Below are 130,551 nucleotides of genomic sequence, written 5' to 3' on the forward strand. Positions count from 1 at the left end.
ATAAAATCATTGGCCATTAGTAATGACAATCAAAAGAAACGTTTTTATATGAGGAATATGGGCTTCCTCTAAATTATCAGGCCCAAAAAAAGGCATGAGAAAGAGACAGCAGTCACATCTCACTTCCTCCCTCTTGCTAAATAATCATCTCTTGAAGCTGCTTGCTATGTGGACGCTAGACTGACTGCCCAAGTAGCTATAAATTAACCTAACAATACTGCATGCTGCACAACATAACGCATACCCTATCATTCAACAATGTATAGCCGTCACTAATCAATGTCATTTCTGTAAACCAATGAGAATTCCTGACAAACAACTTTTTATCAGCCCCATGCCTAGTCCCCTTTTTCACCTTTAAAAACCTGCTTGTAACAAAGGCTTAATGAAGTTCATATCCCAGGTTACTTGCATGTGAGTCTTCTGGGCAGCTGTCTTCATTTTGGTTCAAATGTACACTCTCCACTTTTATTAATTTTGCCTCAGTTTCTTCTTTTAGATAAACTGTAATCAAATCAATCTCCAGCCTCTCTCCGCTCTCTGGAGGTTGAGAGATGGGGCTAAAAGTTTCAGCCCTCTAATCACATAGTTGGTTTCCCTGATAACCAGCTCCCATCTTCCAAAAGCCACTCCATTAGTGGCATAAACTCAGGTATGGTTAAAAGGGGCTTATGATGAATAACAAAAGATGTCACTATCACTCAAGAAGTTACAAGGGTTTTACAAATGCCCATCAATGATAGCCTGGATAAAGAAAATGTGGTACATATACACCATGGACTACTATGCAACCATAAAAAAGAACTAGATCACGTCCTTTGCAGGGACATGGATGGAGCTGGAAGCCATTATCCTTGGCAAACTAACACAGGAACAGAAAACCAAACACTGCATGTTCTCACTTATAGGTGGGAGCTGAACAATGAGAACACATGGACACAGGGAGGGGTACAACACACACTGGGGCCTGTCCATGGGGTGGGGGAAAGGGAGAGCACCAGGATAAGTAGCCAATGCATGCAGGGCTTAATACCTAGGTGATGAGTTGATAGGTGCAGCAAACCACCACGGCACACGTTTACCTATATAACAAACCTGCACGTCCTGCACATGTATCCTGGAACTTTAAATTAAATTAAATTTAAAAACACATACACAAATGAAAAACATCAGGATAGCAATTAGCTGAGGTGGAGGGATAAGAAAGAAGAGGAAACTCTCAGAAAATTGCAACAATATTGGTAATATTCTATTTCCTAAGTAGAGTAATGGGTTCACGGGTTTCTTTTTATAATTCTGCTTTGTAACTTGAGCATATTTAAATTTATATATACACTATATATATTATGTATATGTAGCAAACATTTTATGAAAACAAATGATGTCGTCTTTATAAAATGCCTCAATGAAAACCTAAACAAAGAGTTACAAGGGTTTTAGAAGCTCTATGCAGAGACCACATATATATTTCTAACGTCACAGGTGGCTTTTAGTATATTCAGTGTTGTGCAACCATCCCTATTATCTAATTCCAGGACACTTTTACCATCCCAAAAAGAAACCTCAAACCCATCAGAAGTCACTCCCTATTCTCCCCACCTCAACATCACATAAGTGACTCTATCAATTCACCCATTCTGGACATTGCAAATATAAATGGAACTATACAATATGTGGCCTCATGTGTCTAACTTCTTTCCCTTAGCATGTTTTCAAGGTTCTTTCCTCAACAAAACTCCATTAATTTGTCCAAAGCTTTTCTTTTAACAGATCTATAAATCTGTTGTAATATTGTCTTTTGACAGACAACTTGTGAAGGATTTGGAATAGAATTTGTGATAAATACATGGAATCTTAATTAACTGTTAACAGAAAAATCAAACTCTGTAAATTTCTTAAAGAGGTTTATTCGGAGCCAATGAGTGACCACAGCCCCAGGAAAATACAAACCCAAAAAGCCATAAGTGCTCCCGAGGCAGTCAGATTATAGTTTGGTTTTATACATTTCAGGGAGCCAGGGGTTACAGGCAAAGACATAAATCAATGTGTGGAAGGTATACACTGGTTTGGCTCCAAAAGACAGGATGTCTTGATGTGGGGGTTTACAAGTTATATGTGGACTCAAATACATAGATATATACACGATATATGATTGATTGATTGATAGATAGACCTTTTGGTAGGGATAGATAGGGTCTCCCTGTGTTGCCCAGGCTAGTCTTGAACACTTGGCCTCAAGTGATCCTCCCACCTCAGCCAGCTTGACCAAGAGATTCTTTAATTTGCAATTGGTTAAAAGAGTAAGGCTCTGTGTAAAACTTGGAGTCAGCAGAAAATAATGTTTAAGATAGTATGCCAGAATCAGCCACAAAACACTGGGTCAAAAAAGACCTCTTCAGCAAGACTGATGGTCTGCAAGCTTGACTTAACCCTTGCCTTGCATGGCCTTAGGTCTTGTTTATAATTTGGTATCTTAATACCACAAAGTCTGTTAGTCTTATGATCTCTAACATTAATGTTGGTCAGTTGTCTAAATGCCAAAAGGGAGGGACTATAACAAGGGGTGTTCAACCTCCCTTTCCAGAATGGCTGGGAACTCAGTTTTTAAGGTTTCTCTGGGGTCTCCTTGGCTAAGAGGAGGTCCGTTCAGTGATTGGGAGGCTTACAATTTTATTTTTAGTTTACAAACACAAACCAATTATTTATTTTTGTTTTGTTTTGTTTTTTGAGACAGAGTCTTGCTCTGTCAACCAGGCTGGAGTGCAGTGGCAAGATCGCTGCTCACTGCAATCTCCACCTCCTGGATTCAAGCGATTCTCATGCCTCAGCCTCCCTAGGAGCTGGGACTACAGGTGCGCGCCACCGCGCCCGGCTAATTTTTTTGTATTTTTAGTAGAGACGGGGTTTCGCCATGTTGGCCAGGCTGGTCTCGAACTCCTGAAACCAAGTGATCCGCCCACCGAGGCCTGAGATTACAGGCGTGAGCCACCGTGCGTAGCCAAAGTAATTATTAATTCCACAGAAAATAAAAGGCTGTGCAGGAAGTAAAATTAATCAAGTCCATATATAGACCTCAGATACATTTTGTTTGGGCTATCCCGCACTTTATTTTGTAATTAAACACCACTATTTAAAAATCAGGAAAATTGCACATAAAAATCCAGTTGCAAGTGGGCGCTCTGGAGTTCCCCAGTCTCCACTCACTCGTCCTCCCAGCCCCCACAGGCCTCAACGTCGCCTATCCCACTCCACCAGCCCAGTCTTTCACCGCCCTAGGAACTTCTCCTACGCCTACGCAAGCCGGGAGGGATGGGGGGACAGCACCGACCACAAAGGGTCGTCTCCCGCACTCCGTATGAGGATGGGGTACTGGTCGGGGGGCAACCGAAGCCTTTCTTCCTAGGTTCTGCATCTTTTCTAGGTTTCCCATCACCTAACGCTCCGCTTGAGCCCTCAGCAAAGATGTCACCCGCCAAAAGGTGTGGCCGGAAGCTGGAGGCGTGGCTTCCGGAAGGGTGGTGCGAGGCTCGTCTCGTTTCCGCCGGCGCACCGAGTGACGTAGGGAAGCGCGCCGCTCACCTCATGGTTCCAGGGACAGCTAGGGCGGTGGATGGAGGTCAGCGGTGGTGCTCGCGGCTTAGGTCTTGTGGCACGGGGAGAAGGGGCGGCTGATCGTGGGTTTCGAGTGCACAACACAGGCGTGGCTGGGAAGGTCCTGGGATGCGGTGAAACTGGGGAGCAGGCTGGGACGCGGTGGGATGTGGTGGGCCTGGCCGTCTGCTCCTTTCGTGCTGGCTTGCCAGTGCGTACGCTTCCCCTCTCGTCTAGCCCGCGCGGCCAGGCCTGGAGGACGCCGCCCCTGTTGACCGTCCATGACCCCAGCGAGCCAGTTTTCGTGACTTAGTGCAAGTTGTTTTCTCTCTGCATTTTAGAACTAAAGTTTTGGATTGCTGTTTGCCTAAACCCAAGTCCGGCTCCTGGGCTTCCGTTTACTCGGCTAAACTGCTCTTAGGGCTCTTAAAAAAATTGGAAAGGAGGCCGGGTGCGGTGGCTCACGGTTGTAATCCCAGCACTTTGGGAGGCCGAGGCGGGTGGATCACTTGAGGTCATGGTGAAACCCCGTCTCTACTAAAAATACAAAAATTAGCCAGGTGTGGTGGCGCGGGCCTGTAGTCCCAGCTACTTGGGAGGCTGAGGCAGGAGAATCGCTTGAATCCGGGAGGCTGAGGTTGTAGTGAGTCGAGATCGCGCCATTGCACTCCAGCCTGGGCGACAGAGCGAGACTCCGTCTCAAAAAAATAAAATAGGTCGGAAAGATTTCTCCACTGTGCTTAGGCTCAGGAAGTGGTAGATGTTGCGTTTGGGCAAATACTCCGACTCTCTGACCTCTCTCTTTTTTTTTTCTTTAAGTGGAGTTAGACTAAGCTTTTTACAGCTGCAGTAATTCCCTCATATAAAAAGAAAGTGTGCTGGCCATATACCAAGTTCCAGGAAGTGGAGAAAGATCAAACGTGCATTCTGCTTTGGCAGAAATGAGGCCCAGGTGAACGGTTTAGCTTGCCCTTGTCACGTGTCTTCCCTGGGTCATTTAATCACCGTAGGGAGCTAGACTAGCTGATAGAGTTTTTTTTCTTTTCTTTTCTTTTCCTTTTTTTTTTTTTTTTTTTTTTTTGAGACAGTGTCACTCTGCCGCCCAGGCTGGAATGCAGTGGCGCGATCTCGGCTCACTTCAAGCTCTGCCTCAGCCTCCCGAGTAGCTGGGACTGCAGGCGCCTGCCACCATGCCCAGCTAATTTTTTTGTATTTTTAGTAGAGACGGGGTTTCACTGTGTTAGCCAGGATGGTCTTGATCTCCTGACCTCGTAATCTGCCCGCCTCAGCCTCCCAAAGTACTGGGATTACAGGCGTGAGCCACGGCGCCGGGCCGATAGAATTGTTAAAAGCAACATCATGGCGATATGTAACACATTGCTGGAGATGGCAACATTGAGTTTGGCCTTGGAAGGCTGAGATGTATTTTAAAGGGTCTTATAGCGGGAGGAGGAGACCCGGATAACAAGCCCTGTAAGGTGAAGTGGAAGTGCAAGACCTGTTTAAAATGGGGCCTTGTGTTGCTGGGAGGCAGAAAAGGCAAAGACAGAAAATCATTCTGGGCCATGTTATGAAGTGCTTCTTATTAGTGGTTCAGAATTTTTGCTGTTAGAAATTTGGTGGGGGGTTTTTAGTAGGCTAGTGATGTAATCTACCTTGGTTTTGAGAGGCTCACACCTATGTCTACAGTGTTAAAATGTATCCACAGAGGCTTTGGGAATGTGAATTTTTTTTTTTTTTTTTTTTTTTTTTTTTTTTTGAGATGGATTCTCTGTCACCCAGGCTGGAGTGCAGTGGTGCAATCTCAGCTTACTGCAACCTCTGCCTCTCAGGTTCAAGCAATTCTCGTGCCTTAGCCTCCCAAATAGCTGGGATTACAGGCATGCACCATGATGCCCAGCTAATTTTTGTATTTTTAGTAGAGATGGGGTTTCACCATGTTGGCCAGGCTGGTCTCAAACTCCTGACCTCAAGTGATCCACCCGCCTAGGCCTCCCAAAGTGCTGGATTTACAGGCATGAGCCACCACGCCTGGCCAAGCCCGTAATTTTTAATCCTGGTTACCCTTGAAATAAAAAAAATAAAATTAATGCTGTCTAGGTCCTGTCTGCAGAGATGCCATCATTTAGGAGGCCTTGGGCAGGACCTGGGAATCTGAATTGTTGAACCACATCCTAGGTGATTTCAAATTACAAGCAGGATGAAAGCCCTCCCACCCAGGCTGTAATGCTCCTGAGTTTTGATATTTGATGGCATTCTGTACTGAAACAAAAATCCTGTGAGATTTTTGCTTCAGAAAATACTGTCACGTACCTATGGATTGTCAAGAAAGACTTGGTCTGATTTTACAGATAGGGTGGCTTTGAATATTTCATTTGTCAAGTTTGTGAGTCAGGAACTGCCCCTGTAGTAGCCCCTTCTCTCTTCTTTTTCTCTTCAGGGTTTGGAATCACTTGCTAGGAATCTTGTCTCTCTGCCACCCAGGACATCATGGCAGCTCACCTAGTAAAGCGATGCACGTGCCTCCTGAGAGAAGCTGCTCGTCAGGCCCCTGCCATGGCTCCAGTTGGCCGACTGAGACTTGCCAGGGTAGCCCATAAGACTCTGACTTCCTCAGCCACCTCACCCATTTCCCACTTCCCAGGTTCCTTGATGGAGCCGGTGGAGAAGGAACGAGCATTTACTTCCTACGTAGAGAACCAGGTGGAATACCTCATCAAGAAGGCCACAAGGCCAGAGGAGCTCCTGGAGCTACTTGGTGGCAGTCACCACTTGGACAGCAATCAAGCAGCAATGATACTTATCCGGCTCTCTCACTTGCTGTCTGAGAAGCCAGAAGATAAAGCCTTGCTCATACAGGATGCCCACTTTCAGCAACTTCTGTGTCTGCTCAACAGTCAGGTGGGTGCCGGAGTGTTGTCTGAGAGAGCATAGACAAGAGGAAAACAGCCAGAAATGCTGGGGTCCGCAGCAGCCAGTGCTTACCAAGCATAGACAGGGGCCCTGCATGTCTTGTGATATTTTTTATTTTTTTATAAATTTCAAAGTGCTCTATCGTGCTTTCTCTTTGTTTATCCTTACAAGAGCCCTGTTAGGTAAATACTGCTATGCTCGTCTTACAGACAGCCAAGACGCATAGTGAGAGAAGCATGGGAAATGAGCCTGGTTCTTCTCAGTTCTTTGGGTGCTTTCCCCCTCACCATATAGTCTTGACTTGTATTGCTCTCTGCCAGTGTCTGGCTGATGGCAAGGCACTGTTCTTGAAGCCAAAGGAGATGCAGCATGACTGATGGAAGGTCCTTGAAACTTGAGGCAGATGTGGGCATGATCTAGCCATGTTCAGACCCTCCAAGGATGACCATGGAGAGAAGTAGCAAGACCCATTTGTGTGGCACTGAGCAGGGCAGAACTCAGACTACAGAAGCCAGTTCCTGCTCACTGTGAGGGACTCCCTTCTTAGAAAGTCTTCCCCTGGGCTCCATGTACAAAAAAAGGAGTACAGACTCCTGCTGTGGCTGAACTGGCCCTAACTCCCTGGTCTGCTTTGGAAGGGAAGTGCTGGGGCACTGAAACCATGTTTCCAGTTGTCAGGTGTAATGAAGAGAAAGGCACTATCCAAGGAAGGAGTTGTACTGAGTGCTTTTAAAGTTGCAGGTTATAAAATCAGTGTAGTGTGATGTGGCCAGCTGATTCTTAATGAGGTAGAGTAGTATAAAAAATACCAGAATTCATCACATATAGTAAGGGGATTCACTAATGTCTCATGGAACTTTTCTTCTAGTTAAGTATGTATATGTATGCATGTGTTGTGTGGACTAGGGTTACAGTACATAATTATTTCTTGCTGGGGATATAATTCATAAAATGAACTTAGTTAGGCCCCCTTGTTATTTAGCTATAATTCTAATTGCTATTTATTGACTCTTTTTACTCACATGTGATTTAAGAAAGTCTTATAAGACTGCACATTGTAACAAAATTATAAGGCAAGTATCTGTAATGTAATAACGCTTTCTTTTCAAAGATTTTCCTGCTGTCCATGAAACCAGAAGGTAGACACCCAGATCTTCTGTAAGATTAGAATTTACTCCAGTACTTTCTCCCTCCTCCCCAGCCCTTCAGACAGCAGCTTCTCTGTTCCCAGCTCACTTCCTTGAAGGTGTGGTTTCTGCTTCTCATTCATAAGCGAAGAGACTGAACCTGAGGGTTCAGTGTTGAGACACTTGGCCCAGGAAAGGACAGAGCCATACTTGTTTTACCATCTGCTCTCTTCTGTGAGGCTGGATTCAGGGCCAAAGGGCTCTAGAGCCACCCATGTTGACACTGTGGGCCCTGTGGACACAGTACCTGAATAGCAGTTACCCTCTTCAGAAACAAAGCAGGCACCAGCAGAGAGGGCGGGCTGTGGTGCAGGTTCCGGACTCAGAACTATGTAGAAATAAGTTCACCTTTGTTTACCTGTACAGTGGGGCTGATGGTTCTCACAGGATGTTGGTGTCTCATAGGGGTATGCACACAGGATGCCTGGCATTTAGTAAGAGCCTGTTCAGAGGTGCTGTTGGTAGCAGCAGCAGCTTGGTCATCCCCAGGAGGCCTCTGCATTTGGGAGTGGGCAGGGCTTAGTAATACCGGGGGTCTTTTTACCCATATGTCAAAGGCTTTCCTGCAAACCTTTGTGCCCGGGGTGCTCCTCCCTTTGCAGGCAGTTGAGGGTCTGGCGTGCTTGGGTGCCACGTCCCTAGAGGGTAAAGGTGGTGGTTCACTGCCTAACGCTCTGCAGGGACTCCTGCTTATTGCAGCAGTTGCATTCCTAAGAAATTTTCACATTGCCAGAAACTGCAAGGTTGGTTTGATAGAGAACAGTTTAGGGGTTGGAGCTTCTCTGACTCAAAAGCAAATTATTTTCCTGGAGAAAAGCCAGTGTTTTTTGTTTTCTTTATTTTTGTTTTGTTGTTTGTGACAGAGTCTCACTCTGTCACCCAGGCTGGAGTGCAGTGGCACAATCTCAGCTCACTGCAGCCTCCACCTTCCAGGTTCAAGTGATCTTCCCACCTCAGCCTCCCGAGTAGCTGGGACTACAGGCATGTGCCACCACACCTGGCTAATTTTTGTAATTTTAGTAGGCACAGGGTTTCACCACGTTGACTAGGCTAGTCTCGAACTCCTGACCTCAGGTGATCTGCCCGGCCCAAGTTTTTAATACCTAAAACTTTTAATGTCATTGCAACTAAAAGTCATGAATGATAACAGAACTGATCTTAGCAAGCCTAAGGGCCACCTTCTCTGCCATCAGGTGACATCCATCAGGCTCAACTTTTTCTCTGACCTCTTCTATTGACTTGACAGCTTTACTTGCAGCTGAAGTCTGCATGCCCACTACCCAGAGCTGTAGCCAGGACCATGTAAAAGAGTGTGGTCTCTCTTTAATCAACTATGTTAGGTCAAAGCTTCATTGGGGAAACTTCGAGAATTTCTGTTGCCACTCACAGTTCTTGCTTGCAAGCAATTGCAAATGACCTCAGCCACCTTGAGCAGAAATGTGCTATTTATTGTAGCCTAGAGGATCAGGCTCAGAGGTGTGCCCTTGGATCTGGCCTGTGCCTGAGGGGCGCTCTGGCTCTGCAGGTGCTTGGCAGCCATGTCAAATTCAGTGCCTGCCCTGCCCATGGTAGGCACTGGCCCAGAAGGCTGCCACAGAAACCGTGACTCATGGGCCCTGTTCCTGTGTCCCAGGCTCAGGGATAAATTTGGTTACAGACACCAAACGTCTAGGCCTCGAGGCTGAGCAAGGCTGTGAGGAGCAACCAGGCACTGGGGCCCTGTTACAACAGAGTGGGGAACTGATACTGTCTTCTCTGAAGAGTTGTAGTAAATGCTCATGAAACGAGGTTCAGAGAGGTGGCCTCCAGCCCACACACAGGACTGACAGTGCCACATTATTTCTCCTGTGTCCTTTCCCTGCCTAGATAACCTCGGTCTGGCATGCTACCCTCTCGAGGCTGCTGGGAAGCTTGTATGCTCTGGGCGTCCCCAAGGCCTCCAAGGAGCTGCAGTCGGTGGAGCAGGAGGTCCGCTGGCGCATGCGGAAGCTCAAGTACAAGCACCTGGCCCTCATGGCAGAGTCCTGTGCCACCCTCTCACAGGAGCAGCACTCGCAGGAGCTGCTGGCTGAGCTGCTCATGTGCCTGGAAAGGCGCTGGACAGAAATTGAAGATTCCCACACATTAGTGACCATCATGATGAAGGTGGGACACCTCTCGGAGCCACTAATGAACCGCCTGGAAGACAAGGTACTGGGCCTGAAAGCAGGTGGCACCCAGCCTGCCTCCCCTGGGCTTTGGGCTTGTTCTTTGGGTGACAGTTGTCTGCAGAGGGGTACGTTGTGTGCACTGGGATCAGAGCCCCGGGAGCTTCTGTCTGGAGCCTCAGGCATCACATGGGGCAGGACCAGAGGGCTCGGAGCTGCAACAGGTTGTTGCCCTGTGGCTGCATTCATCAAGCACCACTTGCTCCTCCCAACACAGGCGCTTCCCTGATTGCACCTTTATCTTTCCCCCAAACCCCATCACCGTACCATCTTGAGAGGGGGGCATGGCAGGCAACTCCTGAAGTAACACAGGTACTGCCCAGGCCTGGCTTCTGGCTAGAACTCTCCTGGAGATGTACTAACCCCTATCGGCAGTAGCCCTGCAGTCAAGTCAAATTCAGTGCCCGTTCCTGTCATAGCGGGGGCTGGCCCAGATGGCTGCCACAGCAAGCTCCACAGCTCATGGGCCCTGGGTCGCCTACCCTGGGACCTGGGGATAAGTTTGGCTGTGGACAGTGCTCCAGGTCCAGGAGTTCCCTGGGGTGGACGAGGAGGCAGGCCCTGCACAGGGGTCCTGTGTTTAGTCAGCTCAGGCCCAGTTGCTGTCTCACAGGGGCTGCACTGGATGGGACCATGGGACCCCTGCCCCCAGCTCGTCCCTGTCACCCCAGGCCATTGAGCTGACCTCTGCGCGGCTGTGGTTGACAGTGCCTGGAGTTGGTGGAGCACTTTGGCCCCAATGAGCTGCGGAAGGTGCTGGTGACGCTGGCAGCTCAGAGCCGGCGGTCCGTGCCCTTGCTGCGGGCCATCTCCTACCACCTGGTGCAGAAGCCCTTCTCTCTGACGAAAAGCGTGCTCTTGGACGTGGCCTACGCCTATGGTGAGCCCTTTGGACAGAACGGTGGAGAGAGGGGAGCGCTGGCCCTGCAGATGCCTGCAGCCGTGTCAAATTCAGTACCTGTCCTATGCATGGTAGGCACTGGCCCAGAAGGCTGCCACAGAAACACTGTGACTCATGGGCCCTGTTCCTGTGTCCCAGGCTCAGGGATAAATTTGGTTACAGACATCAAGCATCTAGACCTCAAGGCTGAGGTGGGGTGGGGCTGGTGGGTGATTGCTGACCCTCTCCAGCTAAACCCTGTGATCTGCTCTGTCCCAAAGGCAAACTCAGCTTTCACCAGACCCAGGTGTCCCAGCGCCTGGCCACTGACCTGCTGTCCCTCGCGCCCAGCCTGACTTCTGGTGAGGTGGCCTGCTGTGCCAAGTCCTTCGCCTTACTCAAGTGGCTCAGCCTGCCGCTGTTTGAGGCCTTTGCCCAGGTGAGCCAGGGCCTGGCCCCAACTCAGAAAAGCTGGCTTCCTGGCCATCTGCTGGGAACCATTGCCTTAGTCGGGAAAGCAAAGCCAGTCTGAAAATGCTCACTTGTGGGGGCAAATACATATTTCTTGCATTTTGGCTTATTTTGAAAGGGCTGCTATTCAGTTCTCAAAAAAGTGTTTGAGAACTGTTTCCTCTGTTCTTTCACTGACCATTATAAGTGCTTCCATCTGTTTTGGGGTAGCTGTAGCAGGTAGCAGCATGGCTGGTGAGACTGAGAATCCACTCAGAACTGTCTACTGAATCACTGATCCTCCTCACAAAGTGGAACTGTACAGAAAGATGACACCTGCAGTTAGGTTTATGTGTGGCCGGTCTAAACTGGTTGGAGAATATTTCTAAATCCCTTATCAGAAAGAAGCAGCTTCTAGGTGTCCCCAGCCTCTGTGGGTAGTTGCTGCCAGGCGAAGGAGTGTCTGGGCCTGTGTAAGTCCTTCTCTGTGCCCGGCACAGCTCATGGGCCCTGGATGGAGGGTCCTGCCATTGCCCCTGGCCATGCAGGCTCTCCTCAGACTCAGAGCCAGGCAGGAGGACAGTGTGCTGGGCAGAGAGCTTATTCTGTCCCTCTGCTATTTCTGACCCACCCAGCACGTCCTGAACAGAGCGCAGGACATCGCCCTGCCCCACCTGTGCAGCATACTTCTGGCTTTTGCGCGTCTAAACTTCCGTCCAGACCAAGAGGATCAGTTCTTCAGCCTGGTATGGCCTCTGGGCTCCCACTGCTCAACCTTTATCCTCCCTGCAGCTAATGGCTCATGAACCGTCCTCCCAAGATCAGCTCAGGCTAGGTGGAGGGGGAGGGGCCACCATGTGTGGCATGGGAGGGCAGGGGGAGCTGGTTGGAGCCAGGCGTCCTAGGGATCACTGAGAACAAACATGAAATCCTGCTGTCTGGTTGACTGCCCTGCCAGGCAGCTCTGGGGGGGTCCTGCCTCTGGTGCTCCTTTTGATGCCCTGTTGATGCTCAGAAGCTCCAGTGGGCCTTCATGCTATGTGTGCCAGCTCAGGGTGGGAGGGGGAGCCTTCTTTATGAAGACCTTAGGACAGCCACGGAGGCCAGCAGGCCAGATGTGACCCCAGGCTCCCTGGGATTCCATCAGGGGTTTGTCTGGCACAGTCCTGAGAACAATTAGCCAGGGGCTGAGGAGTGCTGCTTCACCTCTTGGATGCTCTCATCTCTCAGAGGACCAGAGATTCCTCCTCCCTTGTCTCAGGTGCTCACTTGGAGACATTATGGGAGAAGGGATCTTGTTCCCTGCCAGTAGGTTGGTTGTAGTAAACCTAATCAAATGCCAGCATTCATCAGCACTCTTCTGCTGTTCAGAGTGGTCTTGGGGCATGAGGAAGATTCCTGGTACCTTCAAGCCCAGGATTGCTCCAGGCCTCACCGAGGGCCAGGGTTCTGCCTCTTGTTCCCCAGTAGCCTTCTCTGGCCTCATCCCAACCAGGCCAAGACCACATCATGGACTGTGTCTCACCCATGGCTATTTGCAGCCCCTAAGGAGAGCCTGCTTTCTCCACCACACCCTATCCTTGCCCAGGTACATGAGAAGCTGGGGTCAGAGCTGCCAGGCCTGGAGCCAGCCCTGCAGGTGGACCTGGTGTGGGCCCTGTGTGTGCTGCAGCAGGCACAGGAAGCAGAGCTGCAAGCCGTCCTCCACCCTGAATTTCACATCCAATTTCTAGGTGAGTCCCCTGCCCATAGTACTACTGGAACTGGGGAACTGCCTGGTTTTGTCTGCCTAGTGCCAGGTGAGAATTCGGGGCAGATGGAGGCCAGGGCTCTCCCTCCCCCTCGCTCTCCATCCCATCCCTGTGGGTGGCCAGCAGACCGTAACTCTGCTGCCTCCTGATCCAGAGAACTGGGCTGGGACTGGGTGTAGGGGTGCCACTGCCCTCTCATCCAGGGTCTCCCCATCTCTGGCCATAGGCCCACCTCCCTCTTCTTTCTCCTTGTCCCCTAGGGCGCAAGTCTCAGAAGGATCAGAACACCTTCCAGAAGCTGCTCCACATCAACGCCACTGCCCTGCTGGAGCACCCCGAGTACTCAGGTCCCCTTCTGCCTGCCTCGGCTGTGGCCCCTAGGCCCTCAGCCCTTGACAGGAAGGTGACCCCCCTGCAAAAGGAGCTGCAGGAGACACTAAAGGGGCTGCTGGGGAGCGCCGACAGGGGCAGCCTCGAGGTGGCCACGCAGTATGGCTGGGTGCTGGGTGAGGGCTCCCCCTGGTTGGCACAGGGCCTGGCATTGCCTGAGTCTAACAGGACTCTTCTAACCCACCCCGTCTGCAGCAACAACTGACCTAGGGAGCTGCAGGGTGTCAGCCTGGGCTCCCCACAATCCCATCTTTGTTCATCCTTCCTGTGGGGGGATTTCTGAGGGGTGTCCCCCAACATGTTCTCATCCCACACCCCTTCCCCAGATGCTGAGGTGCTGCTGGACAGTGACGGCGAGTTTCTGCCCGTAAGGGACTTTGTGGCACCTCACCTTGCCCAGACAACTGGGAGCCAGTCACCACCTCCAGGGTCTAAGAGGTAGGTGGCCAGGGACCTGTTGGTTATGGGGGCACCATGGCTGTTGGACTGCATATTCTTTATTTTCTGTCTTTCCCCTCCAAGGGGCTGGGAGAGTGGAAGCATGTCAGCCACCCCTTCTTTCTTCCAGGCTAGCTTTCCTGCGGTGGGAGTTCCCCAACTTCAACAGCCGAAGCAAGGACTTGCTGGGTCGCTTTGTTCTGGCCCGGCGACACATACTGGCTGCAGGGTTCCTGATAGTGGACGTGAGTACCTCTTGGGCAGGTGGTCACTGCACAGGGAGAATCCCCAACCCACGCTAGAGGAGATCAGGTGGAACTGAGCCAGCAGGTATAGACACATGCCCTGCCCGTGGCCCCGGGCCTCTCCCAGGAGCCCAGGGAGGGAGTTTACTGTGGATCCTAGCTGCTCCAGCCTCCCCTCTAACCTTCCCAGCATCTCACCCCGTGGGTGAACCCAAAAAGGCAACCAAGCCTGCTCATTCAGCTTCAGAGGTGGGCAGGGTAGGGCCCATTCACAGATGAGCAGCTCGAAGCCCAGGAGGCTGCACAGCTGTTGGGGCTCTGAGTGCAGCTGCTCTGCCCCCTTGGTCAGAGCCTGTTGTCAGGAAAAGTAGGACCAGTGGAACTGGCAGGAGCAGAAAGATGCAGGTCCTGGGCCTGACTCTGGTTTCATGCCTGGGAGACCTTGGTTAAGATCAGAGGGAGTCACCTTCCCTGGGAACGACCAGTGAATGAACATGTGGCTTCATGAGCCACACAAGGGTTCTGTTTGCTTCTTTGGGTTATCGTGAGTTTTTTAACTGTTTAAAGAAGCCCTTCTTGGGCCTCCAAGTAGTTTGCAGACCCCTCAAGCACTGACAGTGCTAGCACTTCTCCCTGCCCGCACTGCCTGCAGTTCATGGGCTCTGCCTTGAAGACTTGGAGGCCAAGGGGCAGGTGTGCAGAGCTGTTGGTCACCAGAGGTGTTGGGTGAGGGGTCTGTGAGGAGGACAGCAGGCAAGCAGGCAGAGCCACTGGCTGGAAGGGATCTCCTTGCCCATGTGACCTGTCTCCCCTGCCTCCTTCTAGGTCCCATTCTATGAGTGGCTGGAACTCAAGTCTGAATGGCAGAAAGGCGCCTACCTCAAGGACAAGATGCGCAAAGCGGTGGCTGAGGAGCTGGCCAAGTGACTTGTGCCAGCATCATGGACTGCATGCCTCTCCGCCGGAGGTCTAGCTGTGGGCGGGCAAGAAGGGTTGCCCTTGAGGACAAACCTCTGTGCAGGACCTCGGCCAGAGTGGGGAGGGTGGCCAGCCGCTCTGAGGGACAGAGCGTTCTCTTGTGTATAATAAACCTTTAATTTTGGTGTTGGACCCCTGGGGCCTTCCCAGGCTTTGTCACCCTCTGCACTGTCAGCACTTGTCTGTCTGCTTTGTTGAGCAGGGCATGGTCCTCCAGTCTGCCCTGTGCACTCCCCCGCCACACCCAGCCTAAGAGGGCTGCTTTAGGGACAGACCTGGGTTGTTACCTGCCTGTCTCTCCCAGCTTCTACCCTTCATGAGTGCTTATTCACATGTGCCGGCCTCTTGCGTAGGGATCTGTATCAGCCCCAGCAGACAGATGGAGTCCTAGAATTCTGAACCTCCAGGGTAGAGGAGCTTCCCAGGGAAGCTGATTGGAGGTTCAGTGCATGGCTGGGGGTTCTGATGGAGCTGTGGCTACTGAACCACAGCCATCCTGGGAGGCTTTCTCCCATCAGTTGTCTCACACTTAGCTAAGTGAAAGGCACCCTGACAGCATGTGGTGACAGGTGATGTGAGGGCTGGGTGAGCACTTGGGAGGCGCTGGCTCTGGGAGAGGAGAAGATCCCACTTGGCTGACACCACGGCACCAAGAGCCAAACTCCATCGTTGTCTTCACCACCCTGACCAGAGCCTTGTGCTGTCCTCTAGGAACTGGCTGTCCAAACAGGGCCCTGGCGGCCTCCCTGCTGCTGTGGGGATTACCAGGTGCTGGGAGGCAACAAGTTTTATACCTTTCAGCCTCTCCTTAGAGACACCCATTGGCAGAACCTGACTAAATAGCAGTCAGGGAACTGGGTTGCCTCCAGCCATACAGAATGGAGAGCAGGACAGTGGGGTGGAGCTGAGAGTGGAGAGGCCCACAGCCCTCGGCACTCTAGGCTCCCCACCCTAGGCTGTTTCCCCAAAAAGAACAAGTCTAGTCACTTCCCTGATGCTTGGCCACTCACCCAAGCATTGCGGTAGTTTGTGCTGGCTTCACTGGGCACCATCAGGCACAGGTGACCATGGTCCTTGTTTGCACAGGTTTCAGGGTTACCACAGGAGTGGTCCCTCACACAATGGGAGGGGAAAGAGCTGCCGGAGATGATTTCTGAAGCGGGAAGAGCAACCCAAAGTGAAGAGACAGCCAGGACAAATGCCCAGGGTGTGGCAGTAACTTATTTCTTAGAGTGGGGTGCACAGAGTCTGCAGAGGTGAGACCGAGGAGCTGAAGGAGCCAATTCAGGAGGGCCTGATGTGTATCTAACCAAGGAAATAAAAGCTCATTGTCAGGGCCCCTGACTTTTATTTTGAGATAATCACAGGTTCCTGTGCAGTTGTAAGAAATAATCCGTGATTCGCTCCATGGCAGAGTAGGGTGCAAGGTCACACCCCAATACTGACGTGAGCACAAGTCAAGCAGAGAGCATTTCCATCTCCTAAGGGCCCTCACACTGCCCTTTATACTCACCTCCTCCTCATCCTTCACCACCAACAACCACAAGTCTTTGGTCATTCTAAGAATGTCACAAAGAGAATCACAGGATGTGACTTATGGAATTGTATTTCTTGACTTGGCATAGTTCTCTGAAAATTTGAATTCTTATCAGTAGTTTCTTTTTATTGCTGTTGCATCTGTGTTTTGCTTTATTCTGTGATGTGGCTGTAACAACCATTTGCTCCCTTAACCCTGGGGAGACATCCTGGTTGCTTCCGGGTTTTGGCAGAAGATCTGTGTCTAGATTTTTCTGTAAGTTTTCATTTCTCTGGGATAAAGATTCCCAGGAGTGTAACTGCCAGGTCAGATGGAATGTATGTGTTTCTCTAAAAAACTGCCATCTTCTCATTTCTTTCTGATAAGTTGTTGATAAATAGACATTTATTTCCCATCTCTGGTGAAATGTCTTCTCATGCCTTTTGCCTGTGTTGTACTTGCGTTTGCTTTATCAGTCTTGAGAGGACTTTGTAAGACTTAACATTGAGATATTTTTGTTTGTTTTTGCCTCTAGATGTCAGTTTATCCAGAACCATTTGTTGAAAGGCCATCCTCTCCCGTTGACTCTTACTTTTGCATTTTTGTAAAGTCAGTTGGGCATATTTGTGTGGGTCTGTTTCTGCATTTTCTGTACTGTACTGTTAATCTATGTTATCTGTCTACCAATATCACATTCTTGATTACTGTAGCTGTAAAGCAGGCTGCCTTATTGGGTGGAGTGATGGGTTCTCCTACTATATTTTTAGGAATTGTTTTCACTATTCTAGTTCCTTTGCCAGTCCATGTAAATTTTTGAAAAATCTCGTCTATGTAAAAACAAAACAAAAGTCTTACCGAGGGTTTGATAGGAATTACATTAAACCTATAGATCAGTTTGGGGAGACATGACATCTTTACTGTGTGGAATCTTCCAACTGAGACAATAGCCATCTGTATCCAAGGATTTAACCAACCCCAGATTGCAAAAGCAAAAAATAATACAAGAATACAAATTTAAATAACAACACAGCTTTTATACTGTGTTAGGTATTTTAAGTAGCCCAGAGATGGTTTCAAGTTTACAGGAGGTTATATGGACATGCTATGCCATTTTCTATTAGGAACTGGAGCATGTGTGGATACCAAGGGATGACTGGATATTTATTTAGGCCTTTGCTTTTATCAATGTTTTGTAGTTTGGATTTTTTGTTTTCTGTTTGTTTGTTTTGTTTTGAGACGGAGTTTGTTCCTGTTGCCCAGGCTGGAGTGCAATGGCGCGGTCTTGGCTCACTGCAACCTCCACCTCCTGGGTTCAAGTGATTCTCATGCCTCAGCCTCCTGAGTAGCTGGGATTACAGGTGCCTGCCACCATGCCTGGCTAATTTTTGTATTTTTAGTAGAGATGGGGTTTCACCATATTGGCCAGGGTGGTCTCACCAACTCCTGACCTCAAGTGATCCACCCGCCTCAGCCTCCCCAGGTGCTGGGATTACAGGCATGAGCCACTGCACCTAGCCTGTAGTTTTTGTTTTGTATTACCTAAGTCGGCCAGGTGAGGTGGGATCACTCCTGTAATCATAGCACTTAGGGAGGCCAGGGCGGGCGAATCACCTGAGGCCAGGAGTTCAAGACCAACCTGGCCAACATTGTGAAACCTCGTGTCTACTAAAAATATAAAAATTAGCCGTGCGTGATGGCAGGCACCTGTAATCCCAGCTATCAGGAGGCTGAGGCAGGAGAATCACTTGAACCCAGGAGGTGGAGGTTGCCGTGAGCCAAGATTGTGCCACTGCACTCCAGCCTGGGTGACAGAGCAAGACTCTGTCTCAAAAAATATATATATGTGTATGTGTGTGTGTGTGTATGTATATGTGTGTATCTATGTATATATATATATATGTATATGTATATACACACACACCACTAAGTCATGATTTTGGAGCAATTGTAAGTGGTATAGTGCTTAATTTTGGCATTCACACGTTGATTGTTAGCATATAGAAATGGGATTGATTTTTAGGCTGGGCGCGGTGGCTCACGTTTGTAATCCCAGCACTTTGGGAGGCCGAGACGGGCGAATCACGAGGTCAGGAGATCGAGACCACGGTGAAACCCCGTCTCTACTAAAAATACAAAAAATTAGCCGGGCGTGGTGGCGGGCGCCTGTAGTCCCAGCTACTCAGAGAGGCTGAGGCAGGAGAATGGCGTGAACCCGGGAGACGGAGCTTGCAGTGAGCCAAGATTGCGCCACTGCACTCCAGCCTGGGCGACACAGCGAGACTCCGTCTCAAAAAAAAAAAAAAAAAAAGAAATGGGATTGATTTTTATGTGATCTTGCTAAACTTTATGCATTTTTTAAATTCCTTTGGATTTCCTATGTAGATATTTATGTCCTGAAAACAGGAATATATTTGTCTCATCCTTTCAAATCAATATGCTTTTTATTTTGTTATTTATGACCACTTTATTAAAATATAATTCACATGCCATACACTTCACCCATTTAAAATGTATAATTCGGCCAGGTGTGGTGGCTCACGCCTGTAATCCCAGCACTTTGGGAGGCCAAGGCCCCCAGATCTTGAGCCCAGGAGTTCAAGACCACCCTGGGCAACAGGCAAAACCCTGTCTCTATTTTTTAAAATACAAAAATTAGCCGCGTTGGCACGCACCTGTCGTCCCAGCAACCCAGGAGGCTGAGGTGGGAGGATCACCTAAGCCTGGGAAGTCAAGCCTGCAGTGAACCATGATAGCACCACTGCAGTCCAGCCTGGGCGACAGAGTGAGACCCCATCTCAAAAACAAAAATGTATAATTCAGTGGTTTTTAGTCTCTGCAGATATATGCAACCATCACCACAATTTGAACATTTTCTAAACCTCATATACTGATGTGGTATTTTGGTGTTTTGTGACTGGCTTCATTTACTTAGCGTATTGTTTTCATGTTTCATTCATGTCGCATGTATCAGTATTCATTCCCATATTTGGCTGAGTGATATTCCATTATATGTTTGTGCCACATTTTGTTTATCCATTCATCCACTGATGGACATGTGGATTGTTTCCACCTTCTGGCTAATATGAACTGATACAGTTTGGATATTTTGTACCCTCCAAATCTCATGAAATAGGATCACCAGTGTTGGAAAATGGGGCCTGTTAGGAAGTGTTTGGATCATGGGAACAGATCTGTCATAAATGGCTTGGTGCCATCCTTGTAATGAGTGAGTTCTTGCTCTATATTAGTTCACTTGGAAGCTGGTTGTTTGTAAGAGACTGGGAGCTCCTGCCCTCTCTCTTCTGCCCTCTCTTGTCATGTGACATGCCTGCTCCCTGTTCACCTTCTGTCATGAGTAAAAGCTTCCTGAGGCCTTCCCAGGAGCCAAGCAGATGTCAGTACCATGCTTGTACGGCCTGCAGAACTGTGAGCCAAATAAACTTCTTTATAAATTACCATCTCAGATATTCTTCTATAGCAATGCAAAATGGACTAATACATGAATAATGCTGCTATAAATATTCCTGTACAAGTTTGAGTATAAATGTATGTTTTCATTTTTCTCTTGGTTATATACCTAGGAGTGGAATTGCTGGGTCTGTAGTAACTATGTTTAGTCATTTAAGGAACTGCTAGACTGTTTTACATTCCCACCAGCAGTGTGTAAGGTTTCAGATCTCTCTACATCCTCAATGACACTTGTAATTTGAGTTTTATTTTAGCCATGTGAGTGAGTATAAAGTGATTTCTCATTGTGGTTTTTGTTATTTCCCTAATAACTAATGGTTTTCAGCATTTTTCGTTTACTTATTTGGCCATTTGCATGTCTTTTAGAAGAATGTCTTTTTTAAGATTCAGGGAGTGGCTGGGCGCGGTGGCTCATGCCTGTAATCCCAGCACTTTGGGAGGCCAAGGTGGGCGGGTCATGAAGTCAGGAGATTGAGACCATCCTGGCCAACACAGTGAAACACCATCTCTACTAAAAATACAAAAAAATTATCCAGGCGTGGTGGCGGGTGCCTGTAGTCCCAACTACTCAGGAGGCTGAGGCAGGAGAATGGCGTGAACCTGGGAGGTGGCGCTTGCAGTGAGCTGAGATCACGCCACTGCACTCCAGCCTGGGCGACAGAGCCAGACTCCGCCTCAAAAAAAAAAGATTTAGGGAGTACACTAGGTGCAGGTTTGTTACATGGGTATACTGTATAATGCTGAGGTTTGGGCTTCTAATGAACCTATTATCCACGTAATGAACATAGTACCCAATGGTAGTTTTTCAACCCTTGTCTCCCACCCTCCCCACATTTGGAATCTCCAATGTCTATTATTTCCATCTTTATGTCCATGTGTACCCATCCATTGTTTAGCTCTCGTTTATAAGTGAGAACATGTGGTATTTGATTTTCAGTTTCTCAGTTATTTCACAGATAATGGCCTCTAGCTCCATTCATCTTGCTGCAAAGGTGTGTGTGTATGTGTGTGTGCTGGGTAATTTATAAGAAAAGAGATTTAATTGGCATGGGGTTCTGCAAGCTGTACACGAAGGATAGTGGCATCTGTTTCTGGGGAGGCCTCAGGAGGCTCCCAATCGTAGAAGGCAAAGGGGGAACAGGCATGTCACATGCTGAAGCAGGAGCAAGACAGAGAGAGTGTGTAGAGTGGGGAGATGCCACACACTTTTAAATGACCAAATCTTGGCCGGGCGCAGTGGCTCATGCTTGTAATCCCAGCACTTTGGGAGGCCGAGGCAGGCGGATCACGAGGTCAGGATCAAGACCGTCCTAGCCAACATGGTGAAACCCCATCTCTACTAAAACACACACACACAAAAAAAAAAAATTAGCTGGCGTACTGGCACATGCCTGTAGTCTCAGCTACTCAGGAGCCTGAGGCATGGGAATTGCTTGAGTCTGGGAGGCAGAGGTTGCAGTGAGCCGAGGTCACACCACTGCACTCCAGCCTGGCAACAGAGCAAGACTCAGTCTCAAAAAAGACCAAATCTCAGGAGAACTCACTACCTCAAAGACAGCACCAAACCATGAGGGGTCCGTTCCCACGATCCAAACACCTCCCACCAGGCCCCACCTCCAGCATTGGGGATTACAATTCAACATGAGATTTGGGTGGAGACAAATACCAGACTATATCATGCTGCTATAACAGAATACTGCAAACTGCGTAATTTATAAAGAACAGAACTTGGCCAGGCATGGTGGCTCATGCCTGTAATCCCAGCACTTTGGGAGACCAAGGTGGGCAGATCATAAGGCCAGGAGTTCGAGACCAGCCTGACCAACATGGTGAAACCGCGTCTCTATTAAAAGTGCAAAAATTAGCCAGGCATGGTGGCGTGTGCCTGTAATCCCAGCTACTCAGGAGGGTGAGGCAGGAGAATTGCTTGAACCCAGGAAGTGGAGGTTGCAGTGAGCCAAGATCACACCACTGCACTCCAGCCTGGGCAACAGAGTGAGACTGTCTCAAAAAAAAAAAAAAAGAAAAAGAAAAGGAAAAAAAAGAAAAGAACTTTATGTGGTTCATGGTTCTGGAGGCTGGGAAGTGTAAGAGCACGGCACTAGCATCTGGTGAGGGTCATCCTATAGCAGAAGGCATCACACAGTGAGATAGTATGCACAAGAGAGAGAAAATGAGGCCAAATTTATTCTTTTATCAAGGGCCCACCCTTCAGAATCTAAACCATCGCATGTTAATAGCATTAATGATAGCCAAGACCTCATGGTCTAAATGCCTCTTAAAGGTGTCCTACCTCTTAATACTGTTGCAATGCAGTTAAATTTCAACATGAGTTTAAGAGAGCATATTCAAACCATAGCATGGTGTGAAGTAAGTGTCAACTTTATTTTGCATGTGGCTATCCATTTGTCCCAGCACCATTTGTTGAAAAGACTGTTCTTTCCCCCTACCCCTTTGAATGATCTTGACACCCTTGTCAAAAATCAGTTGACCATAGATGTGTGGGTCTGCTTCTGGGCTCTCAGTTTTATTCCGTTTATGTTTATATCTATCCTTCTGCCAGTAGCACACTATCTCTTGATTGCTGTTGCTTTGTACTAAGTACTGAAATTGGGAGGTGGTTTTTGTTTTCAAGATTGTTTGGCTACTCTAGGCCCCTTGAAATTCCATGTGATTTTTAGAATTAACTCATCCATTTCTACAATGAAGTTAGTTGGGACTCTGATAGGGATTGGGTTGGATCTTTAGATCTTGGGGATTGTTACCATGTTAAGTCTTCTGATCCATGAACATGGGATAATTTCATATTTATTTAGATATTCCTTAATTCTTTCAACATTGTTTTGGAGTTTCCATAGTATTAGTTTTGAACTACTTTTGTTAAATTTATTCCTGAGTATGTTTTTTTTTTAATGCCAGTTTGAATGGAATTGTTTGCTTATTTTTTTATTTTTAGAAACAGGGCCTTGCTGTGTTGGCCAGGGTGGCCTCAAACTCCTGGGCTCAAGCAATCCTTCTGCCTCAGCCACCCAAGTAGCTGGGACTACAGGTGTGCACCACCATGCCTGGCTCCTGGAATTTTCATAATCTCAATGTTGGATTTTCATTGCGAGTTAACAGAAAAACAATTGATTTTTATATATGGATTTTGAATCCTGCAACCTTGCTGAACTATTATAATGTGTCTGTGGGTCTATTTTCTTTTTCTTTTTTTGAGACAGAGTCTTGCTGTGTCACCCAGGCTGGAGTGCAGTTGCATGATCTCAGCTCACTGCAACCTCTGCCGCCTGGGTTCAAGCAATTCTCCCTGCCTCAGCCTCCTGAGTAGATGGGATTACAGGCACCCACCACCATGCTTGGCTAATTTTTGTATTTTTTAGTAGAGATGGGGTTTCGCCATGTTGGCCAGGCTGGTCTTGAACTCCTGACCTCAGGTGATCCACCCACCTCAGCTTCCCAAAATGCTGGGATTACAGGCATGTGGGTCTATTTTCATATATTCTTTTTTAGTTCATTGAACTTTCTGACTGTGTAGATTATTGTTCTTCAGTAAATTTGAGAAGTTTTCAGTCATTACTATTTCATATATTTTTCTTTCTCCTTTTTCTTTTCTCTCCTTTTGGTATTCCCATTATGTGTATGTGGGTGTGCTTAATAGTGTTCACATTCTCTGGAGTTTCTGTTCATTTTTCCTTTTTTTTTCTGTTACTCAGTTTGTATAATCTCCATCAATCTCTAATCTCTATCAAGTTCACTAATTCTTTCTTTGCCCACTGAAATCTACTGTTCAGCCCTCTTGTGAATTTTTTCTTTCAGATATTTTACTTTTCAACTCCATAATTTGCATTTAAAAAAAATTTATATCCAGCCTGGGCAACATGGTGAGACCTCGTCTCTACAAAAAAAATTTAAAATTAACTGGGTGTGGTGGCACATACCTCAACTATTCAGGAGGCTGAAGTGGGAAGATCACCTGAGCCCCAGAGGTGGAGGCTGCAATGAGCCATGATCACGCCACCGCACTCTGGCTGGGGCAACAGAGTGAAAGCCTGTCTCAAAAAAAAATGTTTTTTAATTAAAAAAAAATTTCTATCTCTTTGCTGATATTCTCTATTTGATGGAATATCATCATATACCTTCCATTACTTCTTTAATCATGCTTTCCCTTATTCTATGAACATATTTGTAGTGGTTATTTTGAAAATTTTTTCTGTTAAAATCTTGTTGCTTACACAGGCAGGTTCTGTTCCTGCCTTTTTTATTTTTCTGGTATACAAGTCATACTTTTATTTCTTTGCTAATTTTTTGTTGGAAAGTGGACATTTTAATAACATTAAATAAATAATTGAATAGTACCCAATAGCAACTCTGGGTACAGGTCCAAACCCCCTCCCTTCTGGAGCTTGTATTGCTGTTTGCTTGTTTATTTGCTTAGTGACTAGCTGGATTATTTTGGTGAGGTCTTTCCCGCTCCCCTACAATGTTCCGCCTCTGACGGTCCTCTTCAGGGAGGTGCAGCTATGTGTATGCCCACAGTCACCCTGGAATGACAGTGGTTCTGGTAAGGCTCTCCTACTCTCTTTTCCTAACCATGCCCAGCTGTTAAACTCCACTAATTGCCACTCCTAAACTCCACTGATTGCTGTATTGTTTTCGACGATACTCTGGGCACAAATTCCTCTGCAAACTAATCCAAATTGTGGCCTCTGAGATAGAATAGTTTCAGAAGCCAGTGTTTTACATTTTCTTTAATCCCAGTAGGGCTCCACCCAGCTGTCTTATTACCCCATTTTCTCCTGCAAACTAGCCAACCTCCAACCTAGGCTGTATCTTCATTAGATCCATGAATCTCCTTCCAGTTGCCTTTCACCATAACCTCTACTGCTGTTGAGAATACCCTTGGGTTTAAACTTCCTTGTATTGCCTTGCAAGTAAGGTCATTTCCTATGGGAAGAGATCATGGGCTATCTGTTTTACAACCTGCCTCTCCCCTCCAGGCAAAATCTCTTAGCTCAGTGGCAAACTTCTGAGTCACACTCCCACTCTAGGAGCTGAGCAGTCAGTGGAAGGGAGGCAGAAGCCTCTCCTGGCATGGAACTCTCACTTCATAAGCCATGAGAAGGGCTATCAGGACCCCAGTATTCTCAGCATGCCACACTCAAAGTAGAGCCCACTTTCCACAAGTGGGGGCTAAGTGGAAGAAGGGAGCCCCACCTCAACCAGACTCACCCAGGACTTACTTCCACAACAGGCAGCTGGGAGCAGGATGAGATACACTGAAGTACTCCCTCCTCCCAGTAAGAAAGCCCTCTGGCCGGGAGTTGGAAGAGAAGCCTGTGTTCTTGGCAACACCAGTCTGGTGTGGAGTCCACCTCCCTTTGCTGGAGTGAGTTGTCTTGATTCAAATACCACAGACTCTTAGCCTTTCTTACTAAATTCTCATAGATTTTCTTGAATAGATGCTTTTTTTTTTTTTTGAAACAGAGTCTCTCTTCATCACCCATGCTGGAGTGCAGTGGCAAGATCTCAGCTCACTGCAACGAACCTCCGCCTCCAGGGTTCAAGCAATTCTCCTGCCTCAGCCTCCCTAGTAGGTAGGATTACAGGCATGCACCACCTTAACCAACTAATTTTTGTATTTTTTTTTTTTTTAGTAGAGAAGGGTTTTCACCATGTTGGCCAGGCTGGTCTCTGAACTCCTGATCTCAAGTGATCCGCCCACCTTGGCCTCCCAAAATGCTGGGATTACAGGTGTGAGCCACCACACTTGGCCTTGAATAGATGTTTTTTTCATTTGCTGTTTGCCCTTCAGACCATTTCCAGAAGCTTTAATTTATTCTCTCTTTCATTTTTATTTTGTTGGGCCCTTTCTTTTTTTTTTTTTTTTTTTTTCCGAGATGGAGTCTTACTCTGTCACCAGGCTGGAGTGCAGTGGCACGATCTCAGCTCACTGCAACCTCTGCCTCCCAGGTTCAAGCAATTCTCCTGCCTCAGCCTCCCGAGTAGCTGGGACTACAGGCATGCACCACCACGCCCAGCTAATTTTTGTATTTTTAGCAGAGACAAGGTTTCACCATGTTGGCCAGGAAGGCCTTGATTTCTTGACCTCATGATCCGCCCCCCTCGGCCTCCCAAAGTGCTGGGATTACAGGTGTGAGCCACCGCGCCTGGCTTGTTGACCTTTCAACTCAGCTTTATTTTTTTTTAATAATTTTTACCAGGCTAGGTGTGGTGGCTCACACCTGTAATCCCAACACTTTGGGAGGCCAAGGTGGGTGGATCACGAGCTCAGGAGTTCAAGACCAGCCTGGCCAACAGGGTGAAACCCCATCTCTACTAAAAATACAAAAATTAGCCAGGCATGGTGGGACCTGTAGTCCCAGCTGCTCAGGAGGCTGAGACAGTAGGATTGCTTGAACCCGGAAGACGGAGGTTGCAGTGAGCTGAGATCATGCCACTGCACTACAGACTGGTCGAAAGAGCGAGACTCCGTCTCAAATTAAAAATTTAAATTTAATAATAATAACTTTTACCAGTTTCACTGGGGAGCTGCTCAGCAGAACTCCCCATGCTTTCATTCTGGAAGTCAATCTGTCTTTTATTTCTTCTTGCTTTATTGCAAGGGTTAGAAATTCCAATAATATGTTGAAAAGAGTGGTGAGTGCAGACACCCTTGCCTTGTTCCCAATCTTAAAAAGCATTCAGTCTTTCACCATTAAGTATGATGTTAGCTGTGTAAGTTTTTTATATAAGATCTTTATCAAGTTTATTTTTAACTTGCTGAAAGTGGTTTTTTTTAAATCATGAATGATGTTGGTTATGTCAAACACATTTTCTGTGTCAACTGATACCATAATTTTTCTTCTTTAGCCTGTTGGTGTTGTGGATTATTGTTGATTGATTTTCAACTGTCAAACCAGCCTTGCATACCTGGAATAAATTCCACTTGGTCATAGTGTATTTTTTTTATACATCGTTATATTTGATTTGCCAATATTGAGAATTTTTGTGCCTGAATTCATGAAAGATGCTGGTCTGCAGTTTTCGTTTTGGGGGTCTTGGGGTGTATTGACACTTTGTTAGCTTTCTTTTTTTTTTGAGACGGAGTCTCTGTCGCCCAGGCTGGAGTGCAGTGGTGTGATCTTGGCTCACTGTAACCTCCGTCTCCCGGGTTCACGTCATTCTCCTGCCTCAGCCTCCTGAGTAGCTGGGACTACAGGCGCCCGCTACCACACCTGGCTCATTTTCTGTATTTTTAGTAGAGACGAGGTTTCACCATGTTAGCCAGAATGGCCTCCATCTCCTGACTTCGTGATCCGCCAGCCTCGGCCTCCCAAATTGCTGGGATTACAGGTGTGAGCCTCTGCGCCTGGCGACACTTTGTTAGTTTTGACATCAGGATATTTCTTGCCTTATAAAATGAGTTAGGAAGTGTCCCCTTCTCTTTTGTTTTCTGGAAGAGATTGTTTAAAGTTGATGTTAATTCTAATGGTGTGGTGTGTCTGATTCCTGGGGTACAACGGGGAGAGATGCCCAGCAGGCAGCCAAGTGTGTAGCACTGAGCCTTGAGGCAGGTCTGGGGGAGTCAGAGGGCAGCCCCTGGCTTCATGAGCTCAAAGTTAGAACCCACAGAAGACTGAGGATGTTGAAACCTCCCTCCCTGCCTATGACAATGGCTACTCTGATTCCCCCCACCCCAGTCAGGGGTGATAACAATGTCTCATTCATCTGCCTCCCTGGTGCCTGGCACGGGGGAGGAGGGGTGCTCAGTGAATCTGGGTGGCGCAGTAGCCTGTGTGAAAGCAAGAGGCATTTCAGGAAATTCACGGGGCGGGCTTCCTCCTGGGAGGTGTGGCAGAGGGTGCTGCCAGGAATAGAGGGAAACACTTTCTTCCCTTTTCCCTCTACTGCCTAGTGTGGGAGTGGAAGCGAGATGATGGGACAGATCACCGAGTTGCCAAGAGACCTGGAGACCGACCCATCCGGGCCGCCTTCCCCGGTGCACTCTCGTCGGCTCCATCCCTGGTTGCCATGGAGACAGGAGGCTGTTGCCACGGAGACCGACGACTGCCAGGACCAGCCAATCACTCCGGAGCTGCAGCTCCAGCTCACCTTTTGGATGGAGGCATCGGGCTGGGCGGGGCCCCCTCCCTGCCCAGGCCCTGCACCCTCTGCTCGGTCAGCGGGGAAAGAAGCTGCGCCTCCAACTCCACCCAAAGCGCTCCAAGCATCCCAGGATCCCAACCACCTCCCCAGTCTCCCGCAACCAGGGTTCTGGGGCGTCCCCGCCTCTTCCCGGCCACGGGCTAATGCCACCCTGAGGCAACCCAGCTTCCAATTGGCCCTGAAACCCTCCCTCGTAAATGCTGTGGAAAGGGTGGGACCGGGCGCAGGCGCCCACCCCCGCTCCCCCTCGAAACCGCGCACAGCGAGAGGGAGGCCACAGCCGGGTGGGGTGGGGGCGGGGAGGGAGCCCCCGCCCCCCCCCACGCCCCCCCACGCCCCCCCACGCCCTCCGCAGTGCCTGGCGAGCCCGCGCACGCTCACTCGCTGGGACAGGCGGGCGGGGCGGCCTGACGTCACCCACTGCCCCCACCGCCCGGCCGAGGGGCGGTGGCCGCGCAGGCTCGGCGGGGCGGCGGCACGGACTGACTGAGGGTCGGAAGGACTGAGGGACGGGCGGGCGCACGGCCAGGCCATGCCTGGGGAGGCTGCCCGCGCCGAGCTGCTGCTGCCCGAGGCGGACCGACCCGGGCCCCGCACAGGTGAGGCCGTGGCCACTCTTTCCCTGCCTCCCGCCTCTCCCCTCTCCAGCCCGGGTTCTCTTTCCCTCGCTCACCTTTCACCCTTCTCCCCCATCCCCCTGGCCCCTCTCGAGTCCCCTCCCCTTTCTGCGCCCTGTCCTTCCCTCCATCTGAACCTTGCTACCGCCTCTCTCAGAACTGCGGGGAAGGTGGGGCGCACGAAGTGCCCTCCGCGAGCCAGAAAGGACGTGGGGACTTAAGCCCTTGGCTTCCGACCCAGGGATCCTGGGGCTCGCATCCCGCCCGCTGCATCGCGTTGTCTGCACCGAGCTGCCAGCCTGCCGGGGCTGGGCCGCTCTGGACAGAGGCAGCGGGTTCTGGGGTCGGGGTGTCCGGCCTTTACCCCCAGTACGATCAGGTGACCACCGGGAGGGTCCTCAGCTGCACCCTGTCTGTCCTAGGCTGGCGACTGGTCATGGCTCTGGAGGGAGGAGCAGGACTGTCTGCAGCCTGGGAAGCCCGGATGGAGGGCCAGGTTGTGGAAGAAAGGCTAAGTTGGGTCTAGAAGGTGGAAGGCCTTGGGAGAGGTGGCCTGATTAGCAATGGCCCTGGGTGTGCAGAACACCTGTCCTTAGGCTGGGTCAACAAATGCTGGTGGAGGCTGATGGGGTCTACCGGGGCCTAGAAAGAGCCAAGCCTGGACAGTCCTGGCGTGGAGGTCAGCCACATGTGGGTAGGGCCAAGGGCACCTTGCTGTGGGCAAGAAGTCACCCAGAGATGGGACCAGTGCTGGGGCCTGGGGCCTGGTTTGGGGTGACACAGGCTGCTGCCTCTGCTCTAGGTGGGAGGCAGGGAGTGCAGGCCCGGACTTCCCAGCCCCAGGGTCTTGTGCTGGCTCAGTTCTGGCTTGCTTGGTGACCTTGAATGAGTTATAAAAACCTTTGGCCTTTGGTTTCTGTTCCATCCCAACAGCTCAGCCGTTCCCCTGCCCTGGGGGCCACACCAGGGGCCAGAACCAAGAGCCCAGCTTCAGGGCACCTAGTGATGCCCCACCAGCCACGCCCACTCCTGATGTTGGGTGTCAGGCATCCAGGAACCCAAAGGATCCCCTTGTCTCAGGAACCCTTGGATGTCCCATCACCCCAGCAGCAAAGCCCTCGGGTGACGAGTTTTGGCTGGTGGCTCAGGGCTCAGGGCTCTGATGCTGCTGAGGGGAGCTGGAGCAGCCTGGCAACAGGGTCCCCCTTCTTTCAGCTTCAACTCTAATCCTGGCTCTGCTTTGCAGATGAGAAAGCTGAGGTGCAGGAGATGTTGTCTTGGTCACTAGTGAGTGCAGTAGAGCAGGAGCCACCAGGCAGGCATCTGCAGCCTGGAGAGCTGGCCCCTGTGTGCCGCCCCTCCCCCACCTTGGGCAAGACCTGGCCTGGGCTCTGAAGAGCCTTCATTGGATGCTTCAAAGAGAGGTGCCTTTGGCCTAGGTCCAAGTGAGGGAGTGGACATAATGGAGACATTTTAAATGAGGCTTATGAGCATTTAGAGCACACAGGAAAATGCTTATGAGATTAGGTTGGATGAAAACAGCTAGATTCAAAACTGAATGTGCAATGTGATCTCGCCTGTGATAAAATACAGGCCATTAAGAGTCCAGGAGGCAGAAAACCATAGCGGTGTGGTGTGCCGCAACCTCGGAGGGGTTTTCTTCCATCTTCCTGAGTCCCCTAAGTCCTTTCTGACCCATGAGTGCTACTTCCTATGGACTCCTTTCTCAGCTGGAGGTGTGTTAGCTCACAGACGTTTACTGAGTGCCAGAGCCTCCTCATACTGAAACCTGCCCAGGGGGTTGGGGGAGTGCATCGTGGGACCCAGAGAAGTCCCACAAGGCAGGGTGGGAACTCCCAGCACCCGGGAAGGATCTGGTGGTCACCCATGGGGTGACTGCCACCAAGGAGAGGACTCAGCCAGAGGCTGCTGTTGGCCCTCTGAAGCTGTCCTGTGCTCTTGCTGGGCTCCCCGGTCTCCGTTCCTGTCCACCACTGCCCTTGTGGCCAGATGCTCCAACAAAGCCTCCGCGGGACACTTCATCTCTGTTCTCCAGAAATTTGGCTGCGTGTGGTGGCCCCTGGCTTCCCCATCTCCCTGGCCACAGGAGGGGAGCAGGGTTGGAGGGGCCTGGTGAAACTCTGACATGTTGGCCTCAAGTGTAGGTAGCAATGACAGCAGAGAGAGGAGGCAGAGAGAGGCATGAAGCCTGGAGTGTTCGAGCTGCGCACGTCGTGCTGGTGCCGCCTGCCTCATGTGGCACATCTATTGGGAGGTCATGGGACGGGGCTGGCACTGCCCGGCAGATTCCCACCACCAGCCCCTCCCACTGAGCCCAGCTGAACCACACTGATTCTGTGGAATGGAAACTGCAATCCAGTCTCCCCAGAGAGGCTGAAATGCTAGTTCTTTGCTGAGGTGTCCTTGAGAAAAGCCGCCGGGCAGGTCTGTTCATGACTCCCAGCAACACTTCCCTCAAAACCCCTCTCTAGGAAACCACTACCAGCTGCTGTCTGCTGTCAAAACTCCTGGAAGTTCTCCCTCAAACACAGCGTGCACAGGGTCTTCTCTTTTCTCTCCTGCCTTCCTGGATCCGCCTTCCTCTGGGCCCTATGCAGCCGGAATTCATCTCCCGGGCCTGGCCCTTGCCTGGGAGATGCATCCAGGGGCACCTCATGATCTTCTCTATCTCCACAGATCTGTCCTGCGATGCGGCTGCTGCCATCACCATCCTGGGAGGTGACCGGCGGGAGCCCTGTGCTCTGACACCAGGGCCCAGCCACCTGGCCCTCACGTTCCTGCCCAGCAAGCCGGGTGCCCGGCCCCAGCCCGAGGGAGCCAGCTGGGATGCAGGGCCTGGTGGGGCACCCTCGGCCTGGGCAGACCCAGGGGAGGGGGGCCCGAGCCCCATGCTCCTCCCTGAGGGCCTGACTTCCCAGGCTCTGTCCACCGAGGCTCCTCTCCCAGCCACCCTGGAGCCCCGGATTGTGATGGGAGAGGAGACGTGCCAGGCCCTCCTGTCACCCAGGGCTGCCCGGACAGCGCTCAGGGACCGGGAAGGTGGGCACGCAAGCCCAGACCCACCCCCCGAGCTGTGTTCTCAGGGTGATCTTTCTGTGCCTTCCCCTCCTCCAGACCCTGATTCCTTCTTCACGCCTCCCTCCACCCCCACCAAGACCACCTATGCCCTGCTTCCCGGCTGTGGGCCCCACGGGGACGCCGGGGACTCAGAGGCTGAGCTGCGGGATGAGCTGCTGGACTCACCCCCCGCCTCGCCCTCGGGCTCCTACATTACGGCCGATGGGGACAGCTGGGCCTCTTCACCCTCCTGTTCCCTCAGCCTGCTGGCTCCGGCTGAAGGGCTGGACTTCCCCTCAGGCTGGGGCCTGTCCCCGCAGGGGTCCGTGGCGGATGAACGAGAGCTGCACCCTGCCGGGACCCCAGAGCCCCCATCCTCTGAGTCCAGCCTCTCTGCAGACAGCAGCTCCTCCTGGGGCCAGGAGGGCCACTTCTTCGACCTGGACTTCCTGGCCAATGACCCGATGATCCCCGCAGCCCTCCTACCCTTCCAGGGCAGCCTCATCTTCCAGGTGGAGGCAGTGGAGGTGACACCGCTATCCCCAGAGGAGGAAGAAGAAGAGGCTGTGGCGGATCCCGACCCAGGTGGGGACCTAGCTGGGGAGGGTGAGGAGGACAGCACGTCCGCCTCCTTCCTGCAGTCGCTGTCTGACCTGTCCATCACGGAGGGCATGGATGAGGCTTTTGCCTTCCGGGACGACACCTCTGCAGCCTCCTCTGATTCAGACTCAGCCTCCTACGCAGAGGCAGATGATGAGAGGCTGTACAGCAGGGAGCCCCATGCCCAGGCCACCCTGCTCCAGGACAGTGTCCAGAAGACAGAGGAGGAGAGCGGAGGTGGGGCCAAGGGGCTGCAGGCTCAAGAAGGGACTGTGTCCTGGGCCCTGGAGGATGCTCCTCAGACCTCAGACAGAGGGGCCTATCTCTCCCAGAGACAGGAATCGATCTCAGAAGTAACAGAAGAGGGCCTTGCTTTAGGCCAGGAGTCCACTGCCACTGTGACCCCTCACACTCTGCAGGTAGCCCCAGGCCTCCAGGTGGAGGCGGCTACCAGGGTGACCCCACAGGCTGGGGAGGAAGAAGCAGACTCCACCGCTGGACAAGCATCTGCTGCCACGGCAATGCCTCAGCCCTCCCAGGAGGGCATCAGCGAGATCTTAGGCCAAGAGTCTGTCACTGCAGAAAAACTTCCAACTGCACAGGAAGAAACAAGCCTCACACTGTGTCCAGACTCTCCTCAGAACTTGAAGGAAGAAGGAGGGCTGGACCTCCCCTCTGGCCAAAAGCCTGTAGCTGCAGCCACGCTTGTGCCCCAGCAGGCTGAAGAGGACCTCACCTTACCCCAGGACGCCTCTATGACACCACCTCTGCCCCTACAAGACACAGATCTCTCGTCAGCCCCAAAGTCTGTGGCTGCAGCCTCGCTTGTGCCCCAGCAGGCTGAAGAGGGCCTCACCTTACCCCAGGACCCCGCTGTGACACCACCTCTGTCCCTACAAGACACAGATCTCTCGTCCGCCCCAAAGCCTGTGGCTGCAGCCACGCTTGTGCCCCAGCAGGCTGAAGAGGGCCTCACCTTACCCCAGGACCCCGCTGTGACACCACCTCTGTCCCTACAAGACACAGATCTCTCGTCAGCCCCAACGCCTGTGGCTGCAGCCACGCTTGTGCCCCAGCAGGCTGAAGAGGGCCTCACCTTACCCCAGGACCCCGCTGTGACACCACCTCTGCCCCTACAAGACACAGATCTCTCGTCAGCCCCAAAGCCTGTGGCTGCAGCCACGCTTGTGCCCCAGCAGGCTGAAGAGGGCCTCACCTTACCCCAGGACCCCGCTGTGACACCACCTCTGCCCCTACAAGACACAGATCTCTCGTCAGCCCCAAAGCCTGTGGCTGCAGCCACGCTTGTGCCCCAGCAGGCTGAAGAGGGCCTCACCTTACCCCAGGACCCCGCTGTGACACCACCTCTGCCCCTACAAGACACAGATCTCTCGTCAGCCCCAAAGCCTGTGGCTGCAGCCACGCTTGTGCCCCAGCAGGCTGAAGAGGGCCTCACCTTACCCCAGGACCCCGCTGTGACACCACCTCTGTCCCTACAAGACACAGATCTCTCGTCAGCCCCAAAGCCTGTGGCTGCAACCACGCTTGTGCCCCAGCAGGCTGAAGAGGACCTCACCTTACCCCAGGACCCCGCTGTGACACCACCTCTGTCCCTACAAGACACAGATCTCTCGTCAGCCCCAAAGCCTGTGGCTGCAGCCACGCTTGTGCCCCAGCAGGCTGAAGAGGGCCTCACCTTACCCCAGGACCCCTCTGTGACACCACCTCTGTCCCTACAAGACACAGATCTCTCGTCAGCCCCAAAGCCTGTGGCTGCAGCCACGCTTGTGCCCCAGCAGGCTGAAGAGGGCCTCACCTTACCCCAGGACCCCTCTGTGACACCACCTCTGTCCCTACAAGACACAGATCTCTCGTCAGCCCCAAAGCCTGTGGCTGCAGCCACGCTTGTGTCCCAGCAGGCTGAAGAGGGCCTCACCTTACCCCAGGACCCCTCTGTGACACCACCTCTATCCCTACAAGACACAGATCTCTCGTCAGCCCCAAAGCCTGTGGCTGCAGCCACGCTTGTGCCCCAGCAGGCTGAAGAGGGCCTCACCTTACCCCAGGACCCCTCTGTGACACCACCTCTGCCCCTACAAGACACAGATCTCTCGTCAGCCCCAAAGCCTGTGGCTACAGCCACGCTTGTGCCCCAGCAGGCTGAAGAGGGCCTCACCTTACCCCAGGACTCCGCTGTGACATCACCTCTGCCCCTACAAGACACAGATCTCTCGTCAGCCCCAAAGCCTGTGGCTGCAGCCACGCTTGTGCCCCAGCAGGCTGAAGAGGACCTCACCTTACCCCAGGACTCCGCTGTGACACCACCTCTGCCCCTACAAGACACAGATCTCTCGTCAGCCCCAAAGCCTGTGGCTGCAGCCTCGCTTGTGCCCCAGCAGGCTGAAGAGGACCTCACCTTACCCCAGGACCCCTCTGTGACACCACCTCTGCCCCTACAAGACACAGATCTCTCGTCAGCCCCAAAGCCTGTGGCTGCAGCCACGCTTGTGCCCCAGCAGGCTGAAGAGGACCTCACCTTATCCCAGGACTCCGCTATGACAGCACCTCTGCCTCTGCAAGACACAGGCCCCACCTCAGGTCCAGAGCCTCTGGCTGTGGCCACCCGTCAGACCTTGCAGGCAGAAGCAGGCTGCGCCCCAGGGACAGAGCCTGTGGCCACCATGGCTCAGCAGGAAGTAGGTGCGGCCTTAGGCCCCAGGCCAGCGCCTGAGAAGAATGCAGCCCTCGCTAGAGTCCTGGAGCCTGCAGCCTTGAACCAGGTCCAACAGGATGACCCACAGCCAGCTGCAGAAGCTGGGACACCTTGGGCCGCACAGGAAGATGCGGATTCCACTTTGGGCATGGAGGCCCTCAGTCTCCCTGAGCCTGCCTCTGGTGCTGGGGAGGAAGTAGCAGAAGCCCTTTCTAGGCCTGGATGGGAAGCATGTCTGGAAGCACGAGCATACACAGGTGATGGGGCTAAGCCTGACTCGCCCCAAAAGGAGAGTCCAGAGGTTGAGAACCAGCATGGAGGATGCCTGAAGCCACTGGCACAGGAACACGGACCCAGGTCAGCACTTGGAGGTGCAGGGGAGGTCCCCGAGGCACCTCCTGCTACCTGTCCTGAGGTCAGCCAGGCCCGGCTCCTGAGCCCAGCCAGGGAGGAAAGAGGCCCGAGTGGCAAGTCCACCCCAGAGCCCACACTTCCCTCAGCTGTGGCCACAGATGCCAGTCTGGACTCCTGCCCAGAGTCTTCAGTAGGGGCTGTGTCCAGGCTGGACAGAGGCTGCCCTGATGCACCTGCCCCCACCTCTGCACCAACCTCCCAGCAGCCGGAGCCTGTGCTGGGTCTGGGCAGTGTTGAGCAACCCCACGAAGCACCCAGTGTCCTTGGCACCCCCTTGCTGCAGCCCCCAGAAAACCTTGCCAAGGGTCAGCCCAGTGCGCCCGCAGACAGGCCCCTGGGCCCTGACCCCTCTGCTCCTGGTACCCTTGCTGGGGCAGCCCTACCCCCACTGGAGCCCCCAGCCCCCTGCCTGTGCCAGGACCCCCAGGAAGACTCCGTGGAAGACGAGGAGCCCCCAGGCTCTCTAGGCCTCCCACCGCCCCAGGCAGGAGCCCAGCCTGCCACCGCTGCTGTCTCAGGAACCACACAGCCTCTGGGGACTGGGCCGCAAATCAGCCTCTCGCCTCACTCCCCGATCCTCAGCCCCAAGGTGGCCTCCATGGATGCCAAAGACCTGGCCTTGCAGATCTCGCCGCCTTGCCAAGTGCCTCCTCCCTCTGGGCCCCAGAGCCCAGCTGGCCCTCAAGGGCTCTCGGCCCCCGAGCAGCAAGAGGACGAGGACAGCCTGGAGGAAGGTAAGGCAGAGGGTGGGAGTGAAGTACCCTGGGGCTTGGGTCAACTGGACTCTTCCTTAGAGCTGTCCTGGGCTGGAGGGCCTCTGAGGTGGCGGGATAGGGGGCCCAGACCCCACAGCCACCATGGAGAGCTGGCACTGCTTCCTCTGGCCCTGATGTGGCAGCAGAGCCAGGGTCCTGAACCCTCTTCCCCGCCACCTAGAAGCCAGAGGCCATCCTCACACCTCTCCCCTTCCCCAGACTCACCTCGGGCCCTGGGCTCGGGCCAGCATTCGGATAGCCACGGGGAGTCGTCAGCCGAGCTGGACGAGCAGGACATCTTGGCTCCTCAGACTGCACAGTGTCCAGCCCAGGTGCCCAGTCCAGGGAAGAGGGTGGGCCTCTGGGAGGGCCCCACACCCCACCCATGGATGCTCAGCCCTCACCTTTTCCCAGGCCCCAGCAGGCGGCAGTGAGGAGACCATCGCCAAAGCCAAGCAGAGTCGCAGTGAGAAGAAGGCCCGAAAGGTGGGCTGGTGGCTCCCCCTGGGACCTCAGGCCTGGGACCATCTGTGTGGGGAACGTCCTTACCAAGACCCTCACACTCCATGGCTAATGAAATCCCATCCATCAGGGGACCTTTGGGTCCATGCCAGTAACCCACACACCTTCCCCTCAACAGCTGAGGCTGGAATGTCATGAGAAGGCCCTTATAGACTGAGGCTCATGGGGAAGGACCAACCACCAGCCCAGGGTCTTGGGGAAGTTGGCGGTGGAAACTTTGCCTTCCTGGGCACTGTGCTGCTCTCCCCGACATGGGTCAACACCAGGTCTGAGGCCCCCTCTGCCCTCTACTCCCAGGCAATGTCAAAGCTGGGCTTGCGGCAGATTCAGGGAGTCACCAGGATCACCATCCAGAAGTCCAAGAACATCCTCTTTGTCATCGCCAAGCCTGATGTCTTCAAGAGCCCAGCCTCAGACACTTATGTGGTCTTTGGCGAGGCCAAGGTCTGGGTGGAGGCTGTGGTGGAATGGGGGGTCCGAGGGACGGGGGACAAGACGGGGGACAGGCTCTGTTGACATAGCTGTCTTCCATGTTGCAGATTGAGGACCTGTCCCAGCAAGTGCACAAAGCCGCAGCTGAGAAGTTTAAGGTGCCCTCAGAGCCTTCGGCCTTGGTCCCTGAGTCAGCACCCAGGCCCCGGGTGAGGCTGGAGTGCAAGGAAGAGGAAGAGGAGGAGGAGGAAGAGGTGAGGTGCAGGGGCTCCGGGACCTCACAGGAGGTGGTGGGAGGCGCTACATGGGGGCTCTGCCCCAGGGACCTCAAGCAGCTCCAGCCACTTCCCTGCTCCCCCAACCCCAGGTGGACGAGGCAGGGCTGGAACTGCGTGACATTGAGCTGGTGATGGCGCAGGCCAATGTGTCCAGGGCCAAGGCCGTGCGGGCTCTGAGAGACAACCACAGTGACATCGTCAACGCCATCATGGTGAGTGAGCACTGGCCCCTTTCCCTGCCCCTGAGCTGTCCCCAAGGGCCTCGAGGGGTCCTGATGTTGGCTCTACTGCGGGGTGCTTCCCCCAACATGACCATCTCTTTCTGCAGGAACTGACCATGTAGCCACTGACCGGAAGCTGGAGCCATCCTACGCCTTCCCTCAGCTCTGCTACTCAATAAATCGGTGTCCCTTCATTGCCCTCTGGTGTCTCCTCCTCGCCCTCTGGAGTCCCATCATCACCATCTGGCATCCCTTCACTTCCCTCTGGTGTCCCTTCACCACCCTCTGGTGTCCCCTCACTGCCCTATAGTGTCCACTCATTACTCTGTGGTGTCCCCTCACTGCCCTCTGGTGCCCCCTCATCACCCTCTGGTGTCCCCTCATCACCCTCTGGTGTCCCCTCATCACCCTCTGGTGTCCCTTCATCACCCTCTGGTGTCCCCTCATCACCCTCTGGTGTCCCTTCATCACCCTCTTGTGTCCCCTCACCACCCTCTGATGTCCCATTACTCTCTGGTGTCACTTCAATACTAACCGGTGTCCCCTCACCGCCCTCTGGTGTCATTACTCCCTGGTGTCCCCTCATTACTCTCTGGTGTCACCTCATTGCCCTCTGGTGTCCCCTCACCGCCCTCTGGTGTCCCCTCAATACTCTCTGGTGTCCCCTCACTGCCCTCTGGTGTCCCCTCACCACCCTCTGGTGCCCCTCATTACTCTCTGGTGTCCCTTCACTGCCCTCTGGTGTCCCCTCATCACCTTCTGGTGTCCCCTCATCACCCTCTTGTGTCCTCTCACTTCCTTCTGGTGTCCCCTCACCACCCTCTGATGTCCCCTCATTACTCTCTGGTGTTGCCTCAATACTCACCGGTGTCCCCTCATTACTCTCTGGTGTCGCTTCATCGCCCTCTGGTGTCCCCTCACCGCCTTCTGGTGTTCCCTCAATACTCTCTGGTGTCCCCTCACCGCCCTCTGGTGTCCCATTACTCTCTGGTGTCCCCTCACTGCCCTCTGGTGTCCCCTCATCACCCTCATGTCCCCTTACCGCCCTCTGGTGCCCCTCATTACTCTCTGGTGTCCCTTCACTGCCCCCTGGTGTCCTCTCTTCACCTCCTGGTGTCCCCTTGTCACTCCCTGGTGTCCCCTCACTGCCCTCTGATGTCCCCTTATCACTCCCTGGTGTCCCATTACTCCCTGGTGTCCCCTCACTGCCCTCTGGTGTCCCCTCATCACCCTCTAATGTCCACTCATCGCCCTCTGGTGCCCCTCATTACTCTCTGGTGTCCCTTCGCCACCCTCTGGTGTCCCCTCATCACCTTCTGGTGTCCCCTCCTTTCCTATGGTGTCCCATTACTCTGTGGTGTCCCCTCATCACCTTCTGGTGTCCCATCACTCCCTGATGTCCCCTCATTACTTCCTGGTGTCCCCTCACTGCCCTCTGGTGTCCTGTCACCATCCTCTGATGTCCATTACTCTCTGGTGTCCCCTCATTACCCTCTGGTGTCCCTTATCTGCTCCATGTCCTCTACTCTTTCTGCTAGCAAAGACCAGTGACTGCAGCATGGGGGCCACATCTGGGATGGACCCTGGAGGGGCAGGCATGTGGTTCCTTTGACACTCCACACAGAAGGCCCATGCAAGGCCATGTTCAACCAATGGGATGGAAGGGGGACACTGACCCTTTTGGCACAGGGTGGGCTCTGGTAGGGGGCAAGAGCCCAGGAGACTGTGTGGTTCGTCCTCAGCCTCTCCTGATGCTTCCAGGGCATGTCCATTTTCATGTAAACTTAGAGACAGTGTCAACAGTAAAGAGCCTGCTGCCTGCCCTGACCTGGGGTCCCATGAGTAAGCAGCTCTACAGCAGCCCAGTACAGTGGGAAAACTCGCCCATAAAACACTGACCAGGGCCGGCCGCGGTGGCTCACGCCAGTAATCCCAACACTTTGGGAGGCAGGCGGATCACAAAGTCAGGAGTTTGAGACCAGCCTGGCCAATATGGTGAAACCCTGTCTCTACTAAAAATACAAAAATTAGCCGGGCGTGGTGGCAGGCGCCTGTAGTCCCAGCTACTCAGGAGGCTGAGACATGAGAATCGATTGAACCCAGAAGGTGCAGGCTGCAGTGAGTCAAAACCGCGCCACTGCACTCCAACCTGGGCAACAGGGTGAGACTCTGTCTTGAGAAAACAAAACAAAACCAAACACACAAACAAAAAAACACTGACCAGGCCCCTTCCTGTCCAGAAGCTGTGATACCATACAAACCCCGTCCACCTTACTCAGGAAGGTGCCTGAGATACTCCAGATCCTCTGGCTTGGCCTGGACACAATCAGGGTGTCCATGGAGCCCCAGAGGCTCCCTGCTTCCCCAAGCCTGGGCCAGAGAAGCCCTGGGGCCTGACATGCAGCCCCTCCATCCAGCAAGGCTAGGTCCCCAGCCTGGGCAGGAGGGAGATGTGACAGCCAATCTCCTTCCTAGATGTCTGTCCCCTTGGGGGTCTCAGCAGGGGTGTGGCTGCTCTCCGGTAGAGGGAGAGGCTCAGGACAACCTGACCCAGGTCACCTCTCCTCCCCTTCCCATATCCAAGGAAGGTTTGTAAAAGCCCAAAAGGTATAGGCAAGACCAAGGCCAACAGGGTTTGGGGAGAAGAGCTCACGGGACAGGGATGGAGACAGGCCCACAATGAAGGCACAGGGAGGGTCGGCAGAGTTGCACACTGGCCTCTGAAGACCCAGCCCCCAGGCTCCAAGGTGACAAGATCTCAGATAGCATTTCTGTTCCACGGGGTAGTGCAGGCTGCTTGAGGAAAACACCTGCAGCATGGGGTTGGGGGTGGGGGGGTGCAGGGCACAGCCAGTGACCTTGAAGGATTCAGTGCACAGGATGTAAAAATCAAGGTTCCCCCAACACACACCACACACACTACCCCCACACACGCTGCCCACGAAAGGCCTCAGAACACTCGCTCCTGCCCCACATCCACACTGCTCAAGTCCAAATCAAGTCCTTCCTGTGGCACAAGAGCCTGTTGCCTCCTCCACCCCAGCCCCCAGGGACCACTGCTGAGTCCCAGGTGCTGCAGGGCAGATGGGGACCCAGGGACAGAGACTAGAGCGGACACCCCTCCTGGCACCGATGGCTTTCACCCAACTGGATCAGAAACATACTTGGCAACCAGAGATTAAATTATTCACATTGCAGTAAACTTCTTTTTAAGGTCTCTGAGAGTTACAATAGGAACATCATGTGCAAAACTGACAGCTGTCCAAGGGCCCAGCCGACAGGACTGGCTCTCCCTGCCAGCTCGGCCAGGCCCTCCCCGAGTGGGGACACGCTGCAGGGCTTGGCTGAGCCCTGGTGGACAAGGCAAAGAGCCTTCCACCCCGCACTGGGGCTCGTGTCCCTCGGCAGCTCCCTGCTCCTTCACAGTAGAGGACCTGGGCCGCCCGGGGCCATCTGCGCCTGGAGCCTCCCCCTGGCCACCACCAAGGGCTGACACGCAGGTATGGGCAGCTCCTTCTGGGAAGGCCTACGACAACTGTGCGGAAGGTGTGGGTGCCCCCGCCATGCACTGTCCATCATGCTGAGTCCTGGTCCATGCTGCAGCCCAGTGCCTCAATGTCGCTGCTGATGTCCGAGATCATGCGGTCCCACTCATCCCCCTCTGAGGGCGCCGACCGGTCATCAGAGCTGCCCGTGGCCCTGTTCCCGTTGGTGGTGGAACTGGATGTGGTGCTCAGGGCCCGCCGGTGCCTGCCAAAGCTGTCAGTGATGATGCCGCGGCCATCCTTCACGCCAATGGTCTCCAGGAAGTTCTCGAAGTGCTGGCTGTCCTTCTCAGGGATGAAGGGCCTCAGACCTGCAGACACACAACACCCAGAATGGCATCTCCAGTTCGGCTCAGCCCACGCAGCTCTTCTCTCAGGGCTCAAAGCCCCTTGACAGGGCCACAGCTGCCCCTGGTGCATGGCCTTGGGGACCCTGATGCCATGCTCACCGCCTCTAGCATCCTGGTTGAAATCATGCTTCCTGGGGCCAGACAGTTTGGCTAAAATCTCAACTCTGACAGACACTGCTGCTGGCCCTGACAGCTTACTGCCTCTGCCACATGCACACTCCCTGGCCTCAAGGCACCAGCACAGGCCAAGAACCTGTGGCCTCCTCTCATTCTCTATTAATCCTCACAAAGTCCCCATTTTACAGTGGGGAAAGCTGAGGCCCAGAGCAGTCCTCAAAGCCGCCTGCTGGCACCCGGCAACAAGGGTGCAGTCCTCAGAGGCAGGCCTCATGCCAAAGTCCACTGTTTCCCTGCCATGACCTGGGTGACTGCCCCAACTCAGAGGGCTGCCCTCTTATTCAGGAAGCCTAGTGTGTCTCTCAGAATCTCTACTCCCCGCTGTGGAGGGGCAGACAGAGTCCCATGCCAGGAGGCGATGCAGGGCCCAGCACAGAAGGGGCAGGCACTGCTTAGACAGAACATGTTGTACAGACAGGCTGCCCCAGCCTCCAGCCCTTCACGCTCCTAAGAGCGGGGAGCCCTGGGCAGGCAACCCACGTTTGCCACTGCCAGGTCGGTATGACGGTAACAAACCCACCTTCCTTGGTTTGCAGGGAAAACAGGCCCAGGACCCAGAAGCCTTCAACTGGCTACTAGTAACACGTTACTGCCAACTTGCTGTGCTCTAAGTGTCGGCAGAGGGAAACCACAGCTAAGTCACTGCCCCTGAGAGGTGTGGGGCCAATATCCAACTCTGCTGCTCAGACCACACAGCCCTCTAGCCGCACTGACCTAATGTGCCGTGCATTTTGGGGGTCTTGGCAAACGCTGGTCCTTCCGCCTTGAAGTCCTACACATTCACCAAAACCCATGCCTCTCTGGCTCCTCCAGCACTCTTCTCCTAAATCTCAGGGTTGTGTTCACTCCCGGCCCTGCTCCAGGGGCATCTCTGCTGCTTCCTGGCAGGGCCCACCCAGCTCAGCTTGAGTTCCCAGGAGAATGAAGGCCTGTTGGTGGGCCCCCAACAGTACCTGGGAAAAGCCTTTCTGACTAACCACGGCAGATACCCCGATCTCTGGACTGTGCTCTCATGACCATCTCTGGTTCAAATCTCCCATCCCTGATGGAGCCCCTGCTGCACCCACTGAGGGGTCCATGTGCACATTCCCAGGAGGGATCAGCCTCCCCAAGCCAGGTTTGGACAAGCCACCCTCTTTCCAGGGCCCACTCACCAAGCAGCAGGAACTTGCGGCTGTCCCCGTAGAGCTGCCGCAGGTTGATGCAGAACTCATGGATAGAGGCCCCATTGCGGTACTCGTGCAGCAGCGCTGCAAACTGCTGGATCTCCTGCGACGACAGCTTGGTGCGCAGCTGCAAGAGAGCAGAGCCAGGTGCAGGGCTGGGCACAGTGGGCAAGAGTCGGCAGTCGGGCCCACCCTGCCACAGCCACTAACCCCAGCCGGAGCACCAGCTGTCTCTGGCTTCACCTCTGCACAGGCTGGGGCATCAGAATGCCCACGATGTGTCCCCATCCTACCAGGCCTGGCACGGGGCCACCCAGAGGAGACCAAGGCACCTGGGCAGCTCCACTCTCCTGAGCTGAAACACAGAGTACACTTGAGGGACAGGAGCCAGCAGGGCAGGGCGGAAGTTGGCAACCTGGCCCGGAGCCAATGCCTGTGCCCTTAGGCTACACGCAGGCACACAGGCAGATCAGGAAGACTTGAGTTTTTAATGACAGAACTATATAAGATGGGGAGGATAAAAATGTCTGGCCATGTGGCCTTGGAGGGGCCACCGTTCCCTCCCCTCCCCCAGGACCCAAAGCACAGCCCCACAGTCCAGCCCTGATGGCCACAGCACTCCCAACTCAGCCCCACTGACTCATGCTCTCCTAGACTATCCCCAGGAAAAGGCAGTGATGTCAGCAAAATTGACCAAGAGTGCTCTAGGTGGCCTCACTCACTGCAGCCTGCTCTGCACTGCTCCTCCTCCTCCTCCCCTTTTCCCCCATCCTCCCTGGGGCACTCTCCCTCATGCAGCCCAGCGTCCCTGCGGCGGAGGCCTACCGTCAGCATGTAGTCCTGCAGCAGCTCAGTGGCACTGGCGCTCAGCTCACTCTCACTGATGGTCTTGCCGTGGGGTGACGCACCACCCACATCCACGGATTCAGGGAAGCAGCTGCGAAAGAATGTGGTATGTGAGCAGGTGGCTTCCCCGACCCTCCATCCCACACGTTTCAGGAAACTTAGTCCATGCCGTGTGTGTGGGTCCCTGTCCTTGAACAGAGGAATGTAAGTGATGATGATGAGAGGAGAGCTGGCCAGGCGTGCAGGGTGGTCAGCTTGGTCTGGTCCTGGGGCACCCCAGGGGTGTGGCTCTGAGTTGGGCTCTGAGTGAAGGGAGGGAGTACATAGGTCAAGGCAGTGGGCAGCATTGCTGGGAGGGGGAAGGAGCCGGGGTTGGGGAGGTGGCAGGAATGGAGAGTGCGAGAGGGTGAACTACTATAGAGCCCCAGGCGGTGGCAGAGATGGGCTGGAAGGCCAGCGCCTTGGCAGGCTTGGGCAGGGGAACAGCTCCATCCAACATGCCTATTACAAGCTCACTCTTAGGAGGCCATGGGAAGGTAGGCAGGGAGAAACCAAAGGGACAGCAAGGGCTCTAGAAGTCTACGAGGAGAGGGCGGCAAGCCAGGCCTCAGCCATTCACTAAGCTGGGGACAGTGGGTCTGGGGATGGCTTAGCGAGGGTGAGCTGAGATGGGGGAGCTGACTGGCTGCAGCCTGGACAACACTGGGCAATGCATTTGGTGCATGTCCCACCGCAGGGCTTGGTGGCATGTGCACTCACAAAGTGCTGGCTTCCACCTCGTAGGTCTCCTTAATGTCCACTTTTGTAGAAGAGTCATCTGTAAGGAAGATGCAGAAAACTAAGATGACTTTCAGGGACACAGTGGGGAGGCATTTTGAGTCCAGCCCACTGCTTATCTACAGGAGACAGCGGCAGCCCTGGCCTTCAGGGACCCTGCTGTCCTTCATCAAGCTGCCCGCACTCTGGAATATGCTGTGTGCCTCAGGGCAGGGCTTCCCAGACTTGAGCCCACATACACCCCTCCTGGGGATCCTGGCAAATGCAAATCCTGCTGCAGGCTGGGCTGAAGTCCACATTCACCCATGGCCAGAGCCAACAAAAGCTGTCTTTGAGGTATCACTCATGTGCCAGGCAGGGTTGCTGGGGCTTTGTCTCCTTTAACCCAGGCACATATCACCCCTGTCTTCACTTGTAGACGAGGAAGTAAGTCAGAGAGGTTACGCAACTTGGCCCAGGTCACACAGCCGAAACCACAGTCAGAGCCGGGCAGTCTGACTCCCCACTTGAACCCAGCGAAGCCACAGGATTCCCAAGACCCTCAGACCAGCAAAGGGTCTGGCACTGAGCAGCTACATTCAACAAATGACATTAGGTCCGTGTGACACAGACTGTAATTTGCTATTTCAAACCTGAGGAAGGCACACTTCACACCAGCACAGGCAGTGAGTGAAAGCTTTGTGAGCGAGGCAGGTGAGTGTTGCGGAGAGGGTAAGATTTTAAATAGAAGCAGAGGGAGAGGCTGGGAGATAAAAGGGACATTTCTGGCACTAGGAACAAGGTAAGTATGGAGGGCAGAATAATGACCCCCCAAAGACGTCCACATCCTAATCCCTGGAATTGGTGAATATGTTACCAATTTCAAAGGGGAGTAAAGGATGCTAATCAGCTGACCTTGAAATAGGGAGATGACCCTGGAGAATTTGGGTGGGCTCAATGTGATTTCAAGAGTCCCGAAATGCAGAGGAAGCTGAGAGTCAAAGGAAGATGTGACTGTGGAAGAGGTCACGTGGCTGGCTGTGAAGACAGAGGAAGGGCCATGAGCCAAGGCATGCAGCCGCCTTTAGGAGCTGGAAAGACAAGGAAATGGCTTCTTCTCTGGAGCCTCCAGAAGGAACCAGCCCTGTGGACACCTCAACTTTAGCCCAGTGGGACCCACACTGGACTGTTAACGTATAGAATTATAAGAGAATATATTTCTGCTGTTTATGCTGCTGTGTTTTGGCATAGCTGTAGCAGAGAGAACACAGCAAGCAAAACTCCAAGGCAGAAATAAGCAGAGAATGCATGCATGTGCGTATGGGTGTGAGTAACATGTGCACATCTGTGTGTGGATCCCACGGGGAGGTCTTGGGAAAGGCTGGCAGGAGAAGAAGCCCACTTCAGAAGCCCCCAGTAGTGGTGTTACATGATGTGTTTACTTTATGAAAATTCATTCAACTGTATATGTATTGACTTGTGTACTTCTCAGTAAAAAAAATTATTAAAGAAAAAAAGGCCCTTTGGGAATTTTAAAGTACGAGGGCCAAACCAATCACACTAAAACTGAATGTTTAATTACAGCTCGATAAATCATCTGCTACTCATACGGTACATTCCTCTGGATAAGCTGCTGACTTCTAAGCCTCCACTTCCCCATCTCTAAAATGGGGATGAAGATTGCACCTATTTCACTGGGCCACCGAGGACTAAATGAGATGGAGAGGATGCCTGAGAGCTCAGCAGCTGTCCTCTCTGCAGCTGCTGGGCCAACACAGGGCGTGCGGTGCCCACAAAGGGCTCTGGCACCAGCAGCAAGAAAGGGAAGGAGGAGGCACTGAGGAGCAACCTTACACCAGCACAGGCTTCCCTAGGGTTCTCCACCATTTACTCTCTTCACTGAGATGTGCAAGTTACTGGGGAAAGGGCAGAGGGCTGGGACTTATCTCCATAAAAAGAAGAAATTGTATTCAACAAGCCACACTGTTTCCAACAGCCTTTTTTTTTTTTTTTTTTTTTTTTTTTTTTTTTTTTTTTTTGGTATTTTTAGTAGAGATGGGGTTTCTCCATGTTGGTCAGGCTGGTCTCGAACTCCCGACCTCAGGTGATCCGCCCGCCTCAGCCTCCCAAAGTGCTGGGATTACAGGCGTGAGCCACCACACCCAGCCTCCAACAGCTTTTTATGCACCTCATTTACATAACCCATTAATCCTCAATAAGTAATACATCTGAAAAACAGATGATGTTTTTGAAGACTTAACTCAAGTGAGCTTGCTGATGAAGTGTTTTCAATGGACTAACAGACTCCTGAAAATGCTGTGTGGGCCATGCAGAAGGAGGCAGCTCTGGGGTACCTTCCATTCTTCCCCATCTGCCACTGCTCCACCACTGCCAGCTGGCCTCCCAGGGCAGCCTGAGCAGCTTCCCATGGGTCTGGCCATGGTCCTGGAAGAAGTTTCACATTAAGAGCAGCCATGGTCTGGGCATACTGAAAAGGAGGCTTCCCAGACCCACTCTCAGCCTCCCCAATTCCATCACAGGCCCCAATGCTAGAAGCCTTCTCCAGGCTCTTTGTTCTGAGTTAACTGAAGTGACTTTAGCCACAAGTGGTTCCAAAAAAGTGTTCACAGACCCCAAATTTATTCCAGGAAGCCATCGTGCTGACCTGGTACAACTCGCTCAAGGACAGGTGACATTTCTGCCTTCATGAAACCCTATGGGCTAATGTGAAGAGCAAAGTCTGGAAACAAAAGGCCACCATGTCACGGCAGTAACTGCGCTATTCCAGGAGTAACTCATGGGGAGCTGGGGGCCACTGCAGTAGCCCCTCCTGTCCCTGCTCCCACCCGCTGCCCACTCTCACTCAACATACCGCTGTGCAGGGACAGGTGGTGGGTGGGGGTAGAGGCCCCATCAAATATCGCTCTGTCCAGAAAGTCGATGGTGGACTCCGTGTAAACAACCTGGAAGACCTGGCCTAGCAGACAGCAAAGCTCCTCCGCAGCAACCTGCAGTGGGGGACAGCAGCTGCTCGGTCAGTCTGGCTGGAGACTGTGCCTTCCCAGGCGGCTTCCAGGATACCTGGGGCAGCCCAGATGCTCAATAAACATGAATGAAGAGTGGATGCCAGAATGTGTCCCTCTGCCTTTCACCCAAACGGGTGTCAAAAGAGAGACCCAGCCAACTGTCCCAGGACTCTATCTAGTACTGCCACGTGGCCCAGAGGTGGTATTCCAAGTGTGAGGGGACTGTGCAGGGCACAAGTGTTAGCTGCCAGCCCAACGTCCTCTTTCCATTAGCCTGACCTATCAACACCCTCACAACCCTATCCCAGCCCAGGAAAGAGGTGAGAGGAGATACCATCAGTATCACAGCCCACCCGGAGGCATTTCTAACAGCTATAAAACAGTTTTATAACAGTGTGCTGTCTAAAGCAGAGGCTCTCAACTGGGGCAATTTTTGTACCCCTCCCAGGGGACATGTAGCAATATCTGGAGACATTTTCAGCTGTCACAAGGGGAGAAGCTGGGATGCTGCTCAACACCCTACAATGCACAGGGCAGCCTCCCACAATGGAAAATTATCTGGCTAAAAATGACAGTAGCATCAACACTGAGAAATGCTCATTAGAGGATATTTAATGTGGGTGGTCACTAGTATCCATTTTAGAGATACGGAAATTAAACAGAAACGTGTTAAGTGACTGCCAAGGCCCCACAGCTATTGGGTGGCTGAGGGGGCCCCAAACCCTAGCCGACAAGGGCCCAGCCCTTGGCTCTTCCAGGTCACGAGGAATCTGCAAGTACAGTCCTGAACACCAGGCAGGTCTAGGATGCAGCCCCCAGGCAGGTGACCGCCGCTGCCCACCCATCAGCGTGGGGGCACCTTGAAGAATGATAAGCAAAAAGCTCAGTGGCCAGGTGGTCTCAGAGAAGTTGCTGGGGGTTGGAGATAGGAGAGTCAGAAGGCATAGGGGTGGAGACTGGTGGGGAGCCTGGGCCTGGGGCAGGACCTGGGATGCAGCCATGGGTAGAGGAGCTGTGGGCAGGGCCAGGATGGGGGCAATGCCTGGGGCAGGGTTGAGCAGAGAGAGGTGGGGCTGGGTGGGGACTAGGGTGAGGCGGGGACAGGCAACGGCAGAGGAAGTAGCTGGGGCCAGGGCAGTGCCCAGCACTGTGCTGGGTGTGGCCAGGGTGGGGCCACAGGTGAGGCTGGCCATGAGCAGGGTTTGGGAGGAGCCAGTTCTGAGTAAGTGGGGCGAGAAAGTCTCACCTTGCTCTCTGCAGCCAGGATGACCAGGCAGCATGCCTCCACCGGCCCAACTGCACTCTCCGACAGGGAGCCTGCACTGAGGCCTCTGGAACTTTCCGCACACAGACTCTGGCTGGGGGAGATCCCTGGGTCCTGGGCTGAGAAGTCAACACCGTCTCAGTTTAGTGCAGTGGAAGGGCAGGCATGGGGGCACTTGAGGCAACAGCTGAGGCTGCTATGGCAACAGGCTGAGAGGATCTTTACCTGGCTCAGGCACCCACAGAACGACCCAGGCCTGCACCAGACACACCTCGCTTCTCTAAACAAGGGTGGGAACATGCGACCCCTGAGCTCCAAGGGCACCAGAGCTGCATGTCATCCTGCAGTTTCACACGCTTCAAGTTCATGTACAACAGACCACATATACAACCTTGAGAACAGTCACCTCCAGGAGGTTTCCATGTGTTCTGAGGGAGTTCCCTTCTTACAGACAGGTAAACTGAGTCATGGGGAGGTGAAAGGCCAGGCCTGAGGGTGTGTGAGCTGCACAATCTAGATGGTCAGACCCCAGTGCCCTTGTTTCTAACATCCTACCCATCGCCTCCCTAGACAAATGAGGTTCTCCTGAAATACATGGAGTAACTCAGTGGTTTTCCTGATGGCAGAAGGGAAGCCAATCCCCAGGAAGCAGGGCTCTCACCAGCAGTTCGGACCACCCTGGGAGGACTTCAGGACTGAAAACAAAATCTAGAAGTGCCACTAGTGCCAGGGTGTCGGAGGGCAGGCCAGCCTCAGGAGGGAGAGGAAGGCCGTCCCAGGCCAGATGCAAAGTGGGCACATGCACAGAGACAAGGGCTCCATAAGGAACTGTACCTCAAACCCCACAGTGAGACTCCTGGGACTGCTCTGTCCCTATGGCAGCCACTGGCCACAGGACTACTGAGTATGCAAAATGTGATGAGTCCACATTGAAACGTGTGCGTGCAAACTATACACAGGGTTTCAGAGGTAGGCAAAGAAAGAATGCTATGTAGCTCAACGATTTTTATATTGATTATATACTGAGGTGATAATGTTTTGGGTACGGAGGGGTAAATAAAATATATTATTGAAAATAATTGGCCAGGCGCAGTGGCTCATGGATGTAATCCCAGCACTTTGGGAGGCCAAGACGGGTGGGTCACCTGAGGTCAGGAGTTCAAGACCAGCCTGGCCAACATGGTGAAACCCCGTCTCTACTAAAAATACAAAAAAATTAGCTGGGCATGGTGGCTCATGCTTGTAATCCCAGCTACTCAGGAGGCGGAGGTTGCAGTGAACCAAGACCACACCATTGCACTCCAGCCTGGGCAACAAGAACCAAACTCGTCTCAAAAAAAAAAAAAAAAAGGCAGGCACGGTGGCTCATGCCTGTAATCCCAGCACTTTGGGAGGCCAAGGCGGGCGGATCACAAGGTCAGGAGATCAAGACCATCCTGGCTAACACAGTGAAATACTATCTCTACTAAAAATACAAAAACTTAGCCAGGCGTGGTGGCGGGAGACTGTAGTCCCAGCTACTCAGGAGGCTGAGCTTGCAGTGAGCTGAGATCACGCCACCACTACACTCCAGCCTGGGCGACAGAGCGAGACTCCGTCTCAAAAAAAAAAAAAAAAAAAATTTACTTTTTTTCTTTTTTGGTATGAGTTTGGTAAGAAATCTCTACCTTTTAAACATTTTTTAAATGTTGGCTCCCTGGTGTGTGCCTGTGGCAGTTCTCAAGGAAGCAGAGCGGGCAGCCTAAGGATGCAGGCAGCCAGTTGTGTGCCTCTCCTGTATCATCCAGGAAGTGCTACCATGGGTGCACGGGTGACCCTGCCTCATCTGGCACCAACTCAAGTCACCACCCTCCAAGCAGTTCCTGCTACATGGACCCTATTGCAGCTAGACCTGGCCCCCAACTTCCCCACTCCTGTGCTATACCAAATACCAGCGTACTTTTGGTCCAAAGAGGCACAGAGACTTGCTTGCACATAGCAGGCAGCAAGTAAATGTTAGCTATTCACCTGCTAGTCTCTTATGTTGAGAACTCTGGATTCCTAATCCTAAACCCAGCATGGCGGCCCAGTGCAGTGGCTCATGCCCATAGTCCCAACACTTTGGGAGGCTAAGGCAGGAGGATTGCTTGAGGCCAGGAGTTCAAGACCAGTGTGGGCAACATAGGGAGACCTCATCCTTACAAAAAATTTTAAAATATTTTAAAAATTAAAAAATAAACACAGCATGCCTCATGTAACACAGGGGACACACAATTGCTCCAGTGTATCTGCAAAAACAAGGAAGATGGTCCCCAGGACACAGGGATTCACTCTCTTTCTTTAAACCAAAAGTTCTCTCGAAGACCAGAGGTCCTGTTTTTCATCTATTTTTGGAAAGTTTCTCCTATGGCGCTCATTCTCTCTCCATTAAAAAAAATCTGTTATCCATTTCCTTTAGCAATGTTTTCTAGTAAGTAAAGCTGAGAAACTGTCATGCAGCAGAAGAAATAAAGGGGGGAGCCTATCTCCCCTCCCTACCAGCTTGAAACACCTCCAAGAAGCCAGTCAGAAACCAGTCTCCTCACTCCTTGTCCCTAAGGATGTCCCAGGCCTAAGGCCTCCCACAGGGTCCAAAGGTAGAAAAACAAGAGGGTCACCATGGTGTCGGACAGTATGGCTGGAAGTAGCCACCAAGCCAGCCTTCTAAGCCAGATAGGGTAAGTAATGTACATGTGTGTAGGTGTGGCGTGTGCCTGTGTTGGGGAGGGTGTACACAAGTCTAAGCTATTGCTACACAGAGAACAAAATAGAGCAACAGCCACCTTCATAAACCCCACCAGTGTTCCCTGTGTAGTTTGTGACCACAGCAACCCCAAGCATCTAGACTCACAGGCTTTCTGTGGACTGCTCTCAAGAACACACTCAAGCTGGCAGCTTCATGGCCCAAGGGGTCAGTAATAAACACACTCGCCAGATTCTCAATGAACTACTGACCTTAAGTGGAACAACAGCTTCCCCTCTCTGCTACCTAAAACACAGTGTGTGGTCTAGGCAGACCCACTGTGACCCCTTCATGCCCTGCCACTGGCCCTCTGGAAATGAAAGGCTTTGGGATCAACCCAGTCACCAGCAGAGATCCAAGGGGCCCAGGATACTGTCCCCACTGCAACGCCAGCCTCAAAACTCAGGGGCAAAATATAGGGAGGGTGAACCATGGTCTCTCCCCTCATCCTCAGTGGCCTGAATGCCTGGGCTGGAAGCTGCTGGAAATTAATGGGCAGCTTGGGCTAGGGTCCAGTGAGGCAGCCCTGTACTCACCACAGCCAAAAATAACATTCTGCCCAATTCTATCCCATTGTGAAAGCAGCAGACAGCAAGGACACACAAAGAGTAACCTCTATGACCAAGAGCTCCTGGGAGGTCTGGGTCTCATCTTTGCTGTCCCAGGTTTGAGGACACTGTGCAGAGCTCAAAATGTCAGTCAAGCTGAGGTGAGGTTCCTACCCACTGCACTCTCTCTAGGCTCCACCACACATGGGCAGAGGGGCAACTCCACTGTACCCAGAGGGAGTCAACAGGAGCCCCGCCGGGCAGAGGAACAGGATATCAGTCCTAAATACTGTATCCCAGTATTACTGAGTCCCCAAAGGCTCTTAGTGTGACAGTGACCCCCAGTGTCTGGTAACTGATCTCAGGCCCTCTTCTGGCTGATCTCAGAGACAGGAAAGACAATTATTGGTCATGACAAACAGCAGCACCCAACACGAAGCTGCAAAAACTGTCTCCAGAACTTCATAAAATTCACACATGTACTCCTTAGGACAAGGACCCTCCTGACCCCTGACCTCCTGTACCTGTCTTCAGGACCACCAGGTGCGCAGCGTCATCCCGAACATAGGAGACAGCGGCGATGTCATGGATGGGCACCCTGAGGATGATATCCTCCCCGTCCCTCCAGGCCAGCTTGACGTTGTACGCAGACAGGCTGAGCACAGCATCGTGCTCCTGAGTCAAGTGTCCCGGAAGCTGGTGGGCTCTCTGGAAGGAACCACAGGGCGTCAGAAATGCAAACTCAGCTGTCAACCGGCATGGGGTGCTTCTCCTGAGAATATTGTGCTGGCCGATGTCACACATGTGACAAATGCTGAGTGAATAAGGTCAGTGTTATTCCCCTCAGAACAGTGCTTATTCCAGGGACACCAATGTGTTCAAACCATTTGGGAGATTCTTCTGGAACTGCCTTCAGATTCAAACTTACAGCACGTGGTTTGAAATATCTTGAAAATGTAAATTTTGGAAACAGCCCAAAATCACATGGAGCAAGTCTTGAGAATCAAGTTAATGTCCATACTAAGGAACAGTCTTTATGGCCAAGAGCCAAGTGTACCCATAATGTGATGGGACTGGCTTATTCCTCACAGCCACGAGGCCAAGAGTACAGGGACCAAGGGCTGGTGGGGGCTGAGGGCTGGTGCACAGGGTTAAGAGGATAGGGTTACCTTTGCATTGTCTATGAAATGCAGGATTTCAGTCCTACTGGAGGGATTCAGGTATCCTGGTATGGACGTTAACTGACCTAAATACTGAAAGAAAGTGAAGAAAAAAATGCCATGAGAAATGGGAGCTGAGCCAACACCACCATCACTACCGCCGAGAGCACAAACCAAGTGCTTCATACTCAGGCCACCAGGCCCATGGGTCTCCATTCTGGCTCACATGGAGGCCCAACTCTAGGAAGACAGTCCTGGGTTCTTACAGAAATCTCTACTGGCTGAGGACAGTGCTGCCCCATCTCCTACTATTCTACAGTGAAGGTCATCATCAAAAGTCCTGCAATGGGCATCCCAAACCACTAGTACCAAAACTACTAGTTTTGGTAGAATCTGTATTCTAAAACAGGGATGGTCAGTGTTTTCTAGTCACTGCTGGGAAAACTGAAAACAATGGCACCATGCACAACTTCACTAAAAAATAAACTTCCTCAATTGCAAAGGTCAACACAGCTGAGAAATGAGCATAAATAGAGAAATGAAGTGCTATGGTTTCAATGTGTCCCCCAAAAAGCATGTGCTGGAAACTTAGTCCCCACATGCAACAGTGTTAAGGGTGGGGACATTAAGAGGTGATTAGGCCAGGTGCGGTGGCTTACGCCTGTAATCCCAGCACTTTGGGAGGCCAAGGCGGGCAGATCACCTGAGGTTGGGAGTTCGAGACCAGCCTGACCAACATGGAGAAACCCCGTCTCTACTAAAAATACAAAATTAGCTGGACGTGGTGGCACATGCCTGTAATCCCAGCTACTCGGGAGGCTGAGGCAGGAGAATTGCTTGAACCAGGGAGGCGGAGGTTGTGGTGAGCCAAGATTGCGCCATTATACTCCAGCCTGGGCAACAAGAGCAAAACTCCATCTCAAAAAAAAAAAAAAAAGAAAGAAAGAAAGAAAAGAGCTGATTAGGCCATGAGAGCTCTGCCCTTGTGAGCAGATTAATGCTGTTATCCTGGGAGAGGGTTTGTTATCTCAGGAGTAGGTTCCTGATGAAAGGATGAATTTGACCTCCTTCCCTCTCCTGCCTTCCACCTTTCACCCTGGGATAACATAAGATGCAGATGCAGTCCCTCACCAGCTGTGCCCTTCAACCTTAAACCTCCTAGCCTCCAGAATGATACGATTTTTTTTTTTTTGAGACAGGGTCTCATTCTATCACACAGGCTGGGGTGCAGAGGCGTGATCTTGGCTCACTGCAACCTCTGCCTCCCAGGCTCAAAGCAATTGTCCCATCTTAGCCTCCTGAGTAGCTGGGACTACAGGTGTGTGCCACCACGCCTGGCTAATTTTTGTAGAGACAGGGTTTTGCCATGTAGCCCAAGCTGGTCTCGAACTCTTGGACTTAAGCAATCTGCTCACCGCAGCTTTCCAAAGTGCTGGGATGACAGGTGGGAGGCACCATGCCCAGCCTAGAAATTTCTATTCATTATAAATTTCCCAGTCTGTGGTATTTGTTATAGCAGCACAAAATATTTAGTAAACAAGTTTTTTTGGTCACACATGGCCGTGAGGCACTTGGCTTAGCAAACTTCCATAACGCAGGGCCTCAGGTGTAGAAGGCTGTGGGCAGCAGCACTGTACCTGCTGTGCTCCTGCCTGCATCTTACCAACCACCATAACATTTTTAATGTTTCTGTTTTTGAAAACGGGTTGCTGATTCTTCCCAAGAACAGGCTTCTTGCACTCAACATTTCTCAGTTGTTCATTATCTCACACAGTTAAGTTCTCTACTAAAAAAGAATGAAATGGGACTTTCCAATTTCCTGTCCAGCTTGTAAAGGGCTCAGAAGTCATCACTCCCATCCTCACAACAAGAAAGCTGGCAAACTTAAAATCAATGACTGTTCTTAGATCCATCAGATAATTGAGGTCACATGAAAAAACAATAACCCCAAAGATGGAGAGACAGATATGCAATGCTAAGAATCACAGCTCATTGTGGGGCAGAAACCCTAGAGCCAGCATCAGCAGAGAGGAAAGGGGAACTGACAAATGGCAGAGACTGAGCATGGACCAGTATGAGACAAAAACTCCAGGGGAACAGTCACTGGGGAGGTCCCCATACCAGTCTGAGTTTTACCTCCAGGAGCCCCACCAGGCTCTCAGGGTGAGACTGGAGAAACATCTCATACTCTGGTAGGAGGAGGGAAAAATACATCATTTAAAAGTATAACCAGGCCAGGTGTGGTGGCTCATGCCCATAATCCCAGGACTTTGGATGGCCAAGGCAGGAGGTTTCCTTGAGGCCAGGAGTTTGAGACCAGCCTGGGAAACATGGTAAAACCCTATCTCTACAACAAGAACAACAACAGCAACAACAAAATAGTTGGGTATGGCAGTGTGCCTGTGGTGCCAGCTACTCAGGAGGCTGAGGTGGGAGGATCATTTGAGCCCAGGAGGTTGAGGCTGCAGTGAGTCATGATGGTGCCACTGCACTCCAGTTTCCCAACCAACATATAAAGGGCTCAGAGGTTAAAAAAAAAAAAAAAAAAAAAAAAAAAGAAAGAAAGAAAAAGGCATGACGAGAGCATTCTGCTATCCTTAACAAAGGCCTTTCCTCAAGGAAAACTATTTTACCAGAGCCTAACCACCTAGGGGTAAGCAAACACCCAATTCCTGCCTCCTCTATTGTTTATGTCTCTCCTAAGGGGAAGGAAAAAAACAAAACTGAGAAGCACATGTGAAGGCCACGGCCCAGGGACACAGGCTCACTAAAACACTGAGACCTAATCCCAGGACTAGTGAACACTTCCTCTCCCCTGAAAGCTACATCAACAGGACCCCTGTGTAATAACAGGGATGCACACCTATAAGAACTGCAGGCCTCAGACGCTATTTAAGAAGGAATCTTGAAGAAAATCCAAAAACAGTGGAAGACAAAAACAAGGACACACAGGAGATTTTTATCCCCCAGCATCTACAAGGGCAGCAAACAGTAAACATAGCCCAACTCCCAGCCAGACAAACATACCTCACACTAAGGCCTATTAACCTGACGCCTAAGTTCCTCATATCAGAACCAGACTCAGACCTGGTGGAGATTTTGGAACTACCAGATTGGGAATTTAAAACAACTACAATTAATATGGTAATGGCTCTAATGGAAAAAGTAGACATCATGTAAGAACAGATAGGCAGCATAAGCAGAGATGGAAACCCTAAGCAACAATCAGTAGGAAATGCCAGAAAGCAAAAGTCCTGTAATAGCAATGGGGACTGCCTTCGACAGGCTCAAGAGGCTGGACACAGCCAAGGAGAGACTCTCTGAGCTTAAGAATACGTCAACAGAAACTTCCAAACGTGAAAAGCAAAGGGAAAAAAGAATGAAAGAAAGAAAACAGAATATGCAAGAACTGTGAGACAGTTACAAAAGGTGTAACATATGTGCAATGAGGATATCAAGAGAAAGAAAAGAACACAATAACTATCTGGAGTAATGAGAAGTTCCCCAAACTAATGTCAGACACCCACCCACAGATCCAATAAGGTCAGAGAACACGAAATGGTAAAAAGCAGGGAATCTACACTGAGGCAAATCACATCAAACTGCAGAAATCAAAGACAAAAAGAAAATCAGAAAGGAAGATTATCTCTTTGCAGAAATCTAGGAATTTTTTCCACAGGAAAACAACATCCTACCTATAAAATGGCAAGAACAAGAGTGACACTGGATTTCTCTTCAGGAACCATCCAAGCAAGAAGAGAGAGGAGGGAACTATTTGATTCTGTATCCAGTGAAATTATCCTTCAAAAGTGAAAGAGAAATGAAGATTTTTCTCAGAAAAATAAAAACTCAGGGATTTAACATTTCAAGAAAAGTTAAAAGAACTTTTTCAGAGAGAATGAAAATGATTTGGTCAGAAACTGATCTATGTAAAGAAGGGGAAAAGCATCAGAGAATAAATAAATGTAGGTAAAATTAATCTTTTATTTTTCTTATTTTAATTGCTCTAACACATTAACAGTTTGTTCAAAATAAAATTTGTGTATTGGGTGACTGTAGCCTAAGGATAAATGAAATAAATGACAGCAATGTTATAAGCGGTGGGAGGACTGCATTGGGAATACTTGGTTACAAGGTATTTGCACTACCTGTGAAGCAGCACAGCATTATTTGAAAGTGGATTTTGATTAGTTGTGAATGTATATTGCAAACCCTAAGGCAAACACTAAAATAAATATATATATATACACACACACACACATTTTTGAGACAAGGTCTTGCTCTGTCGCCCAGGCTGGAGTGCAGTGGCACGATCACAGCTCACTGCAGCCTCAACCTCCCAGGCTGAAGCGATCCTCCCACCAGTAGGTGAGACTACAGGCACATGCCACCAGGCCCAGCCAATTTTTGTATTTTTTGTAGAGACAGATGGGGTTTTGCCATGTTGCCCAGGCTGCTCTCGAACTCCTGAGCTCAATCCATCCGCCCACCTCGGCCTTCAAAAGTGCTGGGAATACAGGCATGAGCCACCGCACCCAGCCTGTATTTTTTGTTTTTTCTTTCTTGCTTTTTTTTTTTTTTTTTTTAACAGACAGGGTTTCGCCACATTGCCTAGGCTAGTCTCAAACTCCTGGGCTCAAGTGATCCTCCTGCCTTGGCCTCCCAAAGTGCTGGGACTACAGGCATGAGCCACCATGCCTGGCCAAAAGTTTTAAACAAAAAATTAGCAAATTGAATCCAATAATGTATTAATAATTATACACCACGACCACGCAGGATTTATCCCAGGTGTGCAAGGCTGATTCAATGTTCAAATATCAATTGTTATAGCAGGGGCGGTGGCTCATGCCTACAATCCCAGCATTTTGGGAGGCCAAGATGGGTGGATCACCTGAGGTCAGGAGTTCAAGACTAGTGTGGCCAACATGGTGAAACCCCGTCTCTACTAAAAAAGAGAAAATTAGGCTGGTCATGGTAGCTCACACCTATAATCCCAGCACTTTGAGAGGCCAAGGCAGGTGGATCACCTGAGGTCAGGAGTTTGAGACCAGCCTGGCCAACATGGCAAAACCCCGTTTACACTAAAAATACAAAAAAAAAAAAATTAGCTGGGCGTGGTGGCAGGCGCCTGTAATCCCAGCTACTCGGGAGGCTGAGGCAGGAGAATCACTTGAAGCTGGGAGGCAGAGGTTGCAGTGAGCTGAGACTATGCCACTGTACTCCAGCCTGGGCAACAAAAGTAAAACTGTGTCTCGGGAAGAAAAAAAAAAAGAAAGAAAGAAAATTAGCTGGGCATGGTGGCACATGCCTGTAATCCCAGCTACTCAGGAGGCTGAGGCAAGAGAATCACTTGAACTCAGGAGACGAAGGTTGCAGTGAGCCACGATCGCGCCACTGCATTCCAGCCTGGGTGACAGAACAAAACTCTGTCTCAAAAAAAAAAAAAAAAAAAAATTGTAATCCATCACATCAACTGGCTAAAGAAAAATCATATGATCGTATCAATAGATGTAGAAAAAGCATTTGACAAATCTGACACCCATACATGACAAAAACTCTCAGCAAACCAGGAATAGAGACTTCCTGAACTAATTAAAAACATCTATTTATGAAGCTGGAAACCATCATTCTCAGCAAACTATCGCAAGGACAAAAAACCAAACACCGCATGTTCTCACTCATAGGTGGGAATTGAACAATGAGAACACATGGACACAGGAAGGGGAACATCACACACCAGGGCCTGTTGTGGCATGGGGGAGGGGGGGATAGCATTAGGAGATATACCTAATGCTAAATGACGAGTTAATGGGTGCAGCACACCAATATGGCACATGTATACAGATGTAACAAACCTGCACGGTGTGCACATGTACCCTAAAACTTAAAGTATAATAATAATTAAAAAAAAACACCCTAAAGCAAACATCATACTTAATGGCAAAAAAGTTAGATACCTTCCCCCTAAGATCAGGAACATCATTTAACATCATATAGAAGTCTCAGCTAATGCAATGATGCAAGAGAAGGAAGCAAAAAGTATAAAGGTTGGGAAACTGTCTTTGCTGACAGATGACCTCTCTGACTGGGAACCAAGCAAGGAGGTCACTCTGGAGATTTCCGAATCCAAGCAACGTAAACACGGTGACATGAGTCAGTCTACCTGCTGCAGCAGCCTTCTCACTGGATGAAGCAGGAAATAGGCAGAAGAGTAACTGGCTGAAGCACACTCAGGGCACGCTGGCAAATACAAGTTCATCTTGGGCTTAGTCAGATGGGCAACCTAAACTTCAGAACTGCGTGTGCTGGGCAGCTCCATAAGGAAATGTATAGTTATTCCAAGAAGTTTTATATTTCATAAGGTGAGGATGGAAGTGGGGAGGGAAGAATGCAAAAGTATGTATTGGCTTCCCCAATCTCTATAGTGCTGGTAAGACCCTTCTGATAATTAGAGCAGTTTCAGAACAAATAAGCAGCACATCCAAGTACTGGCTCATCATTAGCTTGTCATCAGTGAACATTTTGGAATGTTTCCACAGACCTGCCCTTAGCTGAGGCCTTTCCATCCTCTTCCTATCTACTCATATAAACCAAATGTAGACACTTGCTTACATTTATCAGTAATAAATTTCAACTATTTTCATACTTCCTGATTTCAAAACTTACTACACCACCACAGTCATGGAAAGAGTGTGATATAAAGACAGACACAGACCAATGGACTGGAAGAGAGAGCCCAAGGCCAGGCACGGTGGCTCACACCTGTAATCCTAGCACTTTGGGAGGCCGAGGCAGGTGGATCACGAGGTCAGTATATCAAGACCATCCTGGCCAACATGGTGAAACCCTGTCTCTACTAACAATACAAAACTTAGCCGGGTGTGGCGGCGCACACCTGTAGTCCCAGCTACTGGGGAGGCTGAGGCAGGGGAGCTGCTTGAACCCAAAAGGCAGAGGCTGCAGTGAGTCAAGATCATGCCACTGCACTCCAGCCTGGGTGACAGAGTGAGACTCCATCTAAAAAGAAAGAAAGAAAGAAAGGAAGGAAGGAAGGAAGGAAGGAAGGAAGGAAGGAAGGAAGGAAGGAAGGAAGGAAGGAAGGAAGGAAAAAGAGAGCCCAAGAAAGAAAGAAAGAAAGAAAGAAAGAAAGAAAGAAAGAAAGAAAGGAAGGAAGGAAGGAAGGAAGGAAGGAAGGAAGGAAGGAGGAAAGAAAGAAAAAGAAAAGAGAGCCCAAGAAAGACCCTTGCATATATGGTCAGATTATTTTCAACAAGGGTGCCATGATGGGCATTCAATGGGGAAAGGACAGTCTTTTCAACAAATGGTGCTGGGAAAACTGGATATCCACAGGCAAAAGAATGAAGTTTAGATCCTTACCTAACAATATTTACAAAGATTAACTCAAAATGGGTCAAATATATAAATGTAAGACCTAAAACTATAAAATTCTTAGAAGAAAACACAGGAAAAGCTTCATGACACTGGATTTGTCAGTGATTTCTTGGATATCACACCAAAAGCACAGGCAACAAAAGAAAAACAAATCTGGACTTCACCAAAATTAAAAACTTTTGTGTGCCAAAGAATACAATCAACAAGGTGAAAAAACCCACAATATGGGAGAAAATGTTTCCAATCATATCTGAGTACGGGAGAAAATGTTTCCAATCATATCTGATAAGGGATTAATATCTAAAATATATAAAGAAGTCCTAGAACTCAACAACCAAAAACCAAATAACCCAGTTAAAAACTGGGCAAATGACTTGACATTTCTCTAAAGATACACGGATGGCCAATAAGCCAAGCACGAGAAAAGATTTTCAACATCAACAGTTATTAGGGAAATGCAAATCAAAACCGTAATGAAATACCACTTCACACCCACTAGGATGGCTACTTTTTTCTTTTACTAGTGACAGGGGTGGTGTCTCACTATGTTGCCTAGGCTGGTCTTGAACTCCTGAGCTCAACTGTTCCTCCTGCCTCGGCCTCCCAAAGTGCTAGGATTACAGGCGTGAGCCACCACACCTGGCCTAGATGGCTATTTAAAAAAGGGAAAATTACAATTGTTGGCAAAGATATGGAGATATTGAAACCCTGTGCATTACTGGTAGGAATGTAAAATGACACTCCTGTGAAAAGCAATATGGTGGTTCCTCAAAAAATTAAACACGGAATTAGCATATGATTCAGTAATTCCACTTCTGGGTATATATACAAAAGAAATAAAAGCAGGGGCTTGAAAAGACATTTGTACACCCATGTTCATAGCAGCATGATTCATAATCAACTAAAGCAAAAAACAACTCAAATGTTCATTGACAGATAAATGAACAAAATGTGATCTATACATACAACGAAATAATATTCAGCCTTAAAAGCAACGGAAATGTTGACATATGCTACAACATGGAAGAACCTTGAGGGCACTGTGCTAAGTGAAATAAGCCAGTCACAAAAGGGCAAATATTGTATGATTCCACTTACATAAGATACCTAGAGTAGTCAAATCATAGAGACAAAAAGTAAAGCAGTGGTTGCCAGGGGCTGTGGGAGGGGGATGGAGAGGCATTGTCTAACAGGAACATGGTTTCAGTAAGGGCTGGTGGGAAGTTCTGGAGATGGATAGTGCTGATGGTTGCACAACAATGTGAATTGATTTTATGCCATTGAACTCTACACTTCAAAATTATTAAGATAGTAAATCTTTTTTTTTTTTTTTGAGATGGAGTCTCACTCTGTCACCTAGGCTGGAGTGCAGTGGTGCGATCTCAGCTCACTGCAACCTCCGCCTCCTGGGTTCAAGCAGTTATCTGCCTCAGACTCCCAAATAGCTGGGATTACGGGTACCCGTCGCCACACCCGGCTAATTTTTTTGTATTTTTAGTAGAGATGGGGTTTCACCATCTTGGCCAGGCTGGTCTTGAACTCCTGACCCCGTGATCCACCCGCCTTAGCCTCCCAAAGTGCTGGGATTACAGGCGTGAGCCACCGGGCCTGGCAGATAATAAATCTTATGTATATTTTACCACAATAAAAAATTTCATCTTATTAGCTTTATTCAATTTCATTTGCTATCCCTCCTAGTTTTGTATCATCCACAAATATTATTCTCTGTTCTCAAAAGGGTAATAAAAAATATTGACTAAGATGGGGTCGTATGTCAAGTGCTTTGCTGAAGCAAAAGTACCCCGGAATTATGTTTACAGAATTGTACAGAAATTCTCCCTGGCCTCCCTGTGGCTGGGGTGACACGACATCACCATCACTATCTTGCTTTTCTTTGGTGTTATCCAAAATCTGGCCATGACGCTTCAAAAACTCAGGCTCACAGATCTCTAGAGAGGATTCACGATTCTACTTTCTTCCTATAGGGATGACCCTTACTCATTTGAGATTTTTTTCACTGTGAAATATTTATAGTAATAAAACAACTTTTATCAATAAAGAAAAAGTACAGCTCTAATCCTTGTTCTAATATCTGAATAGGACACAGTATGTATGCCACCTGGACAGTTCTCACAATAGGCTCCCCATCTGCTCTGGGGAACCATGTCTCCTGGGTGTCCCCTGGCCAACACCCAGTGCCCCTATGGCAATGACATGCCCAGCCCACACCCACTGTCCCAGCAAGCCAAGAGCACAGCTACAAGAGAGAGGACCACAGTGAAGCAGTGCGAGAGCAAGGGGACATCTGACCAGCCAGCCATCAGCTCCATCAGTTCTGGGATTAGTGAAAGAAGACGGTATGGCCAGGTGGCCTCTCACACACCCTTGCCTGACTGCCAACCACAGGGCCCCACGCTGGCAGGCTCACCACCTCCTCAAGCACCTTGTCTAGGGAGTGGGGTAGGGGAATTGGCTCTAAACAGAAAGTTCTTCTAAAAATAACTTCTGACAAGATGTAATATAAGTTTTTTTTTTTTAATATTGATCCTAAATCAGTCTCCCCATAACTTCTCTTTATTGGCCTTGATTGATAAAGTTCCCATGGCAGGGTCTGGGCCCTGACAGGGAAGGAACAGGATTCTGAGATTTGGGATAGGGATAGCTGGGTAAATGCCTTTGAGAACCTTAATCCTCAAATTCTTCTTAACACTGTGCCTAGAGAAGTGACCTATCCCCTTTTGTTGTATGACAGAAGCCCCCCACACACTCCTTGCTTGAATATAACACATAGGCCTCAAATGAAATGGGAATCTCATGAGATAATGCTTGCTCTCCCCAGAATCTGCCCTGTCCTCCTCTCATGGCTGAGACCCACTCCAGGACGTGCCTAACGAGTTCTGACAGAGCTGGGGAATGCACCTGGGAGAGGACCTCAAGGTGTTGGATCCAGGGGGACAGAATATTAAGCTGAATGAGAGATCTTCTCTACTAGGGCACGTAATATAACACAGCATTTAACACCCTGAGAAGGGGTCCAGAGGCCATTCTCAGATACTGCTGGCAGGCTCTTCAAAGTTCAGCCAAAGTGATGGCTCATATTAAAGCAGAGATCATGGGACTGCTGTGGCAAAGTAGATCCAGGTATCGAAAGGCTCGGGGAAGTAGACGTACTACAATCGACCTACAAAATGACAGGAAAGCCCACCAGTGGCCCATGTCCCTCAGGAGAACGTGATGGCATTCCATCAACCATGGCACTAATGAGTGTGCAGAAGGGCTACGGGCATCACTGGGAAGCTCTGTGCTGGCCAGCCTCCAAAGGGGAAGCTAACCATCAGGTGTGCGTGTACAGAACTGGGCTCCCCAGGAGCAAGGGGGTAATAAGACCTTCTCTAGCAGAAGCCAGGGAGCAGCACTGACTCGCATAGAGCAGGTGTAGGTGTCAGCCAGTAATAGGCAGCAAGATCAAAATAGCAGCCAGGGGAGCCTGGGATCCATGCAGGCATCTATGGAGACGGCTCACAGAATGCTGGAGTTTCTATGGGCAGGACAGATAGGAAGCCAACAAGGGTGCTGCTTAATATATATAAACAAGAAAATCAAAACGGAATAAGCAGAAGGCTAAGATGAGCTTCTGCAATGCAAAGTATCAATCCCTGACTCTGTTTCCAGATCTGGAGCAACTCTCAGACTCAAAAACACTGACTGAAGGAGAGACCAAGCCTGCGTGGGAGTCGACCTGCAACACCAAGGCAAGTACACACCACAGTGATTTCCCCAGCTCTTCCCAAAGGGACTTCATTCACCTGGGTAAAAGTACCATAGGAACTGAAAGTCTTCAGAGGTTTTTGAAATAGAGGGTCTGAGACAATGCAGATACTTAGGGACCCAAACTGTCAAAAAGGTCCTCTGCAGAGTAGGAACATATGGGAGTCAGATAATACATGAAGCCCAGCCAGGTCCACCTGAAAGTGCATCCACTGGGTAAAGACTCAACTGGTGGCCATCTGCCCACTTCCCTGAACATAAGAGATGTAATACAAGAGGAATGGACATACTTAGCACTTTGCAGAATCCTTCCATTGTTCCTTTGTCTAAAGAATAAGAGCTCTAAGTAGAAAAGGCCATTTGGAAGCCCCTGAAATTTATCCCGGCCCCTGACTCCTGGCCATAGTAAATCAAAAACAGTAACATTTCCCAGTGGGAAAAGCAGAGATTAATGCTGCTCTTGAAAACGTAAATGATACAGGGTAGGGGTCCCCATCTCATGCCCAGCCTGGCTCCTATAGAAATTATGGTGGACAAGGCCGGGCGCGGTGGCTCACGCTTGTAATCCCAGCACTTTGGGAGGCCGAGGCGGGTGGATCACGAGGTCAGGAGATCGAGACCACGGTGAAACCCCGTCTCTACTAAAAATACAAAAAAAAAAAAAAAATTAGCCGGGCGTGGTGGCGGGCGCCTGTAGTCCCAGCTACTCGGAGAGGCTGAGGCAGGAGAATGGCGTGAACCCGGGAGGCGGAGCTTGCAGTGAGCCGAGATTGCGCCACTGCACTCCAGCCTGGGCGACAGAGCAAGACTCCGTCTCAAAAAAAAAAAAAAAAAAAAAAAAGAAATTATGATGGACAAATTGTGGTAGATGACTGTAGACTGCCACAAACTGAGCTAACTGGAATCTTTATTCAAGTGGATAAACAATCTTGGGTACGTGGTTTGTAGCTATTGATGCAGTAAACACTTCTTCCTCAAACCTATCAGGAACTGCTGATGTTCATGTGGGATGGACAACGGTACATGTTCACATTCTTACTGCAGGACTGTGCTAAGAATGCCAGCTGCAGGAACAGGTGGCCCAAACCTAAACACTTCCCAGCGGACCTGTTCTGAAGCCTCTCCCTTAAATTACACCCACAGCCTCAGAAAGGGTTCCCAATACACAGCTGACAGAAAGAAAACCCCAAGCGTGGTTCACATACTTAGGCACAAGCAAATACACTACAGCCCTTCACCGTGGCAGACCTGCCGGCAGGATACCAATTCTGCAGCCCTGATAAGGCATCATCCCCTTAAAGAGACCAACCAGTTGTCCTGTCTGCTGGCCAGCTGAATACTTCAGAACTCCTTTGACCCTGCAATAAGAAACACTTGTTCTGGCAAAAATTAGCATGTGCTCCACATAACAGTTTGCCTCTCCTGCCTGCAGCAGCTGCCAACCTACTCTCCAAGGGCTTGTGGGGCATGTGGTTTCCGATGTGGGACAGCAAGTACCATCATCACCTTGGATCAAGGGACTCACTTAGTGCTAAAGGAGGTACAGCAGTAGGCACATGACCATGGAATTCAATGTCCTATAAAATACCCTTACGCCTGTAATCCCAGCACTTTGGGAGGCCGAGGCAGGTGGATCACGAGGTCAGGAGATCGAGACCATCCTGGCTAACACGGTGAAACCCCATCTCTACTAAAAATACAAAAAATTAGCCAGGCATGGCCGGGCGCAGTGGCTCACGCCTGTAATCCCAGCACTTTGGGGGGCCAAGGTGGGCGGATCACGAGGTCAGGAGATCGAGACCACCCTGGCTAACACAGTGAAACCCTGTCTCTACTAAAAATACAAAAATATTAGCCATGCGTGGTGGCGGGCGCCTGTGGTCCCAGCTACTCGGGAGGCTGAGGCAGGAGAATGGTGTGAACCCAGGAGGTGGAGCTTGCAGTGAGCCGAGATCATGACACCACTACAGCCTGGAAGACACAGCAAGACTCCGTCTCAAAATAAATAAATAAATTAGCCGGGCGTGGTGACAGGCGCCAGTAGTCCCGGCTACTCGGGAGGCTGAGGCGGAGAATGGCGTGAACCCGGGAGGTGGAGCTTGCAGTGAGCCGAGACCGCGCCACTGCACTCCAGCCTGGGCGACAGAACGAGACTACGTCCCAAAAAATAAATAAATAAATACCTAAGCATCCTGGAGCTGTCATCCTGATAGAGCTGTGGCCAGCTGGGAGATGACACCCTGAAAGGATGCCCCCTCTCCTTTAGGATGCAGTATACATCTAAACCAATAGTTGCTACATGGTGCTATGTCCCCAGTGGGTGGAATGAGGCCTTGGGACCCACTGAAGTAGTCAGGGCTGTAGTTCATCTGGAGAGGTTTCCAGAAATCATGACCAAATGCCTCTGGAGAAGCTGAGTCTGGATGGAGTGAACTTAACGTGAGAAATATGTGGATGAGGGAGTGCAGGGTGGAGTGTAGTACAGGCAGTGGTGTCCCACCCAGGATCCCCCTGCTGCTCTGAGTGTGGATGGGTAACACCCTGAGCTACTTCTGTCTTCACCGAGCTGTGGCATTCTAGGCTTTAGAGCATGGATCAGGTTGAAATTAACCCGAGTCTATATTTTCAGGCATCTTTCCCCTCTGCCCTACCCTACCCCCTTCACTCTTTCTCTTGAGGATGCCCTCAACAGTTCAGCGGAACATGATCCCCAGTTTCAGGCTCTGCTGCAAGAGAACCAATTGAAGACAATGATGAACAAAGACAAATGACAAACTAGGGGAAAACATTTAAAACTAATTTTACAGCAGAGGACTAACTTACCCGACACACTGAGAGCTACTGCAAAGATATAAGAAAAGAAGCAACAACCCAACAGAAAAAATGGGCAATGGATCTAGAAAGGTAGTCTGAAAGAGACCTGACTTTTGACCATTTGAAAGACACTCAACCTCACTTGTAAGTACAAACTATAATGAGAAAACATTTTAAGAATATCAGACTGGCGAAGACCAAAAAGTTTGAATAAGCACTGCGTTCCTCAGAGGGTAGAGAAACAAGTACAGTTGTCCCTCAGTATCTGCTAGGGCTTGGTTCCAGGAGCCTCTTGGGATACCAAAATCTGCAGATGTTCAAGTTCCTTATACAATATGGCAGTATTATTTGCACATAACCTACACTCCTCCTGTGTAACAGCCATGCATCACTCGACGACAGGGATACATTCTGAGAAATACGTCATTAGGCAATTTCATCATTGAGTGAACATCACAGAATGTAATTACACAAACCCAGATGGTACATATAGCCCACTACACACCTAGGCTATATGGTATTGCTCCCAGGCTACAACCTGTACAGCATGTTACTGTATGAATACTGCAGGCAGGCAACTGTAACACAATCGTAAGTATTTGTGACTCTAAATACACTCAAACACAGAAAACGTGATGCGTTGTGCTACAATGTTAAGACAGCTATGTCACTAGGCAATGGAAATTTTTTAGCTCCCTTATAATCTCATGGGACCATTGTCATACGTGTGGTCTGTCATTGACCAATATGTCGTTATATGGCCAAGACTGTACTTCGAATTATCTCTAGATTACTTATATCTAATACAATGTAAATGTTATATAAATAGTTGTTACACTGTATTTTTAAAATCTGTGTTATTTTTTATTGTTGTAGTGGTTTTATTGTTCTTTTTTTGAATATTTTCAACCCACAGTTGCTTGACTCGGGTGAAGAACTGCAGAGGTAGAGGGCCGCCTGCACACTCACAGAGTCCTCACGTATGCACTGACTTCAACCCTTTATGAAGAGCTATTGGAAATGTCTGTCAAATTAAAAAGTAACCTAGCCTTAGATCTAGAAACTCCACTTTTGTAATTTATCCTATAGGTACAGTAAAACATATATAACAGTTGAAAATAAATATGTATTAATAAATCACTGGTTAAATAGAATATGACACAGCTATCTAATGGAATACCATGCAACCATTAAAATGGACGAGGCAGTTTTATGTGTGCTAATGTGAACACTCTCTGCGATAAATCAAGATACACTGTTCAGTGTAAAAAGCAAGGTGCAAACAGTGTATACCGTGTCATCATTTGGGAAACAAATGCATGTGTATGCTCATATATGGACAGACTGTAAAGACACGAGAATCTGGTGTCAGCAATTCCTCCCACGGAGGGCGCACATGATTTCTTTTCACCAAGAATCTCTTTGTTATCATTTGAATTTTGAACGATGTACATAAATTATATATTCAATTAGATAAAAATAAATAATAGGCCGGGCATGGTGGCTCACACTTCTAATCTATTACTTTGAGAAGCCGAGGCAGGAGGATCGCTTGAGCATAGGAGTTCGAGACCAGCCTGGGCAACATGGCAAGACCCCATCACCACAAAAAAAATACAAAAATTAGCCAGGTGTGATGGTGCAACACGTGGTCCCAGCTACTCAGGAAGCTGAAGTGAGAGGATCACCTGAGCCCAGGGAAGTCGAGGCTGCAGTGAGTCATGACTGTGTCACTACATTCCAGCCTGGGAGACAGAGTGAGACCCTGTCTCAAAAAATAATAATAACAAATCTGAGAAGAGCTTCTTGGGTTTGATACCACAAATGTGATTAATTACCCGGTCCCATTATTAAAACCACACAGCAAGCCTGCTATGAGTCCATTCATAGTCACTAGGTGAGCCCACATGAGCCCTGCATTGCACCAAATCCTACTGGGGCAAATGTCAGCTTGTGATGGAAACTACAGAAAGAATGTTTTTTTTTTTTTTTAGACAGTCTTGCTCTGTCACCAGGCTGGAGTGCAGTGGCACAATCTCAGCTCACGGCAACCTTCGCCTCCTGGGTTCAAGCAATTCTCCTGCCTCAGCCTCCCGAGCACCTGGGACTACAGGTGCACACCACCAAATTCAGCTAATCTTTGTATTTTTAGTAGAGATGGGGTTTCACCACGTTGGCCAAGATAGTTCTCGATCTCTTGACCTCATGATCCGCCTGCCTCAGCCTCCCAGAGGAATGTTTCTACTTTATGAAGGTTTTGTGAAGATTAAATGAGAAAAATATATTTAAAATGTTAAACAGTGTTGCTGCACACAGTAAGCATTCCAAAACAGAAGCTACTATTAAATTCCTCTCAACTTGTTCATTAATGTTCATTCTAAAAACAAAATACTTCCCATAAACACCACACTGGAGTATGTGGGGTTAAATATCTCCTATTACTGGTGGATTTTATTATTGTGATTGTTTTTATTTCATGAAATGTATACAGTTTAAAAAGGCAAATAAAGTTCAAAAAATTGTAAAACAAAAAAACAACAATCTCCTTTACTAACCGGGACAACCCCATCCACAAACCACTTCCAAGAGGCAGCCACACTGGAGTCTTCTGATTCTTCTAGCATCTAGAGCCATTTTTCTAAATAATGGGCTTATATTGCTATTGCTTATCAATTTAAGATATTATTTATTGACTTCCAATTATATCACCATTCCCACTTTCCCTTTTTCTTACAACTTAGATAATTTTTCTTAATCATTAATTAGTTCTTACATCATTTTATTATCTACATTCTCTCACTGACATGCCAAGTAGTAGTCAAATTACAATTTCTTTATAATTAAACTTTTATTTTAAGGTAATTGTAAATTCACCTCTTATTGTAAGAAATGATACAGGGAGATCCATCGCTCCCTTTACCCTACTGCCCCCAGCAATGACTTCTTGCAGAACTATAGCACATCACACCAGGACACGGAAGTAAACACAGCCAGAGCACCCATCACTGTGAGGACCCCTCCTGTTGCCCTATATAGGCACACCTACTTCTCTCCACCCCTAGCAAACCCTAATCTGTTCTCCACCTCAGCAACTGTGTCATTTCAAAGATGTTACAGAAAGGAACATACAGTGTGAAACCTTTCGGGATGGCTTTTTTCACTCAGCATAATTCTCTGGAGGCGCATCCAGGTTGCTGTGTAGTTTGTTCCTTTGTTGTTGCTTTAAGACAGGGTCTCACTGTCATCCAGGCTGGAGCACAGTGGCGTGATCACGGCTCACTGCAGCCTCGACTTCCTGGGCTCAAGCAATCCTCCAGCCTCAACCTCCCCAGTAGGTGGGACTACAGGCAGGTGCCACCATGCCCGGCCCTTTGTATTACTGAATAGTAATCCATGGCATGGATGGACCTCATTTTGTTTAACCATTTAACCACCAAAGGACATGCAGTTGTTTCCAGTTTTGGGCTACTATGAGTACAACTGTTTTGAATATTAGTAGGCAGGTTTTCATGTGAACATAAATTTTCATTTCCCTGGGATAAATGCCTAGGAGTGCAATTGCCAAGTTGTTGGTAGTTGCATGAGGAGATTTAAAGAAACTGCCAGACTGCTTTCTAGAGTGGCGGTACCATTTTACATCCCTACCAGCAATGAATGAGGGGTCCAGTTCCTCCACATCTTCTCCAGCATCTTGTGTTCTACTTTTTTTAAATTTAAGACATTCTGTTAGGTGTGTATGGGCAGCTCATTATGGTTTTAATGTGCATTTCCCTGATGGCTAATGATGCTGAGCATATTTTCATGTGCTTACTGCCATCTGTATATCCTCTTCATTGAAGTATCTCCTCCTGTCTTTTGCTTATGTCTTAATTGGATTGTTTGTTTTACTGTTGAGTTTTGAGAGTTCTTTATATACTGTAGATACCAACCCTCTGTGAGATATGTGGTTTAAAAATATCTCTTCTCAGTCTGTAGCATATCTTTTCATTGTCTTTTATAGAGCAAAAGTTTTAAATTTTGATGAAGTCCAGTTTATCAGATTTTTCTTTTATGAATTATGCTTTAGGTATCAAGTCTCAGAACTCTTTGCATAGCCCTGCATCCTAAAGATTTTCTATGTTTTATCCTAGAAGTTGTATTTTATATTTAAGCCTATGATCCATTTTGAGTTAATTTTTGTGTTTGAGTTGTGAAATTTAGGGCAAGGTTCAATTTTTACTTACAAATGTCCAACTGCTCCAGTACCATTTGTTAAAAGGCTATCCTATCCTTTCTCCACTGAATTGCTTGTGAATCTTCGTCAAGAATCAGCTGGGCATATATGTGTGGATCTGTTTCTAGGTTCATGATTTTGTTCCCCTGATCTCTGTGTCAGTCCCTCTGCAGGTACCACACAGTCTTGACTGTGATAGCGGTATGATCTATCTTGAAATTAGGCAGACTGACTCCTCTCATTTTCTTCTTTTTCAAAATTATTTTTAGCTATTCTACTTATTTTGCCTCTCCATTTAAATTTCAAGAATAGCTTGAAATTTAAGATCATGCCACTGCACTTTAAGAATAGTCTTGTTTGTATCTACAAAAAATTCTTGCAGAAATTTTGATAGGAATTGTAAAATTCACTTTTAATAGTTACCAGCTATTCAAATTATTTCATATTGGATGACTTGTAGTAGTAGTTTGTGCTTTTCAAGGAGTTGGTCCATTTATATCAACTTAGGGACAACTAACATACTAACTAGGTTGAGTCTTCCAGTCTATGAATACAGTATGTCTCTCCATTTATTCAGATCTTTGATTTCTTTCATCAGTGTTCTATAGTTTTCAGCATATAAATCTTATTCATATTTTGTAAGATTTATACCCATGTTTCACTTTGTAAGTGATTGTAAATGGTATTGATTTAATTTTGATATCCACATATTCATTGTTCGAAAACATGTTTGTCTGAGTTTGTTTTTTTGTATTTTTTTTTTTTTTTTTGAGGCAGAGTCTCACTCTGTCACCCAGGCTGGAGTGCAGTGGTGTGATCTCGGCTCACTGCAAGCTCTGCCTCCCGGGTTCATGCCATTCTCCTGGCTCAGCCTCCCGAGTAGCTGGGACTACAGGCGCCCGCCACCACGCTCAGCTGATTTTTTGTATTTTTAGTAGAGACGGGGTTTCACCATGTTAGCCAGGATGGTCTTGATCTCCTGACCTCGTGATCCACCTGCCTCGGCCTCCCAAAGTGCTGGAATTACAGGCAGGAGCCACCGTGCCCGGCCCCGTTTGTCTGAGTTTTTAATCAAGAATGGGTGTTGAATTTTGTCAAATAAACTTTCTGCCACTGATTGATGTAATTATGTGATTTTTCTTCTTTAGCTTGTTAATATGATGGATTACATTTTCTTTTTTTTAAGCAGTGATTTTTCTTTTATTTCTGCAAACATATGGTATTATTAAGCAATTCATCTAACTTCTCATTTACGGAAATCAATACAAAAGTTCCAAGGTGATTCAAGTTCCCATGCACAATAAGAGGGCCTGAATGGAAACCAGGTGCTGATTTTTCAACTGAAACTGCACAAACTACTCTAAAGAAATTGCTCTATCAGCTGTCACTTCTAGCTGCACCTAGCAGCTATAGCAATAGTAGAGCAAGTGTTCAACATATATTTGTTGAATAAGTTAATGTCAGATAGAAAGAAAAGGCTAGACGTATGGAAAGGTATCTGATAAGATACAAATACTGATACAGCAAGAACACAGGCCACAAATAATTTCACCAATTTCTATTATACTTTTAGAACAGCACTATCCAAACTAGTTTTGTAAAACCAAGAGGCTTTTCTAGTTATCTTGGGGATCGGTTAGAGTTTAGTTATGAAATCTTCAAAACAAAATTTTAATAACTTTTGAATTAAAAATCAAATTATATAGGGTATACTTAAGAGGTCTAAGGAAGGAAGGAAGGAAAATAAGAATCACTATAACAATCACAAAGTATTATGGTTCTAGGAAAATTTGGAAATAATTACATTTTCCATAGTAATTTGCCATACGAGGCCACTAATGTCTCTTCCCTACCTCTAGAAAATGATAATTCTCTCCATAAACTAGTAGAAAATGTTTGGTGGTTCTGTGATGTAGTCTAATTCTACTGAACATAAAAAGGCAGCTCAGTCAAATTGAGCTAAATCTTGAGGACCATAAGTGTAGTTTATGCTGTAGGGAAGTCAAGAGTCAAGATAGGGAACTTACAGCAATTGGGGTTTCCCTCCTTTGAATCTCATCCTGGAGATGCCTCAGAAGCAAGTGGGCTATAGATGGAACTCAGAATGTAATATAAAAACTACAGCTGGGCCGGGCATGATGGCTTACGCCTGTAATCCCAGCACCTTGGGAGGCCAAGGCAGGAGGATCACAAGGTCAGGAGATCAAGACCATCCTGACCAACACGGTGAAACCCCGTCTCTACTACAAATACAAAAAAAATTAGCCACGCATGGTGGCGGGCCCCTGCAGTCCCAGCCACTTGGGAGGCTGAAGTAGGAGAACGGCGTGAACCCAGGAGGCGGAGCTTGCAGTGAGCGGAGCCTGCACCACTGCACTCTAGCCTGGGCAACAGAGCGAGACTCTGTCCCAAAACGAAACAAAACAAAAAAACTATAGCTGATATTCTGGAGGGAATGGAAAAAATAAAGAGAGATCTGTGGAACACAGACTTAAAGCATTGGAAAGGCAAGATCACAAACTAAACAACTAATTCTGGAGGGAGAAGAACTGATGAGCCAGAGAAAACAAGAATTTACAATAATCCTAATAAATATTCTCAAGGGCATGTAGGAAGGCACTGGAAACAAATAGGGACAAGGAGTTATAAAAAAGGACCAATCAGATATAGTAGAAACAAACAATTTAATTCAGGGTTGAATGAATACAGTTGAGGAATGAATTCATAAGATGGAGAGTGGTTTGAAACATTCCCAGAAGGCATCGGGAAGAGTAAAGAATATGAAAAATGCAAGAAAAATGAAAGGGCATGAAAAAAAGTAAATATCAGTATGTGATTAATGGGAGCCCTAGAAGGAAAGAAAAAAATAAAGTTAAATATTTGAAGAACTGTTAATTAAAATTTCTCCACAATTTTTTTTTTTTTTTTTTTTGGGATGGAGTCTCGCCCCGTCGCCCAGGCTGGAGTGCAGTGGCCCAATCCCAGCTCACTGCAACCTCCGCCTCCTTGGGTTCAAGTGATTCTCCTGCCAATGAATTACATTTTCAAGTATCAAACCAGCCTTGCATCCTTAGAATAAACTCCACCCATTCACGGTGTGTAATTCTTTTTTGTTGTTTATTCTCACAGAAACAGTAGGTATAATTCTTTTTCTATATTGCTGAATGTTACCTAATAGTTTCCTGAGGAATTTTATGTTTGTATTGGTGTCTGTTATTTCTTTTAATTTTGCACTGTTTTTTGTCTGGTTTGGTATCAGGGCAATACTGCCCTTACAAAATGAGTCAGAAAATATTCCCAGCCAAGTGCAGTGGTTCATGCCTATAATCCCAGGACTTTGGGAGGCTAAGGTGGGAGGACTGCTTGAGTCTAGGAGTTCAAGACAGCCTGGTCAACACAGTGACACCTCATCTCTACAAAATAAAAAATTAGCTGGGCATGGTGGCAGGCACCTGTAGTCTCAGCTACTCAGGAGGCTAAGGTGGGAGGGCTGCTTGAGCTTGGAAGGTCGAGGCTGCAGTGAACCAAGATCATGCCACTGCACTCTAACCTGGGCAACAGAGACAGACCCTATCTCAAGGAAAAAAAAAAAGGAAGAAGAAGAAGAGAAGAGAAGAGAAAGCAGAGAAGAGAAGAGAGGAGAGGAGAGGAGAGAAGAGGGGAGGAGAGGGGAGGAGAGGGGAGGAGAGGGGAGGAGAGGGGAGGGGAGGGGAGGGGAGGGGAGGGGAGGGGAGGGGAGGGGAGGGGAGGGGAGAGAAGAGGAGAACAGAAGAGTTCCCTCCCTTTCTGTTTTTCTGGAAAAGTATGTAGAATTGACATTAATTCTTTAAACGTTTGATAGAATTCTCCAGTGAAACCATTTGGGTCTGAAGACTTTTTTTAATTGGAGTTTTCAAATTAGATACTGAATTTCTTTAATAATTATAGGAGTATTCAAATGATCTATTTCATATTGGATGACTGTGGGAGGAGTTTGTGCTTTTCAAGGAATTGGTCTATTTTTTGGCCCACTGTTTGTGTGTGGAGTTGCCTGTGTTCTCTCATTATCCTTTTGATTCTCAGGGTCTCTCAGAACTTGAAGAACGTTGTGCCACTGGTCCTCATTATGTGTAACAAGAAATCTGCTTTCTGTTTCCCCCTGTGAGTAAAGTGTTTCTTTCTTGCCACTTTCAAGATTTTTTGTTGCTGTTGTCTTTACTTTTCAGAAATTCTACTATGATAGGCTTTAGTAGTGGATTTATCTTGTTTGGCGTTTGCTCAGCTTTCTGAATCTTTTAAATTTGTCCTTTGCCAAATGTTTCAACCCATAAGATCTTTGAAAAGTTTTTCAGCCCTTCCCTCTTTCTCCTCTCTTTTCAGGACTTCAACAATACAAATGCTAGAAAATTTAACCTAGGCCCTCAGAAGGGAAGGGAACGGCACCTTTTTTTTTTTTTTTGAGATTGCGTCTCACTCTGTTACCCAGGCTGGAGTGCAGTGGTGAGATCTCAGCTCACTGCGACCTCCACCTTCCGGAGTCAAGCAATACTCCTGCCTCAGCCTCCTGAGATTACAGGTGTGTGCCACCACAACTGACTAATTTTTGTATTTTTAGTAGAGACGGGGTTTCACCATGTTGGTCAGGCTGGTCTTGAACTCCTGACCTCGTGATCCGTCCACCTCAGCCTCCCAAAGTACTGGGATTACGGGCATGGGCCACGGCACTCAGCAACACCACCTTTTTACCACCAAGTAGGGGTCAAAGGTCAGATTCCCTACTTGGCCTTCTGCGTGGAAGGCTCCTTCCTCATTACTGCTGGGTATGATAAGAGTTCTGGTTCCCCATGTGGCTTCCACTGATTCTTCCCTGGTTGGAAGGAATAGGAGGGCCTCATTACTGCCCCACCCAATGTGGTCTCCACTAACACTCCAGAACCACACAAGATTCCTTAGGGGTTTGTTACTGCCCAACAGGGATAAAAGTCCATGGTCCCTATTCAACTTTCTCTGGAGGAATAAGTGGTCCTTACTTAGCCTTTGCTAGCAGGCACACAGGTAGGACCACAGTTCTTTCTGTCATGTTTGGTTCACACTGAGCAGTTGTCTAAATATTTTGCTTTGTGCTAGGCTGCCCCTTTCCTGGTCCCTTGGTCAGAAGGAGCTGGCTTTTGCAGGGGGTTCTGTCTGTACCTGTTGGTGTTTCTGGGCTGCCAGCTTCTTCAGCTCATAGTCTGGGCTACATGAGGCAAAAAGACAACCTAAAGAAATCACTACTGGGTTGTTTTCTGGGTTCTGGGTGGTCTGCCTTCTCTCTACCTTTCAGAGTGTTCTTATGTTATTGCATATAGTGTCCAAGGATTTTAGATTTTAGGTGCACTTAACTAGAAGAATAGGGAAAAGAATGTCTACTTCATCTTCCCAGAAACAGGAGTTTCCAACCTTTAAGTTTTCATTTTTAATGATTTATTATCAATTCCTCCACAACTCCATTTGCTTTGTTTTCTATGTACTACTTTATTTCTTCAGCAACTTCTCAATACATTATTTTACCCAAACATACAGTCTATACTTACTTATCCCAGAGCTTCTGTGGCCTGTTTCTTAATATCCTGGGACTTCGCTTTCCTGTCATCCTGGGAATTATCTTTGTTGCTTTCCCTGGCAGACCCCTTGGGCTATGAATCCGTGTTTTCCTCTTCTTGGTTTGCCCTTGTGTTTTGTTTTGTTTTTGAAGACCGCGTCTCACGCTGTCGCCCAGGCTGGAGTGCAGGGGTGCGATCTCGGCTCACTGCAACCTCCGCCTCCTGAGTTCAAGCGATTCCTGTGCCTCAGCTTCCCAAGTAGCTGGAATTACAGGCGTGTGCCACCACACCCGGCTAATTTTTCTGGCATTTTTAATAGAGACAGGGTTTCGCCATGTTGGCCAGGCTGGTCTCAACCTCCTGGCCTCATCTGATCTGCTCCACTTGGCCTCCCAAAGTGCTGGGATTACAGGCATGAGCCAGCATGCCCGGCCTCCCCTTATGTTTTGATGCAGCACATCCTCCAGTAACTTCTTTTTTTTTTTTTTTTTTTTTTTTCCCGAGATGGAGTCTCGCTCTTTCACCCAGGCTGAAGTGCAGTGGCGCGATCTCGGCTCACTGCAGGCTCCGCCCCCTGGGGTTCACACCATTCTCCTGCCTCAGCCTCCCGCGTAGCTGGGACTACAGGCGCCCGCCACCTCGCCCAGCTAATTTCTTGTATTTTTTTAGTAGAGACGGGGTTTCACCGTGTTAGCCAGGATGGTCTCGATCTCCTGACCTCATGATCCGCCCGCCTCGGCCTCCCAAAGTGCTGGGATTACAGGCGTGAGCCACCGCGCCCGGCCCCTCCAGTAACTTCTAAGAACAGGCTTCTGTGAGTTGAGGTTTTAGAGACCTGTCTAGTCATGACAGGATCCTTTCAATGGGGGCAGTCATGTCCATCAGTCAATTCTTCAAAATGTTCTTCCTTTACTGTCTTAATAACTTCTTCTCACTCTTCCCTTCCTTTTTTCTTGGGAGTCAGATGTTGAACTTCCTGAATTGATCATCTAATTTCATTTCTCTTTCTCATCTTTTGTTTATTAACCTTCTTTGTCTTTTGAATATTCTTTCTGGGACTTTTGTTTTTTTGAGATGGAGTCTCACTCTATTGCCCAGGCTGGAGTGGTGCGATCTCGGATCACTGCAAGCTCCGCCTCCTGGGTTCATGCCATTCTCCTACGTCAGTCTCCCAAGTAGCTGGGACTACAGGTGCCCGCCACCGCGCCCGGCTAATTTTTTGTATTTTTAGTAGAGACAGGGTTTCACTGTGTTAGCCAGGATGGTCTCAATCTCCTGACCTCGTGATCAGCCTCCCAAAGTGCTGGGATTACAGGCACAAGCCACAGTGCCTGGCCTTTTTTTTAACTTTTATCTTTCAACACCTCTATTGAATTTTTTAAAGATATATAAATAACACAGTTGTTTTGTTTGCTTTTTTTTTTTTGACACACAGTCTTGCTCTTTCACCTAAGCTGGAGCACAGTGGTGTGATCTTGGCTCACTGCAACCTCCACCTCCCGGGTTCAAGCAATTCTCCTGCCTCAGCCTCCCAAGTAGCTGGGATTACAGGCGCCTGCCACCACACCAGGCTAATCTTTATATTTTTAGTAGAGACGGGGTTTCTCCATGTTGGCCAGACTGCTCTCGAACTTCTGACCTCAAGTGATCCGCACGCCTCAGCCTCCTAAAGTGCTGGGATTACAGGCGTGAGCCACTGCACCTGGCCTAATTAACACAGTTTTAATTCCAGAAGCTCTTCCTCTCACCTTTATTTAAAAGTAGAATCCTGCTGTCACTGTCAACAATATTTCCTCTTATCTTTCTGAAAATATTATACACTTTTAAATTTCTTCCCCTATTTTCTGCATTGTTGCTATTTATTCATGTTTATTTTGTGTATTTGTCTTGAGCTCTGCCTTTAAGTTGAAAGTTGTCCTCAAATGTGTACTTATACTCAGCTGCCTATGTTTGAAATGAGGCTCCAAAAAAGCTGACAGACGTCGGATGCCTGGCGGGAGTCCTGACTGTTGGAGTTTATTCAGGCTGGTTGGGTGGGTAACCCCAAGGGCCAGTATGGGCTGCTTAACTTCCTCAATGAGCACCCTTCCAAGAATTCCTTTGTGGGAAAGGCCTGGTTGCAGGCATTCTAGAAGCTTGAAAGAAAGAGGAATTGGGAATTCTCTCCATTCCACATACAGGCTTTGACTTGACTTCCTTATCTTCTATCTTGGTCTCTCCCCACCTGCCCCTGTACCAGGTTTCTGCATGTCCAAAGCCCCATCTTCCAGTGGGTGGGGATGAGTTAATCATCTGGCTGGGCCAGGTGAGAGTGGAAATCCCTCCCATGGACACTCGAACTGGCCCATGCCCCTCCTGAGCCCCCTGGACTCCGTGTCCTCTGCAGGAACTCGGGTCTGGCTGGGTTAGCTCTAACTCATCTCACCCTCAGCGGTTTCCTTCTTCCATGTTTATGGACCACCTCATCCACTGTTGTCTCCTTTCCTATTCTCTCTGACCTCATGGCTTTATACCTTTTTATTCATATACTTTCATTTTAGGGGAGGGATTAAAAATCAACTTATGCACATCACATGCTTTATGCACAGTATTTTGGCCTCAGGCCTTTGAGACCCAATGATGAGCCTCAAACACATGGTCTGAATTCTAGGCGGTGACTGTTAGAGCAAGGTCATGGCCTTGACCAGGTAACTCTTTTCAACTGCAAACTACAGGAGACGTGACTTTTCTCCCAGCTCTTTAACACTCTTCTGGTGGAGCAGCACATACTACCCACACAGCCAAGTCTTCGAGAGAAAGAAGGTGGCATTGCTACTACAGAAAAAAACAAACTGGGGTCAGCAGACAGAATCTGGGTTTTCAGTTATCCAATTATTAAATTTATCAGCATAGACAAGACAATGGGTGGGATAATCAACTACTAATGTGTCTGTGTGGCTGCGTCTTATAAACTCAAGAGTGTCTGGTGGATACAAGCATGACCGTCACTGTCGTTTGGCAGGCACGTCCTGTGGCCCATGACAACTTACCTTTACCTCCTTCTCAATATAGTCGCTCAGCAGTCTGTCTGGCTCGACGCGCTCAGGCAATGACAACACCACAGTGTGCAGAGGGCGCCTCTCTGTCACCTTCTCATGGGCTTTCTTATCTCTACTCTTTTCACCTTTTAGGAATACTCGTTTAAATGGCGAGACAATTCCAGGCTGCAGGCAGAAATGGCAATGATTGGAGTTCATTATTCACAAATGCTTTGTGTTGTACCTATGGTTAACAAACAGAAGTAGCCAAAACTACTACCATGGCCCCCATGCAACAGGGATCACTGACTGCCAGACTGGTGAGAAAGGTACCAACAGCACACAAGCCTGAGGGACCACAGCCAGCACACAGGCCAGCAGGGTGGGGCTGGGCTGCCATGCAGCCTCTGGCATGGAGGGACCTTGCTCTTCATCTGTTCCTACAACACATAGAAGGCAGGTAACCTTATCTGGAAAGACAATGATAGAAGGGGGAGATTCCCCACAGAAGATAAAACATAACATCATTCCAACTCTTTCCAGCTCAGCTGGGACACTTCATTTCTGAGAACTCCGGGAAGGCAAGTGGAAGGTGTGGCCAGTGCTGGCATCAACAAGTTAAGCATCTCAACAGCCAAGGTTGAGCACATTCTACAGAAGCATATTTCTTAATGGCTTAATGGGACATACGTTTTTTATGCAATTCCTTCCCCAATAGGGAACACTCTAGGTGGGGACACTGAGCATGTTGAGCTCCAATGAAAATCAACAAGGGAGAAACCAGGCCGGGCACGGTGGCTCACGCCTGTAATCCCAGCACTTTGGGAGGCTGAGGCGGGTACATCACTTAAAGTCAGGAGTTCGAGACCAGCCTGGCCAACATGGTGAAACCCCGTCTCTACTAAAAATACAAAAATTAGCCAGGTGTGGTGGCACATGTCTGTAATCCCAGCTACTCGGGAGGCTGAGGCAGGAGAATTGCTTGAACCCAGGAGGCAGAGGTTGCAGTGAGCCGAGATGCCACTGCACTCCAGCCTGGGCAACAGAGCAAGATACTGTCTCAAAAAAAAAAAAAAAAAAAAAGTAGGGGGAGAAGCCCTGATCAGCAGCTGGCCAGCCCCTAACTCTGATGACCTCACACCCTATCCAGCATTTCATGACGGTTCTGAAGGCTAATCCTGCAATCAAAGTCAACTTAAAGAGTGAGAATCAGTGAGAGAGCAAGAGAGGATTACAGCAAGCCTCACCTGAGGAATTCAGGAAAAGACCTGACACTTCATTCACAGTAACTCCGTAAGAAAGCTTTTCATCACCACCTTTGACAATGGCGCCGGGGGTGGGGGGTTGGGGGGAAGCAATCCCAAATTGTGCTGAGAGATCATGCTACGATTCCTATCTACAGTCACCCAAAGGAACATAAACCCGAGAAAACGAGACACTGATGTGCAGCCACAGCAAGGAAACATCACACAGGCCTGCAAAAACCAGAGCCGTGACTAAGAGTGAGAACTTTTTCCCCACCGTCTTCTCCATAACTCTCAACAGAGGAAAAGCAGGAGGAGATGACAACACTCCTTTTGCAGGTGCCTGCCAGGATAGGGTGACCCAGTGCACAGATGGCAGCCGAAACCCCCACAGTAGGCCAAGCTCAGACCCCCCTTATCACCAAACACAGAAACTAACAAAACATATATACAATAAATCACCAAACTTTCATTAAAAGCTCTCATTTCTGTCTCTCTCCAGCATATGGGAAATTCACCCATATGCAAAATCCAATATAAAATGGTGTAGCAGAACCTGTGGTCCTATAACCTATAACCTCCTCAAACCCACCAGTTTCACAGACGGACAATCGCAGCCAAGGACTACACTAGTCAGTAACCACTCCTGACAAAAGCAGAAATCGGTCGTCCAGGGGCTCCCAGCAGGCCCTGCAGCTGCCTCCCTAATGAGGCTGGGGTTGGACCCTGCCCTGTATGAGCCCCTCCCCCCCACCACCATCATGCTCAGCTCTCCAGCATTAGCGGGAAAAGTAAATAAGCAAACAAAGGCCACCCCAAATAAAACAAATCCTCAAAAAGCAAAACCCAACATTTTTCCTGACCCTGCTGCCTCCTGACAGCCAAGGCTGAGCTTTCTGTTCCTCAGCTTCCTCCTTACCCTTCTTTATTTTATGTTTTATTCCATGCACCCAGGAATAAATAGATATGGAATCAGGAAGCTCTTTCAATAAAAACGAAAACAAAAAACACAACAAAAAGTCTTGCTTTCAGAGAAGTGCACTAATGCTGCCACCATGCCTCTGTCACTTTGTCCCCTGTGTTTCCTGCATCTCATGCACCCTTTGCCAGCTCTCTTTCTTCTACCAGTAAATACAGATGTTCCTCAGGTCCTAGGCATGACCTCTGCTCCAGCATGCATTGGGCTGCACATGTTCCTCAGGTCCTAGGCATGACCTCTGCTCCAGCATGCATTGGGCTGCACAACTTACTAAGCAAACTGGTTGGATGAGCTCTCACCATCTGCACAACAGGCTAACAATCCTTAGAGAAGTGCCACAGGCAATCAATACAATAATCTACATAAAGTTCTGAGCACATGTTTGATACGTTGTGAACAAGCAAAATATATACCAGTTAATTTTATGACTGTATTTACCTTGACAATAAGTTAAAATTTCTCTCTTCTTCCATTGCTGTCTATATATATATATATATATATATATATATATATATATATATATAAATAAAATCAGACTGTTTCCTACTCATCACTACCACAGACTAGATAATAAAGTTGGAGCAGCATCCCAGCCTAAGCTCTTCATTCGTGCCCCCAACAGGTGACACACCTGTGACCCAGGCTTAAAGCTCTATAATCTGCTAAAATGCTTCCTCTCTCACTTGGGCTGACTGGACCCACCCCTGCATCCGCCTTCTTCACCTGGAATAGCTCTTCCTTGAGCTATTCCAGGTCCCTGCCCGACCTGTAATAGTCTTCCCTTGACCCAGAGTGGTTCCCCATTGACCTGGAATAGTCCCTCATTTATCTGAACTGGTCCTCTCATAGACCCAGAGTAGTCCCCCGTTGACCAGGAGTAGTCTCTCCCCTTTGACCTGGAATAGGCCCCCTCCCAGGTCCCATTCTCTGCTGTTCAGCACATCCGGTGGTAGGGGACAGTATGGAGTAAGGATGACTAAAGGTCCTCAGAGTTGGTAATAGTTGGAGCCAAATGATGTATACAGTAGCTTTGTTTACTTTTCTGTTTTTTTTAATATTTGAATTTTTTAAATATTTTTTGAAAAGGATGAATATATTTTCTGCTTCCTGCTGATTACACTTAAACTGAGGCAAAATATAAAAGCATAAAAAATTAAGATCGCCAATATCCTTACAAGATGATCTGCTCTAAGACGAACCACAGAGGGGACAGAAAGTGCTCCCAGGCTGGGTGCAGTGGCTCACGCCTGTATTCCCAACACTTTTGGGAGGCCGAGGTGGGTGGATTGTTGAGCTCAGGGGTTCAAGACCAGCCTGGGCAACCTGGTGGGACCCCATCTCTACAAAAACTACAAAAATTAGCCAGGTGTGGTGGTTCACGCACGTAGTACCAGCTACTTGGGAGGCTGAGGCAGCAGATTGCTTGGGCCCGGTAGGTCAAGGCTGCAGTGAGCTGTGATCATGCCATTGCACTCCAGCCTGGGCAACAGAGTGAGACTTTGTCTCAAGAAAAATAAAAACTTTTAAAAAAGTGCTTCCAGGGCCGGGCGCGGTGGCTCACGCTTGTAATCCCAGCACTTTGGGAGGCCGAGGCGGGCGGATCACGAGGTCAGGAGATCGAGACCACGGTGAAACCCCATCTCTACTAAAAATAAAAAAAAAATTAGCTGGGCATGGTGGTGGGCACCTGTAGCCCCAGCTACTCTGGAGGCTGAGGCAGGAGAATGGCGTGAACCCGGGAGGTGGAGCTTGCAGTGAGCCGAGATTGCACCACTGCACTCCAGCCTGGGTGACAGAGCAAGACTCCGTCTCAAAAAAAAAAAAAAAAAAAAAAAGTGCTTCCAGAAGTTGGGTGCGGTGGCTCACACCTATAATCCCAGCACTTTGGGAGTGTGAGGCAGGCAGATCACTTGAGGTCAGGAGTCAGAGACCAGCCTGGCTAAGATGGTAAAACCCGGTCTCTACTAAAAATAACAAAAATTAGCTGGGTGTGGTGGCGGGCGCCTGTAATCCCAGCTACTTGGAAGGCTGAGGCAGGAGAATCGCTTGAACCGGGGAAGCGGAGGTTGCAGTGAGCTGAGATTGTGCCATTGCACTCCAGCCCGGGCAACAAGAGTGAAACCCCATATCAAAAAAAAAAAAAAAAAAAAAGGCCAGGCATGGTGGCACATGCTTATAATCCCAGCACTTTGGGAGGCCGAGACTGGCGAATCACTTGAGGTCAAGAGTTTGAGACCAGCCTGGCCAAGATGGTGAAACCCCATCTCTACTTAAAATACCAAAAATTAGCTAGGCATAGTGGCAGATGCCTGTAATCCCAGCTATTCAGAAGGCTGAGAAAGGAGAATCGCTTGAATCCAGGAGGCAGAGGTTGAAGTGGGCTGAGATCACACCATTGCACTCCAGCCTGGGCAACAAGAGAGAAACTCCATCTCAAAAAAAAAAAAAAAAAGTGCTTCCAGAAGAGCTTGCTGGGACTGGCCTGGGCTCAGAAGGCACGTGGCCTTGTGCTGCCCAGGCCCTGGCTCTACAACAGCAGTGAAGACAGGATGTCCCTGAGGCACTTTCGGGCTTCATTCTCCTTAATCCCTGACAAGCTTTGAGCCCCAGGACAAGTTTGGACATGACAGGTAGTTTGCAGTGCGGGGTTCTCATGTGAGAATGGTGGGAAATGGTCACCTATGATTTGTCAGCCAAGAAATCACGGTAAACTGTAAGTTAAAAACGGCCCTCAAAATTTAGTGATGCAATTTTAGCCATGCAAAAAATCATGTTTCTCTAGCCTCACTAAAAACACACCAGGCTTTGCTTGCCTGTGATTTCCTCTCTTCTGGCACTCCCAGGTGACCAGATGGCACATGAATTACTTTCCAATTGTGTATGCTTGACCACTCACTTATTCTCCCAGGCCCTATGATGTACAAGACCCTGGCCTGGAGGTTATGGAAATACAGAGGCATGTGGCCCATGAGCCCAGCTTTTCGGAAGCTTGCATCTCCACAGACATGGATAATCTCACATCAGCCACAGGAAAATGGCTGTCCCTAAACCATTTCTGCCTGCTAGCCCCCAAAGCTCATTCCTCCTAAATGATAACTAGCCGTGTCATGGACAGTGACTGAACTCTGAATCCGACAGTGTGGGCAGGCAGCCTGGCTCCATTAGTTGGCTCTTCTCAAAGCTGCCTGTTAGCCAAACTAGTTACTATTCTACCTATGGGAGCAACAGGAAACCAACTCTGAGACAGGAGATTTGCCAAGATAAACCTCTAACCAAGAAGCCCACACCAAATCAACAGGTCCCACAAACCACATGCAACCTACACTGTTATTTCAATGTTGATGTACAGGTCATAAAATTATAGTCTCCACACAGAATTATAGTCTGCACTGGGAAGGATTCTGGGGCCCCCCCGTCCTACAATCCCACCCCTAAAGAGAGACCCTCTGCAGTTAGGCAGTGAAACAGTAGGAACTCCTGCAGGACAAGGAAACCAGGACGGCCCTCTGTAGATGCCTCTTATTGCCCAAGTATCAGTTCTTCCCCAGATCGAGCCCAGCTCTGTCCTCCTCTGGCCTTTGCTCTTTTTTTTTTTTTTTCGAGATGGAGTTTTGCTCTTGTCACCAAGGCTGGATGGAGTGCAATGGCGTGATCTTGGCTCACTGCAACTTCTGCCTCCCCGGTTCAAGCAATTCTCCTGCCTCAGCCTCTGGAGTAGCTGGGATTACAGGTACCCACCACCATGCCTGGCTAATTTTAGTATTTTTGGTAGAGATGGGGTTTCACCATGTTGGCCAGGCTGGTCTCAAACTCCCAACCTCAGGTGATCCACCAGCCTCAGCTTCCCAAAGTGCTGGAATTACAGGCATGAGCCATTACACTTGGCTGCCCTTGGCTCTTACCCAGCAGCTAGCATGGAGCTTGCACAAACTGGACAGCAATAAATGCTGGTACTGACTCTCGATGGAATGCCTGGACCAGGCTAGGCATCTGGGGAGGCCCTTTGGTTAGAGGTGACACAGCCCCTGCCCTCAATGATGTCACAGTCAAGCAGAAGTAGTAAGACCAGAGTAAAGTAACTGAAATTAAATCCACAGTAAAAACAGCCAATCAATGCTGAAGACACACAGGATGCTCCAAAGGTACACTTAGGGCTCAGCCACCCTGTTCTTCAAGTTGCTGTTCTAAGCAGCAAGAGACAAGGAGAGGAATGAACAGGAGATACAACCTTCTGACTGCTCACAGACTAGCAGAGGAAGGCGACCCTGGAACACCAAAGATAGGGCATGCCAAGGTGCTTCAGAGGAACCTGCCCCTTCTACCTGGGCCTCCAAATCATGAACAGTTTAACAAGCAGACTCTGGGGACTACTTGGAGGCAGGCGTCTCTCTGGCCCTAGTCCTTAGTCTTCAATAGCAGCTACCACAAGTTTCTTTTTTTAATGTCTCAAATAATTTTAATTGATGGGTAAGCCTTCCTAGAAAGTGGAATATTAACACTATTAAGTAAAGAAACGGCATCCCTGCACATCTGCTGCAGCCTCCCTCTGCCACTCCTACCCATTCAGCATGGAACGCAGGGTAGCTGCTGTTCTTGCTGAGGATGATGGGGCTTTTCAGAGGTAGTGTTTGCTCAGCTCTTAGCTGCAGGGGGTGGTAGGAAGGACAGCTGGTGCTGGGGGAGAGCTCTCCACTATTCCAGATACAAAACTGAACAAGAAACCACCTCAGATTTTTGGAAAAGAAGTTGCTTTTGAACACAAAATTTAAGCTGATGGCTGGGTGCAGCGGCTCACACCTGTAATCCCAACACTTTGAGAGGCCAAGATGGGAGGATCACTAGAGTCAGGACTTCAAGACCAGCCTGGGCAACAGGGTGAGACCTCATCTTTAAAAAAAAACACAAAAATTAGAATATAAAAATTAGCGGGACATGGGGGCACAAATCTGTAGTCACAGCTACTTGGGAGGCTGAAGTGGGAGGATCACTTGAGCGTAGGAGGTCAAGGCTGCAGTGAGTTGTGATCGCACCACTGCACTCCAGCCTGGGTGACAGAGCAAGACCATCTCAAAACAAATAATAATTATTAATTAAAAAGAAAAAAGCTGAGCGTGGTGGCATACGTCTGTAGTCCTAGCTACCTGAAAGACTGGGGTGAGAGAATCACTTGAACCCAGGAGCTCAAGGCTGCAGTGGGCTATGACTGCCCACTGCACTCCAGCCTAAGTGACTGAGCAAGGCCCTCTTTTTCTTCTTTTTTTTTTTTTGACCTGGAGGCTCACTATACAGCCCAGGCTGGAGTACAGTGGTGTGATCTCAGCTCACTGCAACCTCCACCTCCCGGGCTCAAGCAATTCTCCTGCCTCAGCCTCCCCAGTATCTGGGATTACAGGTGTGCACCACCACACCTGGCTAATTTTTGTATTTTTATAGAGATGGGGTTTCACCATGTTGGCCAGCTGGTCTCAAACTCCTGACCTCAAGTGATCTACCCACCTTGGCCTCCCAAAGTGCTGGGATTACAGGTGTAAGCCACTGCACCTGGGCAAGGCCCTGTCTCTTTTAAATCTAAAAAAAGAAAGAAAATAAATTTAAAGGAAAGTTCTAGTTAAAAAATAAATTGAGGCCAGGCGCAGTGACTCATACCTGTAATCACAGCACTTTGGGAGGCTGAGGCGGGTGGATCACCTGAGGTCAGAAGTTCAAGACCACCCTGGCCAACATGGTGAAACCCCGTCTCTACTAAAAATACAAAAATTAGCTGGGCGTGGTGGCGCATACCTGTAGTCCCAGCTACTCAGGAGGCTGAGGCAGGAGAATTGCTTGAACCTGGGAGGTGGCAGTTGCAGTAAGCCAAGATCACACCACTGCACTCCAGCCTGGGTGACAGAGCGAGACTCCGTCTCAAGAAAAAACAAAATAAAATAAATTGAGGGCAGGCACAGTGGCTCACACCTGTAATTCCAACACTTTGGGAGGCCAAGGCAAGAGGATGGCTTGAGGCCAGGAGTTCAAGACCAGCCTGGACAACATAGCGAGACCTGTCTCTAAAAAATACTAAAAATTAGCCTGTAGTTCCAGGTTCTCAGGAGGCTGAGGTGGGAGGATCACTTGAGCTTGGAAGGTTGAGGCTGCAGTGAGTTGTGATCACACCACTGAACTCAGCCTAGGCAACAGAGTGAGAGACCCTGTCTGGAAGGAACGAGGGAAATAATTAAATGGTTTTGAATATTTTTAATGTACAGAATCAGGATTCCAGTAAACCATCATGGGTTCTTTAACTCACTAGAATGTACTATAGATGGACACACAGAATTTAAAAGGTGAGATTAGCTCAGGCAACCATTCTTCATTCAACATGTATTTGATTGAGCACGCCTGTTCATCACCACCAAATGATCTTATCACCTTTGAACTTCAGAGACCAAAGGACCAATTCAGTCCCCAGAAGGAAACCAGGCTAAGTGCTATTTCTCTTCCATGAGTGGAGTCTCAGCACCAAGGTGAGGTGTGGGGTCTATCCCAGCCTAAGTCTCTCCTGAAGAAACTGAGGCTGTGAGGGTTGAAGGGACCTGCCAGAGCCCACAGTACGGACCCAGAAGGAGGGAACACAGGGCTCTGAGTCACCATGCAGCACTGTGCAAAGACATCCATATGGAATATATGCCGCCTCAGATAACAGTACAGAACTTTCTAAACTCACTCTGGAAGATCCCTAGATCCTTACAAATTCTTGCAAAGTTTACGTCTTAAGCTTAAAACAACTCTTAAAGTTGGAAACCTAAAATGTACTTCTGAGTTAAAAAACTAAAACTAAATCTGGCCTACTAGGGCTTACCTACTGAGAATGCCCACCTCACACAAAGCCAAGGCTCAGGCTCTGGGCAAGGCTGGCCCTCGGGTGCCAACTGCGGGTCTTGAGTTTTGTTAGATCTGAAGCTCAACATTATCAGCTCACTTGGGTGAACAGGATCTGGAGTAACTGGGTCTACTCAACAAATTCTCAGAAACTAACTTATAAGTCAGGGCACCTGTTTATTAATTTACAAGGAGAAATGAATCCACTAAAAGAACCAGCAAAAGCAGACTCATGAGACAGTGGCCTCTACTTGGGGACCAAAGTAAATAGTATGGCTATACCTTCCAGCTGCGTTCTCCATGCAAAACATTGAGCTCAGTATTACTCTGGAGAAAGTGCTAAAAAGTCTATAAGGAAGAAAGGGAAGAACATTTAGTCACACTGAGCAATACCCAGCATGTCTCTGCTACAGGGTTCAGGCATTTTCATTTGTGCAAATTATTTAACCCTTATGAATAAACTACAAGGTGGGTTTATCTAATAAAACAAAACTGCCTCTGAACAAAGATGTTTAAAGTATTACAAAAAGGCCTAGGTATCCTTAAGGCCAACATTCAGTACATCTCATGAGTATTCACTATGCGCCAGACACTGGGGCTGTAGGAGCCACCGTCCCTGCCCCCAGGGAACCCCCAGTCTAAAGAGGGAGACAGACAAACTGCAACTGCACAGCCACATGAGGGCCCAGCAGGAATGAGGGAAAATGACTGGAAGAGGCACCAAACTCAGTGCTCGGGTCTGAGAAGACAGTGGAACCTGGAGCGATGATTTTGTCCAGCTGGACAGTGATAGGCTATAGTCCCAGAATGACACCTGCCATCCCTCATAAATCACACTGCCAAAGGTGCACATCGGAGGCACTACGACAAATCCCCTCCTACAAGCTCCATGACAACTCCTCTGTGGACACCCACATTGCAGCCCTGCCTATCTGAATTTCCACAAACTTCCAGCACTCCCTGCAGTGCCAGTTGACAGATTTTTTTTTTTTTAAGTGCTTTGGTGCCTACCAATGGAAAAAGGACCTTTCCTCGGTGCTGGAGAAGCCTAAATGATGAGTATGGCATAGCCGGTGTGCATCCGCATCTCAGGACACAGCTAATTTCTTTCTTTCTTTTTTTTTTTTTGAGTCGGAGTTTCACTCTGTCACCCAGGCTGGAGTTCAGTGGCACAATCTCGGCTGACTGCAACCTCCACCTCCCGGGTTCAAGTGATTCTCCTGCCTCAGCCTCCCAAATAGCTGGGATTACAGGCGCGTGCCACCACACCCGGCAAATTTTTTGTATTTTTAGTATAGACGGGGTTTCACCATGTTAGCCAGAGTGGTCTAGATCTCCTGACCTCCTGATCTGCCCACCTCCACCTCCCAAAGTGCCGGGATTACAGGCGTAAGCCACTGCACCCGACTGATAAAGCGAATTTCAAGGGGAACCAGAGCTCTGCCCACTACTGCCTGTTTGCTTCAGTGAGAAAGGCACAGGCACCTTAGTGCCCACAGGAGGCCACACTGGGGGTGGCCAGGATCCATGCTGGTGGGGTCTTAAGCAGCACCCCACTCGTGTTGCAGGCTTTGTGGATGCAATCCCAGCTTTGGGTGCTCTCTTGCTTGACCATCTCCCTACATCATTTTTCAACCAAGCTCTTGGGTCCCAACTGACCACAAATCCATAGGAAAATTACTTCTCCCTGGAAGATGTAAAACCTGTGGCTTCTTCTTCCTTGAGTCAAGATGGATGAATGCAACAACCTATACACCCCACCTGGATGGGACGGCACTTCTCCTCCATACACGCCCCCTGCCACAGGGTCTCAGACCAGGAAGCCAACAAATGAACCCTCCACCCACCCCATCATCCCAAAGCAGGGGTCATGGAGACTGGGCTACCCTAGCTCACAATGGGCAAGCCCTGGGAAGCAGCCATGAAAGCCACCCACAGGGGACTCACACCATCATTCTAAGTGGCGCTTTCTGCACTGGACTTGCACCTACCTCATTCTCCATGGAATACCCTGTGTGAAATTCTGTTTGAGGAATTTCTTTGGAGAGATTCTGGTTCCTCCTCCTCTGCCGATAGCTACTATGCATTCTCTATTCACTTCTGAATTTGTTGAAAAATATGGCCAGATGTTAGCCCTCCCTCTGAAAAAAACATGACTGAACAGGAAGACCAGAAACCACAGCTTCCTTCTGCAAAGCCACTGAAGCTGTTTACAATTTTTTAAAAGTTTAAAAAGCAGGCAGCACCCAGAAACTGTTGCCAAAATCCAAAGTCTGCATGCACAAAAAGACAAAGTAAACCAGCTCATTTTCCCTACTTCCCACAGCACGCGAACCCCACAGACAGCCTCCCTGCATTTCCAGCAGAAACTCTGCAGTCAACGGAAGGACATTAATCTGGAAGTCCACCATTCTGCACATTCAAATGCCAAAGCTAAACAAGCAGACAGAAAGCACTGTGAGGGTCTACCCTTTCCTGGAGACAACAGGCCGTGCTGTTGGTGAAGACCCACGGTACCCGCCTCATACGAAGGGTGGAAATACGTGACAAGGCTGTTCCAGTCACCCTGTTTGCAGTACTTGCTCAAAGCCAGCAAGATCTTTACAGAGATAACTCCATTCCCAGGTGGGGCTTGGGCAGGGCACACCAGGCTCTAAGGGTCCTCAGCCTACAAGTGCCTCTACCTGACTCCAGGACTCATGGGTTTGTGTCAGCAGCACTTTGAAATTAAACAGGGTGCCTCTGGGCAAGCTCACTTCTTCAAGGCAAATTTCCTAATCTAGAAAAGCAGAAGTTGGATCTGTTGCTGGTGAAGGCTCTTAGAACTCTGAAAATTCCAGAATGGCTTGCAAAAAGGGAAGGCTACTTAATTAAATATTCTGGTTGGCTGGGTGCGGTGGCTCATGTCCGTAATCCCAGCACTTTAGGAGGCCGAGGCAGGTGGACCACCTGAGGTAAGAAGTTCGAGACCAGCCTAGCCAACACGGTGAAACCCCATCTCTACTAAAAACAGAAAAATTAGCCGGGCGTGGTGGTGGGCACCTGTTATCCCAGCTACTTGGGAGGCTAAGGCAGGAGAATTACTTGAACCTGGGAGACAGAAGTTCCAGTAAGTCAAGATAGCACCATTGCACTCCATCCTGGGTGACAGAGTGAGACTCCATCTCAAAAAAAAAAAAAAAAAAAAAAATCTGGTTAGAGTGACTATATTCACAGATCAATAAATAAACATAACAATTACAATATAATTTTTTAAATATTAGGTTGAACCAAATCAAAGTGATTTTCAACAGTGTTTTGGCTATAAAAATGGTACTCTCATACAGTTCTATTTCATTAACCTGTAACAAATAAAGTTTAATATTTCTTGATTCTGAAAAGACTGACTGCTTCAGAATAACAATTTAGTGCTTCAATTATTATTCCATATACCACAGATGTAGAAACTGTCATAAAGCTGGAAAAGCAACATTAGAATAGATTTGAGTCAATATCCGGTATTAACTGGACTGTCACTTTCTGTCTTTAAAAACCAGAGTAGAGTCACAATTTCAGATTGCTCCTTTCTAAAAGTTGCCTATACAGGGCAGAACCAGCTGACCCTGACCTTCAGGCAGGCTCAAAGGGAAAAAGGCAAACCAGGAGTGAGATACAGAAAGAGGTGCCACTCAGCTGAGCAGCCTCACCTCTATTTTGGCTACTGCAGGGAGGGGAAGGGTTCCAGGGAAATAGACATGACTAAAAAGAAAACCCACATGCGGCCGGGCGCGGTGGCTCAAGCCTGTAATCCCAGCACTTTGGGAGGCCGAGGCGGGCGGATCACGAGGTCAGGAGATCGAGACCATCCTGGCTAACACGGTGAAACCCTGTCTCTACTAAAAATACAAAAAATTAGCCGGGCGTGTTGGCGGGCGCCTGTAGTCCCAGCTCCTCGGGAGGCTGAGGCAGGAGAATGGCCTGAACCCGGGAGGCGGAGCTTGCAGTGAGCCGAGATCGCGCCACTGCACTCCAGCCTGGGTGACACAGCAAGACTCCGTCTCAAAAAAAAAAAAAAAAAAAAGAAAACCCACATGCTCTGAACACTAGTCAACCCCAACCTTCCCTCACAAACACAGTGATCCCCACGGTCAGCATGAGAGAGAAAAGCCAAAGAGCAAATGGGAAGAGAAAGGCACAGGAACCTACATTCTAGCTAGTATACTTAGAGACACTTGAGAAGAACTGCATCCATAAAATAAGACTAGACAGCTATGAAAAAGAGAAAACGGCGCGGTGGCTCATGCCTGTAATCCCAGCACTTTGGAAGGCTGAGGTGGGCAGATCACCTGAGGTCGGAAGTTTGAGACCAGGCTGTCCAACAAGGAGAAACCCCGTCTCTACTAAAAACACAAAATTAGCCGGGCGTGATGGCGCATGCCTGTAATCTCAGCTATTCGGGAGGCTGAAGCATGAGAATCACTTGAACCCAGGAGGCGGAGGTTGTGGTGAGCTGAGATCACGCCATTGCACTCCAGCCTGAGCAACAAGATTGAAACTCCGTCTCAAAAAAAAAATAAAAAGAGAGAACACAGAACAAGAAATATATCTTAGAAATTACAAATATGACTGCCAAAATAAAAAATTCATAGAATAATAACAAGGACATAGTGGAGAGCCCAACGAATGATGTGAAGAAGAACTGCAGGGTTGGCCAATGCCTGCCTGCTGCTGATGGCCACAGCTGCAAATGTTTTACAGATGAACATTTGCCACCAATTCGATAAAGGGAATCACCAACTTTGAACCCTGATTAAGCAAAATGTTAGCCCCCAAAAAGAATTCCATTCTCAGTAGTAGAACCACATTACAAAAAATTGTACTCAATTATTATACCTTGAATTTCATCAATAAAAAATTTATGAAAATTTGCTTTCTCTCTTATATAAGTACCTACTTAATGGCCTCAATTTTGCCCCTTGGCCCACACAGCCTAAAATATTTACTATCTGGTCCTTTACATGAAGTTTGCCAACCCTGTCTTAGAACATAAAGTGAAAAAGTAAAAAGTTTAATGTGAGAAAAATTAAAGGCCACAGAAGCCAGGTCCATCGAGGCTAACAGTTTCCTAAGAGGAGAATAAGAGCAGGCAGAATCAAAGAGGGACACAAATATCAGAAGACAACAATGATGAACTCAATTTTATGGACAAAAAAAGCACACTAACAAGTAGGCTGAATGTAAGAGACAAACCTAAACACTTAAGACTCATTTCATAAAACTGCAGAATTTCAAGAGAATCTTAAAAGTTTCCAATAAGAAAATGCAAAAAAAAGTACCTGTAAAAGCAGTAAGACTCAGATCACCATCAGTTGTATCATGATAAATGGGAATATGGTAATCCCTTTAAAATTCTGTGGGGAAATTAATTTAAATCTGGAAGTTAACTTAAAACCAAACTGTCAATCAAGGTGCAAAATAGTTATTTTCACACCTGCAGTGCCTTGGGATCTTTACACTCCAAAAACCCCCTTTTGAAAAACATACTAGAGGATATAATCCCAGCAAAAGGAGGAGGATCCAAGAGAGAAAAAGATGTGGACTCCAAGAAACGGTGGAACCAACCCAGGACGCAGAGAAATCCCAGGGTGACAATGACAGTGTTCAGCAAGCAAAGGAAAATCTAGAAGATTCCATTATGTAAACTAAAAGCCTAGAAGTTCTTGACAATAAAAACATGTTTCTTGGGCCTTGACTAAGGCCTGGCCTGGACATGCAGAGATGAAACTCCACAATGCCTACGGGTAATCATTTAATGTTTGACTGACTGCTGAATGGTGATGCCAGAAGTTATCATCAGCTGAAGAGGCTTTCCTGAACATTATAATCAGCTGAAGAGACTTTGCTGAACTGGCTACTCAGAAATCCAAAAAGTCCACACTTTAGATGTAAGGAAAACACCCAGAACTAAATTCAAAACTGATACAGAGGCCGGGTGCGGTGGCTCATGCCTGTAGTCCCAGCACTTCGGGAGGCCGAGGCGGGAGGATCACCTGATGTTGGGAGTTGGAGACCAGACTGACCAGCATGGAGAAACCCCGACTCTACTAAAAATACAAAATTAGCCAGGCATGGTGGCACATGTCTGTAACCCCAGCTACTAGGGAGACTGAGGCAGGAGGATCGCTTGAACCTGGGAGGCGGAGGTTGCAGTGAGGCGAGATCACGCCACTGCACTCCAGCCTGGGCAACAAGAGCAAAATTCTGTCTCAAAAAAAAAAAAAAAAAACAGCTGGGCGCGGTGGCTCACGCCTGTAATCCCAGCCCTTCGGGAGGCTGAGGCAGGTGGATCACCTGAGGTCAGGAGTTCAAGACCAGCTTGACCAACATGGTGAAACACCGTCTGTACTAAAAATACAAAATTAGCCGGGTGTGGTGGCGCATGCCTGTAATCCCAGCTACTTGGGAGGCTGAGGAAGGAGAATCACTTGAACCCAGGAGGCGGAGGTTGCAGTGAGCCGAGATTGTGCCACTGCACTCCCGCCTGGGTGACAGGGTGAGATTCCATCTCAAAATTAAAACAAACAAACAAACAAACAAACAAAAACTGATACAGAGCTATCAAAATAATGACTAAACAAAGATGCACAGGACAAAAAAAAAAAAAAAAAAGATTTCCCAGTAATCTCACTGGCTACCATAATAAAACTGAACCTCATTCACAATAACAAGGCATTCTCTAGAAACAGGCTGAGTAAACTCTACCACACAGGCAAGTCACCTGTTTTTGTAAATAAACTGGGGTTTTCTTGTGTTTTTTTTTTGTTGTTGTTGTTGTTGTTTTTGTTTTTTGAGACGGAGCCTCGCTCTGTCACCCAGGCTGGAGTGCAGTGGTACGATCTCAGCTCACTGCAACCTCCACCTCCCAGGTTCAAGAGATTCTCCTGCCTCAGGCTTCCAAGTAACTGGGATTACAGATGCGCGCCACCACACCCGGCTAATTTTTGTATTTTTAGTAGAGACGGGGTTTCGCCATGTTGGCCAGGCTGGTCTCCAACCCCTGACCTCACGTGATCCACCCTCCTCGGCTTCCCAAAGTGCTGGGATTACAGGCGTGAGCCACTGCGCCCAGCCGTAAATAAAGTTTTATTAGAACATTTGAAAAAAGAAGTTTGGGCCGGGCATGGTTCTCACTTATAAGTGGGAGCTAAACTATGGGTACACAAAGGCATACAGAGTGATATAATGGACACTGGAGACTTAGAAAGGGAGAAAGTGGGAGGGAGGTGAGGGATGAAAAATTATCTACTGGATACAATGTACACTCTTTGGGTGATGGGTACACTAAAAGACCAGACTTGCAGGGTGAGGTGGCTCATGCCTGTAATCCCAGGACTTTGGGAGGCCGAGGTTGGTGGATCACTTGAGCTCAGGAGTTCGAGACCAACCTGGCCAACATGGTGAAACACCATCTCTATCAAAAATATAAAAATTAGCCAGGCATGGTGGTGGGCACCTGTAATCCCAGCTACTCGAGAGGCTGAGGTAAGAGAATCGCTTGAGGCCGGGAGGCGGAGGTTGCAGTGAGCCGAGATCCTGCCACTGAACTCCAGCCTGGGCAACAGAATGAGACTCTGTCTCAAAAAATAAAACAAAATAAAAGCCAGACTTCATCACTATACAATTCACCCATGTAACCAAAAACCACTTGTCCCCCAAAAGCTATTGAAATTTTTTTTAATTTAATGTTTCTTTTGAAAGAAAAAAGAAAAGCCATTTATCAGAAACTCTAAAGAAAAGGCCGGGCGCGGTGGCTCATGCCTGTAATCCCAGCACTTTGGGAGGCTAAGGCGGGCAGATCACGAGGTCAGGAGATCGAGACCATCCTGGCTAACATGGTGAAACCCCGTCTCTACTAAAAATACAAAAAATTAGCCGGGCACGGTGGCAGGCGCCTGTAGTCCCAGCTACTAGGGAGGCTGAGGCAGGAGAATGGCGTGAACCTGGGAGGTGGAGTTTGCAGTGAGCCGAGATCGCATCACTGCACTCCACCCCAGCCTGGGCAACAGAGCGAGACTCCATCTCAAAAAAAAAAAAAAAAAAGTTGGTCCAAAAAAAAAATAATGATCCCCACATGAAACATACTAAAATGTGGCCTAATTCTGAACACCAACCACAGCACAGATCAACAGTCTCCATTTGTTCTCACTGCTTGACATTCACCTTCCAAAGTACAGATTTTGTGGCAAAAAGCTACATCCCCTCACTTACTGTAACCACACTATTTGACATACAATCAGACTACAATAAAGTTCTAGGTGTGCTCACTGCTATTGGATTGTCATTGTTTCTAGGTCTTTTCCATGCAGATAGCTAAGAAATACATGACAGCTCTAATTCAAAATGAATCTAGCAAAATTTTTCCTTAAGTTCTTTAACTTTATACTTGTATCCTTTAAATTCTTGCATGAAAAAAGGGTTGCTACCGGCCGGGCGCGGTGGCTCACGCTTGTAATCCCAGCACTTTGGGAGGCCGAGGCGGGCGGATCACAAGGTCAGGAGATCGAGACCACGGTGAAACCCCGTCTCTACTAAAAAATACAGAAAATTAGCCGGGCGTGGTGGCGGGCGCCTGTAGTCCCAGCTACTCGGAGAGGCTGAGGCAGGAGAATGGCGTGAACCCGGGACGCGGAGCTTGCAGTGAGCCGAGATTGCGTCACTGCACTCCAGCCTGGGCGAAAGAGCAAGACTCCGTCTCAAAAAAAAAAAAAAAAAAAAAAAAAAAAAAAAAAAAGGGTTGCTACCTACATGGTTGATTTCACATGCCACTAATGAATCACAACCCACAGTGTGCAAAACTGTGAGAAGACAGCTTCAACAGCTCTTTGTCACAGCCATGCAAGGCAACAGCAGAAACAGACTCCACCTTCCTTCCCTCTCTCATCCCGTCCCCTCTCCTCCCCTCCTCCTCCTCCCTGGCTCATCCTCCCCTGCCCCATTCTCCTCCTCAGCTCCTCCTCCTACTCCCCTGCCTCATCTCACTCACTCTGCAAACCGCACTTCCAAAGGCATACCCAGGGGACAGAGAGATGGTGCTTGACGTATAGTTTTATTTATTTATTATTATTATTATTTTTTTTGAGAAGGAGCCTCGCCCTGTCGCCCAGATTGGAGTGCAGTGGCACGATCTCAGCTCACTGCAACCTCTACCTTCCGGGTTCAAGCAATTCTCCCTGTCTCAGCTTCCTGAGTAGCTGGGATTACAGGCATGTGTCACCATGCCTGGCTAATTTTTGTATTTTTAGTAGAGACGGGGGTTTTACCATGTTGGCCAAGCTGGTCTTGAACTCCTGACCTCAGGTGATCTGCCCGCCTCGGCCTCCCAAAGTGCTGAGATTACAGGCGTGAGCCACCGTGCCAGCCTACTTATTATTTTTTTTTATTTTTTAGAGACAGGGTCTCGCTCCATCACCCAGGCTGCAGTGCAGTGGCACAATTATGGCTCACTGCATTCTCTAACTCCTAGGCTCAAGCCATTCTCCCACCTCAGCCTCATGAGTAGGCTGGGACTACAGGCACGTCGCCACACCTGGCTTTGGTGCAACAGCTTTAAATCCACCTGACCTCTGCCTTCTGACACAGCACTCGATGTTCTCGACCTCATGAGCACTAAGACCACCCTCAGACAGTGAGGGAGATTCAGGCAGGCAGTGACAGCTCCCCAAAAAGCTCTTTACACAGTGGGCACTAAGCAAGTGTTTGAAATAAATACCAAGGTAATAAGACTGTATTATTACTGCAAACACAGAAAAGCATACACAAACAGAAAAGCAACGTGAAAGACTCTAATAATACTTGTTTCTAGTGGGTGTGATTTTTTTCATATAATATATTTTGCTACTTTCTTCTGAGATATAAATTTTTTTTTTTTTTTTTTTTTTGAGACCGAGTCTTGCTCTGTCCCCCAGGCTGGAGTGCAGTGGCGCGATCTCGGCTCACTGCAAGCTCCGCCTCCCGGGTTCACGCCATTCTCCTGCCTCAGCCTCCCGAGTAGCTGGGACTACAGGCGCCCGCCAACACGCCCGGCTAATTTTTTGTATTTTTAGTAGAGACAGGGTTTCACCGTGTTAGCCAGGATGGTCTCGATCTCCTGACGTCGTGATCCGCCCACCTCGGCCTCCCAAAGTGCTGGGATTACAGGCTTGAGCCACCGCGCCCGGCCTAAATGTATTTTTTAGTAAGAAAACTAACAAGTTCATTTTGGAAAATACTAAAAATTTTTAGCAAATACCACTTTCACCTAATAAAAATTGTTCTCGAGAGGTGGGTAAAGAAAAAAAGAATAAACCTTGGTTCTACTATAGAGAACAATTTGTTAACATCTACTAAAATTACAAATGCACATATGCTTTCCCAGCAACTGCATTTTCGGGAATTAATCCTACAGATGCATTACATACGTGACAGGTTAGAAAATTAATTGCTTCATTATTTGTTAAGCAAAATGACAACCTAAAAGTCCATAGGAGGGCTACTGTTTAAATATAGTAGCCCACAGATAAAAATGCCATTCCACCCTAAAGAAGAATAAAGAAACTATATATCTATAATGAAAGAGCTCCAAAACACACTGTCAAGAAAAAATAAACCCAAAGAAGTTCTTATTCCCTTAAGAGAGAAGTAGACTGTATCAAAATAACTTTCTCACAGACTGAGATTATGAACTCGAGATAAAATGTGAAAAACAATCTTCTAAAGACACTGGAGACAAACAAGAAATAAAAAAGCTTGGAATTTATATGACCCTTGAAAGAAGGGAACATCACTGGGCAAGATCCACTTTCATATTGCTTTACTCCTGAGAGTGCGCCCCAGTCTGAGAGGAATGGAGCAGAGAAAAAAAAGGTGCAATTTTATTGGCCTGACAGGTTAAAGGAGGATTTGAGACTGCTAAAGAAGCTGGAAATTGAGAGGGAAATATAGGAAAAGAGGAACCCACTAAAAAAGGAACCAAAGTCTGAGTATAAGGTCCCCTCAAATCTTTAGCTGAACCCTGAACTGTGTAAGGGGGGCTGAGACTCCCACAAGCCCAGAAAGGACACGATAGCTTGAAGGTTGAAGGAGCTGAGCTGATGGCTGGGCGCGGGAGCTCATGCCTATAATCCCAGCACTTTGGGCGGCCACGGCAGGAAGATCACTTGAAGTCAGGAGTTTGAAACCAGCCTGGGCAACATAGTGAGACCCCATTTCTAAAAAAATAAAAATTAGCCAGATAGTGCATGCCTGTAGTCCTAGCTACTTGGGAGGCTAAGGTAGGAGAATTGCTTGAGCCCAGAAGTTTAAGGTCAGAGTAAACTACGATCACACCACTGCACTCCAACCTGGGTGACAGAGCAAGATCCATCTCAAAAAAAAAAAGCTGAGATTTTAGCTCTCCCTAGCTGCAGGGTAGATAAGAGTTTGGAGTCCAAGTCCTGCCAAGTTAGAGGGGCTTAATAAGCACCTTAAACACTTGAGACTATCCATTTGAAACCCCACAAGCGCCACATCTCAGGAGTAAAACGTACATTCCAGGACTAAGAGATTTACCCTAAGAGTAAGGACAAAGATCAAAACTGATCTACCAAAACAAAGTATAAAACCCAGCCAGGTGCGGTGGCTCATTCCTGTAATCCCAGCACTTTCGGAGGCGGAGGCAGGAAGATGGCTTGAGGCCAGGAGTTCAAGACCAGCCTGAGCAACATACTGAGATTCCATCTATATTAAAAAAATTTTTTTCATTAGCCGGGCACAGTGGTGCATGCCTGTAGTCCCGGCTACTCAGGAGGCTGAGGCAGGAGAATCACTTGAACCCGGGAGGCGGAGGCTGCAAGGTTGCAGTGAGCCGAGATCACGCCACAGCACTCCAGCCTGGCCGACAGAGTGAGACCCTATCTCAAAAAAAAAAAAAAGGCCAGGCGCAGTGGCTTACGCCTGTAATCCCAACACTTTGGGAGGCCGAGGCAGGCGGATCATCTGAGGTCAGGAGTTCCAGACCAGCCTGGTCAACATGGCAAAACCACATTTCTATTAAAAATACAAAAATTAGCCTGGCATGGTGGTGCATGCCTGTAATCCCAGCTACTTGGGAGGCTGATGCAGGAGAATCACTTGAATCTGGGAGGCGGAGGTTGCAGTGAGCCGAGATTGCACTACTGCACTCCAGCCTGGCGACAGAGTAAGACTCCATCTCAAAAAAAAAAAAAAAAAAAAAATTCTTAAAACTGTCAAATAAAAGACATTCAATACAACAAAAATGAAAAATGACAGGTAACTTCTCAAGAGAAAAAATGGATACCAGAAGACAATGAGTCTTCATCTTTAAAATACTGAAAGAAGCTGGGCATGGTGGCTCATGCCTTGGGAGGCTCAGGCGGGCAGATCACTGGAGGTCAGGAGTTGAAGACCAGCCCCATCAACACGGTGAAACCCCATCTCTGCTAAAAATACAAAAAAAATTAGCTGGGCATGGTGGTATGTCCCTATAATCACAGCTGCTCAGGAGGCTAAGGCAGAAGAATCACTTGAACCCAGGAGGAAGAGGTTGCAGTGAGCAAGATCACGCCACTGCACTCCAGCCCAGGTGACAAAGCGAGACTCCGTCTCAAAATAAATAAATAAATAAATAAAAATGCTGAAAGAAAACAGTCAACCTAGAATTCTACATCCTGTAAAACAGAGGTCCCCAACCCCCAGGCCACAGACTGGTCTGGGTCCATGGCCTGTTAGGAACCAGGCTGCACACAGCAGGAGGTGAGCGGAGGAGGGCCAGCGAGCATTACCACCTGAGCCCCGCCTCCTGTGAGATCAGTGGCTGCATTAGATTCTCACAGGAGCACAAACCCTGAACTGTGTGTTGGAGGGATCTAGGTTATGCGCTCCCTACGAGAATCTAATGCCTGATGATCTGATATGGAACAGTTTATCCCAAAACCTTTTCCCCACTTTGGTCTATGAAAAAACTGTCTTCCACGAAACCGGTCCCTGGTGCCAAAAAGGTTGGGGACTGCTGCTGTAAAACTATCCTTCAAAAATGAAGATGAAATGAAGGTATTTTCAGATAATAAAAGGTGAAACAATGTGTCAGACCTACACCAGGAAAAATTCTAAGCAAGGTCTTCAGGCGAATAACTAAAAATAAAATCCTAAGCACCCCAACTGACTGAACAAAGCCTGTTTTGGTCCCAGCCATGACAAGATGGCTTGGGACACACCTCATTATATTCCCTCCCTTTTGTAGTTCAGGCACAACTGACCAGCATTAATGTTAAAATAGAGACCACAAAACTGACAGAATGGACTCTGTGGCAATAAAATACCAAATTGCATGTGTTCATGAAGATCATGGGGAAAAAAACATACCAAATTACAAACAAGACCTATGACCATGCCAGGTAAGGATTCAGCCACACAGTCTGACTCTTCAAGATCAACTCTGTTCTAACTGCCACAAGGTTCTTCTTTTTCTCTAGCAGCCAAACAAGCACTGTCCTGGATAAGCAATAGGAAAACAACTGCAGCTCACCACCAGATGCCAACTGACCTCCTGTTCCACAAGCCAAAACTATAGCTGTGACTGGATAAGAGACTGCCTTCAGTAACTCTCTCCTGACAAGAAGACCACCAGCCATAGACTGGTTCTAGCCAGTTTACAGAGGCTGTGCACTTGAGTGCCCTGTCTCCTTGCTTCACCTTTTGAGCTATGGGGCCTGAATATAATGTTGTCTCCACCTCAAAGTGAACACAGAATGCAAAGAACATACCTGTCTGGAAAAAATAACTGTCAGATACTACGCTTAGTACCTGGGTGGTGAAATAATCTATACACCAAATCCTCATGACAAGTTTACCTATATAACAAACCTGCACATGTACCCCTGAACCTAAAAGTTCTTTTAAAAATGTATGTTTGGGCCAGATGCAGTGGCTCACATCTGTAATCCCAGCACTTTGGGAGGCTGAGGTGGGTGGATCACGAGGTCAGATCGAGACCATCCTGGCTAACATGGTGAAACCCCATCTCTCCTAAAAATACAAAAAAAATTAGCCAGGTGAGGTGGCTCACACCTGTAATCCTAGCACTTTGGAAGGCCGAGGCAGTCAGATCACTTGAGGCCAGGAGCTAGAGATCAGCCTGGTCAACATGGTGAAACCCCATCTCTACCAAAAATACAAAAATTAGCCAGGCGTGGTGGTAGGCACCTGTAATCCCAGCTACTCGGGAGGCTGAGGCAGGAGAATCGCTTGAACCTGGGAGGCGGAGATTGCAGTGAGCCAAGATCGCGCCACTGCACTCCAGCCTGGGCGACAGAGCAAGACTCCACCTCAAAAAAAAAAAAAAAGGAAAAAAAAAAGATGCATGTTTGGGCCAGGCACGGTGGCTCATGCCTGTAATCCAGCACTTTGGGAGGCTGAGGCGGGTGGATCACCTGAGGTCAGGAGTTCAAGACCAGCCTGACCAATATGATGAAACCCCGACTCTACTAAAAATACAAAAATTAGCCAGGCCTGGTGGCATGCGCCAGTAATCCCAGCTACTCAGGAGGCTGAGACAGGACAATCGCTTGAACCCGGGAGGCGGAGGTTGCAGTGAGCCAAGATTGTGCCATTGCACTCCAGCCTGGGCAACAAGAGTGAAACTCTGTTTTAAAAATAAAATAAAATAAAATAAAATAAATTGCATGTCTGTTCAGTACACATGCATCAGGACCCCCTCCATGAATATTCATAACTCCACCTATAACCTGTTGAATATATATACTTGGTCAACCCATTCAGCACAAATTCCTGTTCCAACCCCTCCTCGTCTGAAGTGCCTACCTTTCAGGCTCTGCCAAAGGTTACGCTTCCCAGCCTGTGGGATGGAGAGCCTACAGGCTGCAACTCTTTCTAAGAAATAAAGTATCCTTTCCAAATATGTACATTTCTTGAATTTTAAGTTGATAAAGCCAAAGGTAAATTATGCCAGATGGAAATTTTCCAGAGGAAATAAAAGTGCTAAAAATGATAAACAGAGGGATAAACAGAAAAGATCAATTTTCTTTCTTTTCTTCAGTCTTTTAAAAATGTCAAATTGTGCCAGGTGTGGTGGCCCACGCCTGTAATCCCAGCACTTTGGGAGGCCGAGGCAGGCGGATCACGAGGTCAAGAGATCGAGACCATCCTGGCTAACACAGTGAAACCCTGTCTCTACTAAAAATACAAAAAATTAGCTGGGCGAGGTGGCAGGCGCTTGTAGTCCCAGCTACTCAGGAGGCTGAGGCAGGAGAATGGCGTGAACCCTGGGAGGCGGAGCCTGCAGTGAGCCGAAATCGCGCCACTGCACTCCAGCCTGGGCGACAGCGAGACTCCATCTCAAAAAAAAAAAAAAAAGTCAAATTGTGGCTTTCGGATGGGGGGGTGGGGGCAGTATCAGTCTGTCAAGCTGAAAAGGGCAGAATGCCCAAGGCCCAGCAGTGGGTCAGCATGCATGTCAAGGACAAGATGGGAAGCATGTCCAGAGATGAGCTCTCTAACTGGCTTTTTATCCTATGTCTTCTCATTATCCCTGCCCCTTCATCAGGGCCACGCTTAAGTAACCAGGATGTCCTGGGCCAGCTCTGGACTGGCACACATGCCATAGGATTAGAGAAGGTATGTCTGGGACCAACTCTGGCTCAACATGCAAGACATGGGGAAAATTGAGATACCCGGGGCCCAGCTTAAGCCAATGTGTTCAGCAGGGCACAGGAACATGTTGGTCAGGGCTGAGCTGTGTAACTCACCTTTACCCTTTTTTCATCCTCACCTCTCCCTCCCTTTCATCAAACCCAAGCTTTTGGTCAGTGAATCCAGGAAGGGGAAGGGGAAGGGAATATTTCTTAGTTCAGCTTTAGGACAGCATGCCCAGCAGCAAACTGTGGGGAGGGAACAGCAGCATGTCTTCAGCTGAGTTTGGCTAGCACAGCTAGGAGTGTTAACCTATAGGGAGACTGAGCAAAAAAGCAAATACACTTAAGAAAACAGGAACCAGATTTCTCACCGTTGGAAACGCAAGGTATAAATGTGGAAAGGGGTAAGACTGGAATAAATTCTGTGTAATGGACTGGAATTAGAGGTATCAGTGTGAACCCTAATACATAAATAGATCCAGAAAAATATCTATTTGGTTTCCAAATACCATTTCCACTAAAAGCAAGGAGGACTCCTTGGACAACTGTCTGGTTCCAGGGCTGGGACAGGGAAGAATAAGATTAGCTGAAACACCTTGTTTTAGCGAATGTAAGAAAGTGTTCAAAGAATGACAAGGGCTTGTCGAAAAGACGCCAGATGCACAACATGAATATTCTTGGTGCTATTGAACTGTACACTTAAAAATGGTTAAGACTGGCCAGGCACAGTGGCTCACGCCTGTAATTCCAGCACTTTGGAAGGCTGAGATGGGCGGATCATCCGAGGTCAGGAGTTCACGGCCAGCCTGGCCGACATGGCGAAACCCCGTCTCTAATAAAAATTCAAAAATTAAGGCCGGGCGCGGTGGCTCAAGCCTGTAATCCCAGCACTTTGGGAGGCCGAGGCGGGTGGATCATGAGGTCAGGAGATCGAGACCATCCTGGCTAACACGGTGAAACCCCGTCTCTACTAAAAAATACAAAAAAATTAGCCGGGCGTGTTGGCGGGCGCCTGTGGTCCCAGCTACTCGGGAGGCTGAGGCAGGAGAATGGCGTGAACCCAGGAGGTGGAGGTTGCGGTGAGCCGAGATCGCGCCACCGCACTCCAGCCTGGGGGACAGAGAAAGACTCCGTCTCAAAAAAAAAAAAAAAAAAAAAAAAATTCAAAAATTAGCCGGGCTTGGTGGTGCACGCCTGTAATCCCAGCTACTGTGGAGGCTGAGGCAGGAGAATCGCTTAAACCCAGGAGGCGGAGATTGGAGTGAGTCAAGATGGCGCCATTGCACTCCAGCCTGGGTGATAGAGCAAGACTCCATCTCAAAAAAAAAAAAAAAAAGGTTAAGACTGGCCAGGAGTTGTAGCTCATCCTGTAATTCCAGCACTTTGGGAGGCCGAGGTGGGAGGACAGCTTGAGCCCAGGAGTTCAAGACTAGCGTGGGCAACATGGCCAGAATAAAAAGGTTAAGATAGTAAGTTTTGTTATGCGTTTGCTTTTTTACTGCAATTAAAAATTAAGATAGGCCAGGCGCGGTGGTTCATGCCTGTAATCCCAGCACTTTGGGAGGCCAAGGTGGGTGGATCACGAGGTCAGGAGTTCGAGACCAGCCTGGCCAACATGGTGAAACCCCATCTCTACTAAAAATACAAAAATTAGACGGGAGTGGTGGCGGGCGCCTGAAATCCCAGCTGCTCAGGAGGCTGAGGCAGAAGAATCGCTTGAACCTGGGAGTTAGAGGTTGCAATGAGCCAAGATCGTGCCACTGCACTCCGACCTGGGCAACAAAGCAAGACACCATCTCAAAAAAAGTAATAATAATTAAAAAAAATAAAAATACAAATAAAACAGACCAGAGCCAGCTTAAAGTGTTTCCCACTGGCTGAGTTTGGGACAATTTGAGCTTCAAAATAAATAAGGATACTAGAGGACTACAGTCTTGTAAGTAAAATAAGAATAAATAAGAACTTTAAAATGAAGAAACTTGGCAAGACTATCTTAACCAAGTAACCACAGTTAACAACACCAACATGGGACAAATCGACATTATTTTCCCTGATACAATGCAATGAGAATACATCATCTGTGTGGCAGTCCTACCGAAAACACATAAAGTCATGAGAAAAAAACAGACCCAACTGAGAGACATCCTACTAACTGATCTGTAATCTTCAAAAATATCAATCATGAAAGACAAGAAAAGACTAGGAACCATTTCAAGTTCAAAGAGCCTAAAGAGACATGCAAACCAAATGCAACACATGATCCTGAATCTATAAAATCTATGGATCCTAGAACTATATAAAACAAAGTATCATAACAATCAGCAAGTCTGAGTGGAGTCATGAATTACGAAGCAAGATCAAATGAATGTCAATTTCCTGATTTTAATGATGTCAGAATGGTGTGGTTAGAGTGTCCTTGTACCAAGGAAGGTACAGTTGATGTGTTAAAGGGTCATGGGGCATTATGTCTACAATTTATTCTTAATGGTTCAGAAATGTTAACACTTGAGGGATCTGGGTGGAAGGTGTATGAGGGCTCTGTGTACTCTGTATATACTCTGTGTGCTTTAAATCTACTACGTATATATAATTAAATCATTTCAATATAAAAAGGTGAAAAGTCGATTGTTTAAAGCAAAAAAAAATCTAATGTAAGATTTATAACATGTATAGAAAAAAATACAGGCCAAAAGTGTGCAAAAAACAGGAGGGAGTACAAATGGAATGATACTGCTGATAGGTTCTTTTTTTTTTTTTTTTTTTGAGACGGAGTCTCGCTCTGTCGCCCAGGCTGGAGTGCAGTGGTGCTATCTCGGCTCACTGCGAGCTCCACCTCCCAGGTTCACGCCATTCCCCTGCCTCAGCCTCCCGAGTAGCTGGGACTATAGGCGCCCGCCACCACACCCGGCTATTTTTTGTATTTTTAGTAGAGACGGGGTTTCACCTTGTTAGCCAGGATGGTCTCGATCTCCTGACCTCGCGATCCGCCTGCCTCGGCCTCCCAAAGTGCTGGGATTACAGGCGTGAGCCACAGCGCCCGGCCTGCTGATATGTTCCTACACTGTACAAGAAAGAAATGATATTAATGGATGGTAATCTGTGACAAGACATGGATATATATAGCAATATCTAGAGGAGTTACAGCAAAAAAGCCAGTAGCAATAGTACAGAGTTAAAAATACTCAAAAAGGAGAAACAAAGAAGAAAGCACAAAGGGAAAGAGAAAACAAATACCAAAATGATAGACTTTAACACAATGACATCAATTATGTAAACTTCACAATTAAAAGGCAGAAACTATCAGACTAGATAAAAAAGCAAGCTATAACAAAATGCTCTTTATAAAGCATGCAGTTTAAAACTCCAGACTTGTTGAAAGACACACACCATGCAAACATGCAGCATAAGAAAGTGGGGTAGCCAGGCGTGGCTGGCTCAAGCCTGTAACCCCAGCTTCTTGGGAGGCTGAGGAAGATCACTGAGGTCAGGAGTTTGAGACTACCTGGGTAACGTAGTGAGACCCCATCTCTAAAAAAAAAAAAATAAGCCAGGCATGGTGGTGCACACCTGTACTCCCAGCTACCTGGGGGGCTGAGGCAGAAAATCACTTGAGCCCAGGAGTTCCAGGCTGCAGTGAGTTATGATCATACTACTGCTCTCCAGCCTCGGTGACAGAGCGAGACTCTTTGGCAGTTGCTAAAGTCCCTAAAGCAAAAAATAGAACATGGTGTGGCTATATTAATATCAGACAAGAGATTGGGACAAGAAGTCTTACTAGAAATAAAGATGGTCATTTCATAATGAAAAAGATTCATTTCAATAAGACATCATGGGCTAGGAGCAGTGGCTCACGCCTGTAATCCCAGCACTTTGGGAGGCTGAGGTGGGTGGATCACCTGAGGTCAGGAGTGCAAGACCAGGCTGGCTAACATGGCAAAACCCCATCTCTACTAAAAATACAAAAATTAGCCGAGCATGGTGGTGCATGCCTGTAATTCTAGCTACTCGGAAGGCTGAGACAGGAGAATCACTTGAACCCAGGAGGTGGAGGTTGCAGTGAGCCAAGATCGCACCACTACACTGCAGCCTGGGCAAGAGAGAAAGACTCCATCTCAAAAAAAAAAAAAAAAAAAAGACATTATTATCCTAAATGTGTATGTACTTAACAACAGAGCTTCAAAATACACGAAGCCAAAATTAACTAAAGGGAAAAACAAATCCAAAATAATAACTAGAGAACTTAACACCCTCTCTCTCAATAACTGACAGAATTAGCTGGATGCAGTGGCTCATGCCTGTAATCCCAGCACTCTGGGAGGCCAAGATGGCTTTAGGCCAGGTGTTCAAGACCACTCTGGACAACATACTATAATACTGATACTCTACAAAAACTTTTTAAAAAGTTAGCCAGGGCAGGGCACGATGGCTCACACCTATAATCTCAGCACTTTGAGAGGCCGAGGCAGGCAGATCACTTGAGATCAAGAATTTGAGATCAGCCTGGCCAACATGTTGAAACCTCATCTCTACTAAAAATGCAAAAATTAGCCAGGCATAGTGGTGGGCACCAGTAATCTCAGCTACTTGGGAGGCTGAGGTAGTAGAATTGATTGAAACCGGGAGGCAGAGGTTGCAGTGAGCCAAGATCACGCCACTGCACCCCAGCCTGGGCAACAGAGTGAGACTCCATCTCAGTAAATAAATAAATAAATACAGCAACCATTATAAAATAAAAAAATAAATTTTTTAAAAAATTAGCTGGGCTGGGTGCAGTGGCTCACACCTATAATCCCAGCACTTTGGGAGGCCAAGGCGGCTGGATCACCTGAGGTCAGGAGTTCGAGAGCAGCCTGGCCAACATGGTGAAACCCCGTCTCTACTAAAAATACAAAAATCAGCCGGGTGTGGTGGCGGGTGCCTGTAATCCCAGCTCCCGGGGAGGCTGAGGCATGAGAATCGCTAGAACTTGGGAGGCAGAGATCACAGTGAGCTGAGATCGTGCCATTGCACTCCAACCTGGGCAACAAGAGTGAGACTCTGTCTCAAAAAAAAAAAAAAAATTTAGCTGGGCATAGTGGCACACACCTATGGTCCTAACTACTTGGGAGGTTGAGGCATGAGAACTGCAGGAGGTTGAGGCATGAGAACTGCAGGAGGTTGAGGTTATACTGAGCTCTGATTGCACCACTACACTCCAGCCTGGGTTACGGAATGAGACCCTATCTCTGGAAAGAGAAAAAAACAAAGAATTAGTAGACAAAAATTTAGCAGAAAGTTTGGCAGTGTCTTATAAAGTTAAACATATAGTTCCCATAAAATTCAGCAATTCCATTATTAGGTATTTACCCAAAAGAAATAAAAATATGTTCACATAATGACTCATTCACAAATGTTCACAGCAGCTTTTTCAAAATACAAAGTAGACTGGGAGGCCACGGCAACTGTATCACCTGAGGTCAGGGGTTCGAGACCAGCCTGGCCAATGTGGTGAAACCCCGTCTCTACTAAAAATACAAAAATTAGCCAGGCATCGTGGCAGGCGCCTATCATCCCAGCTACTCAGGAGGCTGAGGCAGGAGAATCACTTGAACCCAGGAGGCAGAGGTTGCAGTGAGCCGAGATCACACCATTGCGTTCTAGTCTGGGTGACAAGAGCAAAACTCCATCTCAAAATATATATACAAACTAGAAAGAAACTAAATCTCCAACAAATGAATAAACAAATCACAACATAAACATACAACAAAATATTACCCAGCAACTGAAACATGCAGCAATATATGGATAAATCTCAAAAACATTATGCTGAGTACAGTGATCCCTGCACAACAGAATGTATACTGTATGAATCTATCTGTATGAAGTTCTAGAATGAACAAAACTAACCTATGGTGGAAGAAAATCACAACAGTAGTACCTTGGGGGAAGGACTTTCTAAGGAGCATAAGGGAATTTTCCCAGTGATGGTAAGTAATGTTTTATTTCTTAGTAGGGGTTTCAGTTACATAGGAGTATGCATTTGTCAAAATTTAGCTAATATTCACTGAAGATCTGTATATTTGGCCAGGACCAGTGGCTCATGCCTTAATACCAACACTTTGGCAGGCCAAGACAGAAGGATTGCTTAAGCCCAGGAATTCAAGACCAGCCTGGGCAACACAGCGAGACCTCGTCTCTACAATAAATAAAAAAATTAGCTGGGCATGGTGACAAACCCATTTAGTCCTAGCTACTCAGGAGGCTGGGGTGGGAGGATCACTTGAGTCTGGGAAGTCAAGGCTGCAATGTGCCGTGATTGCACCACTGCACTCTAGCCTCTGTGACAGAGTGAGACTGTTTAAAAAAAAAAAAAAAAAGTTTGTATTTCATTGTTACATTTTACATCAAAAGAAAACTGTAAGCAAATATTGAACTCTCATTAATGACACGCATGCTAATGTATTTAGATCAAAGTGAAACAACGTCTGCAATTTATTGAGGAATGCATCAGAAAAATAAAATGAGTTGATGGGCAGGTACAGTGATAAACAGATGCTAGATATGGGATAAAACAAGTATAGCCAGGCCGGGCAGGGTGGCTCATGCGTGTAATCCCAGCACTTTGGGAGGCCGAGGTGGGCGGATCATCTGAGGTCAAGAGTTCTAGACCAGCCCCACCAACATGGTGAAACCCTGTCTCTACTAAATACAAAAACTTAGCCGGGCGTGATGGCACATGCCTGCAATCCCAGCTGCTGGGGAGGCTGAGGCAGGAGAATCGCTTGAACAAAGGAGGCAGAGGTTGCAATGAGCCGAAATCACGCCACTGCACTCCATCCTAGGTGACAGAGTGACACTCCGTCTCAAAAAAAAAAAACAAAACAAGTATAGCCAATGTTAGTGGCAGAATCTAGGTGGTGGGTGTGCAAGTATTCACTGCAAAATTCTTTCAACTTTGGTGTACTCAAAAAACATTTTTTTTTTTTTTTTTTTTAAGACAGAGGCTCCCTCTGTCGCCCAGGCTGGAGTGCAATGGCGCAATCTCGGCTCACAGCAACCTCCGCCTCCTGGGTTCAAGCGATTCTCCCACCTCAGCCTCTGGAGTAGCTGGGACTACAGGCACACACCACCATGCCCTGCTAATTTTTGTATTTTTGTAGAGATAGCATTTCGCCATGTTGGCCAGGCTGGTCTTGAACTTCTGACCTCAGGTGATCTGCCTGCCTTGGCCTCCTAAAGTACTGGGATTAGAGGCGTGAGCACCGTGCCCAGCCCAAAAATTTTCATGATAAAATGCTGAGGGTGGAAGAATGTGCTGGAAAAAGCAGACACGGAAGCTGCACGTTCCTCTTTCAAGGAAGACGGACAATACTAAGTGAGAGGAGGAGCCTTAGAAAGGAACTTGAACTCAGCCTGACATTAGAAGTGCACCGGCAGGTGGGCTATGGTTATTGTCTATACCCAAGAACGTGAAAAGTAAAAGCTATGTAAAGGTGATGTACCTAATGGCAGTAATAAATCAGCTAGACATAATCATACCTAGGGCATTTTCAGACATCTGACAGAAAGTCAACATGCACCATAACTGACACTTAGACCTGATCAAGGCATCTCATTAAGAACATGTACCCTTGGCCAGGCACGGTGGCACATGGTAGCACACACTGGCCAGGACTTTGGGAGGGCGAGGCAGGTGGATCATGAGGTCAAGAGATCAAGACCATCCTTGCCAACATGGTGAAACCCCATCTCTACCAAAAATAAAAAAATTAGCCGGGCATGGCAGCACACGCCTGCAGTCCCAGCTACTCGGGAGGCTGAGGCAGAATTGCTTGAACCCGGGAGGCAGAGCCTGCAGTGAGCTGAGATCATGCCACTGCACTCCAGCCTGGGCAGCAGAGCAAGACTCCGTCTCAAAAAAAACATGTACCCCACCACATAAACCAGTAAGGTCAGTTTCTGCGCCTGACCAGACAGCTCATGGTGACAACACACAGGAAGCAAATTTGATTTTTAAAAAAAAACCTGCATGAAATTTTAAACTATAGAATGGACATAAAGATTTAAATAAAGGCTTCTCTCTTTTTTTTCTCCAAGGTACAAAAACAACATGTGAAATGGTATCTCCCACTCCTCACTAGGTTTCCCTTAAGAACAGTGACACTACGGTTTAGGCTGATCAGTCTTCTCACTTTTAGAAAAGTGAAAAATCTCCTTGGGTTACAAGACACACCATCCTAAGCTGCAACCAAAAGCCCAAATTCCATATTCCTATTATGCTTATTAAAGGGGGTCACTTTCATTGCACATACATCTAATGCCTATGATCAAATGCCCTGATTCTTAACATAATCCAAGCAAAAAATTGTTACTGTTTGGGCACACTTGGGAGAAAAAAAAAAAGATCACATTTTTGGCACAGACACAAGGCTAAGGAAAAAAGTTCTTATTTCTACAAAACAAAAAACCCTAGTGGTTCCATTGACAAATCCAAATGTAAACTCCCTCATACCTGTAGAATCATTTGAAGAGCAGCTGCTGTTCTTGATTGAAAGATAAAAAAGTCAAGGAGCGCAAAGTGAGCTAACAAAGATCCACTGTTCACAAGGACACAGCGATGCATGCAGAGAACATGGCTGGGCTCACTGCTCCCGCCACAGATCCCAGAGCACAAAGCCTGTCCCAGGTGAAATGAATGACATCCCTGACTGTGCCAGCTCTCAAAACACCATACATGTTCTCCCAACCACAAAGAGTGCGCTGATTTATGGTTTACATACAGCACAGTGAGGGTTGTCCTGTCACTCTGAGCAGCTCATCTGTGGCCATGTTGACAGTGTAGACTTGGTCCTCAGAACTCACCCCAGAGACCCTAAGGCAGCCAGCAGATGAGGCCAGAATGACCAGCTTGTTACTCTTCTGTCTTGATGAGTTACTACTGCACTTCTATCTACAAACTGAACTCTAGGGTTTGCTTCAAAATCACCGGGTGCATTAGCCTTCTTGGGCTGCCAGGACTAAGTATTATAGACTTGAGTGGCTTCAATAATAGAAACTTACTTTCTTAGAGTCTAGATGGTGAAAGTCCAAGATCAAGGTAAATGCAAGGTGGTTTCTCCTGAGGTCTCTCCTTGGCTTGCAGATGGCTGCCCTCTCCATGAGTCCTCAAATGATCATTCCTCTATCTCTGTGTCCTAATATCTTCTTATAAGGACATCCACCAGATTGGATTAGGGCCCACACAATTGCCTCATTTTACCTCAGTCACCTCCTTAAAGACTCCATCTTCAGGCTGGGCGTGGTGGCTCAAGCCTGTAATCCCAGCACTTTGGGAGGCCGAGGTGGGTGGATCACGGGGTCAGAAGATTGAGACCATCCTGGCTAATACAGTGAAACCCCATCTCTACTAAAAATACAAAAAAATTAGCTGGGCGTGGTGGCGGGCGCCTGTAGTCCTAGCTACTCGGGAGGCCGAGGCAGGAGAATGGTGTGAACCTGGGAGGTGGAGCTTGCAGCAAGCCGAGATGGCACCACTGCATTCCAGCCTGGGTGACAGAGCAAGACTCCGTCTAAAAAAAAAAAAAAAAAAAAAGACTCCATCTTCAAATACAGTCACATCTTGAGGTCCTGGAAGTAGGGGCTTCAGCACATGACTCTGAGGGGACACTATTCAGCCCACACAGGCAAGAAGCAGCGATGACGAGAAGGTGCACATGAAACTGACTGCCCACACATGGGCACAGGGGACTTCATTACATGATTTTTTTCTTTACATTTGCTTTTAAAGTTTTCATAAAGGTTTTTCTGATTACTCTTACCAAAGCCTGCTTCCACCATCTATCCCCGGGCTCCACTTCCTGCTCTGCGGCCACAGGCTCACCATACACATTTCAGTCTAAAGCATCTGTGTCTGACAGATGTGCTAATAACTGTAGTGTGCTAATAAACAGTAGTTTAATGGACAAGTGAATGCATGATGGGGAACACCTCCAGTGGCTTCAAGTGCATACAGAATCAACACCCAACTCCCCAGCCCAAGGACCTCCCAGGACTGGGGGGCCCTCTCCACCTCATCTCTGCTTCTGGACTGCAGGACACAGTCCCGGTCCCCATCTGTCTGGAAGTGGCTGCTGCCTGCCCCATGTCTCTTCTGACATCCTAGGTCTGCCCTTACTCTCTAATTTTAGGTGTAAGTGACCTACTTTCCAAAGTGCAATGTCCCTAACCCTCTTCTCAGTGTGCTAAGCACGTAATAGGCAAGGTACGACCAAGTTATCTCATTAAAAACTTGTATCGCCACCACATAAACCAACAAGTAAATAGAGGGTGATTTAAATGCTCAATAGTTAGATTTATAGGACTTAATCATGACCATTTACTTACACTGCAAGGTGACAACAAGGACGGGGCACTGCTGACGGAAATGAAGAAACTGGAAGATCAAGAGTAAGCGCCCCAGTGGGGCAGACTGCAGACGCCCTTCTCATCTGCAGGGAAGCCCTTCACTGCAATAACATTGCTAAGAGAAACGTTTTGCTTTACACTATCTTCCTCTGAAAGGATGCTCAAAGCAGCCCTGGAAGGTTCTGATGTGCTTTCTGAATCTAAATTATGACAGAATCTGACTATATGTTGAAAATTAATAAATATATACAATGTAAACAGTAACTCTTCAAGACAGAAAAGTAACCAGCCTTATGTTGCCGATCATTCTGGCCTCATCTACTGGCTGCCTTAGGTTCTCTGCTGAGCACCTCCTGCCTGGTTCTCCAGCCTCCTGACGCTGAGTTACCAAGTTGCCATCCAAGAATCACTGCGATAGCTACCCAAGAGGAAAAATAAAACAAAATATAGCAGCCCCAATTCACCTTCTGAACCCAAGTATGGTTTGTGACAGTTATAGAATCGGTTTAGTGGGTCATGACCATGAGCCTTTTTTTTTGAGACGGAGTCTTACTCTTGTCGCCCAGGCTGGAGTGCAATGGCACGTTCTCAGCTCACTGCAACGGCATGTTCTCAGCTCACTGCAACCTCCACCTCCCGAGTTCAAGTGATTCTCCTGCCTCAGCCTCACAAGTAGCTACGATTACAGGCCCCGCCACCACGCTCGGCTAATTTTTGTATTTTTAGTAGAGATGGGGTTTCACCATGGCTGGTCTCAAGACTCCTGACCTCAGGTGATCCACCCACCTCAGCCTCCCAAAGTGCTGGGATTACCGGCGTGAGCCATCGCACCCGGCCAACCACCAGTTTTAATGGAAAGAAAAAAATAGAATTAAAAAATCAGAGCGTTTAAGTGTGGTTCCTTTAAACTTTCACTTCAGTTATACAGACACACACATTTGTGTCTGCATCAGGTCAGCATAGAGAAGGTATGGCTTCCTGGGGCCTGCAGTGACCAAATTTTAAAAGGTACTGGTCCAATCCAAGCTTTCAGTTCCTCACAGACACAGGTCCAGCGGTGACTACAGCAGCTGATAGCTCAGGGCCTGTAACCTAGAGGATCTTTTCCCCTCCACTTTTTATTATGGAAATTCTCAAAAATACATAAAAGTAGACAGAACAATGTATAACCATTACCAAAGCATTCAGCTATCCCCTTTTGTTTCTTCTATTTTGAGTAAAGCAAATCCCAGAAATCCTATTATTTCACCTACAAATATCTCAGAATACATGCCTATCAGATCGGAACTTAATATAATTATCATACCGAACAAAATTAATAATTCCTTATTTATTATTTAATATCTAGTCTTACATTTCTAGCGATCTTTTTTTCTTTTTTTTCTTGAGACAGGGTCTTGCTGTCACTCAGGTGGTGGCACAATTACACTCACTGCAGCCTCGACCTCCAGGGCTCAAGCGGTCTTCCCTTCTCAGCATCCCAAGTAGCTGGAACTACAGGCATGCACCACCATGCTCAGCTAATTTTCTTATTTTTTGTAGAGATAGGGTCTCACTACATTGTCCAGGCTGATCTCAAACTCCTGGGCTCAAGTGATCCTCCCACCTCAGCCTCCCAAAGTGCTGGGATCACAGGCATACCCACTGCACTCAGCCTATAATCATTTTCTACCTTAAACAATGCAAATAAATTAGATCAATGTAAAAATATTTAACTTTGATCAGTGTGAAATCATAGCCACCTGGTGGGGCAACTGAAGACCAGAGGCAGCAGAGAAGCTGAGACCCACAAGGTTAAGGCCACAAGATGGTTTTTTTTTTTTTGGAGATGGAGTCTCGCTCTGTTGCCCAGGCTGGAGTGCAGTGGCATGATCTCAGCTCACTGCAACCTCTGCCTCCGGGGTTCAAGCGATTCTCCTGCCTCAGCCTCCTGAGTAGCTGGGATTATAAGCACATGCCACCAAGCCCAGCTAATTTTGTATTTTTAGTAGAGACGGGGTTTCACCATGCTGGCCAGGCTGGTCTCAAACTTCTGGTGTCAAGTGATCCGCCTGCCTCGGCCTCCCAAAGTGTTAGGATTACCTACACCCAGCCCTGACAAGACAGCTTTTTTGGGCTATGATCTGAGTATAAAAATCCACACAACCCAACTTAAGTGCATCCAAGTTTCTAATAAAAAGGAATTACTGTCAGGTGTGGTGGCTCATGCCACCCAGCACTTTGGGAGGCCAAGGTGGGTGGATCACCTGAGGTCGGAGTTTGAGACCAGCCTGACCAACATGGAGAAACCCCGTCTCTACAAAAATACAAAAATTAGCTGGGCATGGTGGCACATGCCTGTAATCCCAGCTACTCGGGAAGCTGAGGCAAGAGAATCACTTGAACCCGGGAGGCGGAGGTTGCATGAGCTGAGATCGTGCCATTGCACTCCAGCCCGGGTGACAAGAGCGAAACTCTATCTCAAAAAAAGGAATTACACAGTGCCACAATGCACAGAACATGAGTCCATACTGTAGGTAGGAGCCTTATTCTCCAAACCCCAAAACAGAACTTGTAGGCTAAAAAGTAGACACTCTGTAGACATCAGGTCAGAAGAGCAGCCCCAAGTGGTCACTTCTACTCCCCAGGCCCCACACCTTTAGTGGCCAGAGGACTTTTCTGTCAATGCACTCATTCCTTCAGATGGACCCATGAGTGATCATCTCCCCATCAGCTCCTTGGGGCCACAAGCTCTTCCTGCATCCCCATCACCCAGTGAGTTTCATGGGACACAAGAGGGGCTCAACAGACATTTGTTAAATGAAACATGGCCCACTTGAGGAAACCCAGGTGTAAAATCATCATAACCACATGTGCTGAGGTGACTTGAGAAAGGGGAGTGCTACACTGGGGCCGAGTTTCCATGAGACTCACTTTGGTCCATTGGTTCTCTGCCAACTCACTGATTCCTGTGTCCTGAGGAAAATGGGCCGAGGTAAAATAAGCCTGAATCACTGCTTGGCAAGACACCAAGACAAGTGTCTGAGATTAAAAAGAGAAAAAAAAAAAAAAAAAGGCCCACCTGGGCTCAGGTGATCCTGCCTCAGCCTCCCGAGTAGCTGAGACTGTAGGCGAGCGCTGCTGCGCCTGGCTAATTTCTGCACTTTTTGTATAGATGGGGTTTTGCCATGTTGCCCAGGCTGGTCTCGAACTCCTGAGCTAAAGTGATCCAGCCTCGGCCTCCCAAAGTGCTGGATTACAGGCGTAGCTACCGTACCCAGCCTAATTCTGCATTTTTTGAAGGTGCTAACTTAGAAGAATTTAAATGTCCAAACTGTACTTTCATAAAACTATTGTCAGTACTTTGCTACTTACGTCTAAATTTGTGTATAAGTTTAGAGCAATGCAATTTACCTTAATGAGAATGATTTAACCACCGAAGTTATTAAACTGGAGGTGATCTCACATTGAATGTGGTAGCTGAGCAGGAAGGTTCTGCCAGCTTGCAATTGGCAAAGTACACGAGGTAAAGTGTGTTAAGTCATGACCTGGAGAAGAATCCATGCCCCAAAGCTCCTTGTCTGGCTTGTCTACAGGAAACAAGCTAAGACAAGTGGCAGAATACAGAAAAAAAAACACAAAACCCCTGGCTTAAGCAACTACATAACAACTGATTATCTCCTCTAGTGAGAAAATGAAATTAATAATTAACCGTTTATGCCTGAATTTTTTCATTACCCAACTGGAAAATTCTTGATAATTTTACTTTTTTTTCACTTATATCCCAAAAACTCAACAGTCTTACTGCTTCTCTCTCTCTCTCCCTATTGCTGGGTGTTTCATGTTTCTACCAAAGCTGACAGCTCTAGAAAAAAAAATCACTCAATTCCATCCTTGCCTATCACACACAGGTAGATGGGCCAGGTACTCCTGTAAGTGGTGCACAATGAGGTCATCAGTCCTTAGCGCGCTCTTAGATCCCGGCATTCCACAGAGCAGATGGCTCACTTTCCGCAAAGCTCAGCATCATCCACACTCGGGCCTGATGGTCCCTGCTAAGCAGTCACCGGGTTAGCACCTCCTTTCCAGCTAACTCCTTTTACACTGCTTGGCTCCTCCCTCTTCTGTGCGCAGCACCCATCTCTAATCTAACACCTGCAGGCTGAATCACTATCTTGAGCTATTTTCCAGCCTTAAAACATCTTTGTAGGTAACCGCAAATTATACTGCACCTGAATGAGACATGCATGGTGCTAACATGAAACAATGAGTTGAGAAAGTAGAGAACCAGCACCACAGGACTCCCTGAAGGCCACCTGGCTACATTCTATTTCAAATAGGACTTTTAAATGGGGCACTCTGTCAAACAAGGTGGTGAATAGCTGTCAATTAAAGGACACTGCCCTGCAGAGTACAGGGTAGTAAAATCATAGTTAGGACTTATCGAGGTCTGCTTTAAACTTGTGGATAGAAGTGCGCACACACACATAAAAAAGAAAATGATAGCCAAGACGTGAAGATTATAAAAAGCATTTATTTGAAAAAGATACATTTTATTAAAATCCATTTTCCACTTTAATGGTAGCTCAATCCACATCGTTTTTCCAGTCTTAAAATGTTTCTTTATCGACTACTATACCCCTTTACTGTAATTAAAGCCACATTTTGTAAAACTACATAAACTGGGGTTCGACTATGAACTATGTCCTAAACATTGAACTATGTCCTAAATCCCACTGCCAAATGTAGCGTCACTAAAATCAATCAATGGTTTTAGGTCCGAGTGATAGTGGACGAGTGAGCTGGCCATAAGGTGAAGGCCACCCTTGCTTTTACTGGATATCCGAAAACGAAGTCCAGTGAGCAGCAAACGTCTCCACGTTAACCACACAGCCCACTAGCTCCAGTTCCAGCCCTGGACAGCTTTCTGGCCCCTCGCCGGGCCCACTTCCTCTGCAGCCCCAGGTCCCGACGCGCAGGGAAGGCCGTCTGGGGCCGAGGTCGGGGCGAGCCGCTGCCCGGGCCAGAGGAAAGGCGCGGCGCTTCCTGCCCGCCCAGCCGCGAAAGCCCACCTGACCATTGTCCGGGGTCTCGCCCTGCCCCGCCCCGCCCAGCCAGCTGGCCCACTGCCCCCGCCCGGGCCCCGAGGAACACCCGCCCACCCCACCCTGGCCCCCCAACCCAGCCGCCCGCCGTCCACAGCAGCAGGACGCCCCCGCGCACGCTCACCTTCTTGCCTTTCTTGCTCTCCTCTTCCATATCGCCGCGTGCGGCTCCCGCGGCCCGCCCGGCCCGCCCCGGGAGACCCGCCGCCAGCAGCCGCTACATGCTCGTCCCGGGCCCGCCGCCCCCGCGCTCCCGGCGCCGCCCGCCAGCCGGGCCCGAAGTCTCCGCCCCGGCCGCGCCCCGCACCCGCATTTCCGGGCCCGAGAGAGCCGGCCCCCTCCTCCGCCCCGCCCAGGCCCCACCTTTCCCAGCGCAGGCCCCGCCCACGGTTGTCGCCCATCCACACTTTCAGGCCCAAGGGAATCGGACCCGCGGCGATCAGACCCCGCCCCTTCAGGGAAAACAGGGCCCGTTGGCCCCGCTCACGGCGAGAGCACCGCCCACAGGCTGAAGATCCTGCCCCTTCGGGACGGCCGAGAACGCGCCTGCCTTGCCCCACCCCCAGTCCGCCCCGCGTCCTTCAGGAGAGCCGGAAATGCTCCTACCCCTACCTCGCCTCTGCACGGCCGCGAGAACGCACCTGTCCAGCCCCCAGTTCGCCCCGCCCACTCAGCGCGCGCGGGAGCGCGCGCGGGAGCAGCTCCAACTTTTTCAATTTGCCGCCATCTTTACGACGGCCGACTTCCCAGCCTGCCTCGCGCCCAGGGAGGCGGAGCTCAGGTCTCTGAAAAGGGGACGCGGGCCGGCGGGAGGGGACGCGGCCGGCAGATGGCGAAGGAGGGGCGCGAGGAGGCGGCCCCTGTTGAGGGGCGGGGCGTCCTGCCGAGAGTCTGGGTGCGGTGCGGTTTTCTTTTTTCTTGTGTCCCACTTTATTCCCTGGGCCACAGGGAATCCGTTTTCTAATACTTCTCTGTTCTAAAGTTTGCCTGCCTTAGACAAACACATTTGGAAAACAGAAATGCAACCACAAGGATGTGCAGACCCTATCAGAATAAAATCGTAGAACCTTACCAGTCATCTGGTATAATTTCCACATTTTCCAGATGAGGTCCGGGGAATGAGGTGATTCGTCCAAAAGCACACTGCAAATTGGAGTCACCAGCAGGTGTGCTATTTTGCCACTAAACCAATCTGCCGGTAAGAACTTTGTAGCACAGCTAGAATGTAAACTGTTAACAAAGAGAACCAGTATTTGTCTCAACTTTTTTTTTTTTTTTTTTTTTTGAGACAGAGCTGAGTTTCACTCTGTCTCACAGGCTGGAGTGCAGTGTTGAGATCTCGGCTCACTGCAACCTCTGCCTGCCTGGTTCAAGCGATTCTCCTGCCTCAGCCTCCCGAGTAGCTGGGATTACAGGTGCCCGCCACCACGCCCGGCTAATTTTTTTTGCATTTTTAGTAGAGACGGGGTTTCACCATGTTGGCCAGGCTGGTCTCAAACTCCTGACCTCGTGATCCGCCCGCCTCGGCTTCCCAGAGTGCTGGGATTACAGGCGTGGGCCACCGCGCCCGGCCTCAACTGATTTTTTTTAAGTATTGGATATTGTACCATTTGTCAATGTATTGTCTCTCAGCTCCACATTCACTTCTCCTTTCCTGCTCTGAGAATATGGAGCTGGGCCCTTTAAGCATTCCTCCTTTGCCGAAGACACAATCTTAAGATCATCAGTGGGCCAGGTGCGGTGGCTCACGCCTGTAATCCCAGCACTTTGGGAGGCCGAAGCAGGCGGATCACTTGAGCTCGAGACCAGCCTGGCCAACATTGCGAAACCCGTCTCTACTAAAAATACAACAATTAGTTGGGCCTGGTGGTGCACGCCTGTAATCCCAGCTACTCGGGAGGCTGAGGCAGAAGAATCGCTTGAGCCCGGGAAGCGGAGGTTGCAGTGAGCTGAGATCTCACCACTGCACTCCAGCCTGGGCGACAGAGTGAAACTCTCTCAAAAACAAACGAACGAAAAAACATTTATAGGAGCATTGTGACCCAATCAAGGACAAAGAAGTTTCACAACCCCCTTGGGCCCTCACTGTCGCCCAGATGTCCATGATCATTGGACAAGTCATGACTTCAACCTGCTCCCTCTTCACCCTCCCCCTAACATAAAAGCAGCCTGAAATTCATATTAACTTAAAATGGTTCTTAGGACATTACTCCCCCATCTTCTCAGTTCACTGGCTCTCCAAAATAAACATCGCTGTCCTTGTCTCTTGTCTTTGGCTATTGTGTGGCAAACTGTATGAGCTTTAGACTTTGTGAGTTCCGCCCCTCATCTCTGGGAAGCTGAGGGACAGAACTGCACAAGAACAAAGATTGCTTTACTATGCAGATAAGTCCCCAGTCAGGTAATCTCTTGGAGCTGTCCTCAGAAGAATAGACAATAGTCAGTGACAACTCCCAGTCTCTTGGTTGATCTTTCCTGGTTATATGATGAGAATCCTAGAGAGAGGTTTTTAAGACAATTGCATATATCTTTTTTTTTTTCTCTTTGAGACAGGGTCTCACTCTGTTGCCCTGGCTGGAGTGCATTTTTTTATAGAGACAAGGTTTGACCACGTTGCACATTGCCTGGGTGGGGACAATTGCATTTGTTTTGGAAAGAAGCTTTCCTAGTCAGATAAGGAAATTCCAGAGAGGCTTATTTCTGAGACCTTTCCATTTTTAAGGCATTCAGCATACCAAAGTGCCATATTTTGGAGAATCACTTAATCATTTTCAGCACTCCAAGGTCTGTATCCCAGCCCCAGGGGGTGTGGGAGTGGTGTTATTTATCTCAGCTTTATCTCAGTCCTCAGGATAGTAGCTGCTCCTTATCTCTACTATTCTTTTTGGTTTTTTGGGGTTTTTTTTGAGACAGGGTCTTGCTCTGTCACCCAGGCTGGAGTGCAGTGGTGTGATCTCAGCTTACTACAGCCTCAACCTCACGGGCTTGGATGATCCTCCCACCTCAGCCTCCCAAGTAGCTGGGACTAGAGATATGTGCCACCACATTTTTTGTATTTTTGATAGAGACCAATTTTTGTATTTTTGATAGAGACTGGGTCTTGCCATGTTGCCAAGGCTGGTCTCGAACTCCTGGGCTCAAGCAATCCCCTTATCTCAGCCTCCCTAAGTGTTCAGATTACAGGCCACTGCGCCTGGTCTATTCTTGTCTCCTCTATTCCTTGTTACTCCAATCCACTTGTATACCTAATAATTCTTTTTTTTTTTTTTTTTTTTTTTTGAGACGGAGTCTCCCTCTGTCGCCCAGGCTGGAGTGCAGTAGAGCCATCTTGGCTCACTGCAACCCCCACCTCCCAGCTTCAAGCGGTTCTCCTGCCTCAGCCTCCCAAGTAGATGGGATTACAGGCACGTGCCACCATACCCAGCTAATTTTTGTATTTTTAGTAGAGATGGGGTTTCACCATGTTGCCCAGGTTGGTCTCCAACTCCTGACCTCAAGTGACCCACCTGCCTTGGCCTCCCAAAGTGCAGGGATTACACATGTGAGCCACCGTGCCCAACCCCTAATAATTCTTTTTTTTCCCCAAGATGGAGTCTTGCTCTGTCACCCAGGCTGGAGTACAGTGGCACGATCTCAGCTCACTGCAACCTCTGCCTCCAGGTTCAAGCAATTCTCCTGCCTCATCCTCCCAAGTAGCTGGGATTACAGCTGCCCACCACCATGCCTGGCCAGTTTTTGTGTTTTTAGTAGAGACAGGGGTTCACCATGTTGGCCTGGCTGGTCTCGAACTCCCAACCTCGTGATCTGCCCACCTCGGCCTCCCAAAGTGCTGGGATTACAGGCGTGAGCCACCACGCCTGGCCTAATAATTCTTTATATTAAACTTTTCTTTACTGTTTCTGTCTCCTGACTGGGCTTATTTTATACTGATAACAAAAGAAATACTTGGTCTCTAGACCTCTCCAAAGGCATGAGTATTCCATTCTCTGCAAGATAAAGCAGAGATAGTGGAAACACCCTTTCAATCTGCCTTCTGCAATAATCCAGCTTGCCACATTTTTTTTTTTTTTTTTTTTTTTTTTTTTTGTTTTTTTTTTTTGAGACGGAGTCTTGCTCTGTCGCCCAGGCTGGAGTGCGGTGGCGCAGTCTCGGCTCACTGCAAGCTCCGCCTCCCGGGTTCACGCCATTCTCCTGCCTCAGCCTCTCCGAGTAGCTGGGACTACAGGCGCCCGCCACCGCGCCCGGCTTATTTTTTTTTTTTTATACATTTAGTAGAGACAGGGTTTCACCATGGTCTCGATCTCCTGACCTCGTGATCCGCCCGCCTCGGCCTCCCAAAGTGCTGGGATTACAAGCGTGAGCCACCGCGCCCGGCCCAGCTTGCCACATTTACACACACAAATGATGTAGCGCATCTCGTTGTCACTATTTTCCCACCATTCACAGAACAAAGGCCTGATATTTAAAGTCTTCCATCGTCTTCCACAAATGCATATTTATCATTCCATAATATAGTAAACAACACTACTAAAACTTCCCTTAACCTAACTCTGGATGTGCTGACTTCCTCAGGCTGTTCTTATCCATCAGAATACCTTTGCCCTGTCTTTGCATACACAGGTTCATGCTTCAAGTAAAAATCCACCAACTAATGATCAGATGGTGATAACTGGGAATAAAGACAATAACATGAGAAAAGCAAAAAGGCTTTAGTTTGCTATAACAAGGAAGTCAGCCACCATCATTTGTATTTGGATGAGACTCAATGTCAGGCAGAGGAGTGGGTAAGATTTATAGTGAAAAAAGGAAAGCCTCCAGGGATGTCCTCATTTGAGGCTGTTGGCCTGGGGAAGCAAGAGGCAGGGCATCCCAAGTGATTGGTTAGGAGCACATATTTGTCTTTCTCTGGTTGGTCCTAAGTTGGAAGCAGGGCCGAAAACTAGGAAAGCTGCCAGTTTTTTTTTTTATTGACAAATAATTTTTTGTTTCTTTTGTATTTTTAGAGACAAAGTCTCACTCTGTCCTTCAGGTTAGAGTGCGGTGATGCAGTCATGGCTCACTGAAGCTTCAACCTCCTGGGCTCAAGCAATCCTCCCACCTCAGCCTCCCAAGTAGCTGGGACTACAAGCACGCATCACCAAGCCTGGCTAATTTTAGTATATTTTTGTTGAAACAAGGTCACACTATGTTGCCCAGGCTGGTCTCAAACTCCTAGGCTCAAGCAATCCTCCCTCCTCAGCCTCCCAAAGTGCTAGGATTATAGGCATGAGCCATCGCACCCAGCTAACACATAATAACTGTACATATTTATGAGGTACATGTGATTTTTGTGTGTGTGTGAGACAGAGTCTCACTCTGTCACCCAGGCTAGAGTGCAGTGGCATGATTTCAGCTCACTGCAACCTCTGCCTCCCAGGTTCAAGCAATTCTCCTGCCTCAGCTTCCCAAGTAGCTGGGATTACAGGCATGCACCACCACACCAGGCTAATTTTTTTTTTTTTTTTGAGACACAGTCTTACTCTGTTGCCCAGGCTGTAGTGCAGTGGTGCAATCTCAGCTCACTGCAACATCCACCCCCTGGTTTCAAGCAATTTTCCTGCCTCCGGAGTAGCTGGAATTACAGGCACCCACTACCACGCCTGGCCAATTTTTGTATTTTTAGTAGAGACAGGGTTTCACCATGTTGCCCAGGCTGGCTCGAACTCCTGGCGTTATGTGATCTGTCCACCTCAGCCTCCCAAAGTGCTGGGATTACAGGCATGAGCCACTGCACCCGGCCAAAATACATGTGATATTTTGATACATGCATATGATGTGTAATAATAAAATCAGGGTATTTAGGATAGTCGTCACCTGAACACTTATTTCTTTGTGTTGGGGACATTTCAAATCTCTCCTAGCTATTCTGAAATATACAGTACATTGTTGTTAACTATAGTCACGTTACTCTGCTATGGAACATTAGAATTTAGGCTGGGTATAGTGGCTCAAACCTGTAATCCCAGCACTTGGAGAGGCTAAGCTGGGAAGATCACTTGAACCCAGGAATTGGAGACCAGCCTGGGCAATATAGTGAGATCCTGTTTCTATAAAAAATACAAAAACTAGCTGGGCATAGTGGTGTGCACCTGTGGTCCCAGCTACTCAGGGGGCTGAAGTGGGGTCCTTGAGCCCAGGAGGTCTAGGCTGCAGTGAGCTGTCATTGCACCACTGCACTCCAGCCTGGGCAACAAGCAAGATCTGTCACACACACACACACACACACCCCACATTAGAAATTATTGCTTCTATTTAGCTGTATGTTTGTACACGCTAACCAATCTCTCTTCAGCCCCCTACTTTCCCCCAACACACACCCTTCTCAGCCTCTGGTGTCTATCATCCCAGTCTCTATCTCAATGAGATGAATATTTGTTTAGCTCCCACATGTCAGTGAGTAAATGCAATACTTGTCTTTGTTTTTTTGTTTAAAAAAAAAATTTATAGGGATGAGGTCACTATGTTGCCCAGGCTGGTCTCCAACTCCTAGGTTCAAGCCATCCTCCCACCTCAGCCTCCCAAGTATTGGGATTACAGGCTTACATAATGACCTCTAGCTCTATTTATGTTGCTGCAAATGACATTTTCAATTTTTTCCTATGACCAAATAGTATTCTATTGTGTATATATACTAATTTTTTTTGACATGAGGTCTCACTCTGTCACCCAGGCTGGAGTGCAGTGGTATGATCACTGCTCACTACAGCCTTGATCTCATGGACTCAAGAGATCCTCCTACCTCAGCCTCCCCAGTAGCTGGAACCACAGGTGCCTGCTATCACACCTGGCTAATTTTTTAACTTTTTGTAGAGATGAGGTCTCTATGTTGCCCAAGCTGGTCTCAAATTCCTGGGCTCAAGCAATCCTCGCGCCTCTGCCTCCCAAAGGGCTGGGATTATAGGCTTGAGTCACCATGCTCAGCCTTATTTTTTGTCTTTTGTTTATTTATTATTTTTTTTTAGAGATAGGGTTTCCTTCTATTACCCAGGCTGGAGTGCAGTGGCATGATCTTAGCTCACTGCAGCCTTGAACTCCTGGGCTCAATGGATCCTCCCACCTCAGCCTCCTAAGTAGCTGGGACTGCAGGTGCACCACCATCCTTATTTTTTGCCTTTTTGATAATAGCCATTCTAAATGGGGTGAAATGGTATCTCATTGTGGTTTTGATTTGCATTTCCCTGATGATTCGTGATATTGAGTATTTTTTTATATGTACCTATTTGTTATTTGTACGTCTTCTTTTGAGAAATGTCTACTCTGGCCGGGCGCGGTGGCTCACGCTTGTAATCCCAGCACTTTGGGAGGCCAAGGCGGGTGGATCACGAGGTCAGGAGATCGAGACCACAGTGAAACCCCGTCTCTACCAAAAACACAAAAAAAAATTAGCCGGGCGTGGTGGCGGGTGCCTGTAGTCCCAGCTACTCGGAGAGGCTGAGGCAGGAGAATGGCGTGAACCCAGGAGGCGGAGGTTGCAGTGAGCCGAGATCGCGCCACTGCACTCCAGCCTGGGCGACAGAACAAGACTCCGTCTCAAAAAAAAAGAGAAATGTCTACTCAAATTCTTCGCCCACTTTTTAATGGGATTATTTGTGGTTTTTTGCTGTCAAGTTGTTTGAGTTCCTTGTAAATTCTGGATATTAGTCCCTTGCCGAATGAATAGTTTGCAAATATTTTCTCCCATTCTAAAGGTTGTCTTTTCACTCAGTTGATTGTTTCCATTGCTGTGCAGAAGCTTTTTAGTTTCACTTAATATAGTCCCATTTGTCTATTTTCGATTTTGTTGCCTATGCTTTTGAAATTTTAGCCATAAAATCTTTGCCTGGTTCAATGTCTTGAAGCATTTCCCCTATGTGTTCTTCTAGTTGTTTTGTAGTTTCAGGTCTTATGTTTAAGTCTTTAATCCATTTTGAGTTGATTTTTGTATCTGGTGAGAGATAGGGTGCCAGTTACTAATTAAGTCCTAGGCTTTGGGGGCTGTTACAAAAGTTACTCCTGGGTTGTCACTAGAGATAACACCTGGCTTCCTGCAAATATGACTTACAGCAGGCTTGTTTCCTGGGCTGGTTGCTGTAGATAACGAATTGGTTTCCTGAGGAGGTTTCTGCAGATTGTAGGTCAGAGTTCTAGTTGTACAAATGGTCCAGCCACTGTCTATTTGTATATTCAGTCTCTCATAACAGACACCAATGAGACAATTATAACATAAAACAATCTTTTCTTTCTCTCCAGGTCACACCTTGGCTGTAAAGTGTCCTAACAGCCACCTACTTCTGATTACTGCTTTCTTACCAATAACCTCCCCAGCCTGTTGTGTGGCTCCTACATCTTTAACAAAAGCGACCCAGGTACCCAATTACTAAACTGCCCACACTTCATGAAAGCAACTTTATAGCCATGATACTCACTTCCCCTTGTCCCCTCTTCAGAATTACTCAGGACCAGCCCAAACCTTACAAAGTCCCCTTCCTATTCCCTCGTAAGGAGAAGCAGCCCTTCTTCCTCTGGGGTGCTCTCCCTGGTCATGGTAGGTTAATAAACCCAAATCTTTTTGCCCAGCTAATTTTTGTACTTTAGTAGAGACGGGGTTTCACCATGTTGGCCAGGATGGTCTCGATCTCTTGACCTCGTGATCTGCCTGCTTCAGCCTCCCAAAGTGCTGGGGTTACAGGTGTGAGCCACCGCGCCTGGCTTAAACCCAAGTCTTTTAGACTGCTGGCGAATTTGGCTGTTGAGCTTTGTGACCCAGCTCAATAATCACATCTTCCACTAAATTTCTGGATGCAATTTTTCTCTCCTCCAGTTTCCAGATAACTGTATCTGTATGTCTGCGATGCTAGAGTTAACCATGTTTAGGACGTTTCCTCTACTAGAATAAGCTCCTTTGAAGATACGGACTGTGTGGGATTCCTCCTTGTATCTGAAATAAACTCTAATAAGGGAAATTATGTACACTGAGCCAGACTGAGGTGGAGGGGCACTGGCAACATTACCTGAACATAGTTTCTCATAGATGCTTCCCAGCTAGGCCCTGTTCAGGTAATGTTTCCCTGGTTTTCAGAAAACCCCAAAAGACTGAAAATTTACACTTAATTGGTCTATTCAAAGACAGTGTTCCCAGATTTGCATTTTTGCTAGATTTCAGCCAATTTTTTTTTTTTTTTTTGAGACAGGGTCTCACTCTGTCACCCAGGCTAGAATGCAGTGGAACCATCTCGACTCACTGCACCCTCAACCTCCCAGGCTCCAGCTATCCTCCCACCTCAGCCTCCCAAGTAGCTGGGACTACAGATGCACGCCACCACACTAGCTAATTTTTGTATTTTTTGTAGAGACAGGGTTTCGCCATGTTGCCCAGGCTGGTCTTAAATGCATGGACTCAAGCAGTCCATCTGTCTTGGCCTCCCAAGGTGCTGGGATTACAAGCACGAGTCACTGTGCCCAGGCTTCCGGCCAATTTTTTTTTTTTTTTTTTTTTTTTTTTTTTTTTGAGACGGAGTCTTGCTCTATCACCCAGGCTGGAGTGCAGTGGCCCGATCTCGGCTCACTGCAAGCTCCGCCTCCCGGGTTCACGCCATTCTCCTGCCTCAGCCTCTCCGAGTAGCTGGGACTACAGGCGCCCGCCACCACGCCCGGCTAATTTTTTTTGTATTTTTAGTAGAGACGGGGTTTCACTGTGGTCTCGATCTCCTGACCTCGTGATCCACCCGCCTCGGCCTCCCAAAGTGCTGGGATTACAAGCGTGAGCCACCGCGCCCGGCAATTTTTTTTTTTTTTTTGAGACAGAGTCTTGCTCTATTGCCCAGGCTGGAGTGCAGTGGTGTGATCTTGGCTCACCGCAACCTCCACCTCCTGCGTTCAAGCGACTCCTGCCTCAGCCTCCCGAGTAGCTAGGATTACAGGCATGCGCCACCACACCCAGCCAATTTTTGTATTTTTAGTAGAGACAGGGTTTCACCATGTTGGCCAGGTTGGTCTCAAACTCCTGACCTCAGGTGATCCAGCAGCCTCAGCCTCCCAGAGTGTTGGGATCACAGGTGTGAGCCACTGCAGCCAGCCAACCAGCCAATTTTTTTTTTTTTTTTTTTTTTGAGACGGAGTCTTTCTCTGTCCCCCAGGCTGGAGTGC

General features: G+C 48.4%; 5 protein-coding genes and 3 non-coding genes across 22 annotated transcripts; 7 read left to right on the forward strand and 1 right to left on the reverse strand.

Annotated features, from left to right (window-relative positions):
- Positions 1–3,258: 3,258 nt before the first annotated feature.
- On the forward strand, positions 3,259–15,204 carry TBRG4 (transforming growth factor beta regulator 4). 6 transcript variants are annotated; one of them, XM_055293224.2, is made up of 11 exons: positions 3,259–3,616; positions 6,032–6,492; positions 9,558–9,881; positions 10,607–10,778; positions 11,060–11,217; positions 11,864–11,974; positions 12,817–12,961; positions 13,240–13,485; positions 13,696–13,807; positions 13,938–14,052; positions 14,878–15,204. In XM_055293224.2, the coding sequence occupies exons 2-11, from the start codon at positions 6,082–6,084 to the stop codon at positions 14,977–14,979; spliced, it is 1,896 nt and encodes a 631-aa protein (XP_055149199.1). In that variant the 5' UTR covers positions 3,259–3,616; positions 6,032–6,081; the 3' UTR covers positions 14,980–15,204. The 6 variants fall into 6 exon arrangements, with proteins under 6 accessions (XP_055149199.1, XP_063465659.1, XP_055149201.1 ...); XM_055293226.2 differs by having other exon boundaries at positions 3,549–3,641; XM_055293225.2 differs by having other exon boundaries at positions 3,583–3,712.
- Positions 9,223–9,354, forward strand: LOC129490889 (small nucleolar RNA SNORA5). Its single transcript, XR_008660362.1, has one exon. It is a non-coding gene; the product is annotated as a small nucleolar RNA SNORA5 (small nucleolar RNA).
- Positions 10,280–10,416, forward strand: LOC129490890 (small nucleolar RNA SNORA5). The gene has a single exon (XR_008660363.1). It is a non-coding gene; the product is annotated as a small nucleolar RNA SNORA5 (small nucleolar RNA).
- Positions 10,834–10,967, forward strand: LOC129490888 (small nucleolar RNA SNORA5). Its single transcript, XR_008660361.1, has one exon. It is a non-coding gene; the product is annotated as a small nucleolar RNA SNORA5 (small nucleolar RNA).
- A 10,107-nt stretch (positions 15,205–25,311) lies between the features above and the next one.
- On the forward strand, positions 25,312–28,670 carry LOC134731341 (basic salivary proline-rich protein 1-like). Its single transcript, XM_063608963.1, has 2 exons — positions 25,312–25,400; positions 27,930–28,670. Exon 2 carries the CDS (start codon positions 27,948–27,950, stop codon positions 28,668–28,670), a length of 723 nt encoding a protein of 240 aa, XP_063465033.1. The 5' UTR covers positions 25,312–25,400; positions 27,930–27,947.
- On the forward strand, positions 28,628–38,004 carry NACAD (NAC alpha domain containing). Of its 2 annotated transcripts, XM_055293212.2 has the most exons (9): positions 28,628–28,779; positions 31,495–35,545; positions 36,185–36,336; positions 36,577–36,689; positions 36,772–36,843; positions 37,177–37,323; positions 37,419–37,565; positions 37,679–37,801; positions 37,918–38,004. In XM_055293212.2, exons 1-9 carry the CDS (start codon positions 28,713–28,715, stop codon positions 37,930–37,932), a joined length of 4,887 nt encoding a protein of 1,628 aa, XP_055149187.1. In that variant the 5' UTR covers positions 28,628–28,712; the 3' UTR covers positions 37,933–38,004. The 2 variants fall into 2 exon arrangements, with proteins under 2 accessions (XP_055149187.1, XP_055149186.1); XM_055293211.2 differs by having other exon boundaries at positions 31,495–36,336.
- Positions 37,990–40,333, forward strand: LOC134731485 (nascent polypeptide-associated complex subunit alpha, muscle-specific form-like; the record flags this gene model as incomplete). The annotated part of the gene is made up of 1 exon (XM_063609967.1): positions 37,990–40,333. A coding segment is annotated over one exon (1,218 nt), but the record flags the coding sequence as incomplete, so codon positions are not given.
- Positions 40,334–40,988: 655 nt separating this feature from the next.
- CCM2 (CCM2 scaffold protein) lies at positions 40,989–120,679 on the reverse strand. Of its 9 annotated transcripts, none has more exons than XM_055293228.2 (11): positions 120,512–120,679; positions 80,187–80,360; positions 53,419–53,502; positions 52,774–52,957; positions 48,923–49,059; positions 47,523–47,658; positions 45,566–45,688; positions 44,654–44,711; positions 43,874–43,985; positions 43,037–43,175; positions 40,989–41,666 (listed from the first exon to the last, which is right to left on the reverse strand). In XM_055293228.2, the coding sequence occupies exons 1-11, from the start codon at positions 120,539–120,541 to the stop codon at positions 41,386–41,388; spliced, it is 1,458 nt and encodes a 485-aa protein (XP_055149203.1). In that variant the 5' UTR covers positions 120,542–120,679; the 3' UTR covers positions 40,989–41,385. The 9 variants fall into 9 exon arrangements, with proteins under 9 accessions (XP_055149203.1, XP_055149202.1, XP_055149206.1 ...); XM_055293227.2 differs by lacking the exon at positions 120,512–120,679 and adding an exon at positions 91,247–91,370; XM_055293231.2 differs by lacking the exon at positions 80,187–80,360.
- Positions 120,680–130,551: the final 9,872 nt, after the last annotated feature.

Source organism: Symphalangus syndactylus, chromosome 9 (assembly GCF_028878055.3).
Source record: "Symphalangus syndactylus isolate Jambi chromosome 9, NHGRI_mSymSyn1-v2.1_pri, whole genome shotgun sequence".
Classification (NCBI taxonomy): Eukaryota; Metazoa; Chordata; class Mammalia; order Primates; family Hylobatidae; genus Symphalangus; species Symphalangus syndactylus.

What these genes read in the sequence shown, in the direction of transcription:
- CCM2 (XM_055293227.2), bottom strand. Translation starts at nt 91,342, where the DNA reads ATGCATAGTAGCTATCGGCAGAGGAGGAGGAACCAGAATCTCTCCAAA. An exon ending in ATTTCATAGACAATGCAAAG is followed by an intron (nt 52,958 to 53,418) that starts GTAACCCTATCC and finishes GGTTCCTTCCAG; the next exon opens with AGAGCCCACCAGCTTCCGGG. An exon ending in TCCTGGCTGCAGAGAGCAAG is followed by an intron (nt 47,659 to 48,922) that starts GTGAGACTTTCT and finishes CCCCCACTGCAG; the next exon opens with GTTGCTGCGGAGGAGCTTTG.
- LOC134731341 (XM_063608963.1), top strand. Translation starts at nt 27,948, where the DNA reads ATGATGGGACAGATCACCGAGTTGCCAAGAGACCTGGAGACCGACCCA.
- TBRG4 (XM_055293223.1), top strand. Translation starts at nt 3,611, where the DNA reads ATGGAGGTCAGCGGTGGTGCTCGCGGCTTAGGTCTT. An exon ending in TGTGTCTGCTCAACAGTCAG is followed by an intron (nt 6,493 to 9,557) that starts GTGGGTGCCGGA and finishes TTCCCTGCCTAG; the next exon opens with ATAACCTCGGTCTGGCATGC. An exon ending in CAGGGTTCCTGATAGTGGAC is followed by an intron (nt 14,053 to 14,877) that starts GTGAGTACCTCT and finishes GCCTCCTTCTAG; the next exon opens with GTCCCATTCTATGAGTGGCT.
- NACAD (XM_055293211.2), top strand. Translation starts at nt 28,713, where the DNA reads ATGCCTGGGGAGGCTGCCCGCGCCGAGCTGCTGCTGCCCGAGGCGGAC. An exon ending in CGAGGACAGCCTGGAGGAAG is followed by an intron (nt 36,337 to 36,576) that starts GTAAGGCAGAGG and finishes CCCCTTCCCCAG; the next exon opens with ACTCACCTCGGGCCCTGGGC. An exon ending in CTGCACAGTGTCCAGCCCAG is followed by an intron (nt 36,690 to 36,771) that starts GTGCCCAGTCCA and finishes ACCTTTTCCCAG; the next exon opens with GCCCCAGCAGGCGGCAGTGA.